This window comes from Manacus candei, unplaced genomic scaffold (assembly GCF_025592945.1).
Source record: "Manacus candei isolate 608988 ecotype Guabito, Panama unplaced genomic scaffold, ASM2559294v1 h1tg000050l, whole genome shotgun sequence".
Lineage (NCBI taxonomy): Eukaryota > Metazoa > Chordata > Aves > Passeriformes > Pipridae > Manacus > Manacus candei.
In genome coordinates this window covers 14343050-14446364 of record NW_026138098.1, presented here as the reverse complement: position 1 = coordinate 14446364, position 103315 = coordinate 14343050, and the positions used below count along the sequence as shown (strand labels likewise).

At 52.9% G+C, this 103315-nt stretch overlaps 4 protein-coding genes across 10 annotated transcripts; all 4 read left to right on the top strand.

The window, feature by feature from the left end:
* Window positions 1-6355: 6355 nt before the first annotated feature.
* Window positions 6356-50549, top strand: KCNIP2 (potassium voltage-gated channel interacting protein 2). Of its 7 annotated transcripts, none has more exons than XM_051800018.1 (9): window positions 6356-6475; window positions 44876-44971; window positions 46102-46226; window positions 46641-46710; window positions 46805-46875; window positions 47402-47509; window positions 47889-47993; window positions 48226-48288; window positions 48620-50549. In XM_051800018.1, exons 1-9 carry the CDS (start codon window positions 6403-6405, stop codon window positions 48665-48667), a joined length of 759 nt encoding a protein of 252 aa, XP_051655978.1. In that variant the 5' UTR covers window positions 6356-6402; the 3' UTR covers window positions 48668-50549. The 7 variants fall into 7 exon arrangements, with proteins under 7 accessions (XP_051655978.1, XP_051655979.1, XP_051655981.1 ...); XM_051800019.1 differs by having other exon boundaries at window positions 44876-44975; window positions 46106-46226; XM_051800022.1 differs by lacking the exon at window positions 6356-6475 and adding an exon at window positions 30892-31061.
* Window positions 50550-52331: 1782 nt separating this feature from the next.
* OGA (O-GlcNAcase) lies at window positions 52332-75168 on the top strand. The gene is made up of 16 exons (XM_051799956.1): window positions 52332-52893; window positions 56534-56585; window positions 56908-57005; window positions 58205-58335; window positions 59015-59186; window positions 60167-60265; window positions 60409-60693; window positions 61249-61407; window positions 62667-63277; window positions 63668-63842; window positions 67359-67444; window positions 68313-68417; window positions 70015-70100; window positions 71025-71217; window positions 71973-72132; window positions 72886-75168. Exons 1-16 carry the CDS (start codon window positions 52707-52709, stop codon window positions 73020-73022), a joined length of 2736 nt encoding a protein of 911 aa, XP_051655916.1. The 5' UTR covers window positions 52332-52706; the 3' UTR covers window positions 73023-75168.
* Window positions 75169-78194: 3026 nt separating this feature from the next.
* NPM3 (nucleophosmin/nucleoplasmin 3) lies at window positions 78195-81209 on the top strand (the record flags this gene model as incomplete). The annotated part of the gene is made up of 6 exons (XM_051800033.1): window positions 78195-78300; window positions 78740-78825; window positions 79495-79614; window positions 79853-79946; window positions 80367-80489; window positions 80606-81209. Coding segments are annotated over 5 exons (498 nt in total), but the record flags the coding sequence as incomplete, so codon positions are not given.
* Window positions 81210-93121: 11912 nt separating this feature from the next.
* FGF8 (fibroblast growth factor 8) lies at window positions 93122-101523 on the top strand. Its single transcript, XM_051800028.1, has 5 exons — window positions 93122-93323; window positions 93408-93444; window positions 95502-95682; window positions 99946-100052; window positions 101100-101523. Exons 1-5 carry the CDS (start codon window positions 93292-93294, stop codon window positions 101385-101387), a joined length of 645 nt encoding a protein of 214 aa, XP_051655988.1. The 5' UTR covers window positions 93122-93291; the 3' UTR covers window positions 101388-101523.
* The last annotated feature ends 1792 nt before the right edge of the window (window positions 101524-103315 follow it).

Genomic DNA, 103315 nt, shown 5'->3' with positions numbered 1-103315 from the left:
AGGCAGCACCCTCGGGGGAGCATCACTGAATGCTCCTGTTGTCTTTCTGAAGCTTCTTTAGGCCACCCTGCCAGGTGCTCAGGGATGCAGACCTCAGATCTGATCCAGAGTGGCTGTCACCTCTCTGGGTTTTGACTGACTGCAAAGGTAAATGCTCAGGACAGGACTCCACCAGACTCTACCCTGCAGCTGCTCACACATCACTCAGGACCAGCTTGTGCCCAGATGAGCTCCTGCCTCTCCTGGACAGAAGAGGGTTTCCCTGCAGCCCCCATCACCTCAGCACACCCCAGAGGGCCAGGACAAGTACAAGGTCCTGCTGCTGTGACTCCACACTGCGCTGCCCTTTCCCAGCTCGGTAGCTGCTGGAGCACAGGCTGGGCCATGCTCTGCAGCTTCTGCTCTTGTGCTGTCCCTCCAGGGCTAATTGAATCATGTGGCTGGAAATTGAATCCAATTGAATAGATTAAATGAGTCGGGCTTGCTGCTCACTGCAGGGCAGCTCAGAGGCTTGCCAGGCTGCTGCCAGAGGCTGGGAGCTCCCAGGAGTCCCGTGGGGGCAGGAAGGGGCTGGGGAGGTGGACACCCGCTGTGCTGGGCTGCTTCTACAGCTCTGCTGTGGGAGATGAACCCTCAGTCATTTCTCAGTGATGTGCAGCCTGGCTGTGTCCCAAGGCCCACAGGTCACTGCTACAGGCATACAGAGGTTAGGTTGGCTCGTTTCCCCTCTGAAGCAACTAATGACTAATTAGCTGGAGCTCCCCTGCACCAGAGTTCAACCTGGGCCCTCCTGGCAGTGTCCAGGGGCAAGGATGCTTTTATGACCTGTGGCTGTTCAGCAGCTCTGATCTGCTGGTTCTCCCAGCCCTACAGCAAGTGATGCTCCAGCAGAATCCATCTGTGGCACCCTGGCCCCATGCCCCGCTTTTGACCCCTCTGCTGCGACCATTGCCAGGCTGGTGGGATGGGATAGGATGGAATGGAATGGGATGGGCAGCAGAGTGCTGAGACCACAGTCACAGCAGGGACATCCCCTCACATGGAGGTGAGCTTGGGCACAGGGCCCTGGCAGAGCAGGACGTGTGTCCGCAATGTGGGCTCACGACAGAGATGCACACCTGTTTTCATAGCAGACCTGAGATGCTGAAAGAGCCCCTGGTGTGGCATCCAGCATGGCACAAGTGAAGGTTGGAAATAGTATCTGGTTCCTCTTTAAATTAGAGCTGAGCCCACAGGCACTGAGCACACAAACATGACATGTTTTGTAATGCTGAGAGGGCTCATGAGACTAGAGGTACATCCTGAGCCGAGGAATGCTCCAATTCAGTCTCAGCTCCCTAAACCAAGGTTTTTCTTCGCACAGATTTTGCATCTGTTATATAGAAGTGGCAGAGAAACATTCTGGGTGGGCACAGAGTCCCACACTGCCCACCCAGCAGTGGGGCTGTGCTGGGGAATCCCTCCTTGCTGGAGGCATTGGCAGAGGCAGGTGACTGGCTTTCGAGGATACAGAGTGCGATGCAAAGTTTTTTCTCCCTCCTGCACAGCCAGATTTCTCACACCTGCTGGTTTGCATTTGACAGAGGAGGTTCCCTTCCTCCTGCAGCATTCCTGCTTGCAAGGCTCTCCCAGCAGCTTGCAGCATAATCTGTTCCTCCTCTGGCCTCACAAGATTTCCAGCACCTGAAATTCCCCAGAGGTCTGAATCTCACAGTGGGTCCCATCTGCTCTTTTATCTCTGCAGGGTGGGTTAATGGAGATGGGAGCTGCTTTGCCCTGTGTATGTCCTGGGTGATGTCTCCCTCAGGCATCACCTCCCCAGGACCTGCTGCTCTGCCGTAGCTGCTCCCCCAGTCCCCAGGACACCAGAGACCCCAGACTTGTCTCTCTGCAGAGGCCAAGGGGCTTGTCTTGGTCTCGTGCCACCCAGATCCATTTCCTTTGCAGATGTAGTAAATATTGTAGTTTATTCCTGAGTGAGGCTATCTGCCCTGCCTGGAGCCCTCCTTAGACACTTGTGTGGCCATGAATATCCCTGCTCCTGACTGGGGGGGCTGTGTGGGCCCTGGCAGGGGAGTAGCCCCTGGTGTCAAGTTGCTCATCTCCATCTAAGGTGGCTGTTTGCTAGCATGTTTGCAAGGGGTGGAGCTGGTTTAAGGGGCTCCTGTTTCTGCCCTCTGCCCCTATAACCAGTGCCTGGGTGCTGAGCCCCATGTCCCAGCCCAGAAGCTGCCTGGGAGCTCTCTCTGCTGGGGAAGCAGAGCTGTCCCTTGCCTCCTGTGTAAATCTGAGCCCAGAGGCACCAGGTGACCGCAGCCAAAATAGGATTAATGGCATCTGCTGAGAGCACATCCCGAGGACTGCTATTGATGACCGTGGCTTTAAAATACTGTTAACAGTGGATAAAGCACCATGATTTAAAGCACTCAGCAATTACATCTCTGTTTGAAATTTCCTAAAGATAGGATCAGACTCCCGAGTCCTGCTCTCTGCTTTTCCGATAGAACTAATAAGAATGGAGATATGCAATTAGAGAACGTGCGGGCTGGTAGGGCAGATCAATGCCTTGTGGTTACCTAATGAAGTGTTAAATTACGTCTTTCCTTCTCCCTGTCCCTCTATAACACCCGCAGCAGGCTATTTGCAAAGAGCAGAGGGCCTGGGGGAGAGGTCCCTACATTCCTGTACCCCAGCCCGGTGGGGTGCGGACCCCAGCACTCCTGCTTCCTCTCCAGGGTCGTGCTTCTGTGGATGGGAGTAGTTTGGGACTGCCTTGGGTTTTGTGTTGAGCCTGGAGTTTTCAGCAGGGCTCTGCGGGGTGTGTGGGGGCATGTGTCCCCAAAGCCAGGGAATCCCAACAGGGAGCTGGAGGCATGGGTGAGCTGAAGGGATCAGCCCCGTAATTGCAGGTGAGTGTCCTTGAGAGGAGCAGGGGTGGTTGTGGGTGGGCTCAGCTCAGTCCAGCCTGGGTCTGGACGAGGCTGGTGGCAGGCTGGCACTGCTCTGCCTGCAGCCAGGCTCTGCATCCAGTGCCCCAGACAACACTGGAGCATCCCCAAGCCTGTCCCCTTTCCCAGTTACTCGTGACAAGGCTGCACTGGCCGCACACTTAGCTGAGGACAAGCAAGGCCCCCGGACAGAATTGCCCTGCCCCTCACTCCCTGACTCAGAGCCATTCTTGGCTGCAGCTCTGCTGCCCAGCGAGCAGCATTAATCCCATGCAGATGTCCCTTACCAAAGCACTGCTGCGAACAGGGTGACAGAGGAAACATGCCTCATGCCCCAGCTGATGCAAATGGGTGAATTCCATCATGATGAGGGTGCATGGGCAGTCCTGGTGACACTCTGCCTCTGAGAGACAGATAGCCTGGGGTGCACCTCAGGGGGCAGCACCATTTGTGCCCCTACCTTGCCTCCCTCCTTGCATTTCCCACCTATCTCCCTGTTCTCCATCCCCACTGCACCCCACTGCTGGCCATGCCAAGCTCTGGGGATGGTTTACATGGCCCTGTTTCTCTCATGTCTCTCTGCTGCTGTCCCAGAGATGAGTTTGAGGCCAGGGTGTTTCCACAGGACCCCTGTCTGTCCCAGCAGGCTGGATCCATCCACCTGCCAGCCCTCTGCACTTCCCTGCCCTGGGCGTCAGAATGTGGGTTTCATGGTTACCTGTGCCCGTGGAGCCTGTGCCGTGTCTTGGCCGTCTAGGGCATGGCCCTCCCTCCTGGTTACCCCTTGTAACTGGGATCTGGGCTCTCGGGAGCCAGCAGAGCTCTTCTCATCCTCTGAAAACAGTTAATCCAGTGTCATCTGCAGCAGTGCAGACCACCAGCCCTGCCTTCAGATGGCTCCTGCCCGCCCTGGACCTGCTGATTGCTTTTGTGGTGGATGAGGCCAGCAGCAGCAGGACTGTGCAAGGCACACTTTGATTAAAGCCTTGGATGCTACTTAGGTGATTTTCCTCAGCGTGGCCCAGCCTTTTTGTATCTGCTGCATGTCACAGTGAGATGTGCTGCAAAAGATGCTCAGCACTCCGGGGTGACTTTGTTGCCGTGCCCATCCCTGGCCAGACATATTTACCAAGGTGTCTCTTCACCCAGTGCACCCACAGCAGGACCCTTGTCTGGGTCTGGACGGGAGGGTAGAGACCAGACCCATTCCTGCAGCAGAAAGGGCTTCCCCTATGCTGGCATCCTGCAGACCCCCAGCTTCCAGTGCCCAGAGGAACATTTAGGGGAGGATATTGTGTTTTTCCCAAGAAGAGAAAGGCTCAAAGGCTATGAATCCTGGCAGAATGCCCAGCTGTCGTGTTTGCTAAGGAAAGGAGCCGTAACCAGTGAGCAAGTGAATTGTGTCCCCCTTTTTCTACACTGTGGGGAGGAAGTCTGTGTCAGCCTGGCCCTGGGGCTGCCCCATCCTACCCTGTGGTACCCACCAAACCGCCTAACTTTCCCCCTCTCCCCAGCCTGGCAAAGCATCTTTTGCTTGCCTGCAGGAACAGGAGCACTTAGCTGGGATAAAAATAGCCACGTTTGCCTCCCAATGGACCAGGGATGGCAGAAGGTGAAAACTTCCCCGTGCAGCTCTGCTGGGCTTGCCACGTCCACAGCAGGATGGACCTGCAGAAAGCAGAAGACAGGGTGGATGAGCTTGGGCATGGATCACACAGCCCACCCCCCCTTTGCCCCCCACGCTACTTCCCTGGGACACTTCTGGTCCCCAAGAGCCACCACGATGTGGCTGAGGATGTGGTGGAGAGGCTGAAGGAAGGAGGTTAAGGAGGCCAAGGAGCAGCAGGATGGACAAGCCCAGAAGCACAGGTGAATCGAGGGCTGGCCAGGCTCCAGCTTTGCTTGTCAGGCTAAGCAGAGCAGGCACCGCTAGAGCTATCCCAGGAGTTTTTCTTCAGCCAGTCAGTGCATGCAGGCTCTGTGCAATGGCCGGGCCACAGGGAGGGCTGGGGGAATGTGTTTAGTTCTCCAAGCATTTCTCCACTGCGTTTTCCTCGCTAAATGGCTCTTATTTTTAGATCCAGGCAGTTGCTAAGCATCGCTGCCTTGCTAAGGCGGCTTCTTTCATGGCTTGACACCAAAGCACGCTGACAACACGCTGCCTCGTGAGCATGGCCCTCCCTCCTTGCTGCTCCGGATTCCCTTCTGCCCTGCAGCTCCTGTGGGCTGGGCTGGGCGCAGGGATCGGGACGGGATGCTTTGCCTCCTCCCGCAGCTCCCGTTCCCCCCGTCTCTCTGCATGGATCAAAGAATGAAGGGAGGAAGTGCTGGGAAGCGCTGGGAGCTGGGCAGCTCCCAGCTGAAATGTGCCCAGGACCAGTGTCATGGTGCAGTCAGTGCTCGGGCAGTGGCATAACAAAAGCCCCTGGCTTTGTCCATGGTAGGGACTTCCAGCACAGTCTGCATCCCCCGGGATGGCATCCTGCACAGATGGCAACAAATAACCAGGGGCAGCAGCGGGACATCAAGTTCCCAGTGCCAGATGTACCGGTGGGCTGTGAGCTCCTCTCTTGGCAGCACAGTGCCTCTGGAAGCCTCTTCAAGCGTGTTGCTGCTTCACCCTTTCCCTGGGGCTGCAGGAGATGGGGGTAAAATCCCGCTAAAGACTCCAACCTGCATGGAAAGCCGTGCTCGGCGTGGGGGGCGGCAGTGGGACCCGCTTCTGCACTTGGCTGCAGGGAGGGGGACCTGGCCGCCCTCCTCAAGCCTCTTCTGCATCTCTTGACCCCTTCCCATTCCCTCCGTCTCGGACTGATTTTACATTCATCTTCTCCCCCGAGGCGGGGATGCAGCAGCTGGGTGGGACTGGGATCTCCCCTTCCTGTGGGTCCCAGGGCGCAGCCGTGGTACATGGACACCGACACACAGGGCTCAGGGGTCCCTTAATCCCCCGCAGTGGGCTGTGGGGGTCTGCGCCCCTCCTGCCCTACGCCTTCTTCATCTCTGTCTCCTTTTCTGTCCCTGCGCGGTCCCTGAGTCCCGGGGCTCTCCCGAACCGCCGGAGCCCGCACCTCGGTGCAGCCCGGAGCAGCGCTCTCCCTGCCTCCTCACGGGAGCGCTCCCGCTCTCCGCCCCCCGTCCGTGCCTCAGTTTCCCCGAGGCGGCAGTGCCGGGCTGACGGCTCCCGGGAGGAGGCGGGGAAGGACGGGAGGGAGGGGGCGGCCGTGCCCAGCCCCGGCGGCGGCGGGGACCGGGGCGGCTGCGCGCTCCTGCTGCCGTGCCGAGCCGTGCCGAGCCGCGCCGAGCTCCCGGCACCGCCGGCCCCTTGCCGCGGCCGCGCTGAGCGGCGCGGGCGGCGGGGCGGGGGGAGGCGGCGGCCGCGGGCAGCCCCTGCCCGCCGGCGCAGCCCGTGCGCCCCGTCGCCGTTCCCCCCGCCGCTCGGCGGGGCGGGAAGATGCGGAGCAAGGGCAGGAAGGAGAGCCTGTCCGACTCTCGCGACCTGGACGGCTCCTACGACCAGCTGACGGGTGAGTGCCGCCGCCGGGGAAGGTGCAGCAGCCACTGGGACCACGGCGCGGGGCGGCCCCGGGCACCTGCTTCCAGCCCCGCTGAGCCCCGGTCCCTGCCCGCTCCGCTTCGCCTCACGCCTTGCTCGGGGAGAAGGGGAATGGCCGCGACCCCGCGCTGGAGCAGGGTGACAGTCCCGGCCTCGCAGGGGGATGCTCCGGGGGCGGTAGGGTTGGTCCCAGCCGGTCAGCTGTTGTCCCGAGACAAGGAAAAGGCCCCGGCCGAGGGGTAGGGTGCCTGGATCGCTTTTGGCTGCCCCCAAGCTCACGCTCCCTCAGTATCACTGTTACTCCCAAGCCCCTCGGGACACCAGTGTCTGGCATTTGGCTCTCTCTGCCATGTCTTGGGCCACCCTCCCTGAGGTGGCACAGCAGCACTCCGGCAGTAGGTTCCCCAAGACTGGAGAGACTCACTCTGCTCAGAAAACCCCAGCAGCACCACAGAGCCTGGTGTCCTCACCCATCACCTGGTCTTCCCTAGAGTATCTCCAGAGATATTCCAGCCCTGGATGGGGTTGGCTGCAGGATGGGGAGGACAAAGATGACCTGTCTGTGATGCTATTGCATTCCCCTCTATCCTCTGTCCCAGAGAGTTGCTGGGCATCCCACATCCCACCACATCTGTCCACCCATCACACTTTATCCCCCACTGTCCGATAGTGAAGCAGCTGGGCTGGAGCTGGCAACATCCCTTCTTCCCCATGTGCTCTCCACGGATCAGGCCAAATCCTGTCCCCCATCAGGGCCCCTGTTGCAGCAGCTGTGCAGTGGGGCAGCAGTTCCCACCTGCCTCCCAGGACCCATCATGGAGCTGAACCTGTCCATAACCAGTGGGGTTGGGTGCCCTCATTCCGCAGGCACTGTGATGTGTGCACAGGCAGCTCCTCTGACTCCTGGTGATGCTTTTCCTGCCACAGTCTGGAGTGAATTTCAGGCTTTGCTCTGGAATTTCGAATAGGTGGAGCAGCCCCACACATGGAAAACACTGCTTACTGTCTGCCCAAACGTGCTTCAAAGAGGATATTTTTGAGCTGTGTAGGAAATTGGAACCCACACACAACTTTTGGTTTCTCCAGTAACTTTAAATGTCCATATGGATTTAAATTAAATCAAAGTTAAAAATAAATTCCAGTCTCAGAGAGACTGAGACCTTTTATGCCTGGACTTACCTCTGAACCAGTTGTGCAGTAAGAGCCTGGGTGGAGGGGAGCTGTGCCACCACACAAGCCCCTGTCCACAGGAATGGGGCTGCAGGGAAGTCTCTGGGGAACAAGGCTGAAAATATCTGCCCCATTTCCCGGAGTGGGAAGCAGGCCCCGACAGGGCATGTCACTCATTTGCCATTGCTGTCAGGTCATGACCTGCCAGGGCAGAGCCTACAGTAACACCAGGGAGGAGAGGGAGCTGGTCCCAGTGGCACTGATTTCCTCTGCATTGGCTGAATGTGCTGGAGCCATTCTTCCCAGTGGAGAGAAAGTTATCTTTCTCACAGAAAGTGTGGAAGTGATACAGGCAGGAGAGGGAGGGTTTACTAGCTTGAGCCCCTGCCTTCTGTCTGGCCTAGGCTCTCCTGGTACCCTGCGGATGCAGTGAGGAGTCTGGACAACCATGGGGCCATAGTGAAACCCTGACTTGAAACTGGCAGTGCCGGTGTGGGCTTAGTCTCTCCCTGCAGATGGGAGTGTCCCTGCTGGCACCTGCTGTTTGGTAGCACAGCTCTGCTTGGGGACAAGTATAAGCAGTTTGGTGTGTTCCTGCAGCTTTGGAGACCCCCATCCATCAGGGTGTGTCTGGGTCTAGAGAACATCTTCCATACAAGAGCTGTTAACCGAGAGATGATTTGGTGTCAGGTGATGTGACAGCCCCACAGCAGTTCCAGCAATTGCTGCTGTGCATAGGGACAGCAGTCAGTCCTGCTCCCTCCCATCACTGCCCAAAAACAGGAGTGAAGGCAATGTGATTCCCATCTGTGCATGCCCAGTGTGTAGTAGGGTTTGCAACACTTGCTTCGAAAAGAAGGAGAGGGGCTAATGGGAAGCAGGACCCCCAGCCACACTCAGGAGAGAAACCCTCCACACTGTACCCAACAGCACACTCATTTTTAAATTTAAAAAACTGTTGACAATGAGGGTGCAGTGACAGCCCCCCCTCCCTGCGGCATCTCCAGCAGTGCCCAGCTGCCCCGGCTGTGCGGGCACGTGGATGTGTGTGTGAGAGGCCCGAGTGAATGAGAACTGCCTGTGTGTGAGCAGCAGGGAGAACAGCACTGCTTCCCGTGCCAGGGGAACACGGGCTGGCTGCGCTGGGCTGAGCTAGAAAGGGCCTTGCCTGTGCTGGCCCAGGTGTGGCGGTGTGGGGCAAAGGCAGGCAGCAGCCATGCCTGGCTGCTGAGTCTGTGACTAGGCTCCCACCTGGGTATTAAGGAGAGAAATGTTTAGGTTACGCCACTAGGAAATTAAACTGGTCCATTTCTAGGATATTTAGATGACGCTAGTGAGAAATAAAAGCCATCCATAAATTACATTATTCCTTCAGCCTCTAATGACATAAGTGATTAGTGTGTAAGCAGAGCCCAGAGCCAGTGTCTCAGGACTGCTCTGGCCATGGCCCTCCGTGCAGAAGAAATGGGAGTCCAGTGCCGCTTTGTCCCAAGAAGCATGGGTACCACATCCCTGGCCCCAAATGCTGGTTATGTGAGAGGTGAGTGGGCTTGGAGAAGGGTTTTGCTCCTGCCTGACACTGCAGGGATGTGCGGACAGCAAGGCTGCCCCAGCCTTAGATGGGGAGCAGGGGTGGATGCCCTGGGACCCCATCATACCCCACAAGACAAGCTCATCCCAGTCGTGCTGTGTCCTGTGAGTGGGACAGCATATGTCAGCATGGGGTCAATACCTGGGCTCTTTGGGCTGGGGCAAACCCCCTAACTGCCTTTCAGAAAGATAAGGGATTCACCTCCAGGGCTGTTGGGTTCCCAGAAAAGGGTTAGCAGGATCTCTTTTCACCCTTGCTTTCTCACCCCTGCTTTCTCCCTTCTGTTGTCATGATGTGGGGACTTGAACAACCACTTTGCTCCACCTCAAAGGCAGCCGCAGCATTTGCAAGGTTGAGCAATTGCTATAGTGATCATCTGCAGAGCTTTGGGATCCTCCTGTTTCTGGAAGCACGGCTGATGGATGGGGACTCCCCACCTCTTAGCACTTTTTTAGCAACCCGCTCTGGGAGATGAAAGCCTTAGGTACCAGTGTAGTGGCAACACAGCATCTGACTGAGCTCTCCTCCCTACCTGGAGGGAGAGTGTTTCAGAGGCGTTTCTCCCCATGGCAGTAAGAAAGGAGAGATGGGGCCGAGCTGTCTCCCACAGACACACCAAAGGGAGGATGGGCCAGTCAGGTTGTTGGAAGCACAGTGGGAGTAGAGTTCTGGTCCCTGCCACGGGATAAAGCCGGGGAGCCGTGCCCTGGCAACGCATCTGCCGCAGGCAGGTCCCAGGTGATGGGCAGATCTAGGGCTGCACCAGGGACTTGTTCTGCTGCCGGCAAACCCAGCAGCTCCATTGTGGCTGCTCACAGCCTGTGATCAGCTGGGTGGGGGGAACATCTCCACCAGCTTGCCATAGCGTAGGACTTCCATCTGTGAGGGGGATAATTTATTTCCCAGGGTGTGGAGGAGGTGTCAGTGCTAGCCTGTCCCAAATAATAGTGTGTGTAGGGGGAAACACTGGGATCTGCAACTGGAGGATGGAGTGACAAGGCCATTGGGTGGGAGCAAGGGCATAAGGCAGGCAGGGGCTGGCCGGGAGCCCATCTTCAAGTGTGCATGGCAGGTTGTGCGGTGTGCCTGTGTGCTGGGGTGGATCCCAGGGAGAGGGACTGGAATGAGGACTGTGCCCAAGACCACTTCACCTATGCCCAGAATAAAGCTCCTTCTCTTGCCCAGTTGCTTCCTGGAGAAGCACAGGAACACTGCTGGCTGCACAGCCCTGCCCTCATGGGTCTATCAGAGACAGCTGCCTACATCCCTCTGCTCAGTGTCAGGCATCGGTTGTCCTCTCCTCCTAGAAGCAGCCCCCAGGAGGGGTGGCACACACTGGTGTCCTTCCCCTGGGGTTCCAACCCATGGGAACTGAGAGAGTTGCCCATACCCCTGCTGCCCTGTTAATCTGCCTCCTCTGCACTGCCGCTGTTGCCCCACACGACCCCCTTTCCACTTGCCACTTCTGCTCCTGCAGCCTGATGGTGAGGCTGGGCTGGAAGCTGGGCTGACCCTCAAACCAGGTCCCCAAGCTCCCAGGAAGTCCTCTGTCAGAGTGGGGTACTGTGGGGTTAGGATCTTCCACTCGTGTGCCAGGGCAGAGGGCTCCCATGGGTCCTCTTCATGCCAAAGCACCTTGCCCTCATTGACTGCTGCACCTTCCTGGGGTGATGGGACTGTTGCCTAACTCTTCCTCATCTCTGTCTGCTGTCTTCCGTCTTCTGGCATCTGTACCCTCTTTTTCTTCCCTCTTTGCTGTCCTGGCTTGTCTGCAGCTCTTTGATGCTGATGAATCCCCTCTGACAGGGTGTTGTGGCCCTCCCTGAGCAGAGGCTGAGATCCTGGGGGTCCCTGATGGAGGGGATGCTACTCCAAACCTGTACCAGGGAAAAACCTCACATGGGGCAAGGAGCGTGTGGGTCATACTGCTAGGTACCACTGCCCATGGACAGGTTGGATTTTGCAGTTGGAAAGGCTGGAGCTGAGGTTTTTGGCAACCACTGCTGCATCCCTGCAAGCAAAGGCAGGTCGGAGTCCACAGGGAATTGGTGGCATGGGATTAATTGACAAGAAGTTTGTGGGTTTGGGTGGGGCAGTTATACAACTGATTTCTGCAGATGCTGAAGCATAATTCACAGGCTGTTACAATTTTGTCCAAGGGGTACAGCTCCTGCTGCACGGGGCTGGCCATGCATGGGCTCTTTCATCACAGGCAGAGTTTTTCCCCACCGTTGGCCGTGTTGCGGCTGGAGGTGCCCGGACTCGGTGGTGCTGCTCTTGTACTGTGTGCTGTGCTGGAACCAGTTGCCCCTAGAGCTTTGGGAGCCCAGACAGGAGGAGGTTTGGTCTCTGGAGCAAACTCTGTTTCCCTCTGAACTGTATTGGGTTTATATGTCCCAGCTGGAGCTGAGCTGCACTCCTCACCACCAGGACATCAGTGGGTCACCCCAGTCCCGAAGGACAGGAGAGACCCCATTAGTGGAGCTGCCCCCACCTCGCTTTCTGGCTCTACTCATTAGTGATGTTTTCATTAGGAGAAGTGGTTTGGTTTTGTTTAAGCCAAATTGCTGTGCTTGGGAGATGATAAATCCATCTGCTGGCAAATCACTCTCCTGCCGCCGGAATGGATCCCAGCCCTAGGCTTTAATCATGCCGCAGATGAATGAGCCTCTAGTGAAACAAATCTCCCTGCTGTCCCTTGCCAGGGGGGCTGAACTGGGTGGGCTGATGCCATGGTGAGGAGCTCTGGCTTGGGGTAGAGAATCAAAGCCTTCACTAAGGTTGCAGAGCCCTGAGGGTGGTTATTGCTGAGCAAGTGAAATTCTGGGGCTGTTGCAAGTGGCTTCCCTGGGAGCAAAGGGGGAGAGGAGCCCCTTTCCATGGGGCAGGGGATGTGGGTGGGTTAGGGGTCCTGTTCAACCCACCATCCATGCCAGAATACTGGGGCTGGGTGGGTACCATGCCATAGTGGTGAGTGGCAGGATACGGAGGATGAATGTCCCCGCTCCCAGTGATACCCCACTGAGTGCTTTGCAAATGGTATGTGGCATTGGGCTGTGCTGGGTGGGAGGCTCTTATTGGGGTCCCCAAGCTGCTATGGCTCCGGCTGCTTCTGGCTTTTAAGTAAATTTGTCTTCCGCTTCAAATGAAAACGGGTGGTGCAGTCCCCGGGGAGCAGTGAGAGTAATTAGCTTGTTTGGAGAGGGAACCCTGCGGGAGGGGAGCTGGGGGCAGGATATTGCTGCCTTCAGCAGGAGGGTGACACCTTCAGTGCTTCTGAATCTGGGCTTTCGTGAACGTTTCCCCTCTGGTCCAGACAGGGCAAGTCACCTACAGAAACTTATGGGCAGGGGTGCTGTTGGCATGCATGTATGTGTCCACGCCTCACATGCCTCTCCTGCCCCTAAGGCTCAGCTCCTTCTGGTTCTAGGTGATTCCAGCCCCATTTTGGCAGGAGGCACTCTGCTTTTGAACCTGTTGGGTTGGGGTCCTCTCCTGTTCAGGCAGCTGGCACCCCTCCCAACCCTGGGCCAGTGTTGGCATTGCTGCTGGGGACTCCGGGTGCGGCAAGAGGGTCAGTGTCCCATCCGTGCTGCTCCTGCTTACTCCACCTTGGGACATGGGGGCCTGGGGATGCTGAGGTCTGCAGGACATACAAGCAGGTGCCCCAGCTCCAAGCACTGGTGCTCATCTGATTCCTGCACCAGCTCCATCTGCACTGAGTGTTTTGGAGGCTGTGCCCTGCTCAAGGCAAGGATACTGCATACCCCTGCATGTAGACAAACCTGATCCATACTCCTCTTAGAGAGCCCTGGGCTGTACCTGGGACAAGCAGGTGGCTTTGTCTTGTGACATCTGTGGAGAGGTCTGTCAAGGACCACACTGCAGTAGCAGTGGTGCCTGTAGGTAGACAGGGGATACTCAGAGCCCTGAGGGATGGTGCCAGGATGGCAGTGGAGATGGATGACTTCACCTCTGGCCCCTCTCCACAGAGCAGATCGGGGACAATGATGGAGAGACTAACTCAGCAGGTGGGGTGGTGCTACAAATCTGCTGCCACAGCTCTGATGCAAAGGCTTAGGGACTGACTGGGTAAGATAGGACCATCCCTGGGCTGTCATGCTGTGCCTGTGAGACATGTCCTGTCCCATGGCAGTGACATTCCTGCAGGGAAGGGGCTAGACCGTCTGGAGCAGAGGAAGTTTTCTTGGCAAGATACTACTGTGAGAGACTGACAGGACCCTGTCACTGAGCCTTTGTGGGGCAGAAAGTGGGACCTTGCTCCTGGCTTCAGGCACTGACCCGAGCAGCAGAGCTGGGATGCTCCAGCTCCCTTACCTGCCCTCTTCCCATCACCAACAATGCATTTGGACACCAAAAAAAGTGCTTTTTAGGGATGGAGCCTTGGTGATGGTCCGGCCAGGATTTGAGTCACAGGGAAGAGGGGGTTCTGTTTTTTTTTTCCCTTGGCCCAGCTGGGGAAGCTGTGGGATGCAGGGAGGCACTGGAAAACTTGCACAGCCATGGGTCGGGAGCCAGGGAAGAGCCATCCAGCTGCTTTCATCGGTTTCTGCAGCCCATCCAGCTGTGTTGGGGTGAAATGAGAGCTGGCCTGCTCACTAACGAGATTAGACAGGCAAGCCATTGCTCCTGGCCCCTTTGGTTAATCGCTTCTTCCTAGATTGAATTTTTTTAAATTGCATTGCTTACAGAAAGCCCCTGAATGGGTTTAGAGGCAATAATCCACCCAGCCCTCCATCACTGCAAGGGTCCCCCTGGGGCTACTTGGCAGTGGGTTGTTGAAGTCCCCAGTGTGTCTCCATATGTCTCTGGTGTCCCCAGGAGGTGGCTGACAGGGTTGGCCCTTGACAGTTCTTGATTTATTCCAAGAGGGAATACGCATTAATTTTTAATGGTGTGATTTAGCAAAGCCTCTAGAAGTGATGGAGAAGAGAGCAGGTCAGATGCCAGGCTCTGTGCTGCAGTACATGTGGCAGATTCCCTTTGTCCCCCACTGCTGTCCTGAGGGCCATGGTGGGCAGCTGCCCACCAGCCCATCCTGCTGCACTCCTAGGGGCATGTTGGAGTTGGGGTGTAGAGTGGTGGGGCACAGCACCCCTAGCTCTGGTTGTACCTGCATGGGGTCTTGTGTGACCCCAGAGCAGGGAGGGGCAGCAGCTGGTGGGAGGTTTTGGGGTCGCAGAACAGGTTGGCAAATGGGTGTGGGGCTTGGGCAGCACAGGGAGGGTTGCTATAATATGCTGTGGTTATGACTGATGCCAGCATCCCTTGGAGACATCTCAGCCCTCTCCTGGGTGGTGGAATCTGCCCTTAAGTACCTCTTTCTTTCCCCCTTATTCTGCTTCTAGAAGTCACATCTTCCGAGCCCAGCCCCAGTCCTGTGCTGCCCATGCTGACCCAAACAAATTTCCTCTGGAGCCCACCCTCCCTGCTCGCCTCCCCTCCATCGTACGAAGTGAGTCACTCCCAGGCACCGGGAATCATTCATGTCATTTCCCCCTTTGCCGCAAAGTCATTAATGCGAGTGGAATAATTTGTTGCATAACGGAGAGGATCAGTGGGAGCGCTGCTCCAGCAAGTGATTCCTGGCCCTGGCCACCACCACCCGGGGAGAGGGCAGCTTGATGGGAGCATTCCAGGTCTTGCTGGTCCCACAGCTGCATCATGCTCCCAGCAATGGTGTCGGCTGCCTGAGGCATTTTTCCAAAAACCATCAAGTCCTGCCTGGACCCCAGCTTAGCAGGATGGACCTGTTTGTTGGGGCCTTAGTGTCTGCTCACCCTTGCAGAGATCCTCTGAAAGGGGCATGTTCTGACTGCCCCACCGTGACATGGGCAAGAAGTGTCCCCTACATTGATCAGGGTATGTGTGTTGAGGCACCCTTTGTCCTGGCCATGTCCCTGCCTCCCACCCATTCCAGCTCCTATGAGCTCCCCAAGCCATGGAGTCACAAATGCTTTCCACCAGCAGCCAAATACCTCCCAGCTTCTTGCTTCAGAGCTGGCGACCCAGAGGTGCCCCAGCAGGGCTGCAGGCAGCTCTGGAACTATTCCCAGTGAATTCCCAGCCAGCTGTTGCTGGTGAAAACCCAAGCATGGCTGGGGGTCTCTCCCAGGGACCTTGCAGCCTCCCAAGCAGGGGGCTGGCTGGAGGGGATACTTGTCACCTCAGCTAAGGACTGTGGGTGCTGAGATCCCATGCTTGAGTGATACTTGCTGCGGTTATGGCAGATCCAGTCTCTCCCCTGCATGTCAAGGGGGAGAAGGGCAGGGAATAGTGCTTGAGGAGATAAGAGTCATTGTGGAGGCTGCCCCACTGCCCAGGGTTAATTTCCTTCTATCCCACACTCGGCCAGGCATTAATTTAAAGATGCTGTAATGGGAGAGGGAGAGCGTAAGAGGATTGGGCTGAGGGCAAGAGGATTTAAGGAAGGGAAGGGAAGTGGTTGGGAGCTGCACAGGGGACAATGGCATCCGATGGTGCAGGATGGGCAGGAGGTGGCTGTGCACTCCTCAAGCCCAAGCCACACCAATGTGTCCCAACTGCAACTGTGATGTTACCCAGTGGTACCCTCCAACCCCTGGAAGGGAACATGGGGGTGAAGCTTTCCCCCTCCTCAGGGAGAGCACCGCTGCTGGGTGGCTGGGCAAGGAGGGGGCTGTAAACTGCTTGCCTGCAGCATGGCCATGCCCCATGTTCCACCCCTGCCCCTTGCTGTGTGTGGGACATGAGGCAGTAGTTTTAAACTCCAGCCCAGGGTAACCCAGCAGAAAGGCATCCTGCCCAGCTCAGAGAGGGGCAGGCAGAGCCTCTCTGGGGTGCCATGTCCCAACAGCGACTTTGTCCCTTCTTCTCAGCTGGGCAGCGCGTCCCCTCGGTGCAGAGGGCTGCCCTGAGGCAGTAACTGGAGAAAGGAGATGGTGTTTAATATTTCAAAGTGACTCACTGAAAACCTGCTGTTCCCTGGGGCTGGTCCAGGCCCAGCATCTCCGGAAAGAGGCCAGGATCACACCCCAGCCCAGTGTGAACTGCAAAGGGAGGTTCTTTTGGGACCACATCCATCACAGCAAAGGAGCCTTTTCCCTCCTCTGTTGCTCGAAGACTCAAGGGTCCCACCTCTGCCCTGGACTACATTTCCAGGACAGGAGCATGAGTTCCCAGGGGATGCAGTGTCTCCCCTGTGCAGTGCACCACCCTGTGCCTCCCTCAGCACTGTTTGTTTTCTCAGCCTGCCCTGCTGTAATTACAACCTGCTGCCACTCTCCAGATAATAGGTCTTTCCTTTTATCACTGCTTAATTAAATAACTGTGGGGAAGTGAGGGGCTAGTAACCCCTTGTTTGCCAGGATGAACAACCCAGTGGTGCTGGGGAGGTCTATTGGGGATGGCACAGGATTTGGATGGGGATGGCTGTGCCCTGTTCTGGGAAACATAGCTGAACCTGGGGTACCCCCATGCCCTTGAGAGGGATGAGGTGCTGACTTTTTTGTTCATGTGTACAGCATGTCTGGCACAAATGTTTCCAGGCCAATCCTCAGAAAGTGCCCTGAATGTGACCACTGTCACCCTGTCTGTAATTCTCCCCTTAGCTTGGAGCCTTGCCTGCTGCCAGGCTGGGGACAGTGTGTGGGCAGGATGTCTGCTGCCAGGCCAGTCACCTCTGCCCGCAATTAATTGGTGCTAATGAGTATCCCTGGCAGCTGCTGCTGGGTCAGTGAGCTCTGATTGAGTATCTGCCAGGCTCTCTCCCTGTGGGAGCAGATGCATGGGTCCCACTTCTTGCTCAGCAGAGCATCCTCACTTGTGCAGTTGGTCATCAATGTGTACATGGCTCCCTCTGCTCTGTCTGCCTTTGTACCTTTGCCAGGAAGCTGGTCCCAGTTTGGGCACTGCCAGTAGTGCAGCTCCAGGAGCTGCCCCCGTGTCTTGCCCCTCTGGGTGCCAATTTCTCCCCATCGCAGCCACCCCACAAGGTGCTGCAGCAGTGGGAACAGTGTCTGTTATGGCATCCTCAGGAACAGAATGTGGCCCTCTTTATAAACACATGGGCAGGGGTGGTAGGAGTGCTCCCCTGGGCACTGCCTGTCCCACTGTGATGGAGTGGGGAAAGGTCTTTGCGTTGGTGATGAGATGTACAACATGTGTGATGGGGGTAGTCTGGGAAATGCCCCTCACTAAGTGTGGACAGCCCTTGGTGTCAGGGGCCCAGCTTGAAAATGATCAGTTGGGGTATGGAGAGGTTTTGGGAGTATTCTGGGTCTTTGTGGCAAGATGTTGTGGGAAGAGGAGCTGTGTAGGGGTTGTGTACAGGCAGGGGAGTATGGGGTTACCTGCAGGCTCAGGGTACCTCTCCTCCTAGTGTGTTGCCTTCCTTGCTGCCTGTCCTCCCATCTGCCCTGGATTTGCAGTTCCAGAGTCAATTTGCACAGATCAAAGCCTGGGGCCATCTCTCATCTTGGCTTACCTGGGTCCTGCCTGCCCCAAGCCCCGAAAGCAGGGGAGGTTTGGAGGTAATCCTTGCAGATGGGATGCTGCTGACTAATTATAGCAGAACCTCTCGCTTCGTGGGAACCACGGTGAATTGTCCCTCGAGCCCTGGCAGCAATGGTACAAATCTTCTGCTAATTAGACTTGAAAGTCCTCCCATGAGCTCAGGCACAGGATGGATATTTGATTATTAACATATTTATTTCTGAGCCTCTCATCAGGTCTTGCACTGGGAGGCTGTATTCCCCCCCACCCCATCACTTCTAGGTACATTTATTCATATCAAGAGTGCCTGGGGGCTCCAGAGGGAGGGGGGCTTCTTCTGCTCTGTGTGCTCATTTTTGGGGTTGTTTCATCAAGGTGTGTGGAAGATAACTTGCTGATGCTGGCAAGGTCTTGGGCAGGAGCAAAGCTCCCAGGTTCTGTGCTTCCCACTAGCTTCTCTCTCAGATGGGGTGCTCCTGACCCTCATGACTGGGTAGGAAACCAGGGATGTCTTTTCCCACCTGCTCCTGGGCACATTGGTTCTTGGAACTGGATAGGCAGATGAGGGGGTGGCACGGAGCTGGTGCTGAGCAGCCCATCACAAAGCTGCCTGCCATGGCACCCCCAGGGGGAGCATCCCTCCCTCCAGTGGAGGCAGGAAAACTGCGACGGAAACACTGTCTCTGAAACAACTGAAAATAGCTTTCCTGTCCCCAAAATGTCAGTTTTTAAAAGGCAGTCTCTGGGGGCCCCCCTGGGCTGGCAGTGGGCTGAGCGTGTGCCCTGGAGATGCCAAGTGGGTGGCCCTGCTGCCCCGTGGGGCAGAGAGTGCAAGAGGCTGGAGGGCTGAGCCATCTCTCAGTGTAGAGATGGAGAGAGGGAGAGTGCTGGTGTCGGGGGCCATCAGCCCAGCCATAGGGCTGTGCAGTGTCTTGGCTTGAGGCTGGAGAAAAGTGCAGGTGAGCTGTGGGCTGTTGGAAGGATAGTACTTGTGTGTCTCCCCTGCCCATAGACACCCAGGTCTACCCAGCCACACATCCAGGGGTTTCAGACCAGTGCTGGGGTGCTGTTGGCATGGGGACAGGTGAGAAGCCATGGGTCAGGACCTCAGCCCCATCTCCAGCAGCGCTTTGCTCTCTCTACCTGCCTTGTTGCTGTCTCCCTGAGAGAGGGCACGTGCCTTGTTGCAGCTCTGGGGTTATTAATAGCAGCAAACACTCTCAGTGCCTTCAAGACAAGTCCGTTTTTGGGGAGATTCCTGCCATTTGAAATATGCTTCCCCTCCCTGGGATCCCTCTGGCATCTTATCTCCCTCTCCCAGCTGTGCAGCCAGCGTGTGCCAGAGGCCCTGGATAAGCGGTGGTGCTAATAGCCCGTGTCACTCAGCCAGCAGCATCTGCCTGGGTGATGGAGGGTGTCCTGCTGCCTGGCCCACAGGCAGCCCCAGGCTGCCTGCACACGTGGAAACCGAGGTCGTGTCCTAGCCTGTCCCCACTGCACTTCCTCCTGACTGTCACCATCACCCCACCGAGCTGGATCTGTGGCTGCCAAGCAAGTGCTGATTGCAAGGAAATGAGCCTGGTGCCATCTCCCATTTACTGGAGCCCAACCTGTGTGTGACTGCATGGAACTCGTTAATTTGTTGCCATCACCATGGCTTGTTGTGTGGTGGTGAGGGTGGAGAGTCTGGAGGGATGCTGAGGGCTGTGTCCTCCCCTGGAGCAGATTTGGAAGCAGGGCTGGCATCACTTGTGGCCAGGATGAGATTTTTCCCAGTCTCGCAGTTCAGGAGACCCTGCTGAGGCTTAGAGTGGGAGTGAGGATAGGGCTGACTATGGAAACCCCTGCTGGTCCTTGTCAGATGCCATGTGCACGGAGCAAGGTGGGCATCTGAGGGGCAAAATGATGCCAGTTCAGGGTAAGGAGATTCTGTGGTTGTGTTGTGCCCCAGTGTGAGCCATGCACCCCCATCCAGTGATGTGCCTACTTGTGAAGGCCATGCTCTTTGGAGGTCCTGGGGGCTGGGCTGCCTCATTGCCTGATGTAACCTGGGTACCCCAAACATTGCTGTGCTTTGCCAGCCCAGCAAGCTCTGAAATGGCCCCAGATGGTCCAGGCAGGCTGCGGTGTCCTTGCTTACTGCTGCAGCCTTGATGTGTCAGCCCTATAACCAGGGATGGGTTCAGGTTCTGGCTCTTTTCCCTTCCCTGTGCCTCTGTTTCCCTGCAGCTGTTGGTGCAGTTCTTTGCCCTCCCATTGCAAGATATGGAGAGTCTTGGGGTGCACCCCAGGAACCTGGGCGGGGGGTGATGAAACCTGTTCCCCCAGTTTTGTCACCTTCTTCCCAGTGCTTGTACCCTGTTCATGGGGGCAATGAATTATTGACGGCCTGGCAGGCAGGGGTGTGTCTGTGACTGCCTGCCTGATACCAGTGGAGCCTGCATGCCATCGAGCACAGAGAGCTTTTCTGTGTAAATCCCTAAAATATTTAGCAGAATGGGCCAAAAAAAAAATCCAGCTTGGGAGCAGTCAGTGCCTCAGTACAACCCGGATGGTGATGGGCTGTCATGGAGGTGCTGGGGGGATTGGACACACCAGGGTGGTACCTGTGGGGCTCTGACCCTGATCTTGGCCTGTCACCCACCACCCAAGTTGCTCGTGGAGTTTATGTCTCTTTGTCTGTCCAACCACGCATCCATCACCTTTCTGCTTGTCTCTGTTATCGGATTGTGGGGGTGCCCCCATCCTTTCCCTGCATTGTGGGGGTGCTTTGGCATGTCTTGGTCCCTGGTGTCAGAGAGCCAGGCTCCTGCCCCACCACCCGCTGTGTGCCAGCTGCTGACAGGTTGGTGCTGCGGGACCGGTGCATGGTGTTGGGCTGGGCTCTTTCCCTGGCAGTGCCTTCCTGAGCAGACAGATCACGTCACATACATTTTTTAACAGGATCCACCGGCTGAGAACGAGCTGAGCTGTCGTCGCACGTTTGTGATCAAAGCCAGACGTGCCCTGGCAGCCCGGGGAAGGATGGCCTTGTGCGCCACTCCTCTCCATCACAGGCTGATTTACAGGGCAGAGCAGGTTGGGGATCCAGCCGTGTCACAGGTTGCAGGTGTGTTGCCCTGCATCCCTGAAGGCACCAGGATGGCCAGTGCCCTCCTTCCTGCTGTGGAGCAATGATTCCTGACCCAAACATCTAAGGATGGGGGCAGCCATGATGCAAAGCTGGTGCTGCCATCAGGCTTCATGCACAGTCCTACATCCTGAAATTGCACCTTCTACTGGGAGTCAGGGGGAGCTGGGTTTGCTGGCAGCAAAGACTGGGGTAGGAAAGGGTTTGTGCTTGTCCTGGATGTGTTTTAGGCTAAGTTCACAAGGGAGCAAGCAGAGGTAAGGGATGCAGAGAGCTGTGGCCAGCTCTGGATGGGAAAGCACGTGGAGCCAGCTGGCTCTGACATGGCAGGGCTGCCCCGCAAGGCAGGCTGGGCCGCTGGCAGCTTTCCCTTGGCCTTTGCAAGCTCATCCTTTCAAGGATGCTCTCTGTGCCTTGGCAAGGTACGAGCTGTGTGCTGCCCCATGTTCTGTACATCACAGGGCCAAGCCCCGGGGTGTGTGGCCAAGGGCAGTACGAGCTCACCTGAGAGCACTCAGCCCCTCCCAGACTGTCTGTCCTCTCTGAGCCTTCCTCCCACCTCCTTCCTGGGTTTGCTTCTGCCCCTCTTGCCTCCCCGGGCATGGGGTGGCGGGTGCCGGCGGTGGGTGCCTGCAGTGTGGCCATGCAGCACAGCTGTGCTGTGTGTTTCCCTCTGCAAGCACCAGCAAAGCCCGCGGGCTGTGCTTCGCTGTGACAGCACATCCCATGTCAGACCCGCTGCAAATCCTGCCTGCTAATAGCTATGCAAATTACCTCATTAGTTGCCTTATTTATTTTCTCTGGCATCACGTTTTCAGCACTTCCCCCAGTCCCGGAGGCTGTGGTTTCCCCGGGCTGGGAGGAGGCAGGAGCAGAGCAGCAGCACACAGGGCTGGCTTGGCTGAGCTTTCTTCTGCTGGTGGCAGTGGTGTTGGGATCCCACAGAGACACCCACCCCGATGCCGTGGGTCTGGAATCCCTTCTGCCGGGATGTCCACCTCCTTCTCCTCCTTCATCATATCCTGGCTCTGGGATGAGTCTTGCTGAGCTCTCCCTCTGGCCAGGAACTGCTCTGTCCCTGCCAAGCAGCTGTGGGTCTGGCATTGCTGGGATGCATATGCCCTCCATCCCCAAAAAAGGTGAGTGCTGGATTTAGGTAGAGAGAGAACAGAGCATTTGCCCAGTCTCTGTGGGCCTGAATGGTGTCTTGAGGCTTGGCACAGGGCTGCAGAGTGTCCTGCACTCCTTCCACCCTGACTGCCCTTCCTTGGTAATGGAAATTTGCCTCCTTCTCATCCTGATTGCCCTTCCTCATTACTGGAAATGTGCCTCCCACCCTGACTGCTCTTCCTCCTTCAGAGAAAGGTTGGCAGATGATATCACAGATATCTGCCAGCCATGGGATGACTCCAGAGAGCCCATGGATGTCCTGGCCAAGGTGGCCCTGGGCTGGAGCACTGATCTGGTACTGTCCCTGGGGTGTGTAGCCCAAGCTGAAACACTTTGAAGCCCAGGCACCATCCAGGGCTGGCAAGAATGGCCCCTGGGCACCAGCTCACGGTGCCCCTTGGTGATGTTCATGTCCCAGGGCATCCCTATCCATGCTGTATGTCCTGCAAGGATCACTATGTCCTGGTTGCATTTTCTAGGGATGCTCATGTGCCCACGACACCCATGACAGTGAAACAGGCTTTGCATGGACACCAGGGGACCCACATACTAGTGTGATGACTCATATGAAGACCTTGATTTAGCCACCCCATGGGCTTGTCTGTGCCATGCTGAGCTGCCTGCAAGCATTCTGTCTGCTTCCCCTGTTCTGTTTGTCTTTTACTTCCCCCCTTCTCTCGGCGGCTGTGCTAATGAATATTTCATGGCCAGGAAACAGAGCGAATTCCCCCGGCAGCTCCCCGCACTCCTGCGACAGGTACCAACCCAGATGTCGCTGTCTTAGGAAGCATGGGTCTGCTAAGAAGCCGTCTCGGGAGGAGAGGGCTTGAGTAGGGAAGGACGCAATGGCTCTGGGTGTCCCCATCCCCGGCGGTGCTGTCACTGCCCTTTCAACCTGCAAGGAACTGCCAGCGGACCGCGGTGGCCACGTGTCCGTGCAGGGATGGCCTTCACGGCTCCCTTGCCCCCTCTCACACGCGTGCAGGGCCACGCTCCGACACAACAGCACGTGTCCCCTCCTGTCCCCCGTGTGCCATCAGCCGCCGCAGCCGTCTGAACGAGCCGTGTCCCCGGCTCACCTCCTGCCGCCCTGCCGCTCTGCTGCGCTGTACCGGGGCTCCTCTCAGCGTCAGGCGGCGGCAGTGACACCGCGGCGGCACCGAGAGTGGGGCACGGGGCGGGGGCACAGAGCGGGGGCACGGAACGGGGGCAGGGAGCGTGGGCAGGCACCCGTGACAGCGGGCGCGCCTCGTGGCCTGTATGTCCTGCCCCGGGCTTCTGTGTTTCCAAGCTCGAAGTGTCCCGGTACAGTCCTCAGGCAGGCATGGGGACGGGGGCAGGGAAGCGGGAGACAATGTTGGTCTCCAGTCTCCCTGAATTTACCCTCTATCCCCTACAGCGGGGAGCTGGGCTGGTTCCCAGTGCAGGCTCGGCACTGGAAGATTCAAGGCAGTGTCTCCCCTTGTCAGAGCCAAAGCACGTGGGGGAGCAGAGGTGTACACAAAGCCTGCAGCCATAGTCTTCCTCCTTCCTATTGCTGCAGCTCCAGCTATGACATGTCCTCTCTGGGAGCCCAGCAGATGCTCTGGGGACAGGGGCTGGCTCTAAATGTCTTTTTGGGAATTATGTCCTTTGCCCTGTGAGGCACTCTGGGGAATGGAGTTCCCCTGGGGCTGGGGCAGGGGCTGAGGAACAACTGGCCTCCTGATGGGAGGAGCAGGTCTGGGAGAACCACAGGCTGGGTTAGGAGGCAAGAGCAGGCAGGATGCACCCTGCAGTGACACCCTTAGTGGCTGTGTCCCAGGTGATGTCTTCAGCAAGAAAGAGTCTGTAAAGGTGGGTTGCCTGCCCTGCCTTGTGTCTTGCTTTTGATTTGCGCTAAATGCCGGCTCATGGCTCATCTTGTCAGGGAGGAGCAGGGTCAGTGACCAAGTGGCTTTGCTGCCTTTCTGCAAGGGCAAGACACACAGTCCCTGGTGCCAGCCTGGAGACTGTGTGCTCAAAGAGAGCCCTGGGATGGGAGCAAGCTGGCTCATGTCTGCAATGCACCATCCTTGCAAACTACCTGCTGTGGGTTGCTGGGTGCAGAGGGAGAGGACAGTCCCCTGGCTCAGCTCATGTGGTTCCCATGAACTTCCGTCTCAGTGTCAGTGCATAAGGGCCTTTCTGGAGAGCCAAGGGCCAGCCCAGAGGGGTGATGGTCCTTTGGAAATCACTTTACACTTCTGGACTGGTTGTAGCACCCGGAGATGCTGGTGGGCAGCCAAGCCTGGAGGTGGGATGGGTGACATCGGTGCTGGGCTCTTCTCTGCTGCCATGTCCCTGCAGGCTGGTGTGGGGTGGTCTATATCTGCTGCCCTGGGGGGAGGACAAGAGGTCCTCTGTTCCACATGGCCATCACGACCAAGGTGTGCAGGATGGCACTTGCATCTCTCACTTGCCCAGGACATGCTGAGATGGAGCAACTTTCTCTGTCAAATGGAAACTGGCTTCCAAGGAGCCAGATGGTGGTTTTTGTGATCGATCTGCAAACTTTGTTTGCTGTTACGTCCTGTGGGCTCTGGCACCCTCCTGTGGCTGTTCTGCCACCTCTCCTGTATCCCGTGGGCTTTTGGGATGCTGCAGCTGCCTTGGTCTGAGTTGTGCTGGCTGGTCCCCACGGTGGTCCTGGGAGCTGCCCCCCTCCCTCAGAGTGGGGGGAGCTGTGCATTGTCAGGATCTGGCCTTGTATCACACAGCTCAGGGGATCTGATTGTTGCAAGAAACTGTCCCAGTGTATTTGTGTTGTGGGGTTAAGCCAGGAACAGGGCTCCTGGATACTGTAGATAAGAACGAGGGACCTAAACCCCAGATCTGTCCCCAGAATGTGGCAGAAGGGGACTGGGCACTGCTGGAAGCCCAAATTTCTGAGCTTTCAGGTGGGGGAGGGTGGTTCATGGAGCTAGATTCAGTCAGGGCTTTGTATTCACAGACTCTCCCTACAGCTGTGTCTGTCTGCTGAGCTGCCCACTCTGCCTTGGCTGTCTCCTTCCCCTTGTGAGGTCGATGTCCCTTGCAGCCCTTCCCCAGCCCAGGGCTTTGTGGATGTACTATTGTAGGGTTGCCAGTCCCTGCTGTGCTGTGTGTTGTGCCTTTTTAGGATCTCCCCAAACTTGGCCCAGCTATGCAGTGACCAGTGCAGCATCCCCTGGTCCAGGTCCCCCCATCCTGGGACAGTGTCCTGCCATGGTGTGGAGACACTCTGTTGGGGGGCTGCCTGTCTTTTGCAGGAACATGACCTGAATAAGAGACAGGGAGAGCTTGGTTTGAAGGGGATGGCCTTTCTTTTGGGGAGCAGGAGGTGAGGTTACCCTATACCAACCCTGGTATAGGATTGGTGGGAGGTGGTGGTGCTTACGCACTTTCCCTTGGGGGTCCTTCTTGAGGTATTAGTAGGGACTGGGCTGTTCCTTGCTGGATCATGGCTCCACCTCCTTTTCCATCCCTGAGGGAGAAGAAGCTGTAATTTCCATCAGGTCCCTTTTTGTTCACTTCCTTCCCTATTAATAAGAGATGAAGCTTATGAGATAATAGAGCTTGGATGGATTCAGAACTGATAGATATTGCTCGTGTGGGGTGTGAATGCAGTGTAGAGATGGAACTACAGCTGGGAAAAAGGAACTTGGGGAAGAGATGTTGTCTTGAGTCTGCACAGAGCATCTCGGGCTGGCTCTGGGAGCAGGGAAATCCCATTGCCACCACATGTCAGACTCCTTTCTGGCTCTGACATACTGTGCAAGGTAGCAACTCACTGCCAGCCTGAGCTTTGGAGCGAGTAGCTCTTAGCCTGCATGGTCTTGGAGTTTGACTTTTTTCCTCCCATTCTTGCACCCATCCTTGTCTCCTCCCCTGTGTGGAGACAGCAGAAGTAGATGCCTGGAGATGCAGGACACTTGCAGTGCTGGAGTGCTGACGCCCAGGGATGCAGGATACTTGCAAAACCAGCTGGCTGGAGAAGATAGTTGATGTCAGAGGATACAGGATGCTCACAGCACTTAGTGGGAACGGATGGCTGATGCTCAAGGATGCAGGATCCTCTCGGTGCCGGCTCCCCTCCGGAAGGAGCATCCCTTGGAGAGAGGCGGCTCTGGGATGCAGCAGGGCCTCATTGGTCAGCGGGACCTGTGGAGTCTGCCGGTTGCCATACCAACCTGCCTCTGGTTCCCAGCCAGCCGGGGCGTGAAGTGCCGGGTCGGTCTGGTGCCAAGGGGCGGACCGGGAGCCAGGGGCAACCCGAGGCTCTGCCAACCAGGGAAGCGTCCATCTGCCTCTGCCGGAGAGCTGTCTGGCACTGCCGGGCTCCCCGGCTCCCCGCATCACCCTGACTCTGCTCCCCACCTCTCCTCGCAACTTCGCGGCACGGAGGGGGCCGGCGGCGGGCACGGCACGGGGGAACTCGCCCGGGCACCTCGCTCCCTCTCGGCGGTCAGCTTTCGTGAGCCTGAGCCCCAGGAGGGGCATCGCCGCCAGCCCCTCTGTCCCGCCGTCCCCCTGAACCAGAGCATCCCCGCGCAAAAGTTGCCGCTGCCCGCCGCCGGGTTTCGGGGCCGGCGGCTGCCGCGCTGCCGGGCGCTGTCGCTGCCCGCCCCGCCGGGCTGCACCGGCCGCCCATGCCCGCGGGCTCGCTCCGGGCAGGAAGGCTCTGTCCTCCCCCGGGCATCGCCCGCTGCTCGGAGGAGCAGGGGGGCTGTTTGGAAGCCGGGAAGGGGTGCGGCTGGGTCCCTCCCCAGCGCTGGGAGCTGGAGCCATGAGCCACTGCCAGCAGCGCTGCAAGAGGCAGCTGGGCCGGGTGATCCGCTTCTTCTATCAATTTGTCACCGGCACTCTCTCCCAAGGTAGGTGCCGCCCTGGAGGACACGGGGTCTCTGTTCTGAGGGAGTGGTCTCTGTCTGATGAGTTCTGCGAGGTTATTTGGGGAGGGGGGAAATCCTGTTCAGGTGCTGAATGCTTCAGCTCCTGGCAGAGGGGTTGCACTGAGCTCAGTGTGGAGCAAAGCTGAAGATCGTTCCAGGAGGCAATGAGAGCCCCTAAAGGCCCCCTGTGGACTTGGGGTAATGGGAATGTTCTATTTGGGGAGGGGACTGGTGCAGAGTGGAGCGTGAAAGAACTGCTGTGCACATAAATGGCAGCTGGTCGGACTCTTCCCTGCCGTATCAAGGAATATGACTCCTCTGGGGCCACAGCTGTGCCCTCCATCCATCTGGCCAGGAAAGCCCTGGGTGTGCCCCACAAACCAAGGCAGGGACACACCCTGATGCCTGCATCTGTTTATGTCCTGGGATGCTTGATCCTGGGGACAGAGCTGCATGCTGTGTGCTCCTGGTTTGCTGTCACAGCCGTGGTAGGACCCTCATCCCCATGCCAGCCCCTGTACAGACCAGCCAGTTGGCCAGGGCCCTCTCTTCGGAGTGTGAGCCCAGAACCACCTCCTAAACCCAAAGGGTACATCTTGGGCAGGTCATCGTGTGCCTGTGTGTGCTGGGACTCCCGTTGTGCCACTCCTGCCCCTGTCCCTGTGCCCCTGTGCAGGGGGCAAGCTGCCACCCCCATGGCCTTGCCCTGCTGAGGACCACTGGGCTGCCCCTCTGAGCAACAACAGTGCTGGGGGGGATGCACTTCGTCCCATGAGTGCGGGGAAGGCCTTATTGGCAGTGTCATGCCTTGGAGCAGGGCTGGGACTTGCACTGCCTTTGCCAGGACCCAGCCTGCCTGAAAACCCCTTGCAAGTTCTGGCCTCTCCTTGCCCGGGGAAACCCCTGTGTCTCCCCAGCCTTTGCCCATCCCTAGGGCCAGGGAAAGGCGGGGATAGCATGGAGATGCACTTGGCACAGCACTGGGGGTTGGGACATGGGAGCAGTATCCACCCTGTGAGCCATGCCCAGCTGGCATGCTACCTTCCTGCCCACAGGGACCTGAGCCCTGGGATGGAGGGTCCCCCTGCATCAGGGGACAGTCCCCCAAGCCCAGCAGTGTGCCAGGCTCTGGAGGCTGGGTGTGCTGCAGGCAGTGCCAGGTCCATTCCCGCTTGTTGGCTCCACCGGGCACCAGCCAACTAGTCCGGAGTGAAGGGGGAAGAGGATGAGTCAGCTGAGTCCGGCCCTGGGCATGAGGGGCTGAGCTGCAGGTGATGAAGCAAAGTGGGGATGGGACTTCTGTGTGTTTCCACCCCCACCACCTGCAAAGACATCCTGCAGATCTTTATCCCAGTGTCCTGGGCTTTGCAGCTGGGCACTATGGCACTGGGGCTGTAGCGGGTGTCCCCCACAACTGGGTCTCTGGACTGGGCATGCGTGGTACTGAGCAGCACCAAGGGCTGTCCCTACAGCCCTGCTGGGTGTGCACGGGGCTGGGACGGGCACAGAGGGCATGGCTGGCCGTGGGACACTGACTAGCACTGCGAACCCTCTTCTCAATGTCCTCCCAAATTCTCGGACAAGCCAAGGTTGGGTGAAACCCAAAGCCAGGCAGCTCTATGTCCCTCTAACTCAGGGTTGGGAGTGGGATATGGGGCTTGCAGAACCTTCTCCACTCCACAGCATCTACTCTTCCCCAGCCGCTGCCCTGGTCCATGGGTGACCAGGATGCTGCCCCCTGTCCAACTGCTATCTTACCCTATAGTCCCCTTTTGGGGGGCAATGAGCCCCTCTGTTCTCCCTGCATAGGTGAGGGAGGTCCCATGGAGCTCACTACAGAAGGCACTGGGTGCCCGACCAGACGTGCCCCAGGGTGGGGGGCCCCCAGCTGGGTGCCCTAGGGAGCTAACCAAGGACGGGTCGCCAGAGAGGAGAAAGAGAAATGACTCAATCAATTAACCAGATTAAAACTGTGACTTCACCTCCCAAAAATAGCATTTCACCAATATTTTAATGTGCTTATTAATAATCTGCTCGTGCTCTGATTAGCAGCAAGGTAATAAGGGATCAGCTTTAACCTAAATTTAACTCTCCCTAATGGATGATGGCCCCGAGAACAAAAAAAAGGAGAAACTCCTATCCATCAGGCTGGCCCCCCAGTGGGTCAGCATCACTCAAGGTACCTGAGCAGCTGCTGCCCAGCTGTGCCTGGGGACCATCACCTCACTCTGGTCCAGCAAGTCCTATGACACATTTTGTGGAGGTAGTGCCCTAACACCCTGCAGCACTGGGTGAAGAGCACTTTGGGGGTAATCACAGGCATGGCTCTCGAGCAGGGCAGAGCCTGGCCATGGTCAAGGTGCATGGTCCCCTCCTGAAGAGACAGGTCCCTTGACCATGGATGATTCCTTTGTTCTGTTCCCCATCTGCTCCCATTCTGCAGCAAGGCACAGTTCCCTATTCCCCGCTGCTGGTGGTGCTGGGAGGATGGAGATGGGGACCAGCCACCTGGCTACCTGATGGCTCTGGGTGTTGCCCCATGTGTGCTTGTGACACGCTGTGTGCGCGGAGCTGCTTTCTAGGCAAGAAACCCCGCTCCCAGGCACTTCTATCTACACACAGAGGGTGGCTGGTAGGGTGGTTAAATTTAGCTGGGTGGCAGGGCTGCAGTGCCAGCAATGCCAGACAGCCAGGATGGGATGCTTCAGCTGGAGGGGGGATGCTTCATGGCTGTTATTATCACAGCCCAAAGTGGGACGGGAGGCACTTGGTGCCAGCCTGTGCTGCCTGTCCTGGCATAGCTGTGCCTGGGGCAGTGTTACAGGGCCTGCCACCCTCCCCAGGGCTGAAACGTGGGCATATGCCAGAACCACTTTGCCAGACTGTCCACTGTCACCTGTGGATGTTCAGAGCAGTTGGTCTTGGGGGAGAGAGAAGGGAGGGAGTGGAGGATCTGGATGCTTGGATTCTGCTCTCTGAAACAGGCACAGCTGAGCATTTCTGTACTCCTGATCCCACACCTGAGTGGCCACATCCCTTGGCTGTAGCTGTAGAGTGGTTATGGAACATCTTGTATGCAAAGAGATTTTGGGGTGAAACACTTGGGTCTGTCTTTCTCAGCCATGTATCTGTATCCCATGGGGCAGCTGATGGGGCCAAGCGCAGTCCGGGGACCAGAGGTGTCTCAGGCATGGGTACAGCTAATCCCACATGGGTTTGGATCTGTGAGTGTGCCCAGGTCCATGGTGGCACTGTCCAAGTGCACCCAGCATCACAGAGTGGGAAACAGGCTAGTTGGCTCTGACTCCAGGCTGAGAAAAGCAGATGATGATCCCAGACATCCCTGGAGAGGTGCTGTGCTGGTACACAGGGGACAAGATACCAAAGCCTCTCTACCAGACCCAGGTCTCTGGGATGACAGAACTGCAGAGACACCTTCCTTGAAGGCCCCATGTGTGGAGCAAGGGCGGACACAAGCATCTCAGCAGAGATGCTGATGTTCACTGATCCTAGGCTGCAGCATCATTCCCTAGGGAGCCCCGTTTCCAGGACTCCCAGCTCCTCCTGTGGGGTGGCAACAAGGGGTCGAGCCCTGAGGATCCCAAGGTCAGCAGGGAACTTGGAGCAGCTCTTGAGCTGTGGTGATGCCTTGCTGGGCCCGTGGCACTGACTTGCACCCACATGGGTAATGAGCCCCGTCTGTTCTCTGCCCCCTGCTTCCTTCTCCTGGCTGATGGTGCCACTCTCCCCCCGGGCCAGGAGGGTTATTTTTAACTGTTTGCCATGTGCTGCCTGAGCACAATTAAGGTAATTGGTTTGGGAGCCTGGCTCTCACACAACGCTCCCAATTACCTGCCTGCCTGCCCGTGCAGCCCCCCGCCTCCCTGCCCGCCGTGGCCGGCTCCTCTGGCAGGGGGACTGTCGGGACAGGGCTGCCCCAGATAGCACAGCGGGGCTGGGTGGGGGGCACAAGTGGGCACAGGGGATGGAGCCATGGAGAAGACATCCCTGCACAACGACAGCCTGCTCTATGCCTCCCTGATTGCCATCCTCCTCCTCATCTCCTATTGGTTCACCACTCGCTGCTTCAAAATCATCAGCGGCATTGAAGGTACGGGGCTGGGGACTTTGGGGGACAGGGTGATGCTGGCCCATCCCATCTGCTTCCACAAACCAAGTAGTGAGGTAAACCAGATGCTTGGTGTGGGAGAGGTGGATTGGGGACCCTCTCTCTGCCTCTCTGGGGCACCTCCATCTCCTCCTCAGTCTCTTAATTTGTTCCTCCTGGACCTGGTCCTGCTCCACTGGTGGCAACCACCAGGCTGAGCCATGGCAGTATCCAGGGCTGTTTCAGGGTCCACCATGCCGCCGGTGTCCGGGTACTGCTACCCTTCACTGCAAGATGGGGACACAGATGGACTCCCTGGAGCCTCCTGCTCTTGTAGGGTGCCCAGTGCTGATGCCGGGGCCTCAACCTGCATTTTGGGGCTCTAGGTCCCTTTAGGGATGACCTACATCTTTGGTCCTTAGCTGGTGTGTTTGGGAGCTCTGGGATGTGGCAGGGGTCCCAGTTTTCCTGGTGAAGGGTCTCTCCAAGCCCTGCTGCAAGTAGGATGTGAATGCCAGAAATTTTGCAAGGTGAGACCCCAGGGCTAGGAGCAGGGCAGGAGGGGTGGCACTGGCATCACGTGTCTGAGGACGTGCAGAGCCTCTCCTGCCTGGGGTGTGCATTGCTCCATCCATCCGTGTGACCTCTCTCTGCAAAACTCAGCCATGGCCTTAAGGCTTTTCCTATGGCATGGCCAAATGCTGGCTGGCTGCAGGGACGAGGAAACATCCCTGGGAGTGATGCCTCTTGGTGGGATAGGGGGAAAATCCCTGTCCCACTTCTGGTGGGGTGTGTATACTTTCAAACATCCCTTTGCAGGCAGTTGAGGGTCTGGCTCCATTGGTGAAGTCCTACATGTGTCTCCTCCATGCTGGGGACAGCTCCAGACAGAGTAGCATCCCTGGGAACCCAGCCCATCTGGATCTGCCCTCAGTGGGAGGGAATGTGTTCTGGGCAGGAAACCTTGGGGAGTTTGGGGGTGTTGGGAGCTGGGCTCTGGCGTGGTGTGTGGCACTGGAACATGGGACCAGCACCAGGTGCCTGTGCCAGTCCTGGTGGGATCTTGCAGTCATGCTGGCAGCAAAGAGTGGAGGGTTTTTATCAATGGCTCCAGCATGGAAATGTGGAATCCTGACGTGGTGAGTCGGAGATTTATCACTGCTCTGCTGTGGAGGATGGCTGGCATGGGACAGGCATAAGGGCAGGAGGGGAAGCTGTTACCTGTTACCAATGACGGTCCATTCAGGGGCTCAGCAGGTTTGCTTTACAGAGGAACTGCCCCAAACCCTCTTTGCTGGGACAAGCCCTGTCTCAGGCTGGAAGGGCTCCTCTTACTCTGTGTCTGGCCTAAACTAGGTTGCAAAAATAGACCCACAGTGTGCAGGACAGGCACTGGCACTGGGAGCAGCTGGAGGTTTGAGGAGATAATGGGTTGTAACTGGGGTTTAGCAAGAAAAATGGCTTTAAAAATGCAGTTGGCATCAGTGGGAAACTTCCTCTGAGAGTGCAACAGGTCTGTGCCACCCTGGCCTGGAGGGATTGACTCGGGGCAAAACTGGGAGGCAGCCACATGAAATTCAGGCTCAGTGCCTGGAAACTTGCCTCTTTCCAAGAAAAGGAAATGTCAGGTCTGAAAAATTCCAGCCTGAGGGATGTTTCCCCAGGGAAAACTTTCAGCTTTCTCCTCAAGATGCCTCTGATGCATCACTGGCATCTTCTGCTGGCATTAGAGCCTTGGGAGCACATGCCACGTGGGCAGGAGATGCTGCCTCATGGCACGGAGCCACTAGATAGCCTGGCCGTGCCGTGACCTGGGACTGAGGCACCAGCCCTCTCTGTCCCATGCCAAGGGACAAGTCTGCAGCCTTCTGGGCTGGAAATGGGGGTTCTTGGGGGATTGGTGTGGGACAGCCCTGCTGGGAGCTCTTGTCAGTAACAGCCAACACCTCTGCCATCCCCTTCTCCCTGCTGGTGTCCCAGGGTGACGTTTCTTCCCCTGGTGACATATTTCCCACCCAGCACAAAGACAACAGGGAGAAAAGGGGATTTCTACCGCAGTCCTGTTTGCAGGGCCCTTTGTGGAGGCAGTAGGGCCTTAGAGCTGGGCAGGGGGTGTGCCCATAGCCTGGGCAAGGCCAACCCACCTCTGCCTGGGGCAGCCGGCCTTGTACCTGGGGGGAACTGTGCAGGGTGGGGAGCAGTGGTAGCATGGGGGCAGCCCTGCTCCCTGCCTGCCACACTGGTGCCGGAGTTAAAACTGATCTTGTTTTGTGTGCCATGTGGGAATTGTCCACCTGGAGATGGGTAGCACCAGTGGTGTCCCTGGGGGAAGCTGTGCACCCCAAGGGTTCTGAGCCCTGGTGATAGGCAGGGACCAGCGGACACCTGGCTCCCCAGTGGTCCCTGTGGCTTGTAATTGAGCAGCCAGGCAAGAGCTGGAATTGTGTTAAAAAAAAAAGCAGAGGAACTAAATTTAGCCCTCTTGGCTGTGTGTGAATGTGTGCTCGAGGCACACTGATGTCTGGGTTCACCCTCTGTTTCTAGCTGCTCTGTGACCTTGGCTGGGTCCCTTAGTCCCACTGCATCCCCAGCCCTTGAATCTTCTTCTCTTCTGCTCATTGATGCACTGCCTGTGGGTCTGGCAGTGTCTTGTGCATCCTGCATCACAGCCTCTGCTCCCACTCGTTCTCACAGCCCTGCTTCCCATCTCCCCTTGGTGCTCCCAGCAAAACAGCTGGACCCATCTGCCTGCTTGGAAATGGGGCAGAGGGAGTTGTTGCCCCACATCCTCTCATGATGCTCAGCCGTGTTGGTCCCCATGGGGCACACGTGTCTGGGGCACAGAGGACAAATCTGAGTCATTCCCATCCTGGATGTTTAGCCAGTGCCCATTGTCCTGCCCCTCCCCATGTCCCCCCTGGGAACCAAGTGCCTTTTAATATCTGTGGCCCGTTTCCTTAGCAACTGCATTAAGCAAATCGATGGAGGTGGTGTCATTGGAATGGGAGGGCATGCCTCCTTCCCCCCTCAACCCCCCCATCCTTGCCACCCCCCCCACACGCCTCCCTCCACTTGGCCTCTCTCCACCCTTACTCGCAGGCACAACCCTGCTTTGCCTGGGCTCTCAGCCGTGGCTCCTTGAGCCGCCCGCCACAGCCTCACGCTGACCCCCTGCTTGCCCACAGCCGATGGCGGGCGCCCCAGAGTAGAGGGGTGACAGCCGATCCCCTACCAGGGACAGGGGCAGGTGTCCCTGGGGATGAGTGGCCTGGCGGCTGTGGTGCTGGGGTGACGGGGCTCCAGGACTGAGGTGGGGAGGGGTGGGGGAGTGAGGGGCCATGAGACACCCCTACCATGAACCTGGAAGGCCTTGAGATGATCGCGGTGCTGGTGGTCTTGGTCCTCTTCGTCAAGGTGCTGGAGCAATTTGGCCTCTTCGAGCCTGTGTCCTTGGAAGGTAATGGGTGTGGGTGGTGCTGGTGCCTCCAGGAACATGAGGGGCAGGCAGTGGGTGTCCAGAGCTGCCTCTAAGGATGCTCCAAGAGTGCTGCATCCATGAGAGAGTGAGAGTCCTGCGACGTGGTGTTCGTCTGCTGCTTGTAGAGGCATAGGATGCAAGGAGTGGGGTGTCCTGCCTGTCCCAGTGGCTGAAGATGTGGGGAGGGGACAAGGCTGGCAGGGTGTCTGCTGTATGGTGGTGACTTTGATGTGTGCTGGGGTGTTGTGGGCTGGGACTGTGTGTAAGTGTGCATGTGGGCACCAGGGTTTTTTCCAGCACCTCTACAGGACCCAGATGTTATCAGAGACCACGGTCACCTCACTCTGCGCATGAGGTGTCAGACTTAGCACCAGCTTGCAGAGCAGACAGGCTCAGGAAGGATGGGTATCTGCTGGGCTCCCTGCTCCTGGCTCTCCCCAGGGCCCCCTGTGGCCCTTGGGCAGGATGGAGGGACACAGAGGGGGCTGTCCAGCTGGGGATGGGCAGTACAAGGTGCTGAGCAGTGTGCACAGGACGCACTTGTTGGAATCTGGATCCGCTCGGGGGATTCTATGCATGGTGGGAGGGAGGTCAGGACTGTTTGGCTAGGTGCTCCCTGGGTTCCCAGGGTGATGTTTGTGTGAAGGGTCCCCCCAACCCTGCCCAGCCTCTGCCCATGCCAGCACACACCCACCTGAAGGATGCTGCAGCCTGCCCAGCCCCTGGCATCAGGGCATGCACTGGGTGAGGGCGTGACAGACAGTTTCCCTGGTCCACTGGTACCCTGGAATGCTCTGCTCTGGTTCTCCAGTGCTAACTCTCACACGGGCTGGGTGTAGTGGTGAATGCTGGCTTCCCTCCACAAACAGTGCCAGGGCACTCCCTGGTAGCACTCTTGGGCTGTACTTGTGGGTTGGCTGTGCCTGGGGGTGGGGAGTGAAGGAGTAAATGGGGGGTCTTCTTCCGATCTTGCAAACCTGCTTGCAGGACAGGAAAGCTTGGTGGGTGAAAGTTTTCGTTACTGCTTAACTGCTTGCTATGTCCCTGAGTTTCAGCAGCAGTACTCCTAGGTGGATCATACCAGGAAGGAAACTGTAGCAGGAGCTGACCTGGCAAGCATCCTGCCTTGTGAACCCCAGTAGAGGGCATGCTGATTGTGCCCAGCTTGGACCCCCCTACCCAGTTCTTCTGGTGATTTGGGGGCTGCCTTCCCCAGACCTTGGTTTCCCCCTTCCCAGTGCTTTTGTTTCCCCGTGTAGCTGCTCAAAGCTTTGGACTAAAGTTGGCATTGACTGCAGCTGTTCTGCATCTCTCAGGTGTGATGGAAAGCATGGAGACAGAGAGCCTCCCATCTTCTGCAGCAACTCTGCTGAGGGGCCACTCCTTGGCTGGTGTGGCTCCTCTGTTCCCTGGGGCGCACTTCTCATCCACCTGCAAGTGACTTTTCGCTGGCCTGGGACAGGGCAGGAGAATGGAGATGGGGTGCCCTGTGTCCAGCCTTGTCCCCATCAGCTGTCACCCCTCCAGGGGGGCAGTGGCATGCCTGTCCCCAATCACCTACATTCCCACGGTGGGGAGCTGCAGCTCCCTCTGGCCTGGCTCGAGATGCACCCCAGCTGTGGCAGTGAGAATGGGACCCAGGTGCCCTGGATTGCCAGCAGCTGCTCCCATTGCCTAAAGGTGACCAGAGGAGAGGGAAGCACATTGCTCGAGGGGCAATGTGGCTGAGGTTGAGCTGAGCTCTGGGCACTCTACGAGGAGTTCTGTGTGTGAACAGCAGTGTTTTGGCATGCGGGTGAGATCCTGTTGCATGGGTCACTTCCCCCCGTCGACTTGAGAGGCAGGAGGTAGGAGATTTTGCTCTCTGTGGAAGGTCCTAGGCACTGTTTGGGGCTGAGAAATGCTGTGTCCACTTTAGGGATTGTTTACAAGCCATGACTTGGTCGACAGTGACAGCCCAGAGACCACAAAGAGCCTGAAACCAAACACTAATGGTCAGGTCTGCTAATGGACACAGGGCTCCACCACCTGCTCTGGAGCCATTGATGCTGCCTGCTGCGCTTCCCCTGCTCTGGCTGGTCCTCTGCCTGTGGTTGTCTCTCTGCCCAGGTTGTGCTGGTTTTGTCCCATGGACAGATTGTGCTGGGAGGCATCCTGCCACCACAGTGATGGGCTGGGAATGGAGCACCTCCAGATGGGACTGGAAAAATACCCAAGCCCTGGAGATGGGTTAAGTGGGAGCATCTTGCAGACAGACTCTGTCTGCCCTTGGGGGAACTTCAGGGTTAGTGGGTTCCCAAACTCAGCTGGATGAGGCCCTGAGAAGACTGTCCTCCATTTGGAGCTGGCTCTTCTCTGAGCAAGGGCTTGGACAGAAGCACTGACTGTCTGCACCCCCTTGCCCTGTCTGCTTGGCACTCTGTCCTCTTGGACCCTGCACAGCCTTGGTGGCACAGGCATTTCTGGCAGCAGCAATGGAGCATCTCCCCTGAGTGCACTGTGCTCCAGGATCTCCAGGGCTATCAGTGCTGGAACTGATGTTGTTTACCAGCTGGATAATCAATGATGGACTGTGTCACTCCATCTCTGCCCTGTGACACTGTGCCTGTCCCCAGCCCCAAGCATCTCCTGGCAGAGCCATGCAGGGGGGTTTTAGCCCCCTGCCAAGAGCCTGCTTTGGCCAAGCACTTGGGATGGGGCAGAGAGAGGAGGGGGAGAGAAACACTATCAGTTTGGGCTTCTGAAGTGCAGCATCAATAATTCAGAGCAGAGCAATTGGTCCTGGCTGGGAGGGGGGATGGCGGGAGGGAAAAGGCGGGAGAGCCACCCAGCCTCAGATTAATATTAGATGAAGCTGCAGATTGCTGTTGGCAGGATAATTGGTGCCTGCCCAGGGCTGTTCCTGCCTCAGCTGGTCAGGGTCTGTGCAGGGGGAGGCAGGATTGGGGGTGTCTTGGAGAGCACCCAACACGGGGTGTGCTGGCCTCTGCCTTCCTTTGGCGGGGTGCTGCTGCTGTCCCAGAGCTGAGGATCCGGAGAGGGAAGTGGGACTGGGGATGGTGCCAAACTCCTCTAGAGTCTGGGGAGAAACTGGAGGGAGTGGCAATCTGCCTGGGTGCCACCAGCACCCCAAAAGATACCAGGCAGGAGGGTGGTGGCAGTGAGCAGTATGGACACCTCCTGATGGCTGGCTCAGGGTGAGGGTTCCTCCAGAGAGGGGAGAAAGTGAGCATCCCTGAGGTGCTGGTGAGAGCAAAGCCCCGTGCCAAGCCCTGCTTTCCTCCTGCTTTCCAGGAACCCTGAATAGGAGTGTTGCGTCTTGGCTGAAGGAGGGACTGGCCTTTGGGGATGTGATGCTGGAGTCCCTGGGCTCAGGGCATCATCCAGCCTGGTCGGTTTGACAGACCCCAGAGGTCAAGGCAGGCTGGCTGCAGAGCCATAGATCTTTGTAATCTAGCCTGGGACAGGTGCAGGTGCTCCGGGTGGAAGTTCTGGGTTCCCAAGGGTGCACCAGAGATTTCCCCATGTGCAGTGGATTTAACCCTTGCTTTTCCTTTTCCAAGGGCTAACAGGTTTTTCACCTGGGCTGGGCAGGGTCTGGTGGCTGCATCAGGATAGAGCTGGCTCATGGTGAGGGCTTGCAAAGGAGGGGAAGCAGCAGGGATGTATGGTACCTCTGATCAGGCCCTGAGCTTGGATCCCAGCATAGCCTTACACTCTGAGTCAGGCTGTAGCTGGGCTGCATCCTGCCGGCACTGGGATCCTGGAGAAGATCATCTCCCCTCTGTGGAGCCTTTTCCACATGCTCCACACCGAGGGACATCATACCTGGTCATTCCTGTGAACACAGGATGGGATGCACTGTCTCACCCTACCTAGAGGGGGAGGTGAGAAGGGGACTTGGTCCTGGGTCTCCTTGGCTGTGACTGCCAGGGCAGGGCAGCATTCCCAGCCCTGAGTTCCCCAAGGTCCCCAAGTACCCACGGTGCACCCTGTGCCTCTGCTGCTGCATGGTGACACGTCCTGCTCAGCCCAGCCAGACCTAATTAGCTTGTTGAATCTCTTCTCCCTCCGGCCTTGTGTTAATCACTTTTCACATTGCTTCCCTCTGAATTCCCTCTGGCCTGGCTTGCTCTTGCTGTTGCTGATGTGCCTGGAGGGGGGAGCAAGGGGACCCAGCTGGACATAGAGCAGGGCCCCCACTCTGCTGTGTCCTGCCTCAAAGACGGGCTCTGAGCCAGCAGACAGAGGGGTAAGGAGATCACTCAGCCACAGGGAGGTGAGAAAATCACAGGCTGGAGAAAAAGCAATAAATCTAGAGAGCAAAGGAGTCTATTGGGACAATCCTTCTCTGGAGCCCTGCTTGTTGGTGAAGGGTGAAACCTAGAAGTTTAATGAGAGAGGCTGGGGCTCTCTAGCACAGGGTTGTATTGAGTGTTGTGGGAGCTCAATGGGGTCTCCTTCACCTCTTACCTGTGAAGGGCAAGACTAGACCCCCAAAAGGGGCACAGGTGGGAATAGAGGTGCACTGGACTGGGATGTATGAAGCTGTGGTCCCTGGAGTGCAGGTAGCAGGAGGTCTGATGTGCCATCCATGCTTGGCTGCAGCATTGCCTCCCAGGGAAGATGGGATGGGGACAGGGATGGGGATGGGGTTCTGATGAGATGGGGATATTGTGATGGAGGTGCTCCTCCTGTCCCGAGGGCTGCAGGGTGCTTGGGGGAGGTTTGGAAGGATTAGTGTGGTTTGGGGCATTTGTGGGGGCATTAGGGTGTCTAAGGTGTCTGGCAACATTAGTGTTAGGATGTTGGGTGGGAATATTTGGGGACACTGGAATGTGTGGTGTTCAGTGCAGGATTCTAGAAAGTTAGGATGTCTGGGGAAAGATAGGGTGGGGGAATTCTGGGTCTGGAGGCACTGTGATGGAATGATGTGTGGGCTGCTGGGGAGTGGGGACTGTTTGGACTATTGGAGTCTGGGGGCAATGGGTTGCAGAGGGCTGGTCTCTGTCAGATGATGGGAAAAAGGGCTGCAGGTAACTGGGGAGATGAGTGGGAGCTGGGAGAAAGGAGCAATGGATGTGAGGTGCAGCACCACGTAGGGCAAAGCTTTCCCACTGCTACAGGAATTAGTGGCTGTGGGGGGAACATGGTAAAAGAAGCTAGAGCCCCTTTGCCCTCCCTGTGGGGCTGTGCTAGGACTGCAGAGGGAAGAGGCTGCTGTGGGTGTTGAGCTTCCTGGATTGCCAGGTGGGTGTTGAGGACAGGGCTGGATGTGGCCAAAGAAGAGGACCCAAAATATGTTAGAGCAATGGATACAAGACCTGTTGGTTGTGCTGGGTGAGGGTGGGAGTGCAGGGAGCTACACGGTGCTGCTGCCTTGTTTCCTTTGGCTGCCTTCCTCAGCTGTGCCACGGACAATCCAGGCTCAGACAAGGGCTGCAAACAGACTTTGTGTGAGTGTGATTTGGGGTTTCTTTGCCTTCATCCCCTCTGCCTCCTTGCTGGTGCTGGGGATGCTGTGAGGTGAATGGACTACAGATCCTATCCCCTTGGGTAGTCAGATCTTGGAATGGGAGCTGTGATAGAAGGATGCGTGGATAGGAGTGATCAGAGGCTGAGCAGAGGGACAGGAGGAGAGGAAGGCACTTTGCCCGTGAGGTGCTTTCACCCCCCTTGTCATGGAGGATGTCCCTGAGCTGCCTGGGATCTGGCTGGGCTGTGGCTGGGCATGTCCAGGTTTTGTCCCTGTGCCTTACTGGGGAAGGTATGGATGGCATCTGTGTAATAGGTATGCAGAGCACCAGTTCTCTTATGAAATATGGTGTTTGCAGCCAAGAGGAGTTACTGCTCTGCTGGGGCATTTTTTTGGGTAGCTCCTCTGGCACTCTGGATGTGCCACTGATTCCTGCTGCTAGAGAGGTTCCTGTGATGGGATGGGGGCAGGATGTGTCCCTGTGTGTGGGTTTTGCAGCAGGGTGATGTTCCAGTCCTGCAGCCTTACCTGCTCCATTTGGAGAATGCCTGTGCTCCACAGTCCCTTGACACCTCTATCCTGACCCATTCCCTGCTCACAAAATTTTATACATGGTGTGGTCTGAAGAAATTATTATTCTGCCAACATCTCCTTTGGGTACATCCAGGCTGTCTGGGAGCACTGTCATGGGCTGGGGGTGGGAATGGGGACAGCACTGCTGTGAGCCCTGCTCTGCTCTGCAGCCCCTTCTGGCCCACGGCCCTATCTTCTCCTTTTGGGATCTGCTCAGCACAAGGGTCATTCAGCTGCTCCTCCCTCTGGCACTGGGGAATATCTGCCCCTGAGCTTCTGCTGTCCCACGAACCATAGGTTTAACTTGGCAGCTTTACTCCTCCCAGCTCTGGGTGTCCAGACTGAGGCTGCCCCTGTCCCACCCCCAGACAAGGACTCTGTCTGGCCCCCGCCAGCTCTGATGTCATTCCACTGATGTCAGCCACAGTGGCTGCTGCAAGGCACCTCGGTTACACTTGGCTCTGTCATTGCTGACTGATGAGGGTCATTTACAGAGCTGCTGCTGGTGGGACCCATCCTGACATCCCCTAGGGTGGCTGGGGGAACTCACTCTCTCTTTCTTCTGCCAGCCTTCATTGCAGACCCCAGAGAGCTGTGGTTGGTGGCACTGCCTGAGGCTGGGTGCTGCCAGGGATGGGCAGAGCTGGGGGCTGAGGTATCCTGCTTAGAGCTGAGCCTTGCACAGGGATGATCATCAGCCACAGATTTTAGGGGCAGCTATGTTCAACATTGCTGCCCAGGTGGACCCAGTGCCATGGCCTGGCAGGGGGAGCCTGGGGACTTGCCTCTGGCCTCCAAGGGAAAGGCGATGCTCTGGAAGGGGATAGAGGCTCTTTTACAGAAAAGAATGTATTCTGGGAACTGTTGACCTCTTCCCTGTGCTGCCAGGCTGTCTGAAAAGGGTCCTCTCATCCAGCAGCCTTGTGCCACCCCAGCACTGCTCCTAGGGCAGAGTGCTGTGACAGATCAGCCTTGGGGTACCAGCTCCTCCTGATCTGCTGACTTGACCCGGTGTTGCCCCATGGAGCCAAGCAGGGTTTGTGAGAGCTACATGACTGGTGGGCTGCTGGTGCTCTGCTCCCCTCCTGGAATGGTGCATGCCTGGGAGCTGAGCTGGGGACACTGCAGGGGGTCTTGGTGCTGTGGGATGCACATTTTCCACCCATCATGGCGATGCATTTATTGACAGGTTACTGAGAGTGATGGGGGAGTTTTGGTACTGCCTGTTGGTTTGTTATTGTAGGGTCTTTTCTAGCAGGAGGATGCTGTGGAAGGGATCTGCTGTTAGTCTTCTCAGCCAGCTGTCCCTCGGAGGGCACTGGTGGCTGTGGCTCTGAGAGGACAGGGACATCATTATGCATCAGGCTGACCCTGGCTCCTGCTTTTCATCTGGAGAGACTACGGAGCAGCCCAAGCTTGAGTTCTCTCTGGGAAAGGGGTGTCAGCCATGTACAGCACTGACCCCCCAGCATGGTGGCATTGCCTGGATCCAGCTCCCAAGGACAGATCAGCTGTTGGTGGCCCAGTACAAAGTGGTCCATGGCTGTCCTGCTGGTGATCACTGCTGGGACCAGGGATCCACTGTTATAGGTTACTTCAGAGCCAGTGTGCAGCAGCCTCTGGGATTCATTTCAACAGCATGTGGAGGTGGGAATGGGAAATTCCTTCCCCTTGTTGTGCTGCCCAAGGATGGAGGCTCAGTGTGTGTGTGTATGTATTTTGAAGTTGCCAGGCTGTGGAGTGATGCATGGGAAGTGACAAGCCACTTAACCTGGCAGACCTCCCACCGCGGATAAAACACTGCCAGCCCTTTCCATTGGTGTGTTCTGTGCCAGCCGCTGGATGGCCCTTGCAGAAGGGTGGAGAGCAGAGTGGTATCTGGAAAAGGAGCTGTTCCTGACATGGACAGGACTTGGTGCTGCAGATGTCCCTTGTGCCCAGTGGCAGCTCATGGTTGTGCTCCACTCCTGGTCTTTGGGCAGAGCTGTTTCCCAGCAAGGGGGAACCGCCAGATTTGCTTGTGGTTTGGATGCTGAGGACAGAAAGGGGATGGTGTGTCCTACCCAGCAGAGCCCTTGGATACACCAAAGCCAGGACAGCAAAGCCCCAGCCTGGGTCACCCCTCTCCTATTTTTAAGCTGCATGTGCTGAACATGTTCCCTCCCCTGTCCTGGGGACCCAGGAATTGGGCCCCCTTTGGTTTCCTCCTTAAGCAAATGCCTATGTTCTTTATTTTTTTTTTTCTTTTTCCTTCTTTATAACAAACTAAAGTGTAACTTGCACCCGACCTGACCTACTGCACGTGCCTATACCTGCTGCCCCTGTGAGTCCAACCACAGTTTACTCTCTGTTGCATCTCTCTTGCTGTGTGGTTTCCCTCCTGCCCTGCTCCCTCCCCAGTCCATGACCCTGGCATTGGGTGTTGCTCTGCCCATCCTGTCCCTTCTCCTTCTCCTCCTGGGCAAAGAGGACATTCCTGCCTACCAGGTCTGTTCCCACAGCTCCACTCTGTTGGAGGGACCTGGCAGCAAAGCATCCTTGGAAAGCTGAAAGGTGCAATTTCCCTTTCCCTCTGCAAAATAAGGCCCTGGAAACATATCTGGGACAAAATCATGGTTTATGTATAGCTGATGCCCACTTCTAGGAAGGAAAAATCCTCTTTCCTGTCCTGCCTGCAAACCCTGGGGCAGACAGGAGCCAGGTTGTGCTTTTATGCCAGTGCCATGATCCTGGTCCTCACTCTTGCCTGTCATCCCCTGACGAATGTCAGGGGGTGCATTTGTTCATTCCTATGTGTTTGTACATCCCTGGCACCCTGCTGTGGATGCCACTTCCTTGGGGAGAGTTTTCCCTGTCTGAGTGGCTTTGTGTGATGTCCTGCTAGGACAAAGACCTCCTGGAGCTGTTCTCCATCCCCCAGAATGATGGATCTCCCTATCCCAGCCTGCTGCATTGGTGTAATCTCAAAGGGTCCCAGGTCCTGCCTGTGGGCACTCAGAAGCCTACCTGCCTAGCTGCAGCTGCTGGATGCAGACCCACATCCCTATCCTCGTGCTGGGTACCATGAAACACTGTTTCTCTCTCATCTGGGGCTCGTCCTAGCCCCCCAAGGCTAAGAAAGCTGCTAGAGAAGCCCCATCTGCTGGCCCCCTAGAGAAACAACTCCAAAACCAGGGTTTGGGATGCGCAGGCATTGTGACCTGCTGCTTGCAGATGTCCAGGATGCTTGGACCAAACGCAGTTTCACCAGAGCCCCAAAGGGACTTTGCACCTTTCGTATCATTTGTGCCCCATGCTGCTGTCTGCCTCCCTTTGGGGGCTGGAGCCCAGCATGGCCTTCATCCCCTCCTCTTCCTCCCTTCCCCACCTGCAGCATTAGTCCTGTGCTGAGTTTGCTGGCTTGAGGCACTGCGGGAAAGGAGGGAGCGGGTCTGCAGCCATGAGGGAATACCAAGTGGGAAAGATAGGGCTTAGCAAAGTCATTGGGGTCCAAATGGGGGAATAGGGTGTGGCAGGTGGGTCAGTGCAGTGAGGGGACCTACTATTTATGCAGGGCCACTTGAATGCGATGGCCATGGGCCAGGCTGGTGTGGGGAGCCCCTCACCCTGCCCCATAGCCTGGCCAAGGCAAAGTCCTGAGCCTTGTTCCCCTTCTGGCTGTCTCAAGCAGGTCCCTGGACTCGGGTCCCAGTGTTGTGCTGGGGTGGGGGTGCATGCTGCAGTCTGGACTGCATGGCGGGGTTCAGTGCATGCTTTGCCTTCAGCCTTCAGGTGCCAACAGGATCAAACCCAGCCTGAGCTCAGGGAGGATGCAATGCCCAGGCTCAGCCAAAGGCTATTTCTTGGCCTTCATCCTTCCCTGTCTCCCTGCACAGTTCTATGGGGAGGGTCCCCAGGGAGCAGATATTTGTCCTCAAGGCTAAAGGGCAGAGTCCAGCTCTGCCATCTCCTGGGTTTCTGGGTGCCTGAGTGTCTCCAGTGCTCCCTGACATGCTCCGATGTGGGGGTGCAGAGGTGCTGAGTGTGGGTAGCTCAGCAGGGTTGCCCCTTTGCCACCCCCATCCTTCCCAAGGAGGGAAATTTGCGTGCCGGGTTTGTCCTGGGATGAAGCAGGAAGGCTGAGCAGAGCCTCGGCTGGGCTTTGCCTTCCTGCTCCTCCAGCCTCACGCTGCATGTGCTGCCTCTGGCCCCACTCACCCCGCGCCGGGTGCCCAACCCTGCTGCCCGCCGGGATCGGGGCCGATGCTCTGTTAACTCTTCTTCTGCTTGGTGACTCCTTCTTTCTTCCAGGCAATCCGCCAGTCCAAACTAAAAAAGCGCTGAAGCAGCGATTCCTCAAACTGCTGCCCTGCTGCCGGCCCAAATCCATCCCCTCGCTCAGCGAAAGCAAGTGCTTCTTCTTGCCTTTGTGTGTGTGTGTGTCCCCGGCGGTGCTGCTGCCTGCTCTCCGCCCTGGCCCTGCCTGCGGGAAGGGGACGCCTCCGCCTCTCCCCTGCTCTGGGTTTGGGGCTATCAGGATCAATCCTGCCTTGGAGGGGTCCGATCCCGTGGGCTCTGCACCAGCCTCTGTCCTCACCTGCCGACGGGCTGGTTTTCTTCCTCTCCAGCTCCCCGGAGCAGCTCCCAGCGGCAAGACCGGCTTGGGAGCCGGCTCAGGGCAGCCGGACTCTCCTGGCGCTGGTTTAAGGGGTGGGGGGTTGTTGCTCAAAGTTCAATGTCGGTTTGGAGATGGAGGTGTGATGGGGGGATGAAAAAGGCTGAGCAGGGAGTGAGCGCAGAGCCACTTAACCCCCTGCACTGGGTGTGCTTGGCTCCTCGGTGAGTCCAAGCCCCTGCTCAGGGTCTCTTTCTGCCCACCGGTGCAAGCCAATCGCCCCTGGGAAAAGGTGAGTATGGAGGGGCAGGGGCTGAACCATCCCACGGAGAGGGGGTACTTGCTATGGGACCACAGCTCCTCTTGGCTGAAGTGGGGTCTGGGGGTGCTGGCTGCTGCAGGCAGGGGTTGTGCAACTTGACAGATGGGTGGGGAGAAGCCATTGATGAAGGTGGGGGCACAGTGGGCAGGATGGAATCTTGAAAGGCTGGGGGGCATTTGGGGCTGGGAGTTCTGGAGGGGCAACTCTCCTGCTGGACATGAACCCTGGTGCAGCACAGACCTGCAGGACATCAAGGGCCTCAGCTCCACAGGGCAGACACTTGTGCTGGTGGGAGGAGAAGGGCAGGCAGGGAGGGTTTCAGCACTGGAGGGGTTTCACACCCCCTTTCTGCTCAGCCTGGGCTGTACTGGAGGCTGGGGGGGGGTGTTGCCCAGTGTCCATCCCTGGTCTGCCCCTAGGGTCTCTCTGAGTGTCCCCTGCTGGCATAGACATAACTCTGGCTGAGCAGAGCACCCCAAAAATATGTCACCCTGGGCAGGTGTGAGACCATGGGATGTGCTCTCCTGCCCCCTGGCATGACAGGGTAGAGTAGGACAGTGCTGGCCTCAGCTGCCCTCTCTTCCCCTGGGTTCCTTGCAGACAGTGTTGAGGATGAGTTTGAGCTTTCCACCGTCTGCCACCGCCCTGAGGGGCTGGATCAGCTTCAGGAGCAGACCAAGTTCACCCGAAAAGAGCTGCAGGTCCTGTACCGAGGCTTCAAAAATGTGAGTACCCCTTGACCAGCTTTGATAGCCCCACCTCTGCTGCCATGTCCATCTCAGTGTTGATTTGCACCTGGCAGTGCCCAGTGTTTGTGAAGGCTGTTGGGACCTTGAGGTTGATGTTTATATAAAGCTACAGCCTAATCCTGCCTCCAGTGAGCTCAGTGGGGAGACCTGATCCTGTGCTCCATTTCCTTGGATGCACAGAGCCCCCTTCCTGGGTGCTTGGGATGCAGAGCCCCTCCAGTGAGGGGTGCAGCCCACAAAATCAGGGAGATGCTCCAAGCAGCCTTACTAGCCACCCCACCAGGTGTGCAGGGCAGGGAGCAAGGCAAAGCAAGGGAGTCACAGGGATTTAGGGTGGTGCTCACCCCCCTCCTGCAATGTGGAAGTGACGCTGTGGCTTGGCCCTGGCAGGAGTGCCCGAGCGGCATTGTCAACGAAGAAAACTTCAAGCAGATCTATTCACAGTTCTTCCCTCAGGGAGGTGAGTGCCCATCCCTGTCCCCACGCCCTGCATGGGTGCCTCTGTGAGGCAGGGGGTCACACAACAGTCCCTCATACTGCCCTTCTCCCTGCAGACTCCAGCACATACGCCAGCTTCCTCTTCAATGCCTTTGACACCGACCACGATGGGTCTGTCAGCTTTGAGGTGAGCTCTGGCCAAGGAGGGGGTGATGGGATGGCAGTGGGGCAGGAAGAGTGCATCTCTTCAGGTACTGCGGGCTGGGATCAGCAGCATTGCTATTGCAGATAGATGAAGAGCTTTGCAGGAGCTGGTGGAGTTTATTAAATTCCCAGAGGCAGTAGAAAAACAGTGAAAAGCAACAAAAAGTGGCTTTCTGTATATTTCTGGCTAGTGTCTTGTATGATATCTAGACTGGCAGAAACAACCATGGCTGGGTCTTGTTCAGGCTTTGGCTGAACAGCAGGTCCTGATGCACAGTGTCCTCTTGGGTGCTGTGACTCAAGGGACTAGCGTGGGACATATACGGGGCCAAGCACTTGTTTCTCCCCAGACTCTATTCGATACCAATATTTCCCTTCTCAGCCCAGCCCGAGGCCACATCTGGGCTGAGTTCCCCTCTGCTGGAGGGACAAGCAGGGCAGTACCCTTTGTGTCTGTGAGGCCCTTTGTGGCTGTAACTCCCATTTGCTTGCCTTGTCTATCCTTGCAGGACTTTGTGTCTGGGCTGTCCACCATCCTGCGAGGCACCATTGACGATCGCCTGAACTGGGCCTTCAACCTCTATGACCTGAACAAAGATGGCTGCATCACCAAAGAGGTGGGATGGGGGGTCCAGACAGGTCCCCAGGACCAGCACAGGTTTGCACCTGTCAGGGACAAGGGCAGGACTCGGGAGTGTTGGCTGAGCCCTGGAGGAGAGCTCAGAGGGTCAATATTTAACTAAGCTTAGCTCTGCAAACATGTCCCTCCTGGCTCCTTGGCACTGGTGTGTCTCTGGGATGGAGGGTAGATGAGGGGTGTGCTGCTTTGGGGCTCTATCACACATGCAGGCACACACATGGCCCACACTGTGCACAGAACCAGCAGAAACACATCTGAGCACCCCACAGGTCTTTTGGAAGCATCCTGACAAAGATGTGGGTTGGGGACTGGGTGGAGACAGAGCCCTGTGTTAACCCTGCTTCCCTTCCCATCAGGAAATGCTGGACATCATGAAGTCCATCTACGATATGATGGGCAAATATACCTACCCGGCCATGCGGGAGGAAGCGCCCCGGGAGCATGTGGAGAACTTCTTCCAGGTGAGCTGAGCATATCCTGGGGAAGCAGAGCTCCAGCACTGAGCCAGTGACTGCAGTGGGTGCGGCTGAAAACACCCCACACTGAGGATGAAGAAGAGCTCTGCTGGTCCTGCTGGGTGCTTGGGGATGGCTGCCACAGAGGTGTGCTGTGTCCACCCTGGGCAGGGGGTACTGGGCTCTCCCTGGGCTGGGGCTGTCCCTGCTATTACCCCTGTGATGTGCTTGTTTGCAGAAAATGGACCGGAACAAGGACGGTGTGGTGACAATTGAGGAGTTCCTGGAATCCTGCCAGAAGGTAAAGCCACCAGCAGCTCTTCTCTGGGCTGGGTCACCACCCTGTCTGTTGGAGACCTTTGTCCCCCACACTTCCCTCCTGGCAGAGAGGGGATGACGCCAGGGCTCCCAGGGGCAAGGCTGGAGCTCTGCTTTGGGAAGTGTACCCATGCTGTCATCCCTGTACAGATGACAAGAGCCATGCATCCCAGCAGGGCTTGGAAACTGCCTGTAACCCCTGGGGCTCTTGACTCATGTGCCAGAGCTGCCATAAGGGTAAAGCCAAGTTTGGGGGAGCTGCTCAGATTCCTGTTCTGTGCCCAACTTGCCCACTTCCCACCTGCTCCCGACAGGACGAGAACATCATGCGGTCCATGCAGCTCTTCGACAGTGTGATTTAGCTCCCGGACCTGCCTCCAGCTCAGCGCTCCTGACACTGGGCCCAGAACCTGCTTCTCTCTCTTGACTTTTCCTTCGAGCCTCCCCTCCACTGGCTGCGCAGACACCCCCGCAGGAAGGGACCTCCCTTTCCGGAGATGCAGTCAGCGCTGAGATCTTCCCTTTGCCCTGAGCCGGCTCTGCTTTCCTCAGGGGATCCCAAGCAGGTGCTCCCAGACATCAGAGCATGGGCATGGCTGGCACAGGATGAGCATTTCACCTGGATGGACCTCCCTGCACCCATTCCTGGTGCAGAAGCTGCAGCCTTGGGCTGCAATAGAGGTTTTTCCCCATGCACACCACCCCGTGCAGCTCCCCTAATCCTGATCCTCCCCAGCCCCAGGAGCCCCCAGTCCCGGCTCCAGCCCAAACCCTCCAGTGATGCTGTCTAGAAACCACTAAAGTCTTGCAAAGGGCCCCAGTGCCTTGGCTTCCTCCCCTGCCCTGGCCATGTCCTGCCATGGGGAGCATGTCCAGCGTGCCAGCCACCCTCCCTGTCCAGACACGGGGCCAGTGGGTGGGCAGAGGGACCATGCCTGGAGAAGGCAGCCACATGGGCACCTGGGGCTCATTGCTGCATGAACTGTGGGGAGCATCCCCTGATCCCAAGGGTCCTGGTTAGACCTAGGAGGCTCATCCTGACAAGGGGAGAGGGGAGACTAAAGGAACTCCGAGGTGACTTCTTGTGGCACAGGTCCCCCAGAATGAAGGATGCGAGGCTGGAAGGGATGCAACCTCAGCCCCTGTCCCTTGAGTTCAGGGAGCTGGCACACAGGGACCTCAGGGAACCACTTTGAGGCTCCAATCAAGAGATACCCTGGCTTCCATGTCCTCAGGAAGGGTTGGAAAGGGTATGAGGACACATAAAAGAAGGAGATGTGCTGAGCTCTGGTGGCTGTCCTGGCCCTTAGAGCTCACAGCCATGCTCTTGGCATCGTTTGCTGCTCCCAGGCCCAGGCTCATCCCAGCCCACCTGCTGCCCAGGGGCTGGGGAATGAGCAATGGGACAGAGAGGTGTCCCCACAGGCATAGCCCTGTGCTGGGGATGTGGTTGAGCTGGCAGCTCCTGGGAGAGATAGCTGAGGCTGGGGACAGCCTCATGGCTGGAAGTCATTGCCATGCTGCTGGCAGGCTGGAGGGTCACCTTGGGGCAGGGGGGCTCATCCCCATCTCCCAGCATGGCCAGGTGAGAGCCTGCGTGGGGACCCTGGTGCTCCCCACATCCTTGTCACCATCAGCTCCTTGGAGCTGGGTGTGTGCAGGCAAGCCTGTCCTGCCCACATACCACTTTGAGTTGAAGCTGAGTGATGCCCATGTGCTAATGATCCCATGCCAATGCCAGAGGCCCTCCACAGGCATTGGGAATGTACCCAGCCTTGGCAGTCCCTGACTGTGGCTCTAGCATCTGCATCCTTAGCAGCCAAGGGTGATTTGGGCTGGCCTAAACTGCAGTGTCTGGGATCAACTGGGAAGGAGTGCAAGGCCAGCACCCACGTCAGGCTGGGCCCCAGACCCAGGCTGAGCCCCTGGTGTTGGAGATATTAGAAATCCCCCCTGGGGCTCTGAGCCAAAGCTACGGGGCCACTTCCCAGCGGGACCATCCTTATCCCATCCCTTGTAGATATGATGTGTTTTTTAGGTTCATTCAACACATTATTCACCTCGCAGAAATGATGTGTTTTTTTAGGTTCATTCAACACACCCTTCATCTTGCAGACCTGTTCCCAGGTTTGTTGTGGGGCTGAGCTCCCACTTGCATTCTCTCAAGGGTGGGAGGGCAGGTATCCCAAACCTTACCCCTTGCGTCCCTTTCTCCCTGTTCTCCCTCCTCCCAGGCTCTCTGGGGTGCCCACAATCCCCCTCCCACACGGAGCAGATGCCGCCTTCTCCCTCACGCTGTAGGTCGCATGGAGTGACCCCCTGCCCCGGGGCATGGTGACCCACAACCCGCTTGGCATCTCCAGTCTGTATATTTTGTATTATAACAATTATATGGGTAAAAAAACCACAAACAAACAAACAAACAAACAAACCAATAAAATCTAACCACAGTCGCTATGCACACCACCGTTATGTTTTTGCATCTGTCAGCTGTCTGGGGTGGGGGTGAAGGGGAAATGTGGGACTGAGAGTCTCTGCAGAGGGTGGCAGCCTTTTTGGGGTGCTGTGGCTGCAGGGTGCTCTGCAGAGGTTGCACAGGGGACAAGGTGTGCGCTGAGCCTGGCCATGCCATTGATGGTCCTGGGCGCATCTTCCCCTCTAACCCACTTTTCCCAGTATATCCTATCCCCTGAGCTCTGTTTGGCTGGTTGCTATTTTGGGCAATGTATCCAAGGGTGTGCCCTCTCATGGCACAGGGATGCTGTGAGCCACTGATGGGATCCCGGCACAGTGATTCACTCCAGCATCCTGAATACTGCCTAGAAACACAGGCATTTTGTAAAAGGATTAAATCCCAACACTGGGAGAACTGTTACTGCAAGATTAGTTTGGCATGACCAAAGCTAAGAGCACAATGCCAGCTTCAGGGTCCAGTCACTGCCCAACTCTCTATAGGGTGGTATGAGAGTCCTGTTTATTTTCCACCCAAATTCTGTGTATTTCTCCTCTCTAATCCCTCTGTAAAGTCTTGTGTATCAATACAATTCAGCTAGTTACTATTTAGGGCAGCAGCACAGTTTATATTTTTGCTCTTTGAAAGCTTTAGCTTGAACCTGGTGGTAACCAGAGATGCTCCTTCACAAGGGGCTCTGCTGCAGCTTCTGGAGCAGGTACAGATGGAGATGGAAATGCAGCCGTCTTGAGTTTCTTGTCACGCCAGACAGGGATAAGCTCAAACGTGGTTGAAATGTGATGTGTCTGATGTGATGTGTGCGGGCTTTCTCCAGCCCCTCCTCCCCAGCCAGGTCGTTCAGCAGCTCTTTGCTCACTGGTTCCTTGTTGGCTGGTACCTGCTGCGGCTCCCAGTGCTGGCAGGGATGGAAGGATGACCTCGCTGGCCTCTCTCCACAGCCACATGGGAGGTCATCTACTCAGCCCTGGGGTCTCTGACTCGTGCTCCCAATGCAGCTGGAAGTTCTCTCAGGAGAAATGCCATCTGACGTTAGACCCTTCCTCTGATTTACTGAGATCCACCTCAGCTTTGTATCCCATCTTTCAGCATTCTCGTAAGCCTCTTCCAGGCACGGAAACACCTCCGACCGTAACATCGGCCGTGCTGTGGGAGGAGGGAAGAGCGGCCGCAGGGGCTCTCCCCTCGGCAGCAGCTCAGTCTCCCATCCGCGCCACAGCCCCGGCGGATCCTGCTTAGCTTGCGGGGCACCGCCGCAAGTAGGTCACGTCTCACGGGAACCCGCGCACCCTTTGGCCCTGCGCACGCGCAGACCCGCCCGCGCGCCGACAGGCGCATGCGCAAAACCGAAGTAAACACTCCACTCCCCATCCTCCCTCCCCCACTCAGCGCCGCTTCCCTACACAAACCGCAATGCGCATGCGCGCCATCCTCGCCACCACCTCCCTCTTCGTCCCCGCGGCCCCTCGCGCGTGCGCTGCGGGCGCGCGCGGCCTCTCCGCGCAGGCGCCCTTGGGCCTCCGCGGCCTCGCCCCTCCCGCCGCCGGCCCCGCCGAGCACGCGCGGTGCGCGCCCTCCCGCGCCTGCGCAGAGTACGTGCGACGCCCGCCCCGTTCCCTGAGGAGCCTCCTGCGCTCCAGCCTGTTGTTCCCGCTCCGCCGTCGCCGTCCCGGCCGCCCGCGCCCTTTCCTTCCCTTCCCGCCGAGCCGGGTGCTCCCCTGGGCCCTCGCGGCGACCCCTCGGAGCGCGGCGGCTGCGGGCGAAGCGGCGCGGACCGGTTGGGGCCGGTTCCCCGCGCAGGCGCAGCGCCCCGTAAACAGGAAGCGGCGGCCCCGGAGCGGCGCAGACAAAGGGGCTGCGGAGCGGTACGGACGGGACCCGGTCGGCTCGGCCCGGCCCGGCGAGCGGCGGCGCTGGCGGCGGGCGGCAGGATGGTGCAGAAGGAGGGGCAGGCGGCGCTGGAGGAGCCGCAGGGCAGCCCCAACCCGGCCGGGGTGCCCGGCGCCTCCTTAGAGCCGCCGGGCGCCGCCGCGGGGCCCGTCCCGGGGGGCGAGGAAACCGACACCGAGACGGAGACAGCGCTGGGCTCCCGCCGCTTCCTCTGTGGCGTCGTGGAAGGTGGGAGCTCTGGGAGGGGGTGTCCCCTGGGGCACGGGGGCTGTGGGAGGACGGGGGGGGGAGGATTCGGTATCCGCGGGAGACCGGGGATGGGCTAGTCCCAGCTGGCGCTGCCGTCCCCGTCTCCTCCCCCGCCCGGAGGAGCCCGCTCGGCGGGGAGGTGCCGCGCCGTTCTTGGCCGGGACTCCGCCAGAGCGGGGAGGAGCCGCAGCTCCCGGGCGGGGCTTCTGCCCCCGGGACTTGGACTGGAGCGGGGAGCGCCCTTCGACGGCAGCTATGCGGCGGGGCGAGCGCAGGCCCGGCTCCCAAGCGCGCCCATGATTCCTCAGAGAGGCTGAGGCAGTGCTGTGTCTCGCCTGCTGGTACGTGAGTAAAGGAGGTAGGATCGAGAGAGAGAGAGCAGAGCTACCGCGCGATTATCCCGGCTGTACGTGCTTTTTCTGCGCGCCAGAAGCTCAGATTCAGTTTCCTGAGCAGGGAATATGTGATTCCACATGCATGTGCTCTGTAATTAATATTAAATGGCCCTTGTTCTCCAAAGTGTTCTAGCTTATCATTTTAATTCGGCTGTGGGACAGTCCTCTGTCTTTTGACATAGTTGGCATCATTGAAAGGTTTAAATTGTTGCTGAAGCTGCAGAATAAAGTGACTTTTTTTGCATTTCTCACTAGTGACAGAATTTGTCTGCATTTCTGGCAGGTCGGTTAAGGTAGGTGGTTGAAAGCCAGCAAGAAACATGGTTTATTCCCAGCATAATAGTTGGTTTGAAATCGTTCTGATTCCTGTGATCTGTTGCTATTTTTGTACCTATAATGACTTTCCAGTAGAAGAACAAAGTGATTAACAGATGAAATGGAGAGGGAAACGGGCAGTTTATCAAACTCGGTATCTGCATTGTTTTACAGAATGTCTTTTGTTTATATCTTAAAAAGAAAAGACTGTTTGGCTTTGCAAATGTCTCTGTGTGAGGTGCATTAGGCCCAGTTAAGTCTTTATTTTTTAGTATCTACTAGGGCTTAGATACAGTCAGCATGGAGAAAGATCTCTCTACTTTGCTAATAGCTTAAAATTCTGTGAAGATAGAGGCTAAATTGAAAGCTTTGGAGACATACCAGTGAAGAGAAACACAGGTTGTAACAGCATGTTTTCTCATATTCCTGCCGATACATGTGGACCATGGATCACCTGTTCATCCAGGTTTATATTGGAACTACTGAGTATACTGTAATCGTTTTTCTGGTGGTGCTAGTTACGTTGTTGGTCACCTCTGCATATATTTTGTTGCAGGTGTTCTTGAGCTTACTATGCATAAAACAAAGCAAGAAAATGGCCTCTGCCCAATGAAGCCATCAAACAGTGGTTAGGAGTTACCAGTCTAACGATAATAAGTGTACAGGAAAAAAAGGCATAGGGGAGTGTTTAGAAAAAAAAGACAGGCAAACAAAAAACCACCACCGACAGAAAAACAAACCTGTGGTGAATGAGGTTAATGGCAGTGAGTGAAAACATCTGTCTTGTTAGTGACTCAGGGAATTATAAGGTTAAGAGTAAAACAGCAATTAACTTCAGAAGTATAGGTAAATACTTAAAACATAGGGCAGTGGTTAACACAGGCTAGAGGGATGGTGAGATTAAAGCAGTGAGGTGGAGAATTTGGATCTTTTGTAGAAAAGGCAGAGGAGAATTGGCCAAATACTGGTTGTACACTGTGAGAATGTGAAGAGTTTATGACAGATATCAAATTCACTGTTTTGCAGAGTAATAAGATCTAAGATTACTGAGTGCAAAGCTTTCATGCTCTGCCTCTAGGATGTCCTGGCTTTTAGTGATGGAGAATGTGGTAACTGGGACGAGGTATTTGGCATGATCTGTTGACTTTGTATCAACCTGACACACAGTCCTGATGGAGTAATACAAAACCAGGTCGATTTTCTGTTGGACAGAAAGATCCAAGAGTCATCACCAGCTGGTGACAGTAGTAACCTAAGAAATGTGGAGACAGATGGAAAAGTATCACTTCAGGTTAGCCTGTTCTCTTCAGCCTTATTTAATTAGTTTTTGTTAGCTGAATTTCCTTTTGTTATAGTAGGCTCTGCTCTGCTTCAGGCTTGTGGGTCTGAAAGAGAAGTATATGTAAAGTGAAACTGTTCTGAATGAGTTATGAGACGTAGGTGGTATTCATTGGGTCCCACATGTTTTTGTTCCTTTTGTGGGTTCTTGAGCTTCTTCAGGGCAGCATCAGTCAAAATGAGTAAGCTGTGGTGAGAATGAGAAATTCATTCTGGGTTAAATAAACCTGGAGGTTTTCAGGCCTCACAACCACTCTCTTGTTGTTGCCCTGTTTAACTCCTCTGTTTGCCACTGGGCAGTTGTGAGGAGCAGTAGTTGCTCAGCTTTGCCACGTTGTGGTGCCAGGCAGTCTGAGATTGCTCTTTGACAGACTAATTCTTAAACTTGAGCCTGCTTTAAGCTGCTTAAAAGAGCATTGCACACTTAACATGTAATTGAGATACCTGTTAATATGTAGAAAATGCTTCGGTTGCATCAGTTTGGAGTTTTGAAAGGTGATAGGAGTGTGGTTTTGGCCTCAGTGAGACCAAATATTTACAGATTTAGAGCATTGAGTAGCTCTGGAAATGAAGATACTGTCTGCCTTTTGAACTGGTGTTCTGTGGGAACTTGTGAGCTTTGTGTATTAGGATCATCATTCACCATGGAGTGGCCGTGCTGTTTGAAAATAAGAGCTTATTAAATTTCATGTTATTTTAGTCTCTGGTCTTTGCAAGGGCTGCCAAGCTGAAGCTTTGTTTTCAAGTGCCCACTTGTGGTTGAACTGTTTGCACATGGGTCTAAGTGAATTGGCTTAAGAGTGCATTGAGGGTGCTTTTTTAATTGTTTCTAGAATGGGAGGATTAGATTTAAAACCAGAAGCAATTACAATTTCTATGGAATTCCAAGACTTTCAGTACAATCTGTTCTAAAATCACTTGTGTAGAGGCTTTTATATATGATTATTCACAGACATAGTATTAGCTTGTAAAATGTGGGAACTTTAAAGTAAGATACCAACTTGCAAGTTAATTTTGACAAGGAGCCTATAAACTGAATAAAAGGAATGAAATCCTAAGCATTTTGTTGAGTCACTTGCACATATTTTTTTTTTTAATTACGCAGCATCTCCCCCACTATGTGTTTATATACTCTGTGTATATAAATTCTAATCTGTGCCACCAGTTAAGCATTTTCGAGGTACTAAACATTTTCAGATGTCTTCAGTATTCACCTTACAATTAAATCTATTTTGTAGGTGTCTGGAGTGATAGTTTTATTAGGTTATGACTGTTCGGTCTGCTGCTATAATAATGCTGACTTGACTTGTCAAGGGCATATGCTCAGGAACACAGGTTGTATTCTGAAAACTAATTGCTTCAGTGGCCAAAACTATGAGACCTTAGATCATAAGAAATGAAACAAGTTATAATTGCATTTTAAATTTAGATCAGTTGAGGTTATTGCACTTCCCTAATGCAAACTAATTTTTTTTCCTTTCTGCTTTGGGAAGCTTTTTGATGAATGTAGCAGAAGAGTTTCATGAAGCAGGCATAATCTAACTGGATAATTTTAATCTTGTTTCCCATAGGATTTTATGGAAGACCTTGGGTGATGGAGCAGAGGAAAGAACTTTTTAGAAGGCAAGTCATGCTTCCCCTTACTGCAGCACATTCCATCGCAATGAAATCATAATCTTCCACTTAAGCCTGGAAAGAATTATTGTTCTAACCTAGAGAAACTTTTTGCCTAATATCTATATTCTTAGGGACTCATATTCACCTTTTTATCTTGCATGGACTGAATTTGTCCACTATAATTTGTGCTTAAAGTTATTGTGACTTAACAGTATAACGCAATGTTCAGTGAAGAAAAAAATTAGATCAAGTAAAAGAATAAGATGAAGTGAAACTTAGAATTCCTGAATTTGTAGGCTATTTGAAGGCTTTTTTCCTATGTTTGTAGACTTCAGAAGTGGGGACTGAATACGTACCTGTATGCTCCAAAGGATGACTACAAGCACAGGATGTTTTGGCGAGAAATGTACTCTGTGGAGGAAGCAGGTAATTGCCTTTATTTCTCCTCTGTGTTTTCTATAAAGAGACTTTAGAATTAATTGGTTATTGCTATGTATACTTATGTATGTATAATCACAGTAGCCATTCCCAAAAGTGACTGGAGACCTCTTTCTTAATAGTCTGCAGGTGTATTTTTTGCGGCTTTGGAACAAGCATGGATTTACTTTTAACTATAACTGCAGATGATGTCTGAAATTGCTTTAAGGCTTTGTCTTACAAGATTTACTTTTTTTTTCAAGGGAAATTATTCCTCTGGCTCTTGAACATCTGCACCATATTTGAAGTAGAAATTTATTTGCTTCAGAAAAGAGAAAAAAATTGAGCAAATAGCATGTCCCTTTATGTCATTCATTAAGCCCTTGTCTCAATGAAGAAAGTACCTATTAGAAAAACAACTCTTGACTAGTTAGTTAGAACATAAGACCTGTTCATGCTGATGTGAGACTTTTTATCCACCTCTGGCATTTTTGGGATCTTTGGTGTTTTATTAGACTGGGGGATTGTAGTTTTCCTTGGGTGGGGGGAAAAATTATACTCTTGAAATTAAATAATCCTTCTTGGAGACCACTTTGAATCAGTGCAGAAATATAATCTAAAGGTTACTGCAAGGTAATTGCCAATAGCAGCAAAGATTGTTAAATATTCTAAAAATAATTCTTATTATTCATTGTATGGAAGATGAAATTTCAAGTTTGCTTCTTAAAGCAACTACTTGTGCACAGTGGTGTTAAAACCCATGTTTTCCATGTGCCCTAAGTTTCAGTGATATGAGTGGTACATGAACCTCTGTCACACAGGGTGATACTTCTGCACTGAATTGTCTGTTAGTATGTGTGGGCAAAGTGAGTAATAATTCTAGAACTGTTGGTGTGCATACTGTGGAAACAGACTATATCTGTATTTGTCTCACGGTACTGAGATAAAGAGAATTTTAAAAATATTTATAAAACTTAAACATGGAAAATAAGAATACAAGGACAGTTGTTGCATTCCTTTCGGCATAATTTCTGAGAACTCTTGCAAATAATTTGGTGCTCCTTGCTGTGTTAATTTCAAGAAATTCCAGCAGTTTTTTAAAAATTCTGATAGAAGAGGCTTCTGAACTTCGTAATTTACTTAAAATGATGCCCAAGAATTTTTTTTAATTGTTGAGTCCCTCTACAATATTTCAATTTGATTTCCAGAGCAGCTAATGACTCTGATATCAGCTGCACGAGAACACGAAATAGAGTTCATCTATGCAATTTCACCTGGACTTGACATCACTTTCTCCAATCCTAAAGAGGTATCCACATTGAAACGTAAGCTGGACCAGGTGAGTGTGACACAAACAGCACAGTTGCAGCACTGCTTGGTTTGGAGACTCCAATACCTTGCTTACTCTTACAGCTTTTCAGCACGTTCTTGAACCTTTTCAGCACTAGTGTTGCTTTTGGTGCCTCTGAACAATTCTGATGGGTGTGTTTGGGTTGCATTGCAGAAGTGGCCAGCGATCACCTAGGCTTTTAAAAAAGTCTCATCTTGTATGGGATTCTGAAGGCTATTTTTGTCTTCAGAGTATTCTGGAATCTTGAAGCCAGGATGCACTGCTAAAGCAAGAACTCTTGCCTGCAACAAACGCCTTTGCAGGCAGACCTGACATGCACATCTTCTTTGTTCTCTTAATTGACTCCTCTCCTTTGTCCAAGAGCTATTACAGAATTAGCTTTTTTCCCAGCTGTCTGTTCTGCGAGATCAGCTTTGGGTTGTTAAAACTGGAACAGATTGCAGGTCTTTAGAGGTCTAATCTTTGAGAGAAGCAGAGCTATGGGCCAGAGATAGGCATTCATTGTGAATAGAAACCAAAGTCTGTCTTGCCTCCTCTACCTTCTCTTCTCCATTCCTATGGCTTTCCCTTTAAGATTAAGATTAGATTTAAAAATTTTAGTTTGATTTAAAAAGAAAATGAAAATAATTTAACAAATTAAACCTTTTGCTCTTGTCTCTTGTATTAGGTTTCCCAGTTTGGCTGCAGATCTTTTGCACTGCTGTTTGATGACATCGATCATAACATGTGTGCAGCAGACAAAGAAGTTTTCAGTTCTTTTGCTCATGCTCAAGTCTCGATCACAAATGAAATTTATCAATATCTAGGAGAACCAGACACATTCCTTTTCTGTCCTACAGGTAAAATGAGAGGAATCATTTGGTTCGGCCTCAGTCTTATTGGTTGGAAAGCTGGTTTAGCATTTAATAACTGCCTTAAGGAGTATTTTGGGGTTGATTGAAGAAATTGACTTATAAAGAAAGGTTCAGTTATTCAAATATATGCAAAGTTTTTGCCAAATCTACACAGCTATGAAAGGCTTAATGCCAAGCAAAGAAGGCAGCTTGATAGAATGGTTAAGGGAAGTTTTTTGGGTTTTTTTTATTTAAACCAAAATCTTTTTGCCTCTTGAATTGGCTGGCTGTTAGTTTCTTAGAATTTTCTTCAAGTAGAGGTACAGTCTGTGCTCACTGCTGTCACTGGTTCCTATTTTTACTAAGATTACCCACTTCAGTAGTCACTGACTTGTTTATTTATTAAAAAATAAGATGATTTGCACTTGGGTCCAGTCATCGCTTTTTGAATTGCAAACTTCCTCTAATACCTTTGAGGTACTGGGGAGAAAATTACTATGTTCAGAAGTGTGGATGGTTGCAAGGAAGATTCAATTCAGTAGCAATGTTGTTATTGTTAATTAGTTTATCCCCTTACACTGTAGTAGTTTGGTCCTGTTGCAGACCTTCAGTTTAACTTTAAAGAGACGTGTGTTCCAGTGTTAATATTTTTAGATATTTGCATTTCATAATCAGTCTCGGGGTTTTCCAGTTCTCTTGCATATTGTCTGCTGTAACCTGGCCTTCTGTTTATGGACTTTATTAGTTTTTTCCTAATTTTGACATTTGAGCAATTTTAAATAAATTCTCTACCTTTTTTTTCTGGTCTTTATGTGAAGTATCATTCATAATGTCCTTTTTATTTATACTTTAGACTTTTGGACCTTACCTGATTAATTTTATGGATGTTTCTCATTGCTTCCCTCAGTGTGTTTGTGGGACAGTTGGGTATGTTGTCACACATGTGCATCCTTCTAACAACAGTGACATTCTCTTTTCCTGTGCAGAGTACTGTGGAACTTTCTGTTATCCAAATGTTGCCCAATCACCGTATTTACGGACTGTAGGAGAAAAGCTGCTCCCTGGCATCGAGGTGTTATGGACAGGTAAAAAGTTTGGTGGCTTGTTTCTTTTAATTCACTGTTAAAAATTTTCTCATAAGTATTTAATAAAATAAACTTTCCTGCTACTTGGGGGTTGAATCTTCGAGTAGATGCAAAGCCCGCTGATTATCCTGTTTCCCTCTTAGGTCCAAAAGTTGTATCCAAAGACATTCCAGTAGAGTCCATAGAAGAAGTTTCTAAGATCATCAGGAGAGCACCAGTTATCTGGGATAACATTCATGCTAATGATTATGATCAAAAGAGGCTTTTTCTTGGGCCTTACAAGGGTCGGTCAACTGAGCTCATCCCTCGACTAAAGGGAGTTCTGACCAATCCAAACTGTGAATTTGAAGCCAATTATGTTGCCATTCACACACTTGCAACCTGGTACAAGTCTAACATGAATGGAGTGAGAAAAGATGTGGTGATGAGTAAGTATGCATAAATGTTTGCTGGATCTGTGCTTAACCATATGAATCATACTGGCTTTTGGTGTTTTTAATGATTCTACCCTTTCTTCACCAACTTTTTCTTCTTATGATCACCTAACCTTTTCTATCCCATAAGTAAATGTCAGTTGCCTGAAAGGTAATGAGCATTGAGCTTGCTTTTTGACTTCCTGGCACATATCTGTAGCACATATTATCAGAGAATTTCTTAGCCTTGAGAGGTATGTATGGTTGTATAATTAACACTCTCAGCAAGGAGTTTTAATGCCCAAATTTGACGTGTGTCCATGGATATGATGTCATTGGAATAGAAGCAGTTCAGATCAAAAGAAACCTTGAATGCCAGAGTGTCTGGTTTCTGCACACTGTTTCTGTGTCAACGTTGACGTCACCATAATTTTCCATTTTGGCTAATGCTTTGTGCTTCTTTGTGAAGAAGGCCTGTCAGAGTTATTGAATGCCTTGTCTAACACAACTTTTTTATTTTTATTATTTTAAATTAAACTTGCATGATAACTTTTTAAAATTTGTCTCTAGCTGATACTGAAGACAGTACCGTTTCAATCCAGATTAAGTTGGAAAACGAGGGGAGTGATGAAGATATTGAAACGGATGTTCTGTACAGCCCACAAATGGCCCTGAAATTGGCCTTAACAGAATGGTTGCAGGAATTTGGGGTACCTCAGCAATACAGCAGTGAGTATGATTTGGTATCATTCTGGGGTCGATAAAAAAATGGGGTTAGATGTTCAGTACTTGCATTTAAATTAAAAATATTTTATAGATCCAGGCAATTCCCATACTTTTCAGCTGGAAATATTTTCTACCTCAGTAATTGGGAAAACCTTAATAAAGAAGTAAGAATGCTTGATGTTCAGTGCCTGTAGCGCTCTGAGTGATCAACAGAAGCAACCTTGATGCATGATCCCTTGGCATTTCTGATGAAAGACAGGAAAGAGTCTGGATCTTGCTAGTCCTGCTTGTTACTACACTTCCATGGAATCTGAGAGAATAGGAAGTACAGTGGTTTTTTTGGAGTTGGTGTTAAATTATTATCAACACTAGTTCTGGTCCTGAAGAGTTCATGTTTTTCCAGTTGTTTTAAGATAGTTCTATTTTTCTGCGTTTCTGTCTACAGAAACCGGCTGGGTTCCTTCCAGCATTGTACACCTTTCTTGTAGCAATGGGAACTTGGGACCTGAGGTAAAATCTGTTTTTCTCAAATGTGGGTTTCAACTGGTCAGAGTGGAATGGAAGAGCCTGTCTCCCAGCTCTGCCCTAGGGCATTTATCCTTTTCAACTGCTGTAGAGTTTTGTGTCTTTCTGAAACTCAGTTGCAGCAGAAACATTGGCTGAGGAATAGTAATTAAGATATCATCTTCCTCCATTTTCACAGAACAGTTTAAGTTGGAAGGGACCTCTTGAAATCTAATCTTGAGATATATCTTGAGTCTAACAACCTTGCTCAAGCAGGGTGAGTTAGAACAGGTTGTTCAAGACTGTGTCCAGTCAGGTTTTGAATTCAGTTTTCCCTACGTTAAAAACATTTTTAAAACATTTAAACATAGTCCTTTTATTTTGAAGTGTTCTTTATATCCAAAGGCAACTTTAACAAGTCAGTTGATGCAGAGGGAAAAGTACTGACTTTAAGAGCTTTTTATTCTGGTGGCATAGTCAGAAATGCTGCTGGTAGTGCATAAATAAAATATTAATTAATTTTCCTAACTTCCCCCCCATCCTATCTTTGCTTACCAGTTACGTGCAAGGGAAACTTGCAAAAACCAAAACTAGTAGTTAGAATTACAGTGACAGAAGTGAACAGGCAAAATACCAACAGGAAGCTGCGCTGATTGGATGCTGCAGTAATAAAATCACCTGTGGTTTGTAGAAGTTGCCGATTTGAATGTTAGTTGACAGATATTGAGAACTCTAAACTTATTTCTTCTTATTCTCAGGTAGGCAAGTGGCCCACAGTGGTGCTAAAACCTCTGTAGGGGATGTAGGGCCACTGGTGGCACCGTCCTCTTTAAATGCAGCAACGGTGGTTACCACGGTGTACCAAGAACCCATCATGAGTCAGGGCGCAGCGCTGAGCAGCGAGTCACCGGCCTTGGTCAAGGAGGAGGAGAAGAAGCAATCTGATGAGGAACCAATGGACATGGTGGTGGAAAAACAAGATGACTCAGACAAGAATGCTAACCAGATACTGACAGATATTGCCGAAGCCAAGATGGCAGAGGAGCTGAAGCCAATGGATACGGATAAGGAGAGTATAGTTGAGTCAAAGTCTCCAGAGATGTCTATGCAGGAAGACTCTGGTAGTGACATTGCACCTATGCAGACTGATGAGCAAATTAACAAAGAACACTTTGTGCCTGGGCCGAATGAAAAGCCTCTTTACACAGTAGAACCAGTGACTTTAGAGGACTTGCAGCTTCTTGCTGACTTGTTTTACCTTCCTTATGAACATGGGCCCAAAGGTGCACAGATGCTGAGGGAATTCCAGTGGCTCAGAGCAAATAGCAGTGTTGTCAGTGTTAATTGCAAAGGAAAGGATGCTGAAAAAGTAAGTGTGAATCCTGTTTCTGTCCTTCTAAATGAAAATCTTGAGCAATTTTATTTGTTGTCTGTAATAGAGACCGATGTTCTAATTCCTAGGACCTGAAGGGTAGTGTATAACTAACCACAGGTCACAGTAGTTTTCATTCCTCCAGTGGAATCTACTGTTTTAAACCTGTAGTGCCATGTTGCTGTGAAGGCAGTCTGGTGTCTGCATTTGGCCAATGTTCCCTGTACTGGTCTCATTTTAACAGCCATAGGGGATATCTGTGAGTCACGTGTGGTGTGGTAGTCAACACTAGTAAAATGAAGTAATGAATTACATAGTCTTCCTCCATATTTAGAGTACCACTCCTCCCTAGAAGCCTGTGTTTGATCCTGTGGATCTTTTTCATAGATAGAAGAATGGCGTAACCGAGCAGCCAAGTTTGAAGAGATGTGCAGCTTGGTGATGGGGATGTTCACTCGCCTCTCCAATTGTGCCAACAGGACAATCCTTTATGACATGTACTCCTACGTCTGGGATATCAAGAGTATTATGTCAATGGTGAAATCTTTTGTGCAGTGGTTAGGTAGGTGCATTGGGAGCCATTATAATCCCAGACAGCATATTTTTTATGTGTGTTTTTAATTAGCCCACGGGGAAAACTGAAGTATTAGGCAAATGTGCTTTCTTGGATGGGGGTCTGGTTTGACCCTGTTTTAAAGGTTTTCCTGTCTTGCTATTTGAAGCAATACTTGCAGTGAGTTTACTTTGCTATTATAAGTGAAGTCTGTCTGCTGGATGGTTAAGATTGGAGACCTTGATTTTCTTCTTGGGCTAATGAAACTTGAATCTCATCTGACACGTAAGTGTTGACTTTAACTTACTCTTGACTGAATGCACACTGGACTATGTCATTAACTCCTTGGATACCCCACTGTATGATTGGAAATGACACTACGAAATGTGACCACATCAGCCATCTGCTGTTTGCTCTGTCTTGATAACATTATTGCTGTCTTCAACAGACCTTTGTGGGCTTGGCCATGAGGAAGCTGATCCTCCCAGCCCTGTGCGCATGCGAGCTTTAGCATAAGGCTATTCTGGTGCAAAATAAGTTCTTTTAAACACTTTCCAAATTACTGATTTTTTTTTTTTAAATTTTTTTTTTTTAGTAGTGGGTGGAAATTGTGGAGCTCTCTAGACAGATTTAGTCTGAGACTTAAAATTATCTTGAAACAGGTTTTCCTTTTCTTTTTTCTTTTTTTTTTTATGTGTGGCTCTTTCTTGTTTGTTTTGTTTTTTTTCTGAAAGATTTTTGGGGGATCCTAAGTTGGCAGATAGCACCAGCATGGCCTGGGTAATTCTAGTGACCTCATTTCACTTTCAGGTTTCAGTACAACTGTAAGGAATATGCTGTGGAGTTTCTTGACATACACAGCAGACAGCAAAGCTGATGGTCTTAAGTCACACTTTCTGTAACTGTCACAAACCTCACAGTGGTTGACCATTACACAACCTTGGTCTAGTCCTAGTGTTTGGATTGTCTTTAAATTATATTCTTAAACACTGGCAGGTGTAAGCAGGGACAGAGAAGACCTGTTAAATCATCAAGTCAGTCCACGCCCAACAACTTACTGTGTTTTGTGCTTATTAAATATCTGATCCCAATATGTATAGTTGAAAAAGAAGTTAAGAAGAGAGCTTTTAAGACTACCTTCTGCAAAGTACAGAGAAGAAGACTAGTGTGGGTGGAGAACTCAGCAGCATTGTAGTATGTTAACATTTCTCTAACAACCTCATGCTGTTTAAAAACTTTAGTTTGTGAATTTTAAGTGTGACACAACTCCCCCAACTTTACTATTCTTGCTGTATGTTGACCTTTAGCTAGACAGAATGCTCTCTTCTTGATAGCTTAATCAGCTTAAAACTCCAGGCCAAAGCTCTATAAAGAGAACAGTGATTCTTGCAATCTCTGAATGTTTAGGACCCAAGTTAAGATTGCATTTCAGAAGTATCAGACTACCTACTGATTTCATCTGAAGTTGTCTTCAGTTTTCAATGTCCATGTAAAGTTGGGTTCAAGTCTCTAAATGGATCAAATATTTGGAATAGTTCGCAGTAGAAACCAACTCTTAATACAAACTCTGTTAACTTTGGCACTGTTCTGTTCCAGTACTCACACTATTATTAGATAGTTGAAAAATTCAGTATTTTTCACATGTACAGATTAATACTCTTATGCTAGCAGTGCTTCTGTGAGAGAGGCCATTTTTGTCTTCAGCTTATGTTTTTATCACTAATGTAAATACATACAGAGCAAAGGTCTGTGATAAAATAGGTCATTATATAAAGTCAAGTACACTACAAATAGAAACAAGTTAGTTTTCACAACGGTGTGCTCAATGGTCCACTGGATGTTCACTTTCTTCACCACTCCTCTCAAGTCCAGCTAGCATTCAGTCCCTTAAATTAGTGTGGCTGTACAGTACTATGGATTACTAATGACTTCTATTGTCTTCTTCCCCATTGTGTACAGATGGGAGAATCCTCAGCACAAGTTTCTACTGCTATTGGATGGACAGCGCCAGATGTTCACAGCGCGTCGTCATTAATTAATTAAAATGGAAAGGTTTTGTCTGTGAGGCAGCTCAGATAGATTAGATGTGCAACAGGCATGAACTGAAGTCACATTTGCGCAGCGACTAAGGCATTAACTATGTTTTTCATTTATACAGCTCTTCATTCACGCAGCTCTTTACTGTAATAATTGGAAGTGCTAGTTAAGTTGTAGTCTCAAAGGAGAGACAAATACTGTCTTCCAAGTTATTGACTAAATCTCCTTGTGAAGGATATTTTCTTATGTGAGAATTCTAAAATGTGGGAGTAAACCAAATTTGAATTCTGGTGCTTAGATTGTTTCTGAAATTTACCGTACTTAAGGTAGTTTTTATTTAACCTATTTTCCTAAACTCTCATAAATGTCAAACTTGGCACACTTTGGGACTCTCTGACTAGCACAACATACTTGTGTGTACTGATCTGAGACTGTTACTTGAACAGGAGGTAGATTGCTGTCCACAAAAGGAAAAGAGTGTTTGCGCTGCTCATCTTGTCAGAAAACTAGGCGGGTAATTGAGATCTCCAGATACCACTTGCTTTTCTTCTGTCTCCAGAGTTGTCATTTGTGTTAGCTGGTGAGGGCTGCAGTGCTGTGCTGGTGGAACAATGTTAAAATTCAAACAGCCAATGGAAAATCCTTTTCTAAAGCAAGTGCAAACTAAAGCTGAGCACTGCAGTGGGCCTCCTGTGGCTGGTTGAGCAGCAAGGTCCCTGGTGCGTCCGATACGCTTGTGGAGGTAAAAAATCAAGATACTAACAAGCAAAGCTAGTAGTGGCCAACAGAGTGTGCTAGTTAAATTGTGAGTTTATTCCAGTTAACACTACTTAGCTTTTTAACATGCCAGCAGCCCTGTGACAATACGGCCTGGATTATATAAATATGCATAGTCTCTTGCAAGAGTGCAGTTTTGTACAACTGTCCTGGCTGCCTGAACTGTTCCAGACTGTTTGCATATATTGCCAGTCCTAGTTTTCTGACAAGATTAGAAACAATAAGTACTAAAATGTGACTTCAGAAAGATCCGTTTTTTTTTTTCAAGGGGCTGTGATAATGGCATTTGTTTGATCTAAAATTTATGGTAGTAGCTATTGAGCCACATAGCTTCCAAGATGTCATCTTTTCATAGATTAAATAAATGCACAATCATGCAAAAAAAAATGGTACAAAACGTCTGGGAAGTTTACACAGTTGTGCATGGCACCATTCTTGTGCCTCCTGGTCTAGAATGAAGTGTATAACTGAATCGCCTCACCTCTTCTTAGAGCTGGCTGTTATAGGTAACCAAAAATTTGAAATACTGCAGCCAGCGTGCAAGCACAAAATCTTTGTAAGTCGTACATTATTACAGCCCTCCCCCAAGCCCCGGTTTCTAGCTCAGTTAGAGAGCTTTTTTCACAAGTGTATGTTAGCTTTTTGGACATGTAAGACACCCAGGAAATCCCCCTTCTCGTAACATTCTCCGCTTGGATCTGATCTCAACAGGGTGTCGTAGTCAATCTTCAGCACAGTTCTTAAGTGGAGACCAAGAACCCTGGGCCTTTAGAGGTGGTCTAGCAGGAGAGTTCCAGGTATCAATATGACTTCACAACTGAATGACATTTTCTTTGTTTTATGAGAAACCTTTTGTTGCACATCAGAGGTCTGGAAGGATTGGTCTGCCGAAGGCTTTCTGGTCCAAAGCCCATTAGCCTTACAGCTTGGTTTAAAATAATTTTCCTCCCCTTTCTACAGTAATTTCTCAAGGAGATGCTGCCTGTCCCACGCGCATGCGAAGCGCAGCGGCTTTAGTTGTACATTTCACATTGTTTCTTTGCAGGTCGCACAGCATTTTTATCTGCGCCCGCAATTGCACAATGCGCGCATGCTTGTCTGCCGATGGGAATTCCATGAGCAAAAAGGGATAGTCATCCAAATTTTGGTTCCTCTGTAAATAATGCCGTAACGCGCTCTGTTGCGAGGAATTCAATTGGCAAATGTTCTTGAATCGCTGTTTATACCATGTTCAGATTTGTTCATGGATTTTTCTGGCGCTGTACTTTTCCCCCCTCACAGGTGCTCTGCGCGCAGCAAATTGAATCAGCGCATTGCTTTTGGGATAAAGCGTCTCCTCTGGCCAGTTAACCCTCTTCAGACCAAACCTTTCCTCCTGACATTCTATGTTCTTATACAGAGACAGTGTAGATATGATTGGTAAAAAGTATTTTAAAGCAGTTAAGATTAACAGACTCTTAATGTGCTGTTTCAATTGCATATTTTAGAACACCAATTGGATATTTTCTATTCAAATAAGGTCTTTGCATTTGTAAAGCATACCAACCCCACCTTCTTCTGGGGTGCCTGCAAGTAGCAATTGTTAATTTGGGAGTCTGCAGTGCACACCCAAGAGTGATGGGTTTTGTTGTTCATACAATCATATTAAGTATTTTGTTTTCACAGCGCTTGCTGCCTATTGATGGAGCAAATGACCTCTTTTTTCAACCACCTCCATTAACACCCACTTCCAAAGTGTACACCATACGACCCTACTTTCCTAAAGATGAGGTAACTGCTTTTGATGCTTGTCATTGCTGTTGGTAGTGATGCACTTCCTTTTGTGGCAACAGAGGTTACTGCTGAGTCCCTTCTTCCCCTAATGAAGCAGATGTCCTGATATCTTGCCTGAGGCACAAATGCAAGCTCGCAGGAAAACTAAGTGACTTGCCTGTGGTTCAGCAACATGCTGTGCAACAGTCAGTGTACACCCACATCCTGACTCCCAGCCTCTCACCTCCCCACCTTTTTAAATCTGTGAGTGCCTTCCCTACTTATGAGGGGCAAGTGAAATTTTTTCACGGCTTGTAGAGGAATTCTTGCAGCAGGGAGACATGCAGTGGATTAAACTTAGAGGATGGGTATGTATACCTGTTCACTCAGTAATTATTGTGGCACTTGCTGGTACTCACAGAGCTGTATAGGCAGAATGTTGATACTGTTAACTCAAAATTGAGTTGCAAAATGTGATCATGGTTCAGCTGTTCTTACAATTTTAAGTACAGTTGTAAACTTTTTGATCTGATTTTGAAAGAATTGTCAAATCTTCTTTGGAGTGTTTGATACTTTAAAATCAGGAATTTTTTTATTACTCATTATTGATTAGCGCTTTTTTCCTTTTCTTGTTCTTTTTTTTTCTGAACAAATCTGTAGTGTAGTTTCATTTCCATTGGCTCAACAAAGAGAATACTTGAAACTGATGTATCAACCAATAGTTAGCTAACACTCTTTATGGATGCAATTCATACAATGTCAGGATTAATGCAGCTTGAACTCTTGCATTTGTAGGTACACTGAGATGAAACATGAGTACTTAGGTTATTTGCAGTAGTTCAAATGAGTCCTGACTTTGAAGCCAGTCAGGCAGGGCTGGCACATGAAGACTCTTTTACCTACCACTTTTAGGGTAGCTCTGTCCTGTGCTGTTCTCAGGAGCAGTGAAGCAGCCTTTTCCATACCTTAGTGCAGGACTGTACCTAAACTGATTTGTTCCTTTGTAGACAATGGAATTGATATTTCTAAGCCACCTTAGCAATTGGAGATGCAGCTAAGCATGCAGTCATAAACAATATTTCTTCTGAGGAGTTACTTTTTAATGAAAGGGCATAGAAGTGTCAAATGAAAAGCCTTTTTGTTAAAAAAAAAAAAGGAGGATGTGTAAAGTTTCTTATTTAAAGTGTGACTGATACAAGTTTACTCTGAGATTCTGCTGAAAGTGTTTTAACATGCAGGGTGTGTCTGTCCTTCCCGGGGTTATATTGCTGTGCTGGGACATTGGAGGTTTTGTAAAGGGACTCTGTATCAAGGGTGTTGATCTTTACCCTCTGGATTAATCTTGTGCTGTTACAACTGCAGGAGGTTGACCTCCAGCCTTTCCTTCCCAGCCATTCAACTTAACCACAATGTTTTGAAGGCAACTTCTGAGTTATTTTCGGGGAGGAGGTGGGGGGGAAGATAGATCCTTTCTCATAGATGGATACTTTTGATCCGTGTTGACTTAAAGGTCTCTCAGTACTAGGTTACAGTGTGGCTGTTAATGACAAAGCTCTGAAACGGAGTTGTTAGCTTTTGAATGTGATTGATGAGTTGAAATCTTCTCTCCTCTTAGGCGTCTGTATATAAGATCTGCAGAGAAATGTATGCTGATGGAGCTGATCAACCCTTCCATAGTTTACCAGATTTAATTGGAGACAAGTACGTATTAGGAACAAATGACCTACAGAGGTGATTCTGAAGGATAAAGTTCTGACACTGTATTTAATTTGAATTTTTAAAAGTGTGAGTGGGAAGAATGCAAAGAACATTTGATATATATAAAACAAATAAAATTTACCCTCAGGACATTGAGGTTTGGGTTTCTTAAAGGTACCATTGACAGTTACGTCTCAGTTCATGCACTAGTCACCTGTTGTGAGGTGCTAGAAAATAGACTTAGCTGAAGCCTCTGTATTATGAAACCTGTGCATCATAGTACCTTATTTCAGATATTGTGAAAGTATATCATGGGAATGTCCATAGTCTGTAGTTACCCTCTGGTATTTTTTCCAATCTTTTGTAGTTCTGAAGATAATTGAGGGGTTTTTGATGACCAGTCTCCCAGCCGAGTACCTCCAGTTTTTCTGAAGTACATGTACAATCTGTTAAAAAGGATAGGCAGTGACAGATGAATTTAAAAAAAAAAAAAAGGCATTAAATCTGAGCTGTAAAATGAGCTACTTTGAGGATTTTTTTTTTTGTCTTAAGTGTTTAATTTAGACAGAATTTTATAGAGAGTCTGCTCTGAGTGACAGGAGGGCAGTTAAGAAAGGATGTGTAACTGGTATCAAAAAATACTCAAAGGAGAATGTGGAAGAACAAGGAAGTAATGGCAGCAGAGCAACTGAGGACAAAAGGATAAGAGCAGTGTATATGAAATTAAATTGTGGGATCCTGAGGTGCAGATGTTGCTTGTAGCTGAGTTTTGACAGTCAATTAATGCTTTGTAGGAAGTAATTCCATGAGTAGAGGACTCTGTCACTTCTTTGGTTGACCCTAGAGTCTTCTCCAGCGTACCTGAAGGGCATACTTTATCAAAGTGACCTTCTTTTGACTGAATTTGGACACTTTTTTTTCCTGCAGGTTAGTAGGAGGTCTGCTCACCCTCAGCCTGGATTACTGCTTCGTCTTAGAAGATGAGGATGGCATATGTGGCTATGCTTTGGGGACAGTTGACGTGACTCCCTTCATTAAAAAATGTAAAATGTCTTGGATCCCTTTCATGCAAGAAAAATATACGAAACCAAATAGTGACAAGGAGCTGTCTGAGGCAGAGGTTGGTATAACCCATGAGATCAGAACTGTTTGCTGAAGTCTTTCCTTTCTAAAGTGGGTCTCTTTGTCTTGCGTTTTGAGCTCACAATGAAGTTCAGTTTTTGTACCTTTCTGAAGACTTTGACCATGGTATCTGATGTATTAGAAGATAACAGTAAAATTGTTCATTGCCAGTCAGATACAGCTGTGTTTTCTAATACACCCATGAGGTGTACTTCAGTAGTAATCAATGCAGTAAATATAAGGCAGCTTAATCTAGAGAAAATTACATTTTGAAAATAAAGGATTGCTTCTGATCTGTTCCACTACTAAATGCAGTATTAGTTTCTCCATGCTACAGGTAGGGCACTGGTAGTCACATCAGTTTAAGTTTGGAAAACAAATTCAAGAGCGCTTGCTTTTGGTGTGAAAATCTGTGACTGCCTGTGGAAAAATAAAAGAAACAAAAAGGAATGTCTGTGCACAAACTGTTGATTATGGGTTGGCTGGTACTTTTTTCACTTGAAGTGTGGGTCACTGAGAAGGAGCTTTGCATGCCTCCTTTGACACTTTGAGAAGCTTTTCTAACCTGACTTTTTATCTGGAGTACAGACAGCAGTTGAGCAGGTAAAGAATTAAGTGGCCATCAGAGGTGTAGGCAGGAAAGCCTGCTGGTTTGGAGGTATGCTCCATGAGCAAAGCAGTCTCCTTGATAAAGATGAATGAAAATTAAAAGCTGAATAATGAGTAAATACCTGTTTTCCATACTCCTTTCAGAAAATAATGCTGAGCTTCCATGAAGAACAAGAGGTATTGCCAGAATCGTTCCTTGCCAACTTCCCATCATTGATAAAGATTGATATCCACAAAAAAGTGACCGATCCAAGTGTGGCCAAAAGTATGATGGCCTGCCTACTCTCTTCTCTAAAGGCTAATGGTAAGTTTCTTGCACTCACAATTCCTTGTTTCCTAACTACATGTCAGTTCTAGGATGCAAGGCAAACTTGGGAGGGTTATGTGAACATACTGTATTTGCATGTCAGCCTGAGATGTTTGAATCCTGCCGTAGCTGACACTGGATTTGGGTAAATAATTACAAAAGCATTCAGATAGCTGACTTTTGCTGCTGTCTTGGTAAAAGGTAGCTTTTCACTTCAGTCATTACCCTGCAAATTAGAAGATAGGCAGAACTGAGGGAGCAATTTGGCGATGAGAGCATGCATTTTTACATCTTGAACAGGGCACAAACGTTTATATTTTCCCTGCTGGCATTGGTAATGATGCTTTTTTTCACACGCAGCAGTGTGCACTGGTGGGTAATTACCAAACCCTTCAGTGTGGGAAGTGCTTGGCTGCCTGCCTTACTGCACACCCGGCATTCACAGTTCCTTTGCGCCGCTTGGTGCCCTCTTGTAGTGCTGTATTTTGGAGCCAGTGTTGGCGTTTCAGGGTGTTTGTATGTGCAATGGAAGGTGTGCAGAGGGTTTGTTCAGACTGATGTCTGCAGTGCACAGTCCCTTTAGGGGATCTGTGTTGCCATAGATCTGGACTCTTAGCCACTATGCTCCATGTGGAGTTGGATCACTCATTTAAATGTTAAAACAGATGGGAACTCTAGTAATATTTGATGTCTGTGCTTTTTACAACAACTCTTCTCCTACAGCGTTTTGTTTCTTTCTTCCTTCTTCAGGCTCCCGTGGGGCTTTTTGTGAAGTGAGACCAGATGATAAAAGAATCCTGGAATTTTACAGCAAGCTGGGTTGTTTTGAAATTGCTAAAATGGAAGGATTTCCAAAGGATGTTGTTATCCTTGGAAGAAGCCTGTGACGTGCTTGACAGCGAACTGTTCCAGTACTGTAGACCCATAACAGCTGGGCAGGTAGTGGTGGGGATCTTCATATGGTCTAGCTGCACAAAGCCAGCAATAAGCCAGCTTGGTAGAAAGGGCTGTGCGAAAATCACCCATCACACATTCAGACTGTAATTTGTTGGAAGGGGATAATGCTGCTGAAAACACTGTTTTAACAAAGAGAAACCTTGTCCTCTCCTGGTCCTGTGTGAAGTGCCAAGGAATCTTGCATGGGCTATAGCTCCTTGGAGGAATCCCTCTCAGTCGGTGCTGTGGTTGACTACAGTTCTCTGCATTCATGTGTCAACAGAAAAGTGGTCTCTGGCAGAAGTACCTATAAAGATGTGGGTTTTTTTCTCTGTCATAGAGCAGGATGTGCAACTGGAAGTTGCAGAAATGAGAGGGATTGCTTGTGTCAATCAGCAATTTTAAAGATAAGTAGTTACAGTTCTATTTTTTACTACCTTTGCGCTTGTTGATAAAGCAATGACCCGTTGTCACTTCTAATGACCATTGGTTCAAGCTTTGTGTTTTGTTAGGGACAAATGTGCAGTGGTCTGTGGCAGAAGTCACTTAATGACAAACTTGTAAATTTCAGTGTATATAAACTTAGCTGTATGCTGACTAACTTTTTGTTTACCAGTTTTTGTAACTTTTTCTTTTGAAAAGTGAAATGGTATAGGTCCAAGATGGCACTTTTGAATAACCTGAAACCACAATCGAGAACAAGTCTGTCCTCAGCACTGACCTTTCTTATTGTGCCTCATATCCAGGGCTAGGAACTGACCATCTTGGGAAAGGGGAGCAGATCCCAACCAACCCTTCCTTCAGATAGCAGTTTGTCGCTACTTGAGTGTATCATTCTCCTGGGACTGAAACAGCAATTCACAGGGTGCTCTGCTGAACCTGTTAATTTTGGTAATGTTCACAAGGGATTGTGGATGAAAGATGGTGAGAGGGAGAGAGCTGGCCCACAACTGGGATTTGTCCTTGAAACACTCACCATGTTTCAAAGCCTGTTCATACTAGTTTGATTAAATCAGGGTCTTCAAGTCCTGCACATTTGTATCAAATAACTTTTCTACAAGAAATGCCACAATAAGCACATTTTTACACATTATTTAAATGGTTACCTACTTTTAAATGTTCCAGAAGTTTAATGTTTTTACCCAGGGTGGACATACTTGGTTATGGGATGGAACTCGTGTAGTATGGGACCCGGTAGTCAGGTAGTTGCATCATTTATGAAAATGGTATTTCACAGAAGTCCCAGTGTCCCTGACAGGTGATTGGCCAGTGGTATGCACCTTGCAGTACCTTGCTTTCACCTGCTGCCATCAGCCGTCTATATCTTCTGTTAAAATTTTCCTGGGTTTTTTTCAGTGGTGCACAAAGGAAATTCAGTTCCTCTTAAAAGCCTCCAGCTGCATAGAAGTTGTTATGCAACCTGTAATGAATGGCATTAAGACTGCAGTGATGCTGTCTGTGACCTGTAGGGAGATGCTGCATTTGGCCTTCTGGTGCAGTCACGTGCAGGATGTCTCTTTTTTTTTTCTTTTTTTTTTCCTTTGCAGAATGTGAATGATTTTTAATGCGGTAGTGAAGTATTTAAGTTGAAACAAGGTCATTTCATTTTTAGAGAGAGGTACGGGGTTGTGCTGTGGGATTTCATGTAAGTCAGAGCTGAATGCCACTAGTTTTTATACAGCTTTGAGTGCATGTTGAGTAGCTGATACCTTGATTTACCAGATGGGAGAATTTTGTTTCTTCATGGATACCAGAGTCAACTTATTTTATCTGGATGCATAACATTACAGTATAGGATGCTTGTGGCCTTATTTCTTGGCTTTTAAGGAGTTGCCACATTTTCTCTTCCTATGAATTTGTTATTATTATAGAAGTTAATTGTCTAAGCCTATGGAATGTCAGGCCAATACCATCATTCTAGAATTGTAAAGTGATATGTTGACATATCTTTCATGGTTATGAATTTTCATTAAGGTTGGAATGCCACTTTCATTAATCTGTTTTAGATCAACAGTATCTGTAGCAGAAGACCTGTAAAACTGTATTTGAAGACCATGCGAGAAATAGAATAAAAATTGAGAAGTGAATGTAAATAAATGTGTGGGGTTTGTGTGAGGTTCCAGAACCAGAAGTGGTTCAGCAACATATGTTACATGATGCCGTAAGTGTTGGATGCCGGTGGAATCAGATGTCAGTCTTGTCTCTGGTTTTGGTGGCAGCAGTGTGTTGCCTGCTAGACACTTACTGTGTTGATGCCTGTCAGAAGCAGGTATTCTGTGACCCTTTGGGGTCTCACCCTGAAGAGTTTTGGAGTGGCAGTGCCTTTCTTGTTGGCCTGTCTGTGAGTTATGCCTGTTGAACTTTACCTGTTGTGTAAAAAAACCCCAGTTCTTTCACAGGTGGTCACCAGTGCCTGGCAAAGCCAAGATGAGCTGTGTTGCAGGAGGATTCCTTCACCCTCTCAGACACTGTTTTTTTCCTTGCTGGCTCCTAAGTATAGAGGTTGCTGAAACCCCAGTGAGCTGCCAGCACAGACAAGGTGTGAGATGAAGTAACTTGGGTGTTACACTGTGTGCAGTGGGCAAACATCATAGTTCCACAGTCTGGCCAGAGCTGTACATCCGCAAAGTTTAACTTGGGAAGCTAAACACTGAGGTAGCTAAAGCAAGTCACTTCCTGCTTAGAATGGCAGTGAAGCAAAGGGATGGGCCACAGGTATGAAAAGCAGGTTTTTCCTAAAGTCACTTAGCAAGAGTTCATCCACCTGCTGTACAAGTGCACTGATGGTGCAGTTCAGAAGCTTTTTAGTGTGGAGAACAGGATAACACACAAACTATGCAAGGAAGTTAGTTTTCTCCTGGCCCAGTAAATGTTCCACGTAAAAATGATAGTTTTTCTTCACCAAATTGTAAAGTGTTACATATAGGCAACTTTGTTTTCTTGAAGCCTGTTTCGTGAAGTTAGGACAGAGTTGCCTCTCTACAGTACATCTTGGCATGGGAGACAAGTTTGGGCTCCGATGTTGCACCAGGGAGCATAACGCACAAATGGATGCTCCTGCCTCCCATTGCTCCAGGGTGGTGGCTGCAGACGGGTCATGTAGGGTCAGGTGGCTGTGGAGAGCAGCTGCTGAGAAGCACATGGGTGTGCTTGTGTAACCATTACTAAGCGAGTGCTTGCCTCTTTCTGGGACCAGGTTCCACTTTTCAAACCTCTTCAGTCATGTTTTTCTTGAACCCAGTCCAGCTGGAGCAGAGCAAGTGGTGGGCTGGCAGAGGTCTCTGCGGTGGGAGCAGAGCCAGGTTCTGTCCCAGAACGCTGTGTGAGCTCATCATTAGCGAAGTTTGTTTCAATTTAGCTGCTCCCCTCCACCCCTGCAGCACCAACCAGGCTACTTCCCTTTCTGGTTTGAAAGGCCGGTCCGGCCCTCTGCTCCCTGCCACAGCTTTTGAAATAGGATTTTGCCTTCTGTGCTCAAGGGCTCTGGTGCCACAGTCCCCAGTGTCAGATCATGCTGCTCTTGCCCCTGCTTAAAGGGATAGAGGTGAGCAGGTCCCTCTCTCTGTGCCCCTGCCTGAGTTCTTGTCACTCTCCTGTCCACCGCTACCTCTCTTTATGCCTTCAGCCTCCTGGCTCTGTGTGTGCCCTATATCTTCTCCCGGGCGCTGGGAAGGCTCGTAATGCGGGTCGGGATAGTGCCCGGGAGAAGGGCGGTAGGTGGGCAGCCGGTAGTAAAGGGCCATTTTTCCGGCATGGCGTTTCCGCAGCTGGCCGTGGCATCGGTAAATGTCGAAGGCCCAGGATGGGCGGGAGATCCCCGAGCTGAAGGATACGGGGCGATGCTGCAGGGCCTTTGGGTGCGGGCACGAGGGCGGGCACGGGGCGGGGCGGCTCGGCTCGGCTCGGCACTGCACGGCCCGCCCCGCGCCCAGACCCGCTCCTAGCGCCGCCGCCTCATGGAGCCGCACGGTCCCGCCTGCCCCGGCAGCGTCCTCTTCGGTGAGCGGTACCGGGGGCCGGGAGGGCAGTGGGAACAGGGCGAGGGGGGAAGAGAGACATGTGGGAGGGATCGTGGATGGTAGGGGAGGTGAGACACGGCGCGGGGTAATAAACCACGGGCAGGAGTTGGGGGGGGACGGCAAGAGAGGCGTGGGTGGGTAAGAGAAGTGGGGGGCAGGAAAGACACGTTGGAACAATGAACGGGGGGGGGGCAGGAGAGAGACGGGGCAGAGAGAGACTTTGGTGAGTAGTGGGGACGGCGTGGAGGCTGGAAAGACACTTGGGTGGGGAATAGAGCGGGGGGAGGGAAACACGTGGGGGGCAGTAGGGACGGGGGCGACCGAAGAGGGACCTGGGGGGCAGCGTAGACACACTGAGGTGGGGGGAAGAGGGCAAGAGAGACACGTGGGTATGAAGGGACACGTGGAGGGCATTAACGTGCCAGCGGGGAGGAGAGTGGGGAAGGACACGTGTATGGCCGGGCTTGGGAGGGAACGGGCACGCGGTGGGGGTCCCGAGGGGGTTTGGGGGAGAAACCGCGTGGGGTCTCGGTGTTCTAGCGAGTGTAGAGGGTTGGGAGTAATGGGGCAAGCGGTTGGCAGGCCCGGCTCCCGCTCCTCCGGTTAATCCCCCGCTCCTCCCACGTCAGCGTTTCGTGGGCGCCTGTCGCAGGGCGGAGGAGCCTTGTCCCTCCTCTCTGGGAGGGATTTCGGCCGGGCCGTGGAATCCCCCGCACACGTGGCCCTACGCTGCTCGCAAACGCGTGTGCGGGCTGCGGCCAGCCCACGGCGCGGCCCGAGCAGCGCGGCTCAGCGCACGCCTGCGCTGGGCAGGGCAGCGGAGCAGCCCCCCGGGCTTCTTATGAACCTGGGGTTTGGTCCTCGCCCCAGCGAGCTGAGTATAGAAGCACGGGCAGGAAGAGGTCCTGCCCTGGGCTGCCTTTGCAAGTGCCGGCTCTGGTATGCAGGGCTCAGCTCCGTGTTTTTCCGATCGGTCTCATATTGGTGAATCATCCTGCAAGAAGCAAATGCACCCAGAGCACTTTCCTCCCTCCCTTTGGTTGGCCGAATCCTGATCGCAAGAACTAAGGACATAATTGTGCGTCTCCCTTGTTTTTGTAACTGTCTAAGAAGTATGTAATAAAATATGTCTCAAAACTTCTCTTGAAGGACTCCAGCTCCCTGCAGCCTGGCCCAGCATCCTCCCATTGGGTTGTGCCTCATCACTCAGGTCTTGCACTCTGTGTCTGTCTCTGCTTTCAGACTCTCACCCAAGAAAAAATTCTACTGGTGATGGCAAGAGCAAAGTCACCCTTCTGTCTGCTCCCTCCCCTGTTTTCCAAAGTGGTGCACCCTGGCTCTTCTGCTCGCTGGAGGGGAAGAGACTTGCCTTGCCAGTGTTTGAGAACCTTGGGTGCCCCTGGGCATTGATTCAGGGCAGCTTGTGGGGACACCAGGTTTTGTCCCTGCATGGTGCTGAGGCAAGTGCACAGCTCTTGGGAGCACGCAGCCCTGGCCTGAGGCTGAGTGAGGCTCCTGAACATGAGACAATGAAGAGTTTTAGGGGTGTCATGTGCATGCCTGGCCAGGGCTTTCCCTGGGAACCCTTTGCCTGTGGTGCCTTGTGCTGTGTAATGCCTGCTACAGCTTTTTTGATCTCCTCCTTCCAGGCTGTGAGCTGACTGCCAGTACCAAATCCTACACATTTCAGGTGGATGAGGAAGATGACTCTGACCACATTTTGGCACTGTCTGTGGTAAGAGAAATGCGAGTTAACTGTGCTTGTCCTCTTCTGTCCTCATCCATGCCTTTACCTCCCATTTCCAGGCTCACTCCCCTTTCTTGGCTGGGTCAGAAAAGTGAACTCCCTTGGCTGAGGTCCTGACTCTGGCTGCTCTCATGGCAGGGCTTCATGGGGGTGTCATGTTTATCCATTGTACAGAGGTGCTTGTGCAAAGCCAGGGATCACAGGAGACTGCTCAGCAGAGAAATACTCCAGGCATGAGGTGAAGGAAGGTATTTATTCCTCGTATTTGACCTTGCTGGAGCCTCACACTAGATCCACACCAGCTGGGTCTCTGGCTTGTTGCTCTCCAAGCCCAGGTAGATGTAGGGCTTTGTTCCTGGCTCTCCCTTGGGATGTTTTCTGTCCTGGGAGCACAGGACCTGCCAGCATGGATCAGATCAGCAGAAAATGCAGCCCAGGTGCTGTCCCTTGAGGTAGTTGCAATAACAGCTGTCCCAGCTGGGAAAGGCACCGAACCACTCCCTACTTTGTGGAACAGCATCCTCATACCTTGCTTGACATCTGGGTTTGTGGCATTGCTGTGGGAGAGCTTTTTTTTCCCGTTTCCATGGAGAGCCCTGGCTGTCCCCAACATATCCCCTGGGAGAGCAATAGTTTACAGTCTCCTCTCCCACCCAGGTCTGCCTCTCAGATGGTGCCAAGGACGAGTGCAATGTAGTGGAAGTTGTTGGGCGAAACCACGAGAACCAGGAGATTGCTGTGCCTGTGGCAAATCTGAAGTTGTCATGCCAGCCCTTGGTAAGAGGCTGTTTTGAAGATTCAGGGGGGATGGCTGCAGGGAACTGGACATCACTGGATGTTTGTGGATCCTCACCTAGGATCTGCAGCTCACGAGAGAATGCCCTGGGTAGCCTTGGCCTGGCTGCAGGTGCCCTCAGAGGGACATGTTTAACTGGGCCAGGTGTTGTGCTGGGGACTGCAGGATATTCTGTTTTTTGCCTCTGCCTCTAACTCAGCTCCACTCTGCTCTTTGCAGCTGAGTCTGGACAACTTCAAGCTGCAGCCTCCGGTGACCTTCCGCCTGGCAGCAGGCTCTGGCCCAGTACACCTCAGTGGCTGGCACAGGATCAGTAAGCACTTGAGGATGGGGAAGGGCTTGTGGGAAGTAAGGGGTATGGAGGTTTCCCATGAGTGTGAACACTGGTCAGAGAACCTGTGGGAGATGTACGGGGTGCTGCCCGGCATGTGTGCTCGGTGCCTCCTTTGTGTTGGTTCCCCAGGATCTCTCTCTATGCGGGGATTCCTTCCCTGCCATAAAGCCTTGCATGGGAAAAGGGTCTGGATGTCCCACACTGTTCTTTTTTCCCATGGCTGGCTGTCACCATTCCCCGCTGAGACATCCCTCCAGGTGGGGTACAGCTTATTGCCCACAAGCTGCTGTTGAAACTACTTCAGTGCTCTTTGGGCTGCTCTGCTCTTGGGGTGTCTTGGGGGCCAGTTGTATTTGCACAGACGTAAGCTGGTGAGTAACAGTTCTTCGTGTGTCCCAGTGCACAGGGAAGATGCCTCCTTTGAGGTGGATGATGACCTGTCTGATGAGGATGAGGAGGAGCTTCCTCCTATTATGCCAGCCAAGAAGTAGAGGAGGAAGCAGTAACTTGTCTCCAGGCAAGGTGAGGGGCCAGGCAGCGCCAGAGGAAGGATCCAGGTGGCTGTGATGCTGAAGTGGCAAGTATGGGTAGGAGGTGCTACTGGAGGCTGCTGGTCTCAGTCTGGTTCTTCCTCTTAGGTACTCGCTGGGACTTCTCTCCCTGGACGGCTTTTACCTCCGACACCTTGCCAGGACCTCAACGTTTGCTGCTTTGTTTGTATTTTTATTTTTTTGTAACTTTCTGGGGAGCAGGGGCTGCTCCCAGCGCTGGGGTGTCGCCTTTCACATAGCCCTGGGAGATTGATCCTAAAACTGGATGGATGCTGCTGGTATATTCCCTGTCCCCCATCTCTGTTCTGGGAGTTGGGGATGGAGGAAGCGATCCTTGCCCCTGTGCCTTCTTACTGTCCTGGACCTCTGCTCTGTGCACCCCCTTTCCCTAGCTGTGAAACACCCAGTCCTGGCCCCTTCCCCAGCATGTGGATGTAACGTCAGGTGTGGGACAGGCACTTTCACTGATTCTAGTGTGTTTTCTTTTATTTACTCACATTTTGATGGTTTTTATACACTTGGAAATATGAAACTGGGGCCTAGGCTCTGTCCTTGACTGCAGTTATGGTGAGGTGGGAGCTCACAGCCTGTCTGTGATTTGGAGAGAGGTTCTGGATCAATCTGTTTTGTAAAGAATTGTTCTTACACTCTGAATAAAGGTCTCTCAGACATCAGGTCTGGAGAGGGGTCACTGCTGGCTGGCAGATTCCTCCTATGCACGCTGCAGTGGGGCAAGTTTGAGCTCTGATCTTTGCTGCAGTCATGTCCCTCCACACCTGGGTAAGTGGAGAGGGTTTGATCCTTTCTGTGCTTCAGTCAGGTGGCACTTCTCACCCACACATGCTGGTTCTGCCCTTAAATGTTTCTCTGGGGGTTTCCCTGCAACGAATCCTTGGCCTATGTGTCAATGACTGTCCCAGCCCTTCTTGTTTGAGACACTGGCTGTTGTCTCTCAGAAGCACCATGGACTTTTTTGCCACGCTGGCTCTGTTGATGCCGTGGAACAGCAAGTTTCTCAATTGCCTGGACTTATGTAAGAAATCCAGGGTGGATCCTCAGCTCAGGCTCCATTCTAGATTATGTTTCTCTCTATGACTCTAAGACTGCTGGCATCCCAACCCCTGGGAGGCACCACTGGACAAAGCCGATCCGGGGGAGATGAAGCCCCTGTTTCGTGCACGGCCCCGCAGCAGTGACGGGAGAGGATGCCGACGGGGCTGGAGAGGCAGCGGCGCTACCCCGGTACCGGGGCCGGCGCGGCACCGCCAGGGGGCAGGCGGGCTCTGCGGTCCCGCTCCCGGCCCGCCCGGGGCACCGGGAGCCGCCAGCCCCGGCTGCAAAGAGCATCCCGCTCTGCTCCTCCTCCTGCGGGAGGGCAGGGGCCGGCTGCCAGACGTCCTATCTCCGAGTGCGGTTCTTCCGGTGTCCCGTGTGTTTGGGGCTGGTGCTCAGTGCCCGTACCCACGGGTGCTGTTAGATCTCCCGACAAATCCCGTTGCCCGAAGAAGTTCGTGGGAAGCAGGGCACTCCTACAGCTGAGCCGGATGAAGGGATGCAGGAGCATCTCCTCCCTGGGAGATGTTTGAGAGCTGTTGGTGGGCACAGGGCACTGGTGTGCTGATGGTGCGGGTGGGGATGCCAGGGCTGGCACACCCAGCACCTCGCAGGTATCCCCGGCTGTGTGCACCTAGAAGGGGTCAGGGATAATCTGTCTGCCAGATCCTGATCCTGATCCTGATCCAGATCCTGATCCTGCTTGTGCTTCCCCAGAATTTCAGCTTGGCTCCAGGGAGACAAGAGCCAGCAGATCTTTTCTAATCAGGTGTTTTAGGAAGGGAAGGCTAGGGGAGGCAGCTGGCTCAGAACCCAGTGGGGAGCGATGAGTGGAGGGAGTGGGCTCAGCTTGGACCTAGTAGGGTGGTACAGTTTCTTCCCATGGGGTGGGACAGGCAGTGCTGGCTAATAAGAAGGAGCATTTGGCCTCTTCAATGGTAGAAGGAAATAGTTTCAGGGTACTGGTTTCCTTAGGGGTGTCTGGGCAGCTGAGACAGTCCTGGCAGGGGACAAAGGTGGCACCATGGGGGACATGGTGAAGGTGGCAGGAGGCTTGAGGAGACCAAGCTTGTCCACTTCACTGTAGGATCAGCCCAACTCAATACCTTATTAGGAGTGCTGCCTGGTCCCCAATGCTGCTGCAGGGCAATGCCCAGGGACAGGGGATGCTCCAAAACAAGGGGGGGCAATGGAGGGGGTTAGGGGATGTTGGCACTGCCAAACCCCTTTCTGAGTGACTTGGGGAGGTTTGCTCTGTACTCCCTAGCAATGTCACAGCCTTGATATGCTCAGCTTGGGGAGGGGGAGATAAATGCTGAGATGGCAGGAGGCTGGGAGGGGGATGCGCTCACACACAGCACTTAATGGGGAAGGATGGGATTACAGGGGTCACGCTAGGTGAGCAGCTTCCTTCGTGGAGCTGATGGTATCAAAGCAGGTGCCCCCGGCTGCAAATACCTTGGGCAAACAAACAGGGCTGTCTAAGAGCAGGTGAGCTCGGGCATGGCTGGGCTGGGGGGTACTCTGTGGTGGGGGGCAGGAGGTTCTCTGTGCACAGGGAGTGAAGCATGGTGCTCCTCGTGTGAGGGCTGCCTTGTTTGGCATAGGGTGAGGGTGCAATTGAGTTGTTGTGTTCCTAGGTACATATGTGAGCTTCCCATGCTGGAGAACCCTTCAAGGGTGTGGAGCCCATCACTCTCCCAAGGGGTGGTGGAGGTACCAGTACCTAGAGATCCAAATAACGCCCCAGTCCAGGTGATGACTCTGGAGTTGCTCTGGGAATTGATTTGCTCTGAACATCTCTCCTTACTGCTGCTTCAGTGCTCTGTGGGCTGATATGGCTGGCAGTGGATCCCTCCCTGCCCTGGCAGCAGCAGGAAACACTGACCATGGTTGAGCCATGCAACAGAGAAACATGGTGCGGGGCTTGCCATGCGTGAGCACCACGGCCATGCACCTACGCTGCTGCATGCTCCACACCCCTTCCAAACCAGCCTGCTGCACACAGTGAAAGGCTTGGGCTGCTCATTGCAGGGTGTGGCTCAGGTGCACCCTCACTGGGCTGGAGGGCTTGACTGTGTCCTCCAACCCAGTGGCTGGGCCAGGCCAGCAGCTCCCAGAGGATGCTCTGGTTTCTGAGGTCACATTTGAGTTGCTTTTTCAGGGATGGAGGAGCAGGATGGGGAGCTGCTCTGCTGAGCATGGGCAGGCAGTGGTTTTCCTTGTGATGTCCCAGTCGATCCTGCCCCAACAGAGTTCTGGCTGGGTTTCAACTCTCTGTGGCTTAGACCTCGTCCCCAGGGCGGCTGAGAGGCACAGCTGTGACCGTGCTGTAGGTGGGGCTGGTCTCCTGCTCCATGAGCTCTCTCTTGCTGGTTCCCATGCTGATCTGGGGTAAAGCTGTTGTTCTCTGAGTCTTGGCTTCCTGGGCTTTGGTGGAAGTGAGGGGACACCCCGGGAGACACAGCATCCCCCTTATCCCAGGGTTCAACAGCTCTGTGAGGTGGGACAGAGAGCTGTGTGGCATGTGGCACCTCGGTGGCAGCAGGTGACAGGAAAAGCACCAGCAGAGCCACCCTTAACTGGGACAACCCTGATGGTGGGCGTGACAAGTGTCCTGTTCTCTGTAGTGTTAGCTGACTGTGCTATCTATCCCTGTTCCATCCTGCTGGGCAGTGGGCACAAGAACCTCTGCTATTGCTTCAGGGAGCCACTGGGGCAGGGCAGACAGATTGCAACCAAGAGAGACAGCAGCAGGATCTGGAAAGGCCAGGCTGCCAGTAATTCCCGTCCTTTTCCCATCAATGTGCCTTGCAAAGGGAAATGGTGCTGATGGACTGTGTGGGAACGGCCCTGTCTGATGGAGAAGCTGAAACTCAGGTCTGGGGTCATGTGCTGGTGCTCAGCTGTGTGCTGAATCCTTTCCAGGGAGCCTCAAGTTTGTTGGGAGCCTGTATGTGTGCGTGTTCACCCACTAACTACTCTGTGGTAGGAGAAGAGGCTCCTCCAGCTCCCAGTTCCACAGCGAATGCTTGGCTGCACATCCTGGCACGGGAGTTTGCCCATGGCCAGGCTCTGCTCTGAGCATTCACAGGCTGTGATAGCTGCCCAGTGTGCCTGCTTGCAGTGTGGATTCACGTCCCCAGCCCCACAGTGCTGCCCAGAATACAAGAGGGGACTGTTTCCATGAAGGTGCCGCTCCGGCAGCTATGGCTTTATGTTTTGCAGTGGGGGCACAGCTGGAGAAGCATTGGGTAATGTTGGAGCAGGGCTTGTGTGGATTTAAACTCACAGTCACATAAAGCAGGTGCTAAAAGTGAATATGGCTGGGCTGTGGTAGAGAGCCCTCTGCAAGACAGCACCTCGGGTTGAGGCTCCAGCACAGCTGTCCCACACCGTCCCCTCCTGCATCCCCAGTGCAGCTGCCTCACAACAGGGCAGTGTTGGCAGCTCTGTGCTCAGCACCCGCAGCCCAGATACACAGAGGTCACAGGTGCCCTGCCCTTTGGCCTCTCTGAGGTGCAAATCTAATCACTCTGGACTGGGCTGTCCTGATGCTGGCAGAACTGTCACTACTGGCCACATGCCCCTGCCAGGGCCGGTGGCATCTGGGGGAAGAGGGCCTGCCTAGAGCATCTGGGCTGGGTCCCAAGGGGATTTAGGATCTCTCAGAGGAATCCTCCCAGGGTCATACTTCACTGCAGGGAGTGCAGGGACCTTGCAGTCTGCTGCTCCCAGCCCCAGCAGTGGCAGAGCCCTAGGTCGGATGGTCAGGATTTGCCTGCTATGGTATCCTTGCTGGTGATGACACTGCATAGGGCCTGTGGGACATCCCATACCACTTCATGCCTCCAATCCCTACTACCCCAGTGGGCTCTTAGGCAGGTGGAGACCCCTGATTTGCAGTGCATGAGGTTTTTGGGGCTGGATAGGAAGGGTTATTGCTGATGGGCAGAGCAGAAGATGAGGAGAGCAGAGGGGACAGGGATCTTGTCTGTGGCAGGTCTACCCTGCTAGACCTCCTGGTGCTCAGCTCACAGGGGAAGGCAGCGTGGTCTAGCAGGGGGGCTTAGCCTTTTGGAGGTAGGATTTTGGCTCCTGGGGAAAAAGTCAAAGTAGAATATTTGGAGAGCTCTCAAACTCCATCAGAACTCCCTGGTTTTTTGCTGGTTGTTTGCTCCTTTGCCTAGGCCAGGTCCCTACAGCCCTCACCCATCCCTGCACAGCTTGGAGATGGTGTCTGCACCATGATGGGAGCTTGGGTACTTTCTTCATGCCATGGCCACACTCTAGGACAGCATGTCCCCCACCTACCTAGGGCAAAAGTCCCCTACCACAGCTGGTGTTGGGGAGAAACCAGTCATAGGCTGTCTTCAGGCTCTGACTGTTGCTTTACCTGTGACTGTTGCTTACCTATTTCCCACCTTCCCAAAACAGAGGTCTGCAGGGTGGCACAGAGACCACACATGGCCCTGGGCATGGGATCTGGAGAGGGGCACAGTTGCTGTGCTGGTCCCCATGCCAACATGGGGTGGGTACTGTAGGGCTGACAGAAGATGAAGGGCTGGGCTTGGATAAAGACTAGCAGGGGGTTTGGGTCAGGTCCATGGGGCTGGTGGTCCACAACAAGGTGGGGGGCTGCAGCCAAGACTGGGGAGGAGCAGGTGCCAAGGGATATGTGTCCACCTTGACGCTTCTTTGGGGTTCAGTCTTGTTGGCCCCACTGCCTCCCCCATAGCCACAGCCCTTGCAGGGTGCCCTGGGGCCTGGCTCCCCAGGGCCAGGGTCAGGATGAGCTTTGGCTCTGCCGGGCTGGGATGTCAAAGGGGCCATAACCCTGGTGTTTTGCAAACTCCTGGGGTCAGCAGTTCAGCTGCCACTAACACAGGAGCCCAGAGACACACACGGGCATTTTGGGTGGATGCTGTAAGCAAACAAATGAAGGTAGAGTTACAGCCAACGTACAGCCCCCTCGGGCCACTGCTGTTGGTTTTAGGTTTAACCCCCCCCGTGGGCTGGGCGCAGAAGTCCTCTTCCTAAGAGAATCCAAATGAAAGCTGAATTGCCTGACCTGGCTGACTGGGAAGCGAGGCAGGAAAGGAACAGCATTTTGCATCTCTGTCTCAGCTACTCGTGGCCCTGAAGGAGTCTCTGAGCCTGTCCCACAGAGAGGACAGTGTGATCCCCAGCACTGAGTGATGGCTTCCACCTTCCTGGGTGGCCAGTGGAGCCCCTTCCCACCCAGCCTGGCTTTGACCCCCTGCTTCCCAGGCCTGCCTGATGGTGCATGGCTGGAGACCCCAAGTAGGGTGGTGCTGCTTGGACTGGGTCTGCGATGCTGGGGAAGTTGTGCCAGCCAGGAATCTCTTGAGACCAGGTCCTGGAGATGCTGTTTGGTCTGTGCAATGGGGTCAGGAATGGAGTGGAGCTGCCTAAATGCCATGAGCACACACATCGTCATACACGTGTCCATGTGTGTCACCCCTTCCCCACGCACATGCATCATGGCCACTCCTGGTCAGGCTGCTTGTTTGCTGACCCCTGTTTGATGCAGAGCAGAATTGCACAAAAATGCTCAACCTTGGGTTTAAATCATATAGGGCTGGATATGCCACCTTCTCCCTGAGCTGATTCCACATTAAGTGTCCTTGCTGGGAGCCTTTGGTCTTTTTTCTGGCTAGCTCAAGCTGAGCTGTGGGGCTCTGTATGGATCCCTTCCTGAGCTGGGTAGCTGCAGAGCCATCCCAGTTCTCTCTCCTTGTAGATGGATGTGGCCTGGGTGTGTATCTCCCCTTCAGTGCCCTCCCACAAGTGCCCTCACTCAGCTCTGCCTGGCTCACCTCTGAGCCCCCCCCATACCCCGGGTGGGAATGCCAGATATGAGAATAGCACTGGTCTCATCAGAGCCAAATGTAGCCATGCAGGGGATGCTTAACACCATTGTAAAATCCATCTGTGCATCCATGGACTGTCCTGAACAAGCTTCTGCTCTGCCTGGGGACCAGGAGTGAAGCTGCCACGTGCTGACCCACCCAAGGCTGCCCCTGCCATGCTGGCAGTCCTGCTGCTGTGAGTGGTGAGCTCTCCTCCTTATCAACTAGCCTGGATGGAAAGCAGAGCCTAGCTTTGTCTCCTCTGACCTGCAGGAGCATTGCTGCCACAGGAGGATGATGAAGCCAATATTGACACCAGCACTTCCAGAAGCCCAGGCTGAAATTATGGAAACAAAGGTCGCATTTCTAGGAAGCTGTTGGGCAGGAGGGACTGGAAGTGACAAAAGGAAGAGGAGTCAGCCCAGTTCCCTGAAACAAAGCTGTGAGAGCAGACTGCTGAAGAGTGACCTGACAGGGCCATGTCACCAAGCTTGGTCCTGCACCGGAGCAGGCACAGCTCCAGGGGACTGTGACCAGAACACAGGGGTAGTCTCCCAGCCTGGTGTTCCCACCGCCCACGAAACATGCCTCAGCCCTGCTGCTAGTAATTGAATAGAGAGAATTAATTGTGAGTGGACTGTGTCTCCCCTTCCCACTCCTCATTTGCCCTGGGGCTGTCTTGGTGCTGTGGGTAGTGAAGACAAGGTCATTCCCATGTAACACATCCCAGTGGGGTTTGGCCAAGTTCCTTCCCTTTGAGGGGTGGGGGCAGGTTAATGGCGAGCAGTGGGATCGCCCCAGGCTGCTCTGTGCTGCTCAGCCATGGAGGAGCTGCTGTTGCCTCTGAAACGCCCCATTAAAGCTGTGGTGAAGGATCAGCAGGCAGGGCTGGGGGCACTGGGCCGCAGGGCTGGGAAGGGTGAGGGTGGAACGGGCTAGCATCCCTCTGACTTTGCTGGGAAGCCTCCATGTGTTTATTTTGGGGTGGAAAAAGCTGGTTTATGGCTAAGCATCCTCCAGGAATGGCTGTAAAGCATTACAGGATCCTGTGCATTTTGGCTCTCCTTCCTATGGTGTTGGAACAGAGGGAGGTGCTCGGGTGCAGGGCAGTGCTGCCCGCACTTCAAGGTCCTCACCTTGGTGTGCCCCAGCCTTTGGCTAACCCTCAGCCCCATGCCAGCCACCCCACTGCCTACACTGTCTGTCCTCTTTCAAGGGCAACTTCTGTGCAGACTGTCCAAGCTCTCCACACCTGCAGAGGGGAGCTCTCCTCATCCTCCAGCCAGCTCAGCCTTGCACTGTGCTGCTGCAGGTGCTGCTCTCCTGCATCAGTCAGGATTAGTGCTATGTCCATGGTCTGGCCATGTCTATGTCCATGGTCTGGCAGGAGCAGGGAACTGTGCTTGTTGGCCCTTCTCTGGGACTGACAGCAATGTCCCAGTTCTTTCTCCAACAGATAGTTTTGCCTGAAACTGCTGATAGTTCCCCCCAAAAGAGCTGTTCAAGGCAAAACTCATGTGGGTGTTTTGCTGGCTTCCACTCACCCCAAATTCTCCCAGCCTCCTCTTATGATGTGAACTCCCAGTTTGCTAGGAGCCCTTGTCTCCACTCAGCCCAGTTTGGATTGGTTGCCCCTAAAGCTGTGGTTAGTGTTTCTTTTCTTGGCTCTGCCTTTCTGAATAAGGGGTGCTGTGGGGAGGTTTCAGACTGAAGCTCACGGAAGAGCTGATAACAGTTACACCTTGCTGGCTTTGATATCCTGTGGGGAACAGGATCTCATGCTGCCATCTCTCACTCTGCACAAGGAGAAGGGTGTCTGTGGACCACTTCTGACCTGGACTGGGCCATATGAAGATGGCAAAGAAACAGGCTGGAAGCTGGAGCTGGAACACAGTTGTATCCTACAGATGTACAAAGGGGCATCCTGGGAGAGAGCAGGGATGGTGCTGGGGTGGCCCTGGATGAGGGGGCTCAGTGCTGAGCATCACTAGGGGAATGGGAAGAACCTCCCACAATACCCCCTGTGCTCTCTTCAGTCTCTGCTGTACAGTGGCACAGACTACTCCCAGAGTCTCACAGTCACTCACTTGCTGTCCCTTCCATCCCAAGTCCTCTTCTGGTCTGCTTACTGCCTTACTGCAGTCTAGGCTACTCCAGGAGCTGCCTTCACACTTCCCAACTGCCAGGAGGCTCTGTGTGGGATGCGAAGGGGAGAGAGAGGCGGGAAAAGTTTGAGAGCAAGCCTGGACCTCAGCCGGGCTGGGACAGACATCTCCATCTCCTGGTTCCTCTCTCTGCTCCTTCTTGGTGTTGTAGCCCTACAGCTGCACCTTGGTACCCTCAGATTTATGGGAAAAGGGTTGGGAGGGGTGCAGCTACCGTCTCTGTTGTCAGATGCTTCATCTGCCGCATTTGACATCCCTGAATAACATAAAGTACATGAGCTTTCTCTGAAGGAAATCACCCCTGTGCCCGACCAGCCTAAACATGGTCCCAGTTCTGCAGATCAGGGCAATGGAGCAGTGGGGCAGCAGGATGGGATCTGATGGGACCATGCTAGTAGCCTCCCACAGAGGCCACAGCCCACTGGCTGCTGGAGCACTTGGGGGCACAGCAGGTCCCCAAGTCTTTCTTGGAGACAAAGAAGGGCTTTCTTCCACCAGCTCCACAGCAGTTTGACCTGAGGCACAGCTGGTCTCAGGAGCGTAGGGCATAGTTTCTCTTCTCCATAGGAGAGCCAGACAAGCCATTTAGCCTCAGTGCCTGGGAATGGAGGGGACCCTCACCCTGTGGACCAAGGGTCTTATCTCAGATGGCCTGTGAAGGAGCTGACAGGCAGACTGATTTCCCTTGTGCTGCCTGGCACAGGAGAGCCTATCTAAAAAGGTTTGTTTTCTCTTAAAAAACAAAAGCAGAGGTGTGTGTCACTCTTGATGCAAACATGGGTGGGCTGTGAAGCACCAAGGGAAGAAGGCAAATGTCTCTACGAAGGCATCCAACTTCCCTGCCAGGAGCAGATTTTGGCCATGAGCTGAGACAGCAGGAGAAGTAGGATGAGCCCAGCAGCTGTGACGCTGCCTGTCCCTGGCTGCTGTCACCAACCTGCTTGTCTTTTCTGTTCCCAAAGGTAGGGTAGGATGGGGGCTGTGGAGGCTTTGGCTGTGGACCCGAGGATGGCTGGCAGGAGTGTCGTCAGTCATCCGCTGTCAGACGAAGTGTGGCCACCCCTGGGTGATCCCACACCGGCTTGATTTTACAGCCATGACTGGCACTTGAGCCTGTTTGCTGAGGGCAGGGGGCATGCGGGACTGTCAGCTCATGGCTGCCTCTGACCCCGTACAGGACACCATAAATCTCCCGATTTAAGGCAGCCTGGGCTGTTCTGGACACGGTGCTATTGAGTAGAGTGTGGTGTGCAGGATAACGTATGGCTTGAACCTGTGCCCACCAAGGGTAAAGCAGAGGTGACCACTGATGAGGAAGAATGTCATCTGCAAAACAGACAGTTCCTAAATCCCTTGAATGTTTTGTATATTAAAAAATTAGGATTGTCTGAATTTAGAGATTTAGAGCATCGGGAGTATCTAGTGCTTCCTGCTCTGGTTTTGCCTGGTTTTCCTTAGGCAGCCTGGACAGGTGGATGTGTACCACTGTGCTGTGGTACATCAACTGTTCACACAGCTCAACATGGAGGGGTTTTTTTTCTGACTGTGTGCTGGACTGACAATCTGTGTGCACTGCCCTTGAAAACCACCTCCTGCTTCAGCCTGCCCATTCCCGTGGTGCCCCTAAATGTTTCCAGTTAAACACAGACTTTGCCTAAGACTTTTTTCTACACATAGGAGACCCCCCTGAAACATCCTTATGACTTTTTGCATTAAAAAAAAAAAAAAATAAGGAAAATGAACAAGGGGCTGATTTTGATTTTGTGGGAATTTTGGCCAGCACAAGGCAGTTGCTCGCCCTGTGCTCTGCTGGGTCTGATGATACTGATGTAGGGGCTGTTTTTCTCCTTGAGCCCTGTGGGGTCAGCCCAGGGATGGGGCACTGCCCAGGCTCCCCTGCTTGCCTTCTGCACCCCTCAGCAGTGGGGATACTGGACAAGATCAGGTGAGCCCCCTGGGAGATCCCTTCCCAAAGGTGACAGTGGGCAGTGTTTTGGGGTAACACACTAAGTGTGTGGTGGGGAGAGCTGGCGGTGCACTTCTGTCTAGGGTTTCTGGGTGCCTGAGCAAGGGGTAAAGTGCACAAGTTGGGTGCACATGAGAGAGAGAAATGTTCCATGGCTGCAGCTGGTGCGTGTGTGTGTGTGTATGAGGTGGAGGGGTGTATTTTGGGGGTAGGGGTAAGCAAAGAGGACCGTGTGTGTTTCTGTGCTGGGGGGTGCGTGGTGTGTGAGGGGTGTGAGAAGGAGGGGTCCTCATGGGAAAGGCTGCACGCGTGTGCGAGCTGTGCGTGCGTGAAAGGGACTGTGGAGAATGTGTGTGTGTGTGTGGGGGGGTGTGCATGTATGTGCGTGTGCAGGAGGGCTGCACAGGCGTGTGCAGGACTGTGTGCGTGTGCAGGACTGTGTGCGTGTGCAGGACTGTGTGCTTGTGCAGGCGGGCCATGCACGGTGTGTGTGCTTGTGCGGCGGGGCAGCCGCCGCGCTGTCACTCAGGGGCGGCTGACAGGAGCTGCCTCTCCAACGGCGGCAGATAGCGCTGATTGCTGATTCGAGGAAGCAAAATAGCAATTGTAATTATGGGCTCTGATAAGATAAAGGAGGGCGCGGGGAGCGCGGGGACCGGCAGCGGGGCACGGCCGGCAAATTAGCAGCTGTCACTCAGCGCCGAGCAGGCGGCGCCGGCCCCGGCCCCGGCCAGGTACCGGCCCCGGGGGCCGCCCGCCGCAGCCCCGCCGCAGCCCCCGCCCCGGTGCTCAACAGGTGGCGGGGCCGGGAGGGCAGGGGCTCGCCGGAACAATGCAGCCCTCAGCGGCCCTGCCCGGGCTGCGGGGCTGAGCCCCGTCCCGCCGCCGCCTGGCCCCATGGCCCCGCACCGCCGGCCCTGAGGGCGCCCGCCCGCCCCACAAGGTAAGCGCCCGGCGGGGATGCTCGGGAAGAAACAGGGGATGTCCCACTCCTCTCTTCCCACCCCGGCTGCGGTATTTGCTCAGCCTCACTCCTTCTCGAAACTCCGGCCCCCTCCATCCCCCTCCCCCGGTAATCCTTTTAATGTCTGGCACGTCCCGGGAGGGCTCGCTCGCCCGCTCCCAATCCACAATGCGCTCGCGGAGCGGCGAACCCCCAACGGGGGCAACCGCGTCCCTGACCCACCCTCTCAGTCCTTAACCTCCGTTTTACGGATGGGGAAACTGAGGCACGGAGTGGGGAGGGAGTCCCGCCGGCGACTGACCGCGGAGCCCGGCCCTTAGTGGCAGCCCCGAGCCAGCCCCGGCGACACCTGGCCCGCCGCCCGCGGGTACCGCCTCGGCAGGTACCGCCGGGCCGGGGAAGGGAGGGGGGTCCCGCCGGGCTTTCCCCGCCGCGGCTGCCGCCCCCCGGCCGTGCCCGCCCCCGCCGTCGGGGCTGCGGGCCGGCCTCGCCGGCTCCCGGGGCCGCGGAGCGGAGCGGGCGGGGGGCGCCCCGCGGCAGCGGTCGCCGGCCGAGCGCCCCGGGGGTTGGGCGTGCGGGCGGGCCGGCCGGCGGGGCCTTTCCCCTCTGTAGCCGCTTGTGCCCTCCTTTCCTCGGGGCGAGGACGTGCCGGCAGGGCGAGAGGAACCGAGGAGCTGAGGCAGCGCCGCGCCCCCGCGGGCTCTCCCCGCCGCCGCCGGGCCCCGGGCCCCCGGCTCCGCATCGGCGCCGCGATGGACCCCTGCTCCTCGCTCTTCAGCTACGTGTGAGTACCGGCAGCCCCAGCCCTACCGCTCCACGCCCGCAGCCCCCGCGGCTCACACCTCTCTCCCGCTTTTCCCCCTCCCAGGTTAATGCACTTGTTCGTCCTCTGCCTGCAAGCCCAGGTAAGTGCCCGCTGGGCTGCCCGGCTTTGTTCACCCCGCGGGGATGGGGGGTGCCCCGCCGCCGCCGAGTGGCTCGGCAGGGAGGGAGACAGGAAAGAAGAACAGTTTAGAACCCAGGAGACAAAAGTCGCCTGGCTGTAAAAAGCCGTGGTTGAGGGGGAACAGCCCCTTGCCCGGGCCGCAAAATAAGGTGCCGGGGACTCGGGCTGCGAGGCAGGGAATGTCGGGATTTCAAGGAAATGCGCAGGGTTATCTTTAAGCAGCTTTAAATCCCATTCCCCCGACCTCTAAATTACACCGTGGATAGCCCCATTCCTCTTCTACGTTTTTTCCCCCTACGCTGCTTTATCCAAAAATTAAAGCAGAGTTAAAAGAGGGAAAAGAAACCCCACCAAAACCTTAGTAAAAAGCACAGGTTTTGGTTCAGCTTAAAATTGTCAGACTTTAACATCGCTGGTTTGTATTGCCAGAGACAGAAGTGACACGAATAGATTAAACATCCCAGGCAGAGCCTGTGCAACACCCGCATACCAGCAGGCACACATCGCTGGGAGCGGTGCACCTCCAAACTGGGGTGAAGCCCTCCTTCCCCCTGAGATCACAGGTGTAGAAGCTTTGTTTAAAATGCCCTTTAAGCTACTTTTTTATTATTATTATTTTCCTGGAGGCTTGGGGGGGAAAAAAATTGAGTTTCCAGCTGAAAAGTGAAGAGAATGAAGCACTGGGAGTGTGCAGTTGTATAAAAACATAGCTGTAATATTTTGAAGTATGAGATGGAGACCAAATAGCAGCATGGCTAATGACCTCTCCTCCACATGGTACCCTCATCAGAGCCGGGGAGAGAATCCTGCTGCATTATCCAAAACCCGTCTATAGGAAACACACATGCACAGGCAGAAGCAGAGGGAGAGAGATGACATCGTCAAGGGGAGATATCTCTATAAAGCCAGCTTCGGGAGAGCAGCAGCTTTTGCTTTTATTGTGCTTTTCTGTTGTTGTTTAAGACAGGAGGAAATCTTCCCATTTGACGTGGGGGTGGTGGGGGGTAGTCCCAGCCTTCTGATGTTGAAAGGAGCTATCTCCTAACATTTGCTCAGAATACATCTTTATAAATGTCAGGGAGCAGCGAAACTTTCCAGACTTAAAAGAGGGATTTGAGACGAGGGGGGAAAAAGAATTCTGTGCCAGCTCATGATCCAGAGCTGAGGGGGGAGCAAGTTTGGCTGCTCATGAAAATCATTTAAAGCCCAGGAGCAGCAGCGTCGGGTCTGGAGGGGATGGGCTCAGCTGCGGCTCCAGGGCTAACGGGTTTGTTGTACTGGGGCTGGAGACATCCCCGCTGCTGGCACCAAACAGCTGACTGTGGATGAGGGATGTGTTTGCATGAGTAGCATGTTAGTATCCTCCTTAGGTTGTTGTTATATCACTGAATACCTGGGCTGGGGTATGGTTTTCTTATAATTCTTATACCTCATAACTCTACCTTCTTCGTGGATTTTGTATTTGAAGAGCTTAATAAGTGTGGTGTTTGGGAGCAAATAAAGAGCCTGGGATCCAGAGGAAAGGCAGCTGTTGAAACTGATGGGGCAGTGGCTGGGATATGTGCCTGGGGCAGCTGGAGCAGTAGTATGCTCCTGCAGAGGTGAGAGAGGTGTGGGATGCAAGCGTCAGCCCCTTGGGGTTGTGCCATCCTCCGTGCCCCCCCAATTCCCTCTAGCTCTAAGCCTTGATGCCCATCTTGGGTACTCCAGTGCCAGGGTCCCACTGAGACCTGGGGGGGGGGCTCTGGGGTCAACAAGCTCTGTCGTACTCCTGAGTCACCTTAGGGCACATCTGGAGTGGGCACAGCTCTGTAAAGGGCTCTGGTTGTTGTGTCCCAGAGCTTAACGCTCCTTTTCCTAGAGAGGCTTTGATGGCACAGGAGGCACCACCGTGGTCCCGGCTCCCTGCCTCCCTGTAAAGCTCAGCTGGAGGCCGGTGATCTCAGCTCAGCCCATTTGCCCCGCTGAGGAGTAGAGATTATAATGGTGTGTTGTATATTTTTTAATTTCCTAAAGGTAACTGTTCAGTCCCCACCTAATTTTACACAGCATGTGAGGGAGCAGAGCCTGGTGACGGATCAGCTCAGCCGGCGGCTCGTCCGTACCTACCAGCTGTACAGCCGGACCAGTGGGAAACATGTGCAGATCTTGGACAACAAGAAAATCAATGCGATGGCAGAGGATGGGGATGTGCACGGTAAGGACACACGATGTGGGCAGGCGGGGGGGGGAGCTGGGGAGGTGTTTGCAGCCCAGCGTGGCGATTGATGATTTCCGTCCAGTTTGTTAGCCAAAAATCATTAAAATCATTCAGCTTGTGGGGGTTTGTAAAGGGAGAACATAGGGGTCAGCGATCAGCAGCTGCGTGATTCAAGGTGAGGGCAGGTTCCCTGTGCTGAGGGAGGGGACTGGTGCTGGCAGGATGGGTTCTGCTCCTTTCCTTTTTATTCTTGGTTTGCACCTGACTCAGAGGGCTCAGTGCTCCAACATCCTGAGTGTCATCAGTCATTTCATCTCAGCTCTTAGCAGGGATGGGAATCCCTGAGACTTCCTTTCAAAACAGAAATCAGAAGTAAAGTTGAAAAAGAAGAGACAGGAAGGAGAAAGTGGGGATGGCTGCTGTGGAAGCTTTCCTTAAACTAGGACTGTCTGAAGTGGCATTTTCCCGCTGTAGCCCCATCCCTCCCTTCTCAAAACAAATCCCAAACAGAGGGTCAGGGAGGCAGTCAGCTGCGGGTGAAGATGCTGTGGCATCTCCAGAAACAAAGCAGGGACTCCACAAGTGTGAGAGCCTGCGCTCTGCCACAGCCCCTCTGCCATTGCCCTGGCACCCTCTCCCCAAATCCTCCACCTTCTCCAGGGCAGGGGGACCGATCGCTCCGCTGAGGACACTCGAAGCCCAAATACTTTGATGGTGTGTGCTAATGACACATTAGGACAGTCAAACGCAGGGGTCAGTGGGGCCAGCGAGCCCTGGCGCTCCGCGGGGCCGTCTGTGGGAGACCTGATCCTGTGCCTGGGTCAGGGAAGTGCCTGTGTTCCTGTGTGCTGTGTGTAGGGATCACAAGTGTTTTTCTTTGGTATTAGCTGCAATTTCCTTTTCTTGCTTCAGGACATTAGTAGAAACAATTTTCTTCTTAGCCTTCTGTTTTGTATTTTGTTCCTTTTTGGTTTTTCTTCATTTTGCTTTGGCTGAAAATTTCATGCTGGATGTTAGCAGTGCAAGCGCAGTGCAGATTCCATCTATATGATATTCCATACATCCAGCATTAATCTTCCAAATGAATTATTCCCGCCCCAGAGCAGCTCTAGCTTGAAAGGGCAGTAGTTAATTTCCCAAGGAAAAAAATCCCATCTTGTTTTAGACCTCTAATGCCTGGATTTTAAAAAACAGTTAGTGCTTATTTAAATAAAGACCAGGTTTAAATAAGGCCAGAAGGAGGGGACTTGTGGTGGCTTGAAAAACTCTATTAAAATGTAATAAAAAAAGGTTAAGCATTTGAAGAGCTAAGGAGGAAAATGAAGACTGATCTAAACCAGAAAGAGAACAAGCAGTTTTTCAGATGTAAAGTTTTAAAAGAGTTGCAAGTCTGTAAATGTTAAAATAGAGGTTCAGGATTGTTCTGTATGAATCTCTAGGGAGGCCCCCATGTCTGGAAGAACTATTAAAACGCTTCTTACTTTCACCTTTTTTAACATTTCCTGAATACTTTCTCCTCTTCGCAGTCCAGTTGGGGGATCAAGTGTGTCTCGCTGCATTTTTTCAGCATTTACGTAGCCACTTTCCCTTCAAAGTTTGAGCATGAAACATAATTTTACTGGGATAAATCTGTCACTTAAATGAAAGAATAGAGTTGAAAACGTTAAGCTTCCCCCACCGCCACCTCAAAAAAAGGGGGGGAAAAAAGGACTACCCCCAAATGTTATTTAGAAATCCACGTTTGCAGCAAAGTTCCTCCTTCCCCAAGCCCTTCCTTCTGCTTTTTTTTGTCTCATTTTTGGGGGTGGGCGTGTAAAGGGGGTTGATTTATTTTTGCAGATGACCCCTTTCCCCACGCTGACATTTTTACAGCCGACTTAACATCGAGTCCGGCGTTTTCAGTTATTTGTCTTAATTGTCAATATTTGATTGACTTTTTTTAATTCTAAGGGAAGGCAGGCAACCAGTGCAGTCCAGCTCATCCCTCCTGGGCCATGCTTGCCACCAAGAAAACTGCTGCCAGCTGCAGCCTGGAGTCGACCCCATAGGCAGCTGGGGATGCCAGCACAGCTCCTTGCCCACTTGCTGGTTTTTGTCTGTGCTCAGGGTTTTCTGCTGGCTGGGGCCAGAGTTTGCAGTGTTCATGAGTTGCCTGCAAGGGTCTAGGGCTGCATGGCCCTGGGGCCAGGTTGTCTTCATCCTCCGTGGATGATGGGGCCAGAGCGACACACTGGCAGGGCAGCAAACCCGTCTGGTGGCTGTAAATCACAGCTGCCCTTTGGGGGAAAAAAAACAAAAACAAAAAGAAAAAAGGAAAAAGTCCAAAAGAGAACCAATATGCATCTTTAAAGCAGGGTTTTGTGCTCACTGGGGCCAAGGCCTCCCCACTCCCTCCCTCCCCTCTTCGTTCCCCCCCTCCCTCCCTCCCACCTCTTTCTATCTCTGAGAGAGAAAAATCAATTCTCCTCAAACCTTTTACTGCCTCTGAGATCAATTCCCCCCCTTTCCCCAATATAGATAAATAGGGGGTCACTGTTTCAGTGCTTTGTTTGCAGAGTGCCATGGCTCCCATGGCTGGTTTTGGGGATGGTAGGTGCTTGCCAGGCCCTGGGCGCTTGTGGTGGCACAACCTGGAGTTCACTCCTCCAGGCTCTGAGTTCAGTCTGTGACTGCCTGGGAGTAGGGGGATATGGGCGCAGGGTAGTTTGGGGACAAGAGATGCTGCAGGGTGATGTTGACAGGAGAGAGTGCATGGAGGGGGTACCTGTGTGCATATCAAGTCTGCCCTGCCTTATAGCACCAAATCAGTTGGCCCCAGCAAATTTTGGGATGATCTTTTCCTTTGTCAACTCAACTGTGGCCAGCACTGACTGTTTGCTCTTCCCCCCCCCTCAGTGCCATTGACCTCAACAGTGTCCATGATGTGAGGGATGCAGGATGAAGGCTTTACAGAGACAGAGAGGAAATTCACTCCTAGCCCAGAGCGTGATTTAGGCTTGCTTTAGCTTGTGTGTGTACCCACATCCTCCTTCTGCCATTCAAAGCATCCTTCTGCAGAGCCTCCCACTCCAGAGTCACATTGCTGCCCTCACTGGGGCTTGCTGGAGGCTGAGCATCCTGGGGTAGAGATGTGCAAGCTGTGGTGCACCACAGTCCTGAGGAACTGAGCAGCCCTTGCACAGAGATCAGAGAGGATAAATAAGGCATCAGTGGACTCAAACCTGTAATGTTTCCAAAACTTGGAAGCTTTGTGGCCTGCACTCTGATTACCTTGTCGAATCGCATTTGTGGCACTAGGAGCTGATGCTGGGCAAGAGGTGATGATGTTGAGATGGGACAGTCCCAGGTGGCTTTTCAGCACCATGGGGAATTTTTTGGTGCTTGGCACAGTGCAGACCTTTTGAGGTGCAAACAGGTAACTACTGCCTCCACTGGGGCTTGCTCTGGGGATAGCAGCTGCAGGACCGGGGAGAAGGATGTCCTGTCCCCATCCTCCCCCTTCCCTGGGGATGGATGGGCTTCGGGGCATGGGTTCCCAGGGTGAAGGCAGGGAGAGAAGGTGACAGGTCTATTTATAGGCGGCCCATCGACCCGGCAATTTGCATAGCTCCTTCGGAAGTCGATCGATGCCTCCATTAAAAAACTGAGACCAAATCAATACGCCCTCTCGACTCGTGCAAAGGTGAAAGGCATTAAAAGGATGGTTGTACCCTTCACGCCTCCCCTGCCAGCTGCAAAGTCACTGCTCCTCCTGCAGTCCTGGCCTGGCAGAGAGACATGGAACAGTGTCCCCTGGGCTGGGGACAGCTGGCAGCACACTGTGCACTTCCAGAAGGTGCCTGCCTGGAGCCTGCCTGCAGGCCCACCCAGACCTGCCTCCATTTGCAGGGCAGCTGCCTTATTCTCTGCCAACCAGTGCGTGCCCTGCTTGCTGCCCTGCCCCCATCTGGGACACCTCTGTGGCACCTGCACCACTGAGCCCCGTGGAGCCGGGTAAAGCAGAGCTACTCCCCATCCAGCGCAGCTCAGGGTGGCAAAGGGACGTGACCAAGATCCTGCTGGGAGACGGTGGCAGGGTAAGGGGGGGGTTAAGGCTGTATCTTAACCTTGTGTCCTGATTTTAGGGCTCTCTCTGGCCAGTTGCCAGAGAGTGTGTACCCCCGGTGCCCAGCGTCAAGGTGCATTGTTGAGGTCTCCATACCTGTGCCTGCCCTATCCCAGAGCCCCTCTGTTATCCCTCCCTCTCTCTACTCTCTCCAGCCAAGCTCATCGTGGAGACAGACACCTTTGGGAGCCGTGTGCGCATCAAAGGGGCAGCCACAGGTTTCTACATCTGCATGAACAAGAAGGGGAAACTGATTGGCAAGGTAGGATGCAAGGGCATGGGCAAGGCAGGGAACTGCTGGGAACATGGAGCTGGGGCTGCTAGGAGAGGAGCTCTGACCTGATACAGAGCTCACCTGTATGGGTGGGGAGGTGAGACCGGAGTCCCAAGGCTCAGTCAGCACTCCCCTTTTAGGGGCAGGGAGACAAGCCATCCTGCAGCCCGGAGGGAAGGAGGGGAGCAAGGAAGGCAGGCAGGTGTCGCGTGGGGCACATTGCTTCTATCTGCCCGAACAAATAGGCGGATTGCTGCTCTATTCTCCACGATTACATGGTACAAGTGCCAGGAATGTTAAGATGCTCCATGGGGCTGGCCCCAAGGCCAGGCCCCACTGCCTGCTGGTTTGTCATGCTCCTTCAGTACCTCAATGCCCCTTCCAGGGGGCGGGGAACTGGGTGTGCAAAATCCCACCGGGACTGTGATTTTCTGCAAGGATTTTCCGCAAGGATTTTCCATGGCAGCTCCTTGCTGGGGCTGCCTGATGTGGGTCCCTCCCTAGTCCCACTACTGCCGATAATGGGGGGAGCTCAGTCCCTGGCTGCCCCGTGCTCCCTCTACCACCTGCGTCAGTGGGCACTGTCACCAATGACCCCACATCGCTTCTCCTGCCACTCAATGCCTCTCCTGTATTAAAGACCTCAGGGGGACAGGCGAATTGAGATGGAGAATTTGCTTATGGTCATGTTCAGCCCATGGCACAGATGGAGGAAAAAACTCCTTTATGGGTGTGGCAGAAGTTAAGGCAGAGACCAACTGTGTTGGGACTCGCAGCTGGCATCACACTAAGGTCACAAGCTGCAATGAGCATTGTTTGTCTGTGCCACAGTGCCTGCTCCCTGCAGCTTTTTAAGGAAGAGCAGATTTTAGGCAATTCTGACCTGTGGGAGAAGAAGTGGGAAAAGTGAACTCTTGGTTGCCTACAAGCAGTGCAACCCTGCTGCCACACCAGCCAATCCAGTGCGGGGCAGTGGGAAGCAGCCCTCTGAGCGAGTGCCTGTTGCTTGAATCTCCCTTCCGATTCCCTTCTCAGAGCAATGGCAAAGGCAAGGACTGCGTCTTCACGGAGATTGTCCTGGAGAACAACTACACAGCGCTGCAGAATGCCAAGTATGAGGGCTGGTACATGGCCTTCACCCGCAAGGGCCGCCCACGCAAGGGCTCCAAGACCCGGCAGCACCAGCGGGAGGTGCATTTCATGAAGAGGCTTCCCAAGGGCCACCAGACAACCGAGCCCCACAGACGCTTTGAGTTCCTCAACTATCCCTTCAACCGGAGAAGTAAAAGGACTAGAAACTCCAGCTCCAAGGCAGGCCCTTGATGCGCCTGCCCCTGCCCCCCTGCCTGCATCTCTCCTGGAGGATGCTCCTCTGAGCTCGGTGGACTATATGTAGAGACTTTCCCATTTGGGTATTAAACAAAACACAAAAAAAAAAGGGAGGGGGAGGATAAAAAAAATTACCTGCTCTAGTTGTTGATACTTTTGGGGGGGTGTTTGGTTTTTACAAAAAAAAAAAAAAAAAAAAAAGAAAAAATGAGAGAGGCTCTATTTTTGTACTCCAGCTTTAAAAGTAATGAAACATTCAAAGACTGGTGAAGGGGGAAGAGCCCTTCACTTAGAAATGTTCTAGTCTGTTTGGGGTCGTGCTTTATTTTGTAATTATTTTTTTTTGATAGCTCTAGGGGAAAAGGAGTTTAAAAATCATGTTTAAAGCAAACAAGCGGAAAACCATGGAAATCCAAATCTGGAAGTGATGTGCTACTTAAATGAACTGAAGAAATGCTTACTGGAGAAGACGGAGAGGCTGGAAAACAACTAAGGGGAGGGGATTTATTTTGGAGGTGGCTGGAGGCCTCCTGGGTGGTTTTTGCAGCCTGGGTGTTGTGTGGGCACTGCCCGTGGGAGCTGACTGTGACACCTGGAGGGAGGACCCTGGATGCTTTCTTTCCTCGGATGTGCCTATTTCTCCGGCTGAGCAAGGGGTTGCTGGAAGCCACTTGCATCCTTCTGAGAACACTGCTGGCTTCACAACTCCTCACTTACTTTTTTTTTCTCAGGAGAGGACAGGGGTGATGGATGCCCCAGAGAAAGTCCTGAACTGACTTGGTACCTCTTACCCACAGGAGCGTCTTTGGCATTTGGTTTGTTTTAAAGTACTGAGGTATGACTTGCCATAGAGCAGGCTGGTAACTGGTATTATTTTTTTCCCATGTGGAAAATGTGAACTTCTCACCAAAAATTGACATTTTTTTTCTGACTATATTTTTTTATCAGATAGAAGTTTTCATCCATAAAATTAAAAAAATTTACAAATTACTGTGGAGCCATTTTGGGCTGTTTTGTCATAACATTAAATATTTTTGTCGTAATGCTTGGTGCTTCAGTTGCCAGCTGTCTCTTCCAGTTTTGCTCTTTGATAAGAAATACTGATGTTCTTGTCCCTCTACGAAAGGGGAGGGTTTCTTTCAAAATTTCTGTGTTGACAGAAGCCCAATTGTCTATTTAGAAAAAAAAGAAAACCAACCCCAAAGGGAACATTAAATCTCTTGAGTGAACATCCCCAGCCAGCCCTACTCTGCACATGCTGCCCTGGGACTGTGACTCTCTCCAAAGGGTTAAAGCAACTGTTCTTTACAGGGAGGGAAAACAAAGACACTGGATAGGAGCCAGAACCAGGGGTGACTTTTCATCCAATCTTTTTTGATTGTTTGGGTTTTTTCTGTTTCCTTTAGGATTTTTGTTCTGTTTCGGTTGTGTACAAATTGAATATGAAATGATTGAAATATTTATTTAATATGTGCATTAAAAGTTTGTATTAGTCTAACTGAGCCTGATGCTTTCCAGGGAGGGGTTGGGGCTGGAGATGCAAGTTGGAAAGGGGTAAAGGAATGTGACAGTGAGGTGCAGGATGGGGCTGAGGCTGCCAGTTGGCATAATTTCCTTCCCAAGGGAAGAGCTATGGGAAGTGGGAGGCTGCCCCAAGATCTTGGACCCAGGTGAGTCTTGCAGAAATCATGGTTTTACTTGCAACAAATTTCAGGTTTAATGTACAGATGCCACCTCTTTGCCATGTGGGATCAAGGCCCATTGCAGGCTGAAATGGAGATATAGTGCAATGAAGCCTTGACCACTGGAGTATGTGCAGAGCATGTTTTCAAGCATGACATGAAGCTTTTCAAGAGAGAAAGCTGGTACTTGCTTCTCTCCAGGCTAGGAGAGCTTGGTGTCTGCAAAATGGGCTGGTGGGT

Bases quoted from the DNA above. Each gene is read 5' to 3' on its own strand.
- KCNIP2 (XM_051800022.1), top strand. From the start codon at position 30,944: ATGGAGAAGACATCCCTGCACAACGACAGCCTGCTCTATGCCTCCCTG. The intron at 31,062-44,875 runs GTACGGGGCTGG...TCTTTCTTCCAG, and splicing joins AATCATCAGCGGCATTGAAG to GCAATCCGCCAGTCCAAACT. The intron at 46,876-47,401 runs GTGAGCTCTGGC...CTATCCTTGCAG, and splicing joins ATGGGTCTGTCAGCTTTGAG to GACTTTGTGTCTGGGCTGTC.
- OGA (XM_051799956.1), top strand. From the start codon at position 52,707: ATGGTGCAGAAGGAGGGGCAGGCGGCGCTGGAGGAGCCGCAGGGCAGC. The intron at 60,266-60,408 runs GTAAAAAGTTTG...TTTCCCTCTTAG, and splicing joins CATCGAGGTGTTATGGACAG to GTCCAAAAGTTGTATCCAAA. The intron at 63,278-63,667 runs GTAAGTGTGAAT...TCTTTTTCATAG, and splicing joins AAGGAAAGGATGCTGAAAAA to ATAGAAGAATGGCGTAACCG.
- FGF8 (XM_051800028.1), top strand. From the start codon at position 93,292: ATGGACCCCTGCTCCTCGCTCTTCAGCTACGT. The intron at 93,445-95,501 runs GTAAGTGCCCGC...AATTTCCTAAAG, and splicing joins TCCTCTGCCTGCAAGCCCAG to GTAACTGTTCAGTCCCCACC. The intron at 100,053-101,099 runs GTAGGATGCAAG...TTCCCTTCTCAG, and splicing joins AGGGGAAACTGATTGGCAAG to AGCAATGGCAAAGGCAAGGA.